General features: G+C 46.8%; 2 protein-coding genes across 8 annotated transcripts; both read right to left on the minus strand.

Annotated features, from left to right (window-relative positions):
* Window positions 1–1793: 1793 nt before the first annotated feature.
* On the minus strand, window positions 1794–12454 carry MRPS10 (mitochondrial ribosomal protein S10). Of its 2 annotated transcripts, none has more exons than XM_082847966.1 (7): window positions 12394–12454; window positions 9658–9722; window positions 9497–9569; window positions 7413–7549; window positions 6328–6436; window positions 5112–5201; window positions 1794–4646 (listed from the first exon to the last, which is right to left on the minus strand). In XM_082847966.1, exons 1-7 carry the CDS (start codon window positions 12439–12441, stop codon window positions 4566–4568), a joined length of 603 nt encoding a protein of 200 aa, XP_082704092.1. In that variant the 5' UTR covers window positions 12442–12454; the 3' UTR covers window positions 1794–4565. The 2 variants fall into 2 exon arrangements, with proteins under 2 accessions (XP_082704092.1, XP_082704093.1); XM_082847967.1 differs by lacking the exon at window positions 12394–12454 and adding an exon at window positions 11529–12243.
* A 7874-nt stretch (window positions 12455–20328) lies between these two features.
* On the minus strand, window positions 20329–58153 carry TRERF1 (transcriptional regulating factor 1; the record flags this gene model as incomplete). 6 transcript variants are annotated; one of them, XM_082847721.1, is made up of 14 exons in its annotated part: window positions 20329–20792; window positions 24375–24586; window positions 27310–27513; window positions 34784–34897; window positions 36917–37005; window positions 44634–44709; window positions 46219–46322; window positions 46457–46596; window positions 47643–47709; window positions 49112–49496; window positions 52941–53183; window positions 54234–54384; window positions 55279–55325; window positions 56753–58153. In XM_082847721.1, the coding sequence occupies 14 exons, from the start codon at window positions 58151–58153 to the stop codon at window positions 20468–20470; spliced, it is 3558 nt and encodes a 1185-aa protein (XP_082703847.1). In that variant the 3' UTR covers window positions 20329–20467. The 6 variants fall into 6 exon arrangements, with proteins under 6 accessions (XP_082703847.1, XP_082703846.1, XP_082703844.1 ...); XM_082847720.1 differs by having other exon boundaries at window positions 24375–24622; XM_082847718.1 differs by having other exon boundaries at window positions 52881–53183.
* Window positions 58154–144179: the final 86026 nt, after the last annotated feature.

The following is a 144179-nucleotide window of genomic DNA, read 5'->3' on the forward strand; positions in this document are numbered from 1 at the left end:
ACTTGTTGAGTAACTGAGCAAAGTGCTTGACACACGGTCAGAGCTGAATTGATGTGTGCTACTCTTAATTTTACAAGACAACAGCTCTTGATTCCTTTGAGAATGCCTGGGTTAGCAGATTTTTTTTTTCCTGTTTTTTTTTTTTGTTCCTTGGCGACGCTATGCGGCATGTGGGATCTTAGTTCCCCAACCAGGGATGGAACCTGTGCCCCCTGCAGTGGAAGCGCGGAGTCCTAACCACTGGACCACCAGGGAATTCCCTAGCAGATATTTGTCAATGGGAAAAGATAATGGGATTTTAGCACCAGAAGAGGTCTCCAGTGATTTTTCGAACTTGTCCCCATCTCATCACACCTGAAGACAGCATATGCAACCCACTGCTGTGGGCGCCTGTGCTCAAGAGACCGTATGAATGAAACAGAACTTGATTTAGCCTCTGGCAGAGGAATCGAAAATTCAATTGGCTTTTCATGTGGGTCAGTTGCCCATGACCTGCCCTTAAATACTGCTGAGCTGTTGAGGTATAAATATATCAGTTTTAAAGAGGATTAGGACCCCACAGAGAACGGTAGCGTGAAGTGAGTAACAATAGTAAGGCTTTAAGGAGGACAGGGTTAGGAATTGAGCAGGGATTTGCAAAGAGGACCCTGGGGATCGCAGGCATTCAGCCATAAGCCTGGCTCCAGGGGTAACGAAATGCGTGTGAGCAAACCAGTGTCTGCAGAGCCTGAGATGGGCCTGGTGCAAAGCCCCAGGGTTAACTGTCTCCATGCCAGGGTTCCTACAACCCAGTAGGCCCCTCCTTGCTGGAGCTTAAACTCTCCTGTTGCTGCCTCAGACAGTCAGGACCAATGTCAGCCTTGAGACCACAGGGATCGCGCTGTGGGTTATGCTTCTTGCCTTTATTCATACACATTTACATCTTTTATTCTTTATTTTCCCCCAGTCAATCTCTTCACTTCTAAGCCTTAGGGGAAATGAGTAGCACACTTTGCTAATGTGCAAGGGGAAATAAATCTGGATTTTAGGTTTGAATAGTCTGCATTTAATGTGTAGGCATTTGAGTACATCCTAGCCTTTAAAAATTAGGTTCTGGGCTTCCCTGGTGGCGCAGTGGTTGAGAGTCCGCCTGCCGATGCAGGGGACACGGGTTCGTGCCCCGGTCTGGGAGGATCCCGCATGCCGCGGGGCGGCTGGGCCCGTGAGCCGTGGCCGCTGAGCCTGCGCGTCCGGAGCCTGTGCTCTGCAATGGGAGAGGCCACGACAGTGAGAGGCCCGCATACCACAAAAAAAAAAAAAAAAAAAATTAGGTTCTGAGGCTCTGTCTTCACTAACCTGAACTCAGATAAATCAGTTTCACCTTTTCGTCTCAGTTTCATCTGTCAACTGAAAGTGCAATTAAGTGGGCAAGTCAAACTTAGTTTTCTCTCCTATAAAATGGGGATAATAGTAACTACTTTATTGGGTTGTTATAAAGATTAAATAAAATAATATCTGTAAATGCTTGGCATAATGTATGGTGGTTATCATAATAAGCATGCTACATGTTTTCTCATCTAAATTAAATTTTGCAACCACTGTTGGTTTTGCATGTTTTCTCATCTAAATTAAATTTTGCAACACTGTAAGGTGTTATCCTCACCTTAGAGATACTCTGAAGTCCTTTCCAGCTGGTTTTTAAACAGTACAGCACACAAGCATCTGCTGTATCATCAAATTTGTTCTGCCATCTGGTAATAGCTGTCAACTGAAAAAAAAAAAGCACAATCTAAAAGTCGAGAGTTATGTTTTATTTAGTGGACAAAACTGAGGACTTAAGCTTGGGACACAGCATCTCAGATAACTCTGAGAGACTGCTCCGAAGAGGCAAGGGGGAGAGCCAGGATATACAGAGGTTTTTGCAATAAGGACCAGGTATTCGGAACATCAAAAGATTACCATTAATTAAAGAAAACCAGGTGTCTCGAGTTAAGGAATTCTGCACTTTTCTAAGTATGGGGAGATGCAAGTTTGGGCTCACTGAAATCATTCCTTTGATGTGACTTCAGCTATCTGGGGGCAGTATCCTGTGCTTCTTATCCTGAGTCTCCTCAGGGTGCACTGTCAGGGTGGCTGTAACGTGACGGCTTGATGGCTGCAACATCCTTTGTTTACTGATATGGCAGGCAATGTTCTTCATTCACATAGCTAGTATTTATTGAATGTCTATTATCTGCCTGGTACTGTGTGAGGTGCTTTACAAGTTACCTAATTCAATACTTCAACCTTCGTAAGTTTTATTTCCTACATTTTACTAATGAGTAAACTGAAGCTCTGAGAGGGTTAAACACCTTGCCTGTTTATAGCAGTTAGTGGGTTTGAACTCTTATCTGACTCAGGCCTGTTTTCTCTACTCGGCTACTCATGAATGTTGCAGTAAAGCTAATTTAATAGTGTAAGAAAGGAAGAAGGGTAGCTGACAAACAGAAATGTTACAAAAATACTGATTTAAAATAATTGCTTTATGTATTTACTGTGGCATATCTAAGTGGCCAAAGGACATATAATTCTCTTTGAAAGCATCAAAACTAGGCACTGAACGAGTTTAATCTGTAGAGTCTACCAATAATTTAAAACAGACCTTTACACTATTTTATTTAATATGAAAAGAAACTATACTTCAGATCAGAGAAAATAACAGTGAACTCAGGGCTTCACCTCAATAAAAAACCGTCTCACTTCCTACCTGCCTTCTGCCTTCCTGACATCAGGTCTACTTTTCTCACTACCGCCCATCACCACCATGAACAGAAAGTTGAGACTTGGGCATTAATTCTAATTTTCAGAACATACATTTTACTCAGATCCAATTAAAAAACAAACAAAAAGACCCTTCTCAGTCTATCAGAATAAAGAAATTACCTAGTTTATATCAAGTAGGCCTCAAATACGCCAAGTACTTATGTCAAGGAAATACCATTAATTTTTGTTGTGTGTGTAGTTTATCTCTGTATTTATCTTAAAACAAGATTTTAATATATAATTTGAAGTGCTAAGTAATCTGGTTTAGAGACTACTTTAGTCTGAAAACAGCTGGAAGTGGATGTACACCTTTAAAAGAGAGCCACTGGAGGCGAGTACACAGAAGTCATCCTATTATAATAAAGTGATTGACACTGTCTGTAAAAAAAGCACAAAAAAAGGATTAGATGTGGGTCTACATTTTTAAAGAATTATTTCTTTCAAAATGAAAATGAGTCACAATGGCTGCTTTGCTAGATACAGTTAATTTTATACTGCTCTTGATTTATTGACTAGTTCTTAATCCTGAGGCTTATACCTGGGATAAACAGGCTTTAGGCATTTTTGAATGACACACTAGACAACTGAGCTGCAAACAGAATGAGGTCATGGGGCACAAGGCTGTAATTCTTTTCACGTTAATGACAGTAATGTAAGTCTGATACATGAGCAGTGTGCATTCAGAACACTCATACCTGATAGCAGGTCGGGAAAAGAGAACAGGGACTCTAGTTTAAGGGTGGAAAACTGAGAAGTCATAACACCCCAAAGATATGAAGGAAACCACAAAAGACATGGGCCGGATTCTGCTGTAAAAAGGAAACGTATCACTCCCTTGGGGTTGATACACCAACAACCTCAGCCCACTGTCATCTTGCCTCTTTCAGAGCTTTTTAACTACTATTTAATTTTATGGAAAAGTAGACATCCCCAAACAAAAAGAGTGCTATTCACCAAAAGAAAGAGGTCTTATCAGCATGGAACTTAATAAGGGAAAAGTATTTATTTGTGCCTTGCACAATTTTTGAAAGCTGTTATTGCTATTCAATTTTTGGTATTTACTATAGTGCTGGGCGCAACGTCAACAAAAGAAAAGCTTATTGAATAAATGAATTATAGGATGAATGAAACGATACAGTAATTTCTTGAGAGCTGAAATTCCATTATAGTGACCCTTCTAGGCGGCCCTGAAAGGGTTCGGGCTACAGAAGAATTCGGCACATGCCACAAACGTGCTTGATCTGCTATAAAGTATATCAATTTTCAAGAATGTAATGCTTTACATGAGGTAAAACCTGGAGGTCACCACCCCCAAACTAGCATATGTCAGCCTGCACTGAGGTAAATATCAAAAACTTTAACTGCTCAGTGTTAAATTAACCAGTTTCCTTCTAGGTTCCTCAAAAGAAAGAAATGCGTGTGAGGAATATTTGAAACACTTTTAGATGAATGAAATGATACAAATCACAATCAGTGCAAACTAATACTTGAACAACAGTGGAATAACAAAACATGAATCTGACCGTTTTGGTACAGAGTGGTCCAAACGGTTTGCTCACATTTGTTAAAATCCGAACTGAAACAATGACATGTATAAAAGAATAGGTAAAGTGGTTCCTGCACAATAGTCTGGTGTATCGTAAACTTCCAATCCCTGCTTTCTACTGATCAGGCCGTGCGGCCTCAGGAGAGCAGTCAGGGTGACTTGAAACTGTCTTCACTGGAGACTCCCTCCACTTGACATGCTCACTTCACATCCCAGCACAAGTGGTCACTTTGAGACTTTATGACTTGCTTTCTTCTTCCTCTGGTATCGTTTCCCAGATTGGCTTCTTGATGTGTTCTGGTAACTGTTCTAATTTTGTCTAAAGAGAGAAAAACAAAATTATAATATAATGTGGACTTAACTCTTCAGCCACAAATGGAATTATTCATTCTGTTCCCTCAAGTCCTCTTGACTTTTTTCTTTTACCCTCTCATCTTGTTGTAGGGCTTTGAAACAGAGAAGAAAACTCCATAGTAGATAAACACTCTCACATACATAATCTATTTGCTCCTCAGTGATCTCCAGGGACCACCAATCAACGTGGAACCCGTGTCTAGACAACTGCTAAGAAGGAGGGAGGCATCAGAGGTGGCTCCAGGAGGACATGGGCTGTGGGGACAGCATTCTGTTGAGCTGCGCCCTGCATGGCAGGTGTAGTCCCCCAACTACTGTGGCAACTCTGCCTCCAGGTCCTCCCCTCCACCCAGTGGGCTGGAATCAGGCAGCAATGTATCAACACAACAATACACATCTCCCTCCAAAGAGGCAGAAATTCAAGTCATACCTTTGTAACTTCCATGGCAACTCCTTCAGGTAAGTTTCGCTGAATATATTCCAAGTAGACATCTGCTGTACTCCCAGTGAGATGTTCTAACTAAAATTTCAAACGTGAAATTGATTCATGCTATGCTGGTTAAAGCAGAAATTTTGAGGGTTTTTTTTTTTTTTTTCTGGTAAAAGCAGTAGAGTCTTTTCTTCATCTGTAAAATCTTACAGAATCCCAATTTAAAAGGAAAAAAGTGCAGATCCTCTGGTTGAACTGAATGAGGGGAGCACAGCCGCAATGTCCCCTTTCCTCCTAAATGCCTTAAAGCCGGGGCTCCATGGAACCCAGCTGGCAAGCATGGTATCAAAACAGTGTAAGAGTTTCACAAAACAACTCAAAACAAAAGGAAACAAAAGACTAAATTGTAAAATAGAGTTAGTATAAGATTTTGTGTGTTCCATGGCAAGGTGGATACAATTTTGGATTTTTCTTTTTCATTTAAGGGTAGGACTATGTCTTAATATTTGTAACTCTCAATGCCTAGTACAGAGCTTCTCATGTAAAACATGCACAAGCACTTGTTTTAGTAACATTTACCAATCATTTACTATGAGATGAAATATTCTAAGTGCTTTAGATAAATATCTCATTTAATCCTCACACTAACTGTATGAAATTGGTACTGTTATTATTTCCAACTTAAAGATGAAGGACTTGAGGCACAGGTCACACAGCCAGTAAATGCCCGTACTTGGACCTGGCTGTCCAACTCCAAAGCCCATGCTTTCCCTTAACCACAAGACTGTGCTGACCTGGGAGGCTGCACAAATGAATGATAATTGACGAATGAAAAACCTTAATTCTGCCCATCATGGACATGGAGAATTCAGTGAGCATGTGAGAATAATTATTAGAGCTGTGTGAAAACGTAGCTAGAATTTTTGAAATATAAGCAAAATTATTCCAATGATAGCTTACTGTATAAAAATTAGTCAACATAATGTGCACTACTGAGTTAAAGTATGAACTACTCTGAAGGATGGCTTTACTTGAGTTTGATTTTCCTATCATGCTGCTTCTATAAACACAAAAAAACACTTACCTTCTCTACCACTATCCGGCATGGGCTGACTGAAAGGAAGTCTACTGGGCAAGGTTAAAGGAAAGTTATGATGTGCTAGTGTGAAATCTGGGGCATTTCAAAAAAATGCCTGAATGTCTGAAATAAACTCACCTCTAAACATCTGTAAAGTGTTCTCATTTCATACTGAACCCTGTGCTTCTTGAAAATATGCACTGATTTGAGAAGAGTAAATCGCTCTATTTTCCTTGGAGGTTCATGTCTGGAAAATTAATGGGCGAAGCAACATACTTAAGCTAAGTGATGTTAGAACCTGAGTCACTGATATCAAAGCATGATTCCACAATTTTGCAGGTCAGGCTCACGCCCAATTATAGGCGTTAACTACCATTTTACAGACTTCCATTCGTCAAAACTGTCATCTCTAACAACTGCTGTCATGAAGCTCCGGCTAAAATAAACCTGCAGACAGCAACAGGAACATTTGCCAGCGACCCAAAAACAAGCCTTGGCATGCAAGTGCACACACACATGCCTCCGGCTTTCACACCCTTGAGGTCTCACACTGACTAAACACATGAACTGTGAGGCGCAGCACCGTGGGCTGGACATGGTTGTAATGTCTGCCATGTATGACAGATACAGTGAAAAGCACAAAACCATGGTCTGTTACGGGAAATGTGTGAGTTCCTTCAGTTTTACTAGAAGGCAAGACTGGCAAAGCTCCATATGGGCCTCATTCAACATCAGAGAGAGCAGGTGACAAAACATAGGAGGTGGTTATACTTGACCCTGCAGTGACTTCAAGGCCATACGAAGCTCGCCTTGCTCATGCATCAAAGTATTGGGTGAACGGTGTTTCTTAAGGCAGATTTGAAACAGTGAATATAATAGCAAAGATACCAAATCCAAGAGGCCTGAAAGAATTGCTTGTTCACCTAATCCACCTCCCTGCCCCATGGAGATCCCAGACACGAGGGCTTCTTGGGCCTCCTAAGTCTATGCAGTTTCTAGAGAAAGGATTCCTTCATTTTCCTTGTTCACTCATTCTAGTATTTAAAAATTCTGGTAGACAGGAAGGGATGATCCTGCTTAGAATAATATAACAAACCTAATCTCTCCCCATCATGAGTTTTTATCCCATTTTAAGAGCTCAGACCTAGCTGGGACTGGCAGCATTTTCCTGACTGATTGTGTTATAGCAGCTAACAGGTCAGATTAAGAAAGATCATACTTACACTTTAACAGAGATACCAAGTTCTTTAGCAGCAAGCGCTGCAAAATACTCATAACTGTCCAATACAGCCTTATCATGGCCTTTTACTAAAACTGATAGGCGCTTATATAACGTGTCTGGTTCATCAGAAACGGTTATCTGCAATTTTAAAATCAAAAAGAAAAGCTTCAGTCATGGTTCCTCTAATATTTACAACTGGAAAATTTAACATATTATCCTCACCTGAACAACTTCAGAGTTTACTAATAAGTGGGGAGAAAAATGCTGAGTAACATCTTAACACAGCTTAAATATCTAGATACAACCACATTCAGACTCCACAGTGACCCTTAAGAATCACTTAAAATACAGTTTGAATCAAAAGGATTTTCAAGCAGCCTACAAAATCACCAACGGAACCTTCAAGCTTAATAGTTACTAAACCCAAAACATACAACAGGAAAGGATTCGGGGTTCTGTTAATAAAAGTAGCCTGGTCAGAAGACCTGGATTGAGAATTAAACTCTGCCACTTAAAGCTGAATAACAACGGGCAAGTAATATAATCTCACTGAACTTTAGTTTTCTCACATATAAATAGGACAATACTTGTGCTACAGCTCATGGTATTTCTGTCGGGAACAAATAAGAGAGCATGGATTTACGTGCTTATAAGTTATAAAACATTGTTAAACAAAGGCGAGCTATTTCTATGCATATTCTTTTTATTAGGTTTGTCCATGTTTATTTTGCCTGCTCTAATAGAAAAATTACTCATTTCTAACTAAAATGTCATGACACTGACTGTACAAATAACTTCTACCTCTTCCACCCTAATACTTAAAGATCTTAGAAATGATGGGTTTGACGTTTCTGACTTTCTTCCAAGAGGTGAATTACCTTTACTTCATTCATCCATCAAACGAGTAATTTATATTACTAATCCAATGTTTCAGAGTTAAATTACTTTGCCCTTGAAAGGAGATCTACTTACTAACCAGGAAGCTAGATATTCACTCTCAATTACCCCAAATAGGGTTGTTGGAAGAATAGAGTCCACTGATACCCTATCTCTTAAGTTGAGGGACAAGAGAAGGGGAATATAGCCCTAAAATGTATAATCACTGGTCTCTACAGGGTTTTAAAGATAATTCTGAATCTGTTACAAATATTAAAAATCAAAAGATTCTGCACAAATATTTGAATTTCATTTAGTTTGGAAAATTCAGACAATCTGACATCACTAGGTCTAATTTCCCACATGGCAACAACTGGCTACAGTAAGTAGCAGCTATCTTGCTTATAAAGGGTACAGCCTGTCACTGTGCCCACCTTGTTACCGTTCCTTACAGGCCTGGCCTACGCAGGCATCTGAGCTGGAGACCTGGGGTTTATATATGCTATGAAGTGAAAACACTGAACCAGCAGGCCATTAGGTATAACACAATTCCACTTTGGTGCTCATGGTGTGCACAGATGATTATATACAGACAAAAGTCTAGAAGGATACGTACCAAACTGTTAAAGGGGATTATTTTTGAGGGGTGGGGCTGGAAGCATTTGGAATTTAAAAAACTACAAATTATAGTTTGTAGTTTTAGGATTTAAAAAAACTACAAATAATACAAAAACTGGGTTGATGAAATCATGGCTTTCACTTAAAGGAAACAAGGTTACACAGCTGCTCCTGGATTTTCTCTACTTGTGATAATGCTCTCTCTCACAATAAAGCACTGTTCACTGTTCAATAAAGACGTGAAGCCTACCACCACAACCAACAAATTCCATAATATAATACCAAGTATTCAGCGTCATTAATTATGACAACGCTGTACACTATGCTGAGCTAAAAGCAAAAGACTACTCATCCCCACAGTTATTTGGGGTAAATACTTTATTCGATTAGCTCTTACCTTAATAGCCTGAAAGCGACCATGAGCACTCAGGGACATCTGTGAATACTTTCCTCAGGTGCACTGTGCACCTGCCAGTATTCCAGAACAAATTTTTTTATTCATAAAGTGTTTGGGAAACAGCCCCAAATGAAATAATGAGGAAAATTTATTGCTAATGTAGCTTCTTATGCCAAGAAATAGGGAATGCATACCGTAGGCTTGGTCAAATCCTTGGGAACATCAACGTGTAGGTTTGAAAACTGTACCCACTTCATATTGGTGCTGCTATGTGCGGAAACAAAGAGAAACCTAAGTAAAACAGCACAAGTGCCCATTTTCTTATTCAATTTAGCACATCCAATTATATACTTACAGAAGAAGGCCACCATTTTTGGCTGTACTGCTCCTAGAACTGCATACAGAAAAATTCCTCGAACCCTTAAAAACAGGGGGATGTGTGTTAGAATTAAAATCAATTCCCAAACCATTCACAGTTTCCATTAAAACCCAAAAGATGCAGGATGCTTCAAATAACAGGCTATCTCATTATTTTAGATGAAGATATTGGGGTAACTAAATTGCCAAGTTAGATTTCATTTAAAAAAAAGAGGACAGTGGTAGAGTTGATAATCAGAAAGGACTCTCAAAATACTAGATACTATATTTTTTAAAGCTCAGGAGCAAGAACTTTTTTTTTTTAATTAATTTATTTATTTTTGGCTGCGTTGGGTCTTTGTTGCTGCACACTGGCTTTCTCTAGTTGCGGCAAGCGAGGGCTACTCTTCGCTGTGGTGGTGGGCTTCTCATTGTGGTGGCTCCTCTTGTTGCGGAGCACGGGCTCTAGGCATGCAGACTCAGTAGTTGTGGCTCGCGGGCTCTAGAGCGCAGGCTCAGTAGTTGTGGCACATGGGCTTAGTTGCTCTGCGGCATGTGGGATCTTCCCAGACCAGGGCTCAAACTCGTGTCCCCTGCACTGGCAGGCAGATTCTTAACCACTGCACCACCACGGAAGCCCAGGAACAAGAACTTTTTTAAAAAAACAATTCTCACATTAACAGCTATGAATTAAATATGCAGACATCAAGGAAGAAAACATGTGACTTCATTTTCCCATTTTTTTTTACAGATTAAATATATTTCAACATAATACTTCTTTTACTTAAATATTTTCAAGCATTAAAAAAAAGCGTCTTTATAATTTAATTTATGGAGCTGGAATAAGAATTCTAAAGTACCCTTCTTTGAAGCTTTCACACACCTTTTCCAGCATATTTATTTCTTGGCTTGGGTGAGACAACTAGTTTATAAGCGTCTAATTTTATAGGTAAGTTGAAATACACATTGGAATTTACACCCATCTTATATACCACTACTGTGCCTCATACTGCAACAATACAGCGTTTCCAAATCCTTACTGTCAGCTCCCCCTGGTGGAACAAAATTTCTAGTTGTAGGAAACCTATGGTACTGTATGTAATACACATTTGCCACCCGTTTTTTTCTTAAGCTTTCCCAAGATTTAAAAGTGTAAACTGAGAAACTGGAAGCTCAACAGGATCCTGAAAAATACTTTAAAGATGAGAATAACAGTTTAGTACAAATAAAACTTAATTAGAACAACAGAGGGTCACCTATGTTTAAAAAAAAAAAAAAGTATTCTTAGCTAATTATCCTCCTTCTACTCTTCACCCAAGATGGAAGCAAATCAAAACTTTCACAGTCTCTCTTGGATCAAGGGAGAAAAGCAAAAAGAAGAAAGGAAATCAAGCACAATACAAGGTAGTAAGAGGTATGTGCCATTTTCCACACATAATCACAGAGGAAATTCCCTCCCCACATTTATACCCCTAAGCCCACAATCCAGTTGTGTAGAAGGCCCACAGGTCTAAGGAATATGACACTTCCCAGGCATCTTCTCCCAGTATAAACCCCCTGCTTTTAAAAAGTTGGAGCCTAAAGTGCTATTACACCCACAAACTAACCTTAAGAAGTTCTTAAGTTTTCCTTCCTTTTTTTGCTTTCTTTTTTTGAGGGGGTGGAGCCTGTTCTGGGTAAGTGCGTCTTAAAATAGTTCAAAATTTCAACCACTAACAGCGCCTAATTTAATAACGGTGGTTCTCAAAGTGTGGTCTAAGGACTTCTGAGGGGCTCCTGAGACACCTTCAGAAGGGGCCCGGGAGACTAAACTTATTTTCATAATAACAGTAAGATGTAATTTGCAACTTTCCCACTCTATTCTCTCACCAGTGTACAGTGAAGTTTTCCAGAGGCTGCAGGACGTGTGATATAAAAACAGATTGCAGAAGCAGCTATGAGAGCCAAACTGTCTTCTATTAAGCCAGACATTAAAGAGATTTGCAAAAACGTAAAATATTGCTACACTTCTCTCTCAATTTGTTTGGGAAAATACGGTTGTTTCCCATAAAAACGTTAATTATGTTAACATGTAATGAGTTTATTAGTGTTATTTTTAAGTGAACAAGCACTTTTAAGATTCTCGGTTGTATTTTCTAATAAGCTAAAAATTGATAGCTAAACCCCACAAAAACCAAAGCTCTTCGGAGTCCTCAACCATTTTTAGAGTGTAAAGAAAGGGGTGCTGAGGCCAAATAACTTAAGAACCGCCACTTAAATTTTTGCTTTTTCTCCAAAGAACCCACTCCTCTGACTTCAGCGATTCTCATCTAAATCTCAGAAGCCCGGGTATCCGTAAAGTATCTCAATCTGGTTCCGTGGGAAGCGTCTAAAATCTCGTGCCACCTAATTTTCGCGAGGTCAACCTTCTTGACTTCTCTGAGCCTCAGTTTATTTCGCAAACGTGAAAGGCAGGGTCTGGAACATTCGCTATTCAATATCCTTTCCAGCCCTGACAGTCTACGATTTTTCTAGTTCCTGTCTTTGCCCTGACTCATTAACTTACGTTTTATCCTATGAGAGAATTCGAGATAAAATCAGCCCTTTTCTCGCCACCTTCCTGCAAACAACGGGCCGTGCGGAATAAATATCGCGGAATGACAGGTGGCAGCCAGACTTAATGGTAACTGTCCTTGGGCCAGTTACCCAAGGACCGCCTAGTCCCCCCAGCGCGTCCCCCCAGCGCACCTCATACCTGCCAGAGACGCCGTCCAAGGGTCCCAAACGCCGTCCGCGCCGCCATCTTGCCGACTCCGCTTCCCCGGATCGCTTCCGGGGTCACAGAGGAGTCCTCCGACCATAGAGTTCTGCAAAAGGAGAGAGTGTACCCTTGTGTTCCGGCACCGGAACAACCATAGAGACGCGATTCCACGCGCTCCGAGGGTGGGACTGTGAATGTAGCCGGCTTCCTTCCGGTCGCAGCCTGACCTGTACGCCGTCTTGTAATAGTTTCACCTCGTATCTAGTTACCGAGTTCTGTCAGCGCTTTCCTTTTCAAATCGTGTTTGTCCTTTGCGGTTCCTGTTTTGTTGGATGCAAACACAACAAACACATGCTTGGAAAAAATATAAGTAATATATTGACACTGGTTATCTCTGAGTAGTGGATGAATGGTTGATGTTTTTTCCTATTATAACGGAGCAAAGGGCTTGTGTGCCTGTGGCTCGCAGAAAGCCAAACTGACAGCGGGAGTTCGTATCCGAGTAAGGATTTATTACAGGGCGCTAAGCAAGGGAGTAGGAGACAAGCCTCAGATCCACTCCAACTTGGTATTTGAGTTAGGGGTTTTTTGTTTGTTTTTTAAAGGGGAAGATCAAAGAGACTGGGATTAATCACCTTGTGACATTTCTGAATTGTAGTTTTGGGAGTCACAGTGTCTCTGTTTTACGATTCCCTGGCCAGGTGGTCCATGACTCGGGATCTGTTACCTCATCTTGCCCTGGAGAAACAACCTGAGTTTGTACTTGAATGGTGATAGCTATAACAGCAATAGCCTTGGCAGGCTGCCCAGTGTCCTTTTCAGAATCAGGCTCCCTCTGTCAATTGTGACATTCAGAGTTGGCTGGTCTCTCTTAGCCAGTGGAGTTTTCCTATAGCTCTCCAACTCTGTTGCTGCTTTTGAAGCATCAGTCTCTCCTCCGGGATGGCTCCTCAGCCTGCCTCTGCCCCCTTGAGCAGCCTTATCTGGGTGAGGGTTCTGCAGCTGCCAGTGATGGTGACCTTAACAGCTTGCAAACAACTTTTCCCTATGTCACCTAATCTGATCCTCACAAGAAGACGTGTATCTTGTCCTAATTTAATAGGTGAGGATACTGAGGCTCAGAGATGAAATGACTCATTCAAAGTCATATGGGTGAGTTAGTTACAGCTGAACCAATAACCATCTTCAAAATCCTAGTTCAGTGACTTTTCCACCCCTGCAGCACCCCTGGTGCTGACTTTGTAATAAGGTCCAGTTCTACTAAGTAGAACTCTTAGTAGTCTCTTTTGGATGTGAGGCATAGAGGTCCCCATTTCCCCACGCTCCTGCAAGAAAAGGAGTTTGTTTTTTATTTTTAAAGACATGTATGGCCTGAACTGCTCCTGCAATTGGAAAAGTGGGCTCAAAGCAGCCTTAGGGACTGGATGCCCTCTCCACCCCTAAGGCCAAACATGGTCTCTTTATTGATGGGCTTTCTCTGCTTACAAATAGTTGGTGCTCCCTCAGAATTCTGCGTGCTGCCTTTGGCTCACCAAGTTTCTCCATTCATACTCTCAAATGCGGGAATTGGATTTGGTCCCCTCATTTTCCGGGGCTAAATCATGTCATGTGTCATCAAATGGACTATGGGCCTAATAGCTTGGGGTCAGGTGCTGGCCCTGGTCCAATTAGCTGGGGGTAAGGTGGGAGTCATTGTGAGGGGCAAACTCGGGTTTTGCCAACAGTGGGGCTGTGGACAGAGCCCTTTGGTATGGTGTGCGGGCATGGACAGTGTGGAGTTTTTTTTTTTTTTTTTTTTGTGGTATGCGGGCCTCTCACTGTTGTGGCCTCTCCCGTTGCGGAGCACAGGCTCCGGACGCGCAGGCTCATCGGCCATGGCTCACGGGCCCAGCCAGGCCCAGCCGCTCCGCGGCATGTGGGATCTTCCTGGACCGGGGCACGAACCTGCGTCCCCTGCATCGGCAGGCGGACTCCCAACCACTGCGCCACCAGGGAAGCCCTGGAGGTTTTTTTTGACATGTAAACATTCTTAGTTTATTAGCCTGGACAGTGTTCTAAAGCTTGGCCAGTCCGTTATGGGTCTTTTCCCTACAAACTAAGCCTTCAAACCTCTGAACTAGTGTAAATGAGCAGGAGATCAAGTTGATGCAAGTCCACCATGCTTTATAACCAGGAAAAATAAAAGTGTGTGCATCAAACATTTCTAAGTTATATCATACTTTGATTGCACCGGTTGTTCTGTTTTTTTTGTTTGTTTGTTTTTTGCGGTACGTGGGCCTCTCACCGTTGTGGCCTCTCCCGCTGCGGGGCAGAGGCTCCGGACGCGCAGGCTCTGCAGCCATGGCTCACGGGGCCCAGCCGCTCCGCGGCATGTGGGATCCTCCCGGACCGGGGCACGCATCCGTGTCCCCTGCATCGGCAGGCAGACTCTCAACCACTGCGCCACCAGGGAAGCCCCCAGTTGTTCTGTTTTAAAAGACAGATCTTCTCACTTGATTGTGATGATTTCATGGTTATACACTTATCTCCAAACTCATCAAGTTGTATACAATAAATATGTATAGCTTTTTATGTGTCAATCATACCTTAATAAAGTGGTTGGGGAAGAAAAAAAAAGAAATAGCAAGACTGCCATAAATAAAATTACATAAGCAGAGGAAGTAAGGAAGTAATGACCCCAAACAGCCCAGAGATCCATGTTGTATGTTAAGGATATGTGTGCCGGAATGCAAATTTGGAAGCATGTATGGCTGCTTGGCCTTTACGACTCAAACAGAAACGTTAAACACTTCCCTTGCGGGGGGGTGTGGGAGGAGGACAGCTCTTTTCAAAAGATTCTCTCTCATATAAAGAAATAATCAGCCCTTTGGCTCTTTTATACAGGGATATCTGAGACCCAAAGATCACTATGGTTCACTTAGGAATATATTATTCAATTTCTTAACATGCCTTCCTAATTATGTTTTGTTTATACCAACATTAAAACTCAGCCTCAGTCCACAGCTGGCTGGCTGTGGCTGAGGAAGGTAGACTGGGAGTCTGTGGAATTCAGAATTGACTTTAGGTAAAGTCAAAAGAGGTTTTATTTACACACACACACACACACACACACACACACACACACACACACACGGATAAGCATACCTGGAAGATTAGAGAGATAATTAACAAATAGTTGCTGAGCACCTGTTATAAATTGCTGTGAATATGTGGGTGATGGTGAGATGGTTCAGTAATAATAATAAAGCATGACCTTTGCTCTTCCCAGTGATGGAACTGGATCTGTTCCCAGGCCCCTATATGTTTTTTCTAAGTATTAAATTCCTTGGCAGGCAGGCAGGAATGATGTCACAGTCATCTTTAGCTACTCAACTGCCCTGTGTATAATACAGCGTGGAATAGTGCCTGGTACGTGAGTAATGAATGAGACTAAGACAGTAGGAAAAAAGTCTTCAGATTGGACACCTGAGGCCCTGGAAGCAGAATTTAAATTTCCAACACTGGCTAAATGTAGTGTTTGTAAAGGAAGAGCTATTTTCTTTGGCACATGACTAACACTGCCCAAATTAAAAGTATAAAACCCCAAAAGAACAAAGAAGATCAAGGTCTTGAACAGGTATGCCCTACTTAAATCAAATTCTGTATGAAATCCAGAATTTCAGATTTCTCCTGAACTTTGCTGTTGACCATTAAAAAGTAAACACACTTTGTAGAATTTGGAAATCCAGATTAGCAATGCCTATAAACCAGGGTGGGGCTTCCCTGGTGGCGCAGTGGTTGAGAGTCCGCCTGCCGATGCAGGGGACACGGGTTTGTGCCCCGGTCCAGGAAGATCCCACATGCCACGGAGCGGCTGGGCCCGTGAGCCATGGCCACTGAGCCTGCGCTCCGCGACGGGAGAGGCCACAACAGTGAGAGGCCCGCGTACCGCAAAACAAAACAAACAAACAAAAAAATCCAGCGTGGACTGGATTTTGTTGGTGGTTCCCTGTGAGATAACCTGTGTGTAATACTGAGCTCCCTCAAACTGCATTGTGAGTAGTACGGGTTAGAGGCCATCAACCCTTCAAGTGGCTCATCCACAGCTTGAGAAGCAGAAATATTCATCTTGGCCTCCAGGGTAGAGGTGAGGGCATTTATATGAGCATTAAATCTGATCAGCATGGGCTTCCCTGGTGGCGCACTGGTTAAGAATCTGCCTGCCAATTCAGGGGACACAGGTTCGAGCCCTGGACGGGGAAGATCCCACATGCCACGGGGCAACTAAGCCTGTGTGCCACAACTACTGAGCCTGAGCTCTAGAGCCCGTGTGCCACAACTACTGAAGCCCTCGTGCCACAACTACTGAAGCCCGTGCACCTAGAGCCTGTGCTCTGCAACAAGAGAAGCCTCCGCAATGAGAAGCCCGTGCAATGCCACGAAGAGTAGCCCCCTCCTCGCCACAACTAGAGAAAACCCGCGCACAGTAATGAAGACCCAATGCACCAAAAATAAATAAATAAATAAATATACAAAAAATCTAATCAGCAGCCCTCTAAACCGGTCTCCAGAAACAAACTAACGGTAAATTAGCATTGAGAAGTCATTTCAGCAGCTAGAAAGAAGGAATGTTTAAGCCAAATGAAACTCAAAAAGATAACATTTTATTTTCAGAGCAGCTGATGCAATATTGAATCAGGTTTTCACAAATAAATATGACAGTGTCTACTTGGTTACATCTCTGTTTGATGAATGCCTATCTGTAAGAACTGTAATAAATTTCTGAGGAGGTTAATGACCGGAACCTTTTAAGTAAAATTCTCCTGGCTTGCTTCTGAAAAAAAGTATTGTGGCAATTAAAATAAAATGCTCATCGCTCTGGGAAAACCAATCTAGAATGCCCCAGCTGTTTTTGTTTTTAAGGAATGAACCTTTTGAGGACAAGTCTATAAAACATCTTTATTTATTTGTTACATATGATGTTTAAATATAACTTTGCTTTCAAGCTTCAAACTTTTTTTTTAAACCCCTGGGAAAATAAGACTTTTGGTTCACCTTAACAAAAACTGACCTAGGAAGAAACACTTTTAGCAAAATGTATTATAAAATTCACTAGAAAATACTGTCCTCTTTTTGCCAAAATGTTACATAAAATCCTTATTAAAAATACACATGTTACAAAAGAAAAAAGTATGAATATGCTATACATAGTGCTTTTGATATGGACCAAGGGACCTGCATTCTGGAGAAAATACAGTGAAGCACATTAGATATTATGATGTCAACTTAAAATAGTGCAAACCAGAATAAATTACATCCTAAAATGGGAAGGCATGCAAGTCATTTCCTACGAATAGAACACAATGAAGCCAGAACAGGAAGCAATCACAACCACTATTTAAAAATGTTTTCCTTTTTATTACATTAATTTTTTTCAAAAATACTTTTCTTTACAATAGAACTCCTAGAAAATATTTACAACCTTCCTCTAATAAAATAGAGCAGCAGTTAAATATATTTGAAAATAAGATGGGTTTTTCCATAAAATATATCTTTTAACTTTTTATATACAAGCTTTCTCAAAGAGGTCTAAATTCACTAATGAAAAACTATCTGATAGTAAACAGTAACTGTGTTGAAGACAAACCATTGGGAAGAAAATTTCTTTAGGGTGGGGAGAGATGGGGCGCTGAGGAGCTAAAACACGACACATACATGCAGGCAGAATCACTTCAGGAAAAAAATAAGTGCAATATTTTACTATGAAGTCAATTCTTTAAGTTGATATTGTGAAGAAAAATACTAATTCAGGAAAGTGAACTGTCTCATCAAGGAGGAGTTCTTTGGTTATTTCAAGTCAAAAATGCAAATGCTATACTGCATGGAAAATCAAAATTAAATTGTGCATTATATTTTTGCCTTGGCAACTCAGTTTATTTTAATGTTTTAAACTGGAACAGCCGGGCAAGTCTCCAAACAGAATGAGTACATTTGCTTTATAAACATTTTTCCGGGTGTTTGCTCCTTTGCTAGATAAGCTTTCATAGACCCAATAGCAGGACCATTCCAGAATCCCTCTCAGACACCCACAAGTGGAGGGAAGTAGTCACTGGGACAGATGGGATCAGCCGATATTACAGTTGGAATGGTTCTGGAATAGCTCTGCCACAAAGCTGATGCCCTCCCCAGGCAGTTCTGAACTCAGAACATAGAATAATTTGTCAGAAATGGCAGCAAATGAAAGACTTTTTTTTCCCCCTAAAAAAAGATAAAGGAAATCTTCAAGACCTCTTTTTCTGAAAACCGAATGGTGGCAATGAAAAGAACCTTTGTATTGATCTTCTGTCCGTGGTTTTCCTGAGATTCAGAGGACACTGCCTGCGTGGGGCTGCTGGGGGTCTTCAGTGTGTGCTAGAAGCTTTTGCTGAGACAACTTAAAGATGCTCCAGTCCTATCCTCATGCTTCCGCTGACATCCTCTTTAACATCAAACTATTACTGTGCCAGCAAAGTGCCCTGGTAGGACTGCCACACCTGCAGGAGCTGGGGCGTCAGAAGCGTCAGCTCTGTGCCGGGGCCGCATCCCAGCCTGAAGGCGCGCGCACTCATTTGCCCTGATGGAGGCCGTGGAGGAGTCTGACTCAGCTCAAAAGCCTGAGCTCGATGCCATTTTTGAAGGATTACAGGTTTATTACCTTCAAGTACAAACAGCAACCCTGCCGGCAGGGACAGGAGGAGACATAGCAGGGGTATGTAGCTTGGAGAATTCTAGAAGGGCTTTGGTAAATGACTTTAATGAATTCATTCATTGTTTGAATGTAAACACTGTAGCTGAAGTGGTATCTGAAACCATTTTTGTTGGCCTTTAATGCTATTTCCCTTGTATTTGCCATCAGATTTGTTAGACAACCCTTTTCCTCAGAGTTAGCGTCAAGGTAAACTTCGGTCCAGCATAGGCGAATGACAGCAGAATCCTAGTGAATGAGGTTTCACAGTACTTCCAAGTGGCACAGCGTAATTTCAGAACTCCACTGACCATGAACAGTGTGGCAAAAAAGAATCAGCTCTTCTGATCTAGTTTTTGGGCCTCTTGGCATTCCAGGGACTTTAATCTGTGCTCTTCCACCATCCTCCCTGAAAACAGCCCTGGCAACTTAATAGTTGGGGTTATTTTCCTCCAGACGGATTTCTAGTCGGCTCAGGCCAACTGGAAAAGAAGCATGTGAAATTTAGAAGATCTGAGTTCTTGGAAATCCAAGGGATCCTGCTAACCCATGAACTGGAGTCAACCGGTCTTCACGGAACTGGGAAGAGGACGCACTTGCTCCAGGAATCACCTTCATAGTAAATCACAGCCAGGGAGGAAAAGCCTGAAATGACACAGCACTCAGTTTTCAGAAACAGGCCGAGTGACAGGCAGGGCAGGAAGAAAAATGACTTTGACGTTTGGTCAACTCTTCAAATGACGTGTGTGCTAGAAGAAAGCTGTGGAACACAGGGCGGCCTTTGCTCACTGGAAAGCTACTTCCTAGTATGGTCTCCTGGCAAAGACGCCAAGTTCACTGCAAACTGCGGAATGAGGTCGGCATAAAAATGACTCTTGGTGGGAAAGGATGGCCCAAGACCCCAGCACAAAGAAAGTAGCCTGCTTTACACACACACACACACACACACACACACACACACACACACACACAAACACACACACACACACACACAGAGACTCTCTCACTCACTCACTCATGCAAGCTTTGGGATAAAAGGCTACCAGGATGGTTGGCATCTGAAAGCAAAAGAACATGAACGTCAGGTTCATTCCCAACCAGGAATGAGTTCATGGGAATGTAGCCCAGATGAAACACATCTTAAAGTAGGATTGTGCCAATTATTTATTCCCCCCCCAACCTCCCACAAAACAATTGTTTTTAAATAAAAGGAAAAAACCCCGATTTTTTTCTAAACCTGAAAAAAACGACCACTTTTTAAACAGGTAGTTTAAAATGGTTACAAAACAAGCAGGCAGTTCAGCTTTCCTGATGAATGAGGATGGAGACCGTGGGTTTTCGCCGTCTCCAAGCGACACACGGGCTTTAGAGTTCTGTGTCACCCTGAAGCAAAACTGAATCTTGATCATCCAAGAGGAGACCGGTGTCCACGACCTCGGCCTCTTCCATGACGCCTCCTAACTGCTGGACGACGTCGTCGTCGAGGATGTCCACGTCCTTGATGGGTTTGATCAGACTCAGCTGGTCCAGGGGCAGCAGCCCCGGCGGCCCCACCGGCCCCGTAGTCCTCTCAATCGTGGCTGCCATTTCGGCCGCAAAAGCCGCCTTCTGGGCTTTCTGCCTCTGCTGTTCCTCCTGCTGCCTGTGAGTTTTCATGTGTGCATTTCGGCTTTTGATCTTGAAGAAGACTCTATAAAAATGAAGAAAAAGAAGCATGTGAAATTTAGAAGATCTGAGTTCTTGGAAATCCAAGGGATCCTATAGGCAACAGCAGGTGCATGGTCTGCTGTCTGGTTTGGGGTGGCTCTGACAGAGTTCCCATCTCCTTAGCTCCCAAGACCTCCTCCCCTGGTGACCTGTGACCTCTCTTCTCTCCAAGCGTTCCAAGGAAAGGGGATAGGGACAGGAACACATTTACGGTGTGTTGGGCTTTCTCTCTGTGACAACGGAGGATGAATCCTCAAAGCTTTCCTGTCCATCTACGGCCTGGGGCACAAGCGTTTCTTTCCTCCTTATCTTCCCCGTTTCTCTCTCCAACACTGACCAAGCCCTCTCGACCAACCTGAGAATCCCCAAATCATGCTGCCAAGCTCTGTTGGTTCCCACCATAAAACAACCCATCCTTTGCCTCTGGCCTCCTGTCCCTGTCATTCCTGTCAAAATTCTAGAGGGTCTGCCTGCACACACGTACAGTGCCTCTTGCCTCCACACTCTCCAACTGGACTGTCATCTCCTCCACTTCAGTCCAAGTGCTTGAGTTCGCTAGTGACCGTGTGGCCAAATCCAACAGCCCCTCTTCTGTCTTTATTGTACTGGACTTATGAGCTGCACTGACCATTCCTCTTCGCCCAAGATCCCGTCTCGTTTTGGCCATCATATATCATAGTTCCCTCCTGCTTGCTTTAGAATGAAATAGTGGTTCTCAGCTAGGGGGGATTCTGCCTCCACAGGGAATATCTGGCAACGTCTGGAGACATTTTTGATGGTCACAGCTGGGTGGTGGTAGTGGTACTTCTGGCATCGAGTGGGTAGATGCCAGGGATGTTGCTGAATACCCTACAATACAGAGGGCAGGCACTCTTCCCCAAATAAGGAATCATCAGACCCAAAATATCAGTGCCAAGGCTGAGAAATCCTGGGAAAAGGGATCTGCCAACTATGGTCAGTGGGCCAAATCCTGCCCACTACCTGCTTTTGTAAATAAAGTTTTACCAGAACGCAGCCACGTTTATTTGTTTATGTATCGTCCATGGCTGCTTTTGCACTAACATGGCACATCTGAGTAGTTGTGACAGAGACAGAATGACCTGCAAAGCCTAAAATATCTCTTTTTTTTTAAAGTTGAGAATTATGTTTTTTTTTGTTGTTGTTGTTTTGGCGGCGTTGGGCCTTCGTTGCTGCACATGGGCTTTCTCTAGTTGTGGCGAGCGGGGGCTACTCTTCGATGCAGTAAGCAGGCTTCTCATTGCAATGGCTTCTCTTGTTGTGGCTGGTGGGCTCTAGAGCGCAGGCTCAGTAGTTGTGGCGCACGGGCTTAGTTGCTCTGCGGCATGTGGGCTCTTCCCAGACCAGGGATCGAACCTGTGTCCCCTGCACTGGCAGGCAGATTCTTAACCACTGTGCCGCCAGGGAAACCCAGCCTGAAATATTTCTATCTGGACCTTTTTCAGAGCAAGTTTGTCCAGATGTGAGACGGCCTGTTTTTAGAGAGGGAGGGTGGCATAAATATTTATTCCTGAGCTCATAAAGGGAAAAAAAACCCCTGATTTCTAAGACCCCTGTCTTAGAACAGAGTTGCTGAATCACCACTGGACATATTGAAAACTGTCTAACGTAATGAACATAATTTCAGCAGCTAAAAAAAGGATTCTGCAAACATGTGCCTGATGTTATTCCTCATCTGGAAAACCATACAAAACATTTCTGCCATAAAAATCTTAACTGGAGTTATGGTAGAAAAATGTCCCAAGCAACATAAAAACAAGACAAGAAAAACATTTTATGGACGTCACTGAAAGACAACCAGAGCTTGAAATACTTATTTCTGGTTGTTAAAATGTCCTTTGTCGCCACCTAGTGGAATAAGGAGTTGTCGCCTGTTGGAGGGGAGTGACTGGAGGAAAGATGCTGGTTCCTCTGGGAAGAAACTGGTTGAGACCCTCCTTCCCTGCCTCTCCCACCCCAGGGCAAGTAGGGGGGAGTCCTACTGAGGAGGTTTCCCTATTTCAAGTAAGTAAGCCCGATGATCAATCCAGGGGCTCATTTATTCCTTGCTGACATGAAGATGATATCATGTCCTGGCTCTGAAGGACATTAGAGCCCAGAGGAGGGGACCCACGCCCAAGTCTCTCTCCCCATCTCTGCAGGAAGAGAGTTGCTAGTTCCAACTCACTTTGGCAGGTGCCACTGACCTACGGCTAAGAGCACCTACCTCATCGGGCTTAAGATTAAATTAATCAATACACGTAAACATCCTTTAAAACAGTGCCAGGCAAATACTGAGTAATTGATAAATAACAGAATTATTAAGATGCCTGAAATACACCTGAAATATTCCATGAGGATGAATATTATAAACAGAGGTCCCAGTTGGCCTCATTCATACAACTAGGGATGTTCCCTTGGTAGAGTTTCAGCAGCTACCTCGTGGGCATCTCTCCAGGTAACACTGCACGTTTGAGACACTGGAGGTTACAGGAAGAGAAACTCGGCAAGGCTCCTAAAAGAAGTCACTTATGACAACCCTTCTTGGAGGCAGACTCACCGAGAAGTAAACTGGAATTCTATACTAGATGCTGTGGGAGGGAACTGTGTGCATCTCACCATCAGTGATAAATAAATAAGCAAACAAAGCAAACCACTAGGCTGGAACAGTGGTCAGAAGCCCAGGCTCTGTACTTGAACACATAGGGGTTCAAATCTCAGTTCTGCTTTTACTGGGGGTATGACCTGGGGCAAGTAAGTTTACCTAATGTTCAGTCCTTATTTGTAAAAACAAGGATAAAACAGTATCTGCGCCACATGGAGTTTCTGTGTGGGGATTAAATGATCTCATCTACATGAAGTATGTAACAAAATTAAGTGCTTAGTAAACGTTATTTAATGCTGTTATTACCACCTACTCTCAGTTTCCCCTTTTCATTGTTTTAAATTACACTTAAAACGGCAGAGATGACAAATAGACTTTACCTCATGAGTCAACTCTGATCAATTGGTTGTGCCAGCTTGAAGCATTAGGATTTAAAGGATTTGAAAGGATTTGAGTCTTATCTTAATGTGGTAGCAAAAAGTATAGCAATTGATTAGTGATGTCTGCCCTGGGTGCAGGAATGAGCAGTATTGGTAGGAAAGCCATCTCTGCCACAGAGAGTTCCTGATTAGATGTTTTAGAGCCATTCTCAAATCACTCGGCAGGGACGCAAAGAGAGCAGTCAGTACTAGTGAATATGGTTTGGGTGTGAAGGGAAGAGGTTGGAATCAGAGTTCCATCCATCATTTCTGGAAAAGAGTGAAGTTTTGTCACTAGAGATTTGCTCTCTGATGATGTCCATCCTTATTAGGCTTTAGGACATCAGAATGACCGTATTCTGAGTCAGAGACAAGGTCCACTCACCATGAGGCACCATGTAGACCCCAAGGATGAAATGAGGAAAAACTGGAGAGTCTGGGTTCTTTTTCTACCTGGAGACACCTCAGACCACCTTGGCCCAGCCCCTACAGAGGCATTATTCATCACACACTTAGATTCAGTCCCTGGCCCAATTCTACCTACTTGCCACACTCCTTGCAGGGGAAGATGGTGGTGGGGTCTGTCTCGCCGCTGGTGGTGCTGTGAGAGGGTGAGCTCTTCACTGAGCAGTACCCGCTCTGGGCACTGCCAGGCTTCTGCTTTCCAGAGGGAACAGCACCCCGAGCTTTGGTCACCTGGTTGGTGCCACCGTGGATGCGGGCATGGCCGTTCAGTGCCTGTCGGGAGCTGAACACCTGGGGAAGAAAGGGAGTGACATGACATCTACAGTCCTGAAAAGGAAATTAGGGTTATTAGTTACTCATTGGTAGAACATGGGATACTCGAAACAGTGTCTAATGACAAGGCCTAGGGGTTTTACATAAGCAAACTCTGGGCAAATGCCACAGAAAGTAGAGATCGAATACCACAACCACAAGTGCTGTGCCAGTAAAAAACCCATCACTGTTATAACCAAAGACTAGGGCTCAATCCACTGCCTCCATCTCACAGGGAGGCCATTGGGCCATTTCCCCTCTGAACACCTTATTTTTTCCATCTGTAAAATGAGAGGGTTTGGACCAGCTTTCAAACTTTTTAACAGCCAGAAGCTACCTTCCACCCCTTTTTTCTTTTCTTTCTTTTTTTCTTTCCTTTCCTTTCTTTACTTAAAAAAAAATCAGGTCTTATTCAAAAGCTCAAAGCAGAGGTACTCTGGCTGAAATAGACAGCCCCCCAAAATTGAATCTATTTGCTCAGCTCTATCTCCCCCCTAGGAAGCCCTCGAACCCCAAGAGACACAGCTTGGAAGACACTGACTAGCTGCTCTGATATATTCTATATGTTATTTCTAAGCCCCAATCAGTAGCCCAGTGTTGAAGCAACGTTTCCGACCCCGACACTGTACTGCAGGATGAAAAAAAGGGGAACGACCTGGTCTTTTGAAGGCTGCCATAATGCACGGTTTCCCAACCTCAGTATTACTGACATTTGGGACTGGATGATTCCTTGCTGTGGGGCTGTCCTGGGCATCACAGGATCTTCAGCAGCAACCCTGGCCTCTCTACCCACCAGATGCCAGGAGCACCTCCCTAGATGTGATAAAAATGTCTCCGGACGTTGCCAAATGTTCATGGGGAACAAAATCATTCCCGGCAGAGATCCACTGCTGTAAAGGGATGTAATCCACACCCCTGGATTCCAAGAGCTCTGACTTCCAGATTGCTAAGTGCATCAGCTAGTGGGAGTACCCACTGAACTGTCCAGACACAGATGGTCACTCTGTGTTAAGTTCATGAGTTCTGTTTATAGTCTTGCAGGGAAAAAAAAAAAAATCTTTCGCTGATTTAGCAACCAAAACCTCCATGGTTAGGCATCGAATAAAACTAACATGGTTTTTCCCTGTTGTTTTTTAAAGTCACGAAAAAATATTCACCTTGCTGAGCATTTTTGATTGGGTAAAGTAAAAGATGATTTCCCGCTCAGGAAAGAATTTACTGTACACCCAAACTATGAATTGAGGAAGCATCCAATTTCTAAACAAATTCACCAAGGACACTGTCATTTAAAGTCACATCTCACAGCTAGTGGGAAGCAGCCACATAACACAGGGAGATCAGTTCGGTGCTTTGTGACCACCTAGAGGGGTGGGATAGGGAGGGTGGGAGGGAGAGGCAAGAGGGAGGAGATATGGGGATATATGTATACGTATAGCTGATTCACTTTGTTATAAAGCAGAAACTAGCACATCATTGTAAAGCAATTCTACTCCGATAAGGATGTGTAAAAAATAAATAAAAAGTCACATCTTAATCATCCCCTAAAGGGAGTGCTGTGTACAATACGGCAATGATGGAGTGAAGCGTCCAGCTCATTAAACATCAAAGATAGAAACAAGCTAGCAATTTCTTAGGTTCTCTTCAGAGCTAATGCAAAATGTATGTATCATTTAAAAGGAGTTTTTCATTTTTTCTTAAATGTAAATCAAGTGAATTTCTGCTTTAGGATCTAACTATTTTAAAGACTGTTGCTTTCTTCATCTAAGTGACAGACTCAATAAGCGGCATTCAATGCACTCTGGAAAACAGTATTATCCTGTGTAACACACAAGCAAGGATAAGCACTAACCTGGGGAAAACAGGGCTTCATATGAAAGGAGCAACATTCTGAGTTTTTGCATAATACCTCTAGAGCTTGCCTGCACAGGTGTGCCCAGCTTTTAGAAACGTGATTTGGGAAAAGCTCAACAATTCAGATGAGTGGGGTACCCGGGGGACTGAGAGTCCAAAGTTAACAATTAAAAAAACATATCCATTAAAATACACAGGGAGCCTTAGATCAGGCCAGTACAGATCAAATGGTGATCTGTGATCAAATGGTGAACTGGTTTTATTTTAGCTAAATGATGCTTCTAATGTACTTGAAAAGTACTAGGTTAGGTAATTACACAGACACCTTTTTAGCCTGTTTACATGAATAATTTGCTTAGTAAATCTTGTTTGCTTCCCCCCAAAAGTACAAAGATAAACTTTAGCTAAGTCTTTGTAATTATGCCATAAAAAGACACTCCTTCTCTGTGGGCTCTCCCACTGCATTTAAATGCATGTCTCCAGGACATGACCTGTGTGACACAGCCCAGGAGGAGTGGGGGGGCACCAAGTAACGAGGAGTGTAAGTTCTGGAGGTCAAGGTCCATTGCAGAGCCTGAATCACATTTTCCCTGAGGGCAGGGACGGACCTGTGTCCTCCAAGCACATGCGCAGTGCTCAACAGAGAACACACACTCCAGAAATATCTACGGGCTGAATGAATAAGTAAATGGATGAAAGAAAGAAAAGCATGGCCACATGGACTTCCCTTTGCCAAACTTTCACTGCTGAAAGTACACCTTTTGCAAAGTGCATCATCTCTTAAAGCCGGGCACAGCTGTATGTACGGCTCTCAGGAGTCCCAGATCCCTGGAGGGCGCAGAGACACTTACAGCTCCACAGTTGGGCATTTCACAGATGAAGGAGCCTGAGGGCTGGCCCAGGGCTTGCAGGGGCGGCCCCTCTGCGGAAGCCAGGACCGGGCCTGGTGGTGGCTCTGGAGACTTGGGCAATTCACTCTCCTCTTCTCTCGTGGATTTCCTGTCTTCTTCTGGGTCTTCCTCCTCCTCCTGTACCTCTTCATCTTCTTCACTCGTCTGGTGTTACGGCAATAAAAGCAAAAGGGGGAAAATCCCCAAATGGCAAGTTTAGTGATGAACAGAACCCAGGGGCTAGGAGAGGAGAGAAGGGCTGGACGCTGGGGCTGCATCGGCTTCTTTGTGCATAAGGAAGGGCTGGCAGAGGCCTCTGGGGAGCGATACGGTTTCTACAAGGTTGGCCATTGGACACTTGGAATTCTGAGGGCAAGGAAGTCCCCCCAGCCCACTTTGGGTTCCCTTATCACTTATAAAAACATATCCTAAGGCAGAGGATATACAGATTTCTGTATGTAGAGTTTCTCCCCCTTGTTTGAGACCCACAGACCTGGACACTGACTAAAACACAGGCAGGATACCCCACTTGCAGCAGCTCTGCCTCCCCAGAGCAGTGAGGAGGGTTTTCAAGCAGTAATGACACTGTGGAGCCCCTCTGGACAGAGACTAAAGACCTATCAGGATTTGTTTTTAAAGGTCTTCTAACACACTTCCTTGCAAGATGCCCGAGATATTGATTTGACCTGTGGAAGGCACATGACCCATGGCATTCTGATGCACTTCTTCTCTGTTCTTGTCAGAAAATAGGATCAGAGACTGAACCACAGTGACTCTGAAAAGGAGCAGAAATGGAAGGGGATATTCCCTTTTATTTATCATGTGCTATATATATATATATATATATATTTTGGTCTCTGATAATGGTCTCTGATCATGGACCCTCTATAAAAAAGAATAAGAAAAATATTTCTATGAATAATTATCCTCTTTGTGACTGTGTCCCCTCCCTCTGCTTCAGAACAGCAACAAGGTGCAGAATTAAGCAGAAGGTCCTGACCTTCGTCAAGGTTACCAAGACAGTTAATGGAATAGCCTGGAGGAGGTACCTGGGCTGGGTGGGGATGGGGGCCAGGGATCTAGGAGGCCCTTTTAGTGAACTAACTACCTTACTCTGCAATCTCAGTCCTCACAGGGGTGGGGTGGGGGGAGGGTGTGTGTGCAAGGGATGCTTGCTCCTCTGGGCCTAGAAGGACTGAGGACCAGGGATGGGAATTCCGTGTTACGTCAACCTCATTTTAGCGTCTATTTTACAGCACTTCGCGGTGTACAAAGTGTGTTTGCTGTGTCACTGAATAGGCTGTAAACAGTCCTCCTAGTTTACAAATGAAGAAACAAAAGGGATGTCCCGCTGCCTTCCACCCTGATGGGTCATCTGTCTCTGCTGGGCAATCTGCACACCCACTGCTTAAAGCATGTGGGCTGGGGGACTTCCCTAGTGGCACAGTGGTTAAGAGTCTGCCTGCCAATGCAGGGGGCACGGGTTCGATCCCTGGTCTGGGAAGATTCCACATGCTGCGGCGTGGCAAAGCCTGTGCGTCACAACTACTGAGCCTGGGTTCTAGAGCCCACGAGCCACAACTAGAGTCTGTGTGCCACAACTACTGAAGCCTGCACGCCTAGAGCCCGTGGTCCGCAACGAGAGAGGCCACCGCCATGAGGGGCCCGTGCACCATGGCGAGGGGTGGCCCCTGCTCGCCGCAACTAGAGAAAGCCCGCGCAGCAACGAAGATCCTACACAGCCAAAACCAAAACAAAACAAAACAAAACATGCACATAGTCTGCAGTTTGGTTTACCCCAGACAGTAATGTAACTCTGGGTAAGCCTACAATTCTTAGAACCTGGAAGCCAGAATTTCCAAGAAGAATAAAGATTTCTGAGAGTAGCAGTACCCCGGGATCCAGAAACCACCAGCTTTCTCTCTCCAGTTTGGATTGGGGATGGGAGAGAAAGATAATCCCAGTAAATACGGGCATTGGGCACACTCCTCACTGTTTCAGTATTATCCTTATTTAATATGGTATATGTGCATATTTGAGACCATGTATTAACAGGGTATACTTAAGAAATGGTCCCAGTTTCCAGTGGGTAAATTAGGATTAATCAGTAATGATTACATTTGCTGAAAGACTTCAACGAATACAGATGTAGGCTTCATACATTTTACAGAGTGATTTATGATATAAGCTTACAGATCTCTTACTAGTATAGAATATACAGGTTGATATAACTTAAATGGCCTTATTCTCATATGAATCAACCACCTTCCAACCTCAGAGAATTTCAGGTACAATCATGTTACGTCTAACTCCACGGGTTCGCTCCATTCCTTTACAGAACTGGAACTCTGTGGTCTCGGGTACCAGGCTATTAAGCAGACGGAGGCCTACAGCTCACCATTTAAAGTAAATTACATGGAACTTTCAATGGCAATGGCACTTATTCCACAGCAGCTGTTATACAATTTTCAAGTTGTTATACAAATGTATACAATTTTCTCACCATGCTATTGTTTGACAGCTCTTAAAAGTTCCACAGAGCCATTAAATTACAGATCAAATGATACTGTCCTGTGATTATATAAGTCTCATGAACGTAGACAGGTTTACTTCAAACGGCAATCTACACATGTTCACAAAATGATTTATCATCAAGTGAAAGTGCTCACCGATGTGACGAGAGATGCAAAGACAGAGGACAAAACCCTAACGTGTAGCACTCTGTATCAACAAGTTGGCCATTTCGTGATGCATCATGAAAGGAAACATTTGGTATGATTCCAAAATTGGCAGAAAAGTGGGCAAGTACAGAGCAGGGAGATGGTTATGTATTACACAAAGTGCTCAAAACCCTGAGTCCAAATAAGAGTTTCTTGAGGAGATTTTTATTTCTCAGGCCTGCAAATGGCATTTGTATTATGAGAAATTTATAAGTTAAAACACAAATGCTCAACAACCCAAATTTCTTCAACGACACAAATTTGAGTGTTACAGTCACTGATGAATGATGATGGTGATGACAACATACTGAAGGCCTGCTGTGAATCAGGGACTATACACACACACACACACACACACACACTGCTAGTTTTCACAAAAATCCTGCACAATATTTTTTTTTCATTAAAAAAAAATTATTTATTTAGGCCACACCATGCAGCTTGCTGGATCTTAGTTCCCTGGCCAGGGATTGAACCTGGGCCCTCAGAACCTCAGCAGTGAAAGCATGGAGTCCTAACCACTGGACCACCAGGGAATCCCCTACAAATTTTTATTTTTTAAACAAATGAGAAATTGGCCAGAGAACTAATTTTCCCCAGAGCACATAGCTGGTAAAGAAATTGAACTGAGATGTAAACCCTGCACCATCTGATTCTGAAGCCTCAGCCTTAGCTCCTTGCCTGCCTGCACATGTCCACAGATGCACATCTGTCCATCTGGACGTGGCTTAGGTTTTCAGCTCAAACACAGAGCTAAACCTCTCAAAACCATTGAGAACCAGCCGCCTTTCCGTGTCAGAGGGAAGGAGGATGTTCCCCAGGCCCCTTGTCAGTGGATCGCACTGCAGGCAATTCAGGCCTGGGACCATGGGGGAGCTGTGCCCTCGGAGCCTTGACCGCTGTCTTCCAAAGTCAGGTAACTGCCTCAGCTGGTTTCTTTTTCTTTCTTTCTTTCTTTTTTTTTTTTTTTTTGCGGTACGCGGGCCTCTCACTGTTGTGGCCTCTCCTGTTGCGGAGCAGAGGCTCCGGACACACAGGCTCAGCGGCCATGGCTCACGGGCCCAGCTGCTCCGCGGCACGTGGGATCTTCCCGGACCGGGGCACAGACCCGTGTTCCCCGCATCGGCAGGCGGACTCTCAACCACTGCACCACCAGGGAAGCCCTCAGCTGGTTTCTTGAACTGTGCTGAATTTTGCTCACAGCCAGACCCACAGGTTCGCCTTGAGTGGAAGCAGGAGCCTGGGCAGGGAACAGGAAGCTGTGGCCAGCACTTCCCTCTCGCCTCCTCAGCAGAGCCCACCTTGGCCTCCTCTCCAGCCTGCAAGGGTGGAAGGCCCTGTGACGGTCTCAGGCCAGAAGTCAGGTCACCTGCTGGATGAGCTTGTGCTATGCTGACCTCCTGGCCCCTAAAGAGCAGTCACTCCTCACCCTCCTTACTCCCCCCCCCCCCCGTCTCCCTTGAAAAGTCCCTGAGCTCCCCGACTGTGCTCCATATGGGGGGAATATACTCCCTTTAATAAAATATTGAGGAGAGCTACCCAAGTGTCCCAGGCAGGCCCAGAGGACAAGAGCAGGACCCCCTCCTAGGACTGTGCCTCCTGCACCTTCCCCGTCCTTGCATGGTCCCAGTTTTTCATGTCCACTTGGCAAACTATCCTCAGAAGGTTGACTGTGTCTTCACAGTGCCCTAAAGGGAGTTGTGAGCTACCACAGTGGCCTTGAATCAAGATTTTCTTGTTTTTTGGGGGGCCTGAGTCATCTCTGCACATTCAGCTCACAGGTCACAAGGTGTGGTTGCACCTGACCCAGCCTAATACCGGCTCCTGGCAAATAAGCCCAAGGAGGTGTGGTGCCTGGGGTGACGTCTTAACCTTTCCTCCTCAGTCTGAGGCTACACGCTGGCTCGGGCCTTTCTACCCACCTGCAAGACACTGCTGGCCCAAGATGGCGCCTGTGCCTAACGTGGTCACACCTTCCTTAGTAGCCCTCCTCCGCTCAGAATCTCCTGGTTCACCCCCTCTCTTCCCAGGGAGTTCATAGAGGGATTGTTGCCATGACCCAGAGCGACTCCTACCTGGGAAAAACGTTCACTCATTCATTCAACAAACGTTTACTGAGTGCTGATATCGTGTCAGGCACTGTCCTAGGCACTTGGTAACACCCAAGTTGAAGAGACATCAACTTGATTTGGGAAACCATATCCTCTGATTTTGCTCTCTTCCAAAACGTGACTCTGACAGATCCCAGAACATTCCAGAATTGGAAGGGACTTTCTAAATCATCTAAACCATCGGCCCCCTTTTACTGGTCAGTAAGCGTAGGGGCCAGGTCCTAGGTCTCCCAGGCCAGTATTCTTTGCACTTCCTCATTTACTGTCTATTCTGCTCATTCAGAAAAAAATGCTCTGTGTGACCTTGGGCAAGCCCCTTCCCCTCACTGGGCCTCAACCTTCTGCCTGAGGACTGGTGGAGCTGGATGAGAGAGAGTCCCCAAAGGCCATATCTAAGACTTTCTGGACCTCATCTCATACTACTTTTTTTTTTTTTTTTTTTTTTCCCCTGTACGCGGGCCTCTCACTGTTGTGGCCTCTCCCGTTGCGGAGCACAGGCTCCGGACGCGCAGGCTCAGCGGCCACGGCTCACGGGCCCAGCCGCTCCACGGCATGTGGGATCTTCCCGGACCGGGGCATGAACCCGTGTCCCCTGCATCGGCAGGCGGACTCTCAACCCCTGTGCCACCAGGGAAGCCCTCATACTACTTTTAAAGACTCTTGGGGTTCACAGTAAACTTTCTCCTTGTGTATGCCACATCTTCCCACCTATAATATATGCTCCTGGGGCAGGGGGCAGAGGCCGGTTTACAGCCCCGGGTCACCCACAGCACTGCAGACATAGTGGGAACTCAATTGTTTTTAGTTGATTGAACCAGAAGAGGCCACGTTGCTTTTTTAAACGTTAGCCACAGGTGAGAAAAAGGCTATTCAGATATAAGACATCACTACTTAAGGCAGTCAAACAAAACTCATCATAGGAAACCCTGAATATAGAATACTGCCATCTCTGATCAAAAGATTGGCAACACCATTCTATTCTACAGGTGTCTTTTTTTTATATTTGGGTCCAAATATAAATTTATATATGTGTATATATTTCTTAGCTAGGATCAATTCTTAGTTAGGAACTTAGGCTTTGAAGCATTAATGAGTCCAAGTGGTTTGCGCTTCTCTAAGAGGATTTGCATGTGCTTGCCCTCAAGTGTTACACCAGGGAATCAGGCTCAGACAACACACTCACCAGCCTTTTGACCATGGCTAAGTTACCTAGGCTCTGTGCCTCAGTTTCCTACCTCACAGAATTGGTATAAGGAGTAAAAAAGTCAATATGTGTCAAGTGCCTCCTAGTACAATGCCTGGAATGTATGAAGCACTATGTAAACGTCTGTGAAAGAGATTAACCCACATATGTGCTAGTAACACTTACATGGGGGACACAATTGGGAATGAAAGTATAATCACAAATATTCACGATGTTTATGAATTCCAAACACATTCCCTGATGGTTGCAGATGAGAGTTTAGTAATCTGTTGTAAGACGTAATTTTTACACACACACACGTGTTTTCCACAACATGTGAGAAGATTTCCCTTTGGCTGTGGATGCAGAGAAGAGAGTTAACCGCAAGGACAAAAGTGGTAGTAATTTCCAAAGCCACACAGAGGCATTCAGAGAAGATTTCGATCCAGTGATTTCTTTTTTTAAAACTTCTTTCTTTTTTTTTTTTTAAATTAATTAACATTTATTTTTGGCTGCGTTGGGTCTTTGTTGCTGCGTGGGCTTTCTCTAGTTGCGGCGAGCGGGGGCTACTCTTTGTTGCAGTGCGGGGGCTTCTCATTGCAGTGGCTTCTCTTGTTGCAGAGCATGGGCTCTAAGTGTGCGGGCTTCAGTAGCTGTGGCACGTGGGCTCAGTAGTTGTGGCTCGGGGGCTCTAGGGCGCAGGCTCAGTAGTTGTGGCGCATGGGCGTAGTTGCTCTGCAGCATATGGGGTCTTCCCAGACCAGGGCTCAAACCCATCTCCCCTGCACTGGCAGGCGGATTCTTAACCACTGTGCCACCAGGGAAGTCCCTAGTGATGTCTTTAGTAGGTTCTTCATCTTAATACGCAGACAACTTTGGATTGTCTGCTAATGAAGGAAATCAGTACCAAGGATAAATGGTGATGTGAGGATCAGAATAATCTACACACTGCTAACTAGTTCCCCAATAACTGAGAGTTCCTGGCGCCATCTAGAGGTCAACGTTGCTCCTTGGGCATGCTTCACAGAAGCTGTGTAAACTCCGAGTGCGCTTAGGTCTTTCTAAGGCACGTTAGTTCTCTGGTAAGGAGCATCTGTGACTGTGGAAGGATCAGGAAGTGCTATCCCAGAATGTCGGGGTGCCTCTTATAAGTCACCCACATCAAGGCTGGAACCACCACGGTTTAACTCCCCCGGTGCCTACCTGCCCTGGAACGCAAGCCAGCCCTCATCTCCTTAACTGATCACTGGGCTGCGGGTCAAACCCCAAACTGCCTTCCCTCTGCCTAATTATCCCAGGAAATCAAGGCCTGAATCTCACCTGGGAACTGGCCTGTCACCCACCAGTGCCAGCCACTTAGGGACCTGGGCATGGGGCAGGAGCAGGGCCCGAAGAAGCAGCACCCGGGCAGCTTCACTCACCACACAATCGTCGATGATTTCCGAGAGCCGTGTCCGGTGTTTCCTCCCCAGCCTCATGATTTTTTTCCACGTGTAGTAGTACTCCACACACTGAGCCACCGTCTTCGACTTCACCTGCCGGGAAAGGCACCTCAAGATCAGCTCCAGCAGTGGGCACAGTGCAAAGCAGCAAGCTTTTGTGCAAGTTTAAGTTTGTAATAGGTATTAGGTTTATGCAGTTGAATAAAAACATATACATGGTGAAAAATCTCCTCCCCACACCCGTTCTCCACCCATCCATCCATCCATCTGTTCCCCTCATACCCCTGCAACACAGCTGGCCCCTCTTATTCATATCTTGGGTGTCATTCCAGAATTTCTTTACATATATACCAACAAACAGGAAAATATATTCCTCCCCACCATTCTGCCTCACAAAAGGTAGCACACTCTATGTACTGCTTTGCATCTTGACTTTTTTTCGCAAGATAGCTTGGAGATTTTTTTCACATTCGTCCATAGAGAGCTCGTTCCCTTTTTTAACCCATAAAGCAGCAAATGCTTTTTCAAATGCTTGAATGTATTTGGCTCTCCAACTTGTTGACATTCAAAATCTATTTATGAAAAATGTTCCTTAGTAATCGAACAGGAATATAAGACAAGTTATGACGACAAGAGCTTAGTGTTTGCAGAAAACAAGCCTTGCCCTCTTCTCCCCCAAAGGGGCAAAGATAAATGTGTTTTAAAGAGAAAAATATTCCTTTGTTTAGTTCATAGTGCTCTAAGCTCAAAGTGGGGTTCAATAATGTTGGTTTTCTGGAGGTAGATAAAAAGGCTGGCTGTCCCCTTGGGGGCAGGAACATGGCCACCTGCATAGTGAGAATGAAAAGAGTACCTTCAGAAGTCTGGTCTCCTCAAAGGTGGCCCCTTCATGTCCACCTGATATCATGAATTTCTACATTAGAATCACCCAGGGAGGGAGGATAGAGTCCCAGAGAACCCTTGTTTTAAGTCCTGCATTGCCTGGTGAGCACGACACATGAATCCATCAGGTGCGGGGCCTTTAAGGAATGAGGCTGAGGACAGACCAGTCCCGGGGGAAGGTGACCCAGGAGAGATGGGAGCCTGGGAGCTGCTGGGATAGAGGGCAGCAAAGAGTCCAGTGGCCTCCAGGGCAGAGTAAGTCGGGTGCGAATTCAGATCTGAAGACGGAGGCAAGTTGGAGAAAAAGTCCACCTATTCTGATTCTCATCCAGTCAAGGCCCAGGACTAAGGACAGGAGACATGAACCCGGGACAACACTGAGGCCCAGCCCAGAGCCAATGGCAGCTGTCACCTGGGACCCTGTTCTCTGCGGACCTGAGCATCTTAATAACTCAGTATGGCTCCATCATTCATCATTTTGCTGAAACACTCTGAATCATTGTAACTTTTGGCCTAAACCATCTCTCAGCCAATTAAGGCCTATTACGTTTATTATGTGCTGGATAAAGCGCTATTTCATCTTTGTTAAAGAGCTCTACTTTGCTGTGAAATGCTATATATGTAACATGTTATTGTTGTTGTTATTATTATTATGTGGCTGCACCACACAGCTTTCGGGATCTTAGTTCCCTGACCAGGGATCGAACCTGTGCCCCCTGCAGTGGAAGCTCGGAGTCTTAACCACTGGACCGCCAGGGAAGTCCCTGTAACATATTATTTTTATTAACACTGTCCTTATGATCAGGGGCCCAACACCAGAAACTCTGCTAGGGGGACGGCTCATATTCTCCCTTCTCCAATCCCCCCTCCCCCAATTCTGTCAGAAACACTATAGATCTGTCAAATACACATGAAATAGTTTATATAAATTGTGAACCAGAAGCCTCAGGTCTATTTATTCTGACAGAATGCATGAATTACACATTTTAATTAAGATAAGAATACCCCTCCCCCCCACTGCCACATCCAAATAATCTATATTCTCCTCCCCCCACATCCCTAACACCAGGGCCAAGCCATCCATAACAAATACCATCCTTTACCAGCAAGAGATGGAAGACATTCTTTTGTTGAGAGTCTTAAGCCAGTAACCAAATAGTTCTATATATCTTCAGGTGTACAACTTCCCAAATTTGGTTTCAAGTAAGCAATGGGAAAAAGAATACTTACCATCTTCTGTACAAAAATAAAGTCTTTGTTGTAAGTGGCTAGTGCTTTATTAAACAGTTTTCTTTCTAGGGAGGTCCACTTGTCCGAACCTACAACAAAACACACATTTCATAAAAAAACAGCTCAGTTCTCCTCACTTGTGGTTGCTGGTTCACTTAGTTAAGTTACAAACTACAACTGTTCAGCATGTGATAGAATACATATCACACTCCTTTCTGAACAGGAAGTGCAGTGTAATGGTTAGGAGCCCTGACACCTGGGTTCAGATCTCAGCCGTGGCCTTAACCTTGGCAAGTTATTGAGCCTAAGACTCAGTTTTATTACTTACAAATGGGAATAATTCTGATTGTCTCCACCTCTTAAGATTTCTGTGAAGGTTAAAGAAGGTAATGCCCCAAAAGTGTCTAGCTTAGTAACTGGAAAACCATGAATGCTTAACGGAGTTTAGCTACAGTTTTTTTTATGTACTTAGGATGAGGGCAAGCATTCACGTAGCAAGTGATCCTCACATGTGCTGGATTCAGCAGTCTTCACCCTCAAGATGTTCACAATCTAGTGGGGAGAAAACCAGGAGGCCCTGCATTCAAGGTGATGATTGCGAGGATGAAGGGAGGGGTCGGGTGCCGATAGGGCACAAAGGAGGGACACCACACGCAGGTTAGGGCAGCCGGGAAGGCTTCCAGGTGGAGAGAACACCTGAGCGGGGTTTAAAAAGACACAGAAGCAAGTCAGGCAAGAAGGAGATGGAAGGGAATTCTGGGGAGAGAAAGTGGCATGTGCAAAGTCAGAGGCAAGCAGTGAGAGGACACACGTCATTCATTCATTCATTCATCCATTCGGCAGATACTTCTTAGGAGTTTGCTACATGCAAGACACAAGGGGGAAAAAAACTAATACTTATAAGTGCTTACTATGTGCCAGGCTCTAAAGTACTTCACAGAGAGTAGTGATTTGGTTCGACAGACAATCTGTAAGATTGGTATTATTGCTACCCATTTTACAGATGAGGAAATGGAGGTGTTCAAGAAAGAAGCAGTAATCCAGTACAGCTCGACTACAGGGTTCCAGCAGAGGGAAAGCAGATGAGGCTGGGAGGTGAGAGGGACCGGTTCCTGACAAATCTGCAGACCAGTGAAGAAGAGGCCTTGCAGTGCCGGGCTGGCGCATCTTGCCTTGCTGGCTGAACTTGACATTCTCGTCAAAGCAGGATATGCAGATGTTTACAGAGAGTGGTACTGGCCTACTTCCAAGGCAAGTCCTACTTCTGGGGGCTCAGTCACTGTGGCTGGTTTGCAGAAACTCGGCCTCATTCTGATTTTTTGAATTCCCTGTATCTCTGATTCTTTGGATGGTACATGGCTGGGCTTTCGATAAGCCTCTACTTTTCAGAGCTGTAATCCCCCAAACTATAGTATTTTTCCTTCCAACCAGAACAAGCCCAAGTTTTCCATTTTGCTATGCTTGACGGAGGGGCTCAAGTAAGAAAACCTGAATTGCTTCTTCCCTCAAAAGGTTGAGCCCAAATCATTCAAACAAGTGAAACCACGCCTGGCAGGCAGGCAGGAGGCAGACAGCCTTGGGTCCTTGAGAAAATATGTGACTCAGTGATGTCAGCTCAGATTTCTGAAATAAACACCTTCTCTGTGCGACTCCCTGATGGGTCCTTAAGCCAAGAGCTCTGGCTCCAGATGCAGGATATGCTCTCCACAGCTGGGCTGCTTCAGGCCCCTATAAAAGTAGGGCCACCACCTGATTTCTCTGGTTTGTTTCTCTCTTTAATTCTAGAAGGAAAGCAGCTTTCTGATTAACCCTCGGAAGAAGGAAGCCTCTTCCACGGGTTCTGGAGACCAGGACATCTCTGGTTGCGCAAACCACCATAACAGGGAGAAGTGGGGCCAGAGGTTCGGAGAGGCTTTGCTAGAGTGGCTGTGAGCAGAGCATGTCGGTGGGGTTTGGAGCTCTGGAGCACCGGCATCACCATTCCTCAACTTCTGTCTAACGCTCAAGGGCTTCGGGTTCCAGCTCCCGTTTGCTCCCATTGCCCAGAGGCAGAGACAGAAAGAGCAAAACAGAAAGGCTGAACCAACAACTGAAAGACCAAAGAAGAGTCATGGCTCCTTTTAGGTATCCATTAAAACAGCAAAGAGAGATCAGAGAGGCAATGGTGTAAGAGGACCATGATGGGGACATGTCACACTAGCTGAGCCCCTGGACAAGCATATAGGGAGGTTGCTGTGCTGCCCTGATACAGGTCCAGTCTGTGCAGCTCTGGGTTGCACCTCACATAGGAAGTTGGGGAATATTTTGCTGATGAAAACCCCCAATTAGATGAATGAGAATCCTTTCCACCCTCAGCCAGATCCTATGTTTCCCAAGTCAGAGCGCAGCTCGAAGCCCCCGTGAGACACTCACAGGGCCACGCAGCCTTCTCAGGCCAGCACCCAGCCTCTATGGTGGACACACTTTCTTCCACCCCACGCCAAGCTTGTCATCTGATTACTGTCCAAACCGCAGTGTTAAGTCCCCAGGTCTGTTTACTTGTGAGAGGTATGTCCCTACACATCCCCAGATGGCCTTCCAGCTGTAACCCCACAGAAGGTGAAGTGACCTCCTGGACCATCTGTTATGGGGGATCCTCAAGCCTCATGGGGGAAGGAGGCCTTCTCTCCATCAACTCTTTGGTGGTGTTTAGGGCTGCTGCTCTGTGATGGGGTCTTTAGTCTTCCCAATCCCAGAGTGTCCACTCGACACCACCAGTCCTGGATTGGAAGTGGGCTACACCCTCACAATTTCCTCTCTGTGCTGCCCCCGACCTGAGGTGCTCAGACGGTGAGAGATGGCTCCTCTACGTAGTCCTAGGGTCTGCGCTTTAGCACACGCGACTGTGCTGTGCGTGCGTGTCTGTCCAACAAGGGTGTCCACAAACTGAGAGGCAGAGGCGGGGCCAGACAAGTCCATCGGTTCTCACGCTCCATCTTCACTGCACCCTGATCATGGGATTGCCCACAGGACTGAGAATCCACTCCTGGGCTCTTGGGCTGAATTCCCAGGCTGAAGCCGGGTATATAGACATAATATCTGGATGCGCTTGCCCCAAATAATAAAGTCACTGTGCTGTGATAAAAGGGGTGACTTTAAGCAGGAGACCACAGGCTGCAAACCTGGTTCTGCCACTCACTCCTTCTGGGGCCCGTGCAAGTTTACTTCTCTGAGTCTCAGTTTCCTCTTTTGTGACTCGGGGATCCTGACGGTCATGCTGTGACTGGCAGCGTTTAGTCCGAAGTATGTGCACAGAGAATGCTTCAGATCTGGCCACTCGGACGGCAGATCCCAAATCAGCCTGCAGCCGTGGGACACACGCTGTCCCCTGCTGACATCTGTGGGCACTCATGAAGCCTGCCGGTCCCTGCAGCATTCCCTGTCGTGTGTGGGCTCACCCACAGCCATACTCTGGGCTACCTGTAACTTGCAGCCTTCTCCTCCCTGCCCCGAAATCCTCCTGTAATCCAGACAAGGCTCAGCGTCTCTCCTCCTGGGGTCTGTCTGGCAGGAGCATTTTCCTCATTCTTGGACAAGGTTTTCTAAGCCAGCCCTTCTTGGATTCTATTTCTTGAACAAAGTCCAGGATAAAATGCAAAAGCGAGGCAGGGGGCTGCCCCAACTCCTCACCTGCCCTCCCCCTTTGAGATCCCTGCTGTCCACTCAGCATGTCCCTGGGGTTGATGGGCTGATGACACACCCTCCCTCCCCACCCCCATCCATTCTCCCTGGGGATTCCTGGCTAGTGGGCTATTATGAGCAGGGGTCCCTAACAAGACGATTAAGGCTAATTACAAAGAGCCTAATTAACTGGAGGAAACTGGTGCTGGAACAGTATCCAGAGGAAAAATGTTCTGAGCTTCGGTTGCTGGGAAACAGGCTCCGGATGGTGGCGAAATTTGGGGCAATCTATAGCGATTGCAGGCAATTAAAAAGAGACGTGGAGGGGTGAGAGAAAGTTTGGGCACAGTATGTTTTAAAGAGGGGCCTTTCTGTCTTCCTTTCAAGCTTTTAAAAACTGTTCTCGATGCTGTTGTTATAGCAGTTACATAAGAAAGGCACGTTCATTGTAGAAAAAGGAGGACCTGTTTCTACACCAGATCTTCATTTCCGTGAAAGGTTTTCCATGATGGGTGAAGACTGAGTAATTTTTTTAGGGGTGCAGGTGAATCGGGTAATACCAAAGTTCCCTCTGGAGGCCAAAGGCAGGGAGGCCTTGATCTGAATCCAGAACCTGAGCTTGTCCACTAGCCTCTTCTCCACAAGTGCCACGTCAGGCAAAGCAGCAGAGTGAGTATTAACTCCATTCCTGCCCTTCAGGGGATCACTCTCCAGCTAGCAACATGGGCTAAGGACGCCTGTGAGATGACTTCACAGCTGCGCTTCCTACAAAGTATTCTCTGGAGAACGTAATTCTGTCTCTTCACCAAACTGGGGCAGCTTCCGAGACAGAGACCAGGCCTCCCCCCGACTGAACGGGTATATTCCCTCCAGGTCTCTCCCATCTCCGGAGTCAGGTCAGTGCTCAGGACCCAGTGAGTGCTTGGGCTATGGTGGGGGCCCACAGTAGCCTCTGGTGAACCCTTGCCAAGACTCCCAGGGCCAGGTCTGATACCCCTCCACTCCGTGCCCATCTGCAGGAACTACCGGCTCAACGGAAAAACCAAAGACGCCGGAAGCTCTCTAATCACAACCAGGCATCCTTGTCACCCTGACAGACTCACACTCAAGCCTTCCCCACCCAACCCAACCGTTGACTGGGAGCCACTGCAAACAACCGCTGCCACTTACGGGCGGAGGGTGTGGAGAGAGGTCTGGACCGGGTGTGAATTAGAGAGCCTGGGGGCCACTGCGACAGCCCCCTTCCTCTGAGGATCTTAACAGGACTCTTCCGGGCTTGCCAAGCTGCCCACCTACGCTGATGTCTCTCCTGGGCCCCAGCACTGGTCGCTCTTTCCTTTTCTCACTGAACTGCTTGGGATGGGATGGGATGGGGTGGAAGGGCAGGTCAGGAGGGAAGTGATTTTCACAGGCTCCTGTCACTGTCTCCCCCAATTCACAGTCTGCACCCCTGAAACCAGTCTTGCCACCTTCCCTCCAGGGCACAGGCTGGGGAGGTCTGACCTCTCTCTAGACAACTGGAAGCCTGGGGTGCAATTCCAGGGCCGGAGTCGGGCGGGAGTGACACTGGCCACAGCCGCAGAGCTGGAAGCAAAGGAGATTTCAGAAGACAGTGTCCCAGCAAGGCTGGACCTGACCTGACAGTCCTGCTGGAGAGCAACCCAAACAGGGCTTGGCATGAAGGCCAAGGCAGGACGGGGCCACGGGGGTGGGATTCACCGACACCCGGAACCAGTCAGAGGGTGGGGTGGTTAAAAGGGCGGAAGGCGGTCGCGGCTGTTAGCTGGGGCACGTGACGGGGGTAGACTCTGTGGCCTCCTCTGTGTTCTGGAAGGGAACCGCCAAGGGGATGGAGTCAGGCCAGACTTCAGAGATCTGTGACCTTTGTCCTTTGTGCTCATAATTCTAGAAGATTCTCTGGGACCCAGTCTGTGATCAGTTCCTGAAGAGAGATTACTGGCAGACCTAGGCGAGCACCCTTTTCTTGGGGACACACAGCTAATGGGACACCAACCCTTCACACCGGACAGCTCCACCTCTCTTGTCTCCAAGGGTCAAAAGGATTCTGGAAGCAACAAGAGTGCTTCCTGGTCTGCTTATAGGGAAAGGGCGCAAGGGAAGGGCAAAGGATTTCCCAGGAACCCCCAACCCCCGAAGATCACTGAATTTTAGCAGAGTTTAGGGCCTTCTAGTTTCAAAGCTTTTAGTACTATTTTAAGGTTGTTGTTTGGTGTTGTTTGGGGTGGAGGTGGTCTCTAGCCCATAGCTTTCCCGTCTCTTTTATGTCATGACACACACTAAAAAGATCACAATACTTGCTTGGCATGCTGGGAAGAACTGGAGGGGATTTGGGGCCCAGACAAGGCTGCTCACAGCTGGAGATGAGCAGCCCAGAGGCGCTGCCCACCCGAGTCACCCCAGGGGCCGAGGGCAGCCACAGCAGATGCTAGGGAAGTCTCCTTGCTAAGCAGAGAAGCCTGACCCAGGCTCCAGGAGGCTGGACGGCCCGTCAGGGTTTAATGGGCAGCAGATGACGCTGGGAATTAAGAGGATTGAATTGTTTCCATGGCAGATTAGAGAGAACTCCCACATCTTCTACCCACACTTGGGGCAGACACCAAGCAGGAAATGATGGAGACAGTATTAAGAAACTGGCTCCTTGAGGCCATGGGGTTACATGATGGATTTCTTATCCAATGTGTCCATTCTGTGCTTGCCTAGTGCCAGCAGCAGCCTGTGTGCCGGGAGCGATCCACAGGCAGGCATCCCGGGCTTGCTGTGCTCAGGTGAGTGGCTTCTGAGGCCTTTCCACCCTGTGATGACAGGCAAGAGGGCCAACTCGGGAGAGGAGGCCGTTCTGCAAGGCAGATGGTGGTGGGGGTCACAGGGAGCCCCCTGAGAACACGCCGGAATCTGCAGAACAGCCCTCACCTGAGGCCACATCTGGCCGCCTGGACTGAGGACTGGAAAAGGTATTTACTGGGTCCCCAAGGCCACTGAAGTACTTAGCACCCATCTACGCACGGTCCCCCCAGGCACCAGAGACACCTTCAAATGATTAACAACCAAGGGGCATTGGAGGACCCAGCCCTCTCTGAAACAGAGAACCCAGGCAGGTGCGTGGAGACCCCCAGAATGGACAGGGCTACTGGTTAACGGAAATACAAATGTTGACTCCAACTTCATTGTCACCGCAGGTTCCCCAGCCTGTTTCACTCTCTCTGCACGACTCTAACTCCATTCAACTCTCCAAGGTGTGTCCTCTTTCCCTCATACTGGCGATGCCATCGTTAATCAACCCCCTCCTAAGAGAGACTCGTATGTATATGTACGTGTGTGTGTACGTGTACATGTATCTGTGCGTGCACACATATACATGTGCATGTACACGTCTTTCTCCCGCCATTAGTGATCCGTCATTTAATAACTGCCTACCCCTCAGACTCCAAACTACACAGGACAGGACTCTGTCTACATCTGTCACCGTCACTTCCCCCTCTTAGTGCTAGGCACAGTTTCCTGTACATAGGAAGTGCTCATTAATTGTTCAACCAATGAATAATAAAGCTACTAGACTGTGCCAGGCATTGGGCTCCATATACTCTCTCAAATCTTCGCAAAGTCCTGCAAGGGATGGAGTATGGGCCCCACTTTACAGGTGAGGAAACCAAGGCTGCAGAAGGCCACGGGGTGCAGGCAAGATGTGAACCCACATCTACTGATCCCAAAGCCCAGGGGCCGCTGCGTGCTGTTGCCTCTGTGGTCTACCCCCTGTGGCTCTTCCTCCGGGTGCCCCGATCTCACTGCTGCACGTGCGGGCCTTGTCCCCTCGTCCAGCTCTTGGCACACCCATGAGGGGCAGGCCCAGACAGACAAATGCCCAACAGCGACCAGCCAGCCCACACAGCTGCCCCACCACCTACGCCCCAGAGGCCTTGAGAGCACAAGCGGCGCTGAGGACAGAATGGGTGCTATCTGTTATTAAAAGGGGACACGACCAACACGCAGACAGCCCGCTCTCGGGAAGCAAGGGGGCACAGGGCTCTGGGCAACCTACCGGCATAGTGGTAATTTGCTAAAGGGTGACATTTTAACCTGACTGGCTTCCGCAGCAGCAGCATTTCCAGAGCAGCCTGCAGACCCGTGGGAGAGAAAAGGCGAGAGTCAGTCACGGGGCTTGTGTCCTCAGAAGACCATCTGCCTAATGGGGAAAACGAGCCAGCATTGCAGGGCCCGGGGTTGGGGGGCTGGAAGGAAAAACAGAGGAGACTCCCCGATTTGGGGTCTTCCTTCTGGTCAGCACCCAACAGGACTCATCATCCTAATACCTCCTCCGCCCATGCTTGCAGCCAGCTGGTCTTGTCCCAAAAACCCAGGTGGCAGCCAAAACCCACTCCTTCCTTGGTGAGGGCCCCAGTTTCAGAGATACGGTGGAGCCTCCTCTGTTTGGAGGCTGAGTCTCTAAGGAAATGAGTGGGTGATTTGGAACTGTTTTTGCAGAAAAATCACATGTTTCATTACAACTGAACATCAACAGCTATATTAGTAATAACTGTACTACATACTGTCCTTCCAGGGAGCCTTGCTAAATAACCCTTTCAAATCTACGTCCCTCAGCCTCACTGAGTTTGTTAAAAAAGTGGTGCAGGTGGAGTTGAGCTGTGGATGGTTCGGGGATCTCAAATCTTGCTACTCCAAGTGTTGTCCATGGACCAGCAGCACGGGTATCCCCTGGGAGCAGGTTAGAAATGCAGCACCTTGGGCCCCACCTCCAGAATTGCTGAATAAGAGCCTGCATTTTAACAAGACTCCCTAGGTGATGTGCGTGCACGTTAACAGTTTGAGAAGCACGGCTCTGCGGCACTGATCTTAAAAGGTCAAGGAGAGTTCTCCAACATTCTAGAGAACCCTTGAAGGGTATCAGTAATCTCATGAAAAGGTAGTATTGGGACATTTGTTTACCTTCACATTTTCATAAAATCAAAAAAGCAGGAGGTTAGCTCTGGTATAAGAATCATGTATTTACTAAAGGGGAAGCTGAGGCTAGTGACGAAGTGCTCCAGCCAGGGGTCCAGGTTGAGCAGGCAAATGGTCAGCTCTGATTCTGGGAAAAGGGCACCAAAGTTCTGGTTTGGGGATGCCAGAGAACTGTGCCGAAAGTGGAAGAATGACACCAGATGGTGCACAGCGAACATTTCACTTTGGTTAGGGGAGCAAACGGTTCTATGAACGTCAAACTCTGGCTGATTTCCAGGTAGGGAGGAATGACGAGCAGAGTATGACAGGCTATTTTAGGCCAAGCCTTGCTTCAGGAAGGCTTTCTACTTCCATCACTGCAGACCTGTTCCCCGATGTGAATTACAAGACTGCTGAAAAGACATTCTAGTTTCCCAAAACAGATGTTGCCATCATTATTACTTAGGAACAGATGTGTAAACAGAAATCCAACTGGAGGTTTTCTGCAGGCTTTCAAATCCTGGCCTACTCATTGAGATAAGGAACATGGGAGGCACGCCAACTGGTCACCATCTTAAGAGTTGGTTGTGAGGGGCACGAAACAACACAGAAACTTGGTAAAATACTTTTCAGAATTCCGACATGAAGCATATGAACTGGGAAGCCTCCTTTTCACAGTTCCTTACCATCACATCACCTTTGGCCTCGAAGAGAGAGTGCAAAGCAAATTCAGAATTGGTCCCTCCACCTGGCAACGCACTTGAACAGCACAAATTCAGGAGATTCTCCACTGTTGGGAACAAAGAGAGGCCACTGCATCAGAAAGAGCTCAGGGTCACCGGAAAGACAAACCAATCCTGGAGCCAGAGGCCCCCGGGAGAGGATCCAGCCCTTCCTGCCCAGTTCTTCCCATGCTGCCAATACCTCTTTGCTGGAAGTCGTGGTTTTCCAGCTCTGGCCAGGGCTTCCATACCAGTGTGGCCTTGTGTGTGTCCTGGGCCAGGGCAGAGACATCCTGGAGTTCCGGGATCTCCGCTTGGAATCTCAAGCCAATGTTGATGCGTCTTTAATCACAAGAAGAAAAGCAACAGTGTGGTCTTCAATTTGAGACCAAGGGCAACTGTCAGGGACTTGAAAAAGAAGGAAACCGGTTCCTTCTGCAAGAAGAATGCAGGGGCATTTCCTCACAGTGTGATCTGAAGATTCCAGGCGTGGCCTTTCCACTGGGATAAGGAACATCTTTACGACTCGGGAGAGATGCTGTGGGGAGCAAGGGAGAAGCCTGCCTGGGGCTTCAAAGCTCCCTATTAACTGGGAGACGGAGGGTCCTAATTCCAAGGGAACAGCTGCCCAGAGCACGGCCGGGGGTACCACTTAACCCAATGGGACAAATACAAAGTGCTTATTCCATTTTTTAGCCCTTTCAGACCACGGTCACATAAATGATCCCATCTGAACCTCACCAAGACCTGTGATGTAAGCAAGGCAGTGATAATTATTCCTACTCAATAGATGAATTAACTAAAGCTTAGAAAGGTTAACTTGATCAAGATCAAATAACAAAACGGTGCTGGAACCAGGTTTCCTGATTCCTGACTCAATCTACTCACCACTCTACCATCTGGCCTCTTCTGTGCTTATCCATGAAAATAACCAGCTTTCTCTTCCATTATACCCCCCAACTCAATTACTCAACAAGGCCACTTGGAGGATCAGCTAAGAATCTTAGGGAGGGGCTGGGGGATCAAGGGCATTTGGATGGAGCCTCGTGGAGAGCTAGGCACCCTGAGACAGATGTCTCAATGTCACTGGGGATGTGAAGGCATGTGGCCCCAACCAAACTGGCTCACGGAGCCACAGATGGGGACGCCTGGTTCTCCAAACACAAGGCTCCTTGCTTTTAATGTGTTTAGTCTTTAGAAAAGGCCTTGAAATACTGGCAATTACAGGGAAACAACAGTACTTGAGAAATACCACGATCCTACATTTTCTACAACTTCTTGCCCAGTGGCCACTCTGATCCCAGAAGCACTAGCTACACTTCTCAAAGCTCCCCATCCCTTTTCTAGGCTGAGGCTTCTGTTCTAAAGAATAATTGGCTTTTCCTTACGGTTCGACATCAACGGTCTGCTCTCCAGGCCCCGGGGTGACTGTCACGTTGCTGCCATCGATGCTGTCTGAAGCACAAAAACCAGGGGTCACTGGTCAACAGGGAAGGGTACTGAAGAAACTAAATGAGCAGTTACCTAAACAGTCATGACAGGGCCCCTCTCCTACCCAACCCATGCCAGAGTTACCCCAGCAGTCTCCGAGGAGTTGGATGGAATGTGGAGCAACATGGCTTAGCGTTTCCCCACTTCTCACACAGGGTAAGGAGTGGCCAGCTGCCCCACTCTGGTCTGCTAAGCTTTTTATTTATTTTTAAAATTATTTAAAAATAATTTTTGGCTGTGTGTGCGGGGCCTGTGGGAGCCTAGTTCCTCGACCGGGGATTGACCCCAGGCCCTCCGCAGTGAAAGTGTGGAGTCCTAAGCGCTGGGCCGCTAGGGAATTCCCCTGTTAATTTGTCTTATTTCTATGAAACTATTCTTGCTCCAGAAAGAGATCCTGGCTACAGGCCTCTCCTGCTTGATCTTTTTTTTTTTAAAATAAATTTATTTTTTATTTATTTTTATTTTTAGCTGCATTGGATCTTCCCTGTGGTGCATGGGCTTTCTCTAGTCGTGGTGAGCGGGGGCCATTCTTTGATGAAGTGCGCAGGCGGTGGCTTCTCCTGTTGCGGAGCACGGGCTCTAGGCCCGTGGGCTTCAGTAGTCGTGGCACATGGGCTCAGCAACTGTGGTTCACAGGCTCAGTAGTTGTAGTGCATGGGCTTAGGCGCTCCGCGGCATGTGGGATCTTCCCGGACCTCGGCTTGAACTCGTGTCCCCTGCATTGGCAGGCGGATTCTTAAGCCCTGCCCCACCAGGGAAGCCCTCCTGCTTGATCTTTACACAGCATGCTAAAATGTGAAGGTGTGGTCTTGCATATAATCCCATTTGTACATCTACTTAGTACATTTATTTTTTTATTTTAATTTTTTTGCGGTACGGGGGCCTCTCACTGTTGTGGCCTCTCCCGTTGCGGAGCACAGGCTCCGGACGCGCAGGCTCAGCGGCCATGGCTCACGGGCCCAGCCGCTCCGCGGCATGTGGGATCTTCCCGGACCGGGGCACGAACCCGTGTCCCCTGCATCGGCAGGCGGACTCTCAACCACTGTGCCACCAGGGAAGCCCCTACTTAGTACATTTATTTTGGGTGTCTTACACGGTTATCCACAGCACACTTCAACTGTTTTTCCTTATCCCAAAGACACTCTGATTATCGCTCTACGTGTTAGTCTCCGCAGCTAGACTGCGTTTCCCCTGAGAAGTATCCTAGTTATTTCTAGCCCCTAGCACATTGCCTGGTACACAGAATCGAGCCACCGCCAAGGTCTGTGGAAAACGAGACGACAGAACGCGAGGCCTCCTGGGGCAGCACCCAGCACAGTCGGGGCGCCGCCCCTGAGGTAGCGGAGGCGGGGACGGGGCGACTCACTGGGGCGGCAGAGCAGCACGCGAGGCGTGGGCGTGAGGGGCGTGAGGGGCAGCTGCGGATGCGCGCCGGCGCCGTGGCCGGCGATGAGCACGTTGCTGAAGAGCCCCGAACCCTGGCGCACCGGGCTGAGCATGGGCGGGGGCGTGTAGGGGGGCAGCTCGTGGGCGGGGTCGAGGAGCAAGTGGTCGCCCAGGACGCGCGGGGAGCGCAGCTGGCTCTGGTACAGGGTGGCGCCAGAGTGCGAGGCGGCGAGGTTGGGCGTGTAGGAGGGCGGAGGCGGGATGAAGAGCGGCTCCGGCCGGTGCCGGAACTTTTTCTTCTCCGGCGCGGTCTTGAGGGCTTCCTCAGCTTTGGCCAAGCCTGGCTGATGCTTCTTGGGAATTTCCTACAACGGGAAGAATGATCCGATTCAAATACTTGGGCTTTTCCCACAGGCCCTTTCCACAGGCTGAGGGAAGGGGGACTGCTGTCCTAACGGGGACCCCTCCCCCCTTCCACTCGTCTGACCCCAGCATCCTCCGCCTTCAGAAACGGCCGCATCCACTTCAGACAAGGCGAGATCTGGCGGCTTGATTAGGGAGAAAACTTTGGTTTTGGAGGAAATCCCTCATGTCTGGAGAGGGATGGGGGTGGTAGGAATAGTGGGTGGGCAAGAAAGAATATATTCACATTCTTTATTGCTTATCACTGCATTCCCATCTGGTGAGTGGAATCCAGCTGAGAGGGCCCTTTAATTCCCCACTGCTCCCCGGGGACTGACATCAGGGACAGATAACACATGTTCTGAGGCGGCGACAGAAGAATCTATTCAGGGAAGCTGGGCAGAGGCTGTGGGGCAGGAAGAGGGGGTCAGGCCTTGGCCAAGGCTCCCAGGGCCAGTGACCCACACTGGGCTCTTCTTCAAGGTAACCTTAGGGTTGAGGAGCGCCATCCCGGATCTCTGAGGCCCGTCTCATGTGCTCTCCTAGACGTGGATCTGGTGAGCCTCCCCGCCTCACCACCCCTCATTACTGCTCCCAGCACTGGTGGCTTATCTGTGGCAAACCCTTCTCGTAGGTTGGTTTCCTGTCAGCGGGGTTAGTTTATTTTATTCCAGCAGAACCAAGCATCTTCTGGAAGGAAGATCTGCCACATGGATACAGATATACTAATAAGTAAACACACGCACGGAAAGAGATAAGCAGGGCATGCCAAAGCCAAACACAAACAGTCTTGGTTGTGTGCCAGCATCAGCCCAGAAAACCCGAGAGCTGGGTGCGGCTGGAGAGGCAGCCGTGCGGTTGGGAGGGGCTGTGAGGATACCTGCAGAAAAGTTCTGGGCAGTCTGTGGTCCCCTCCCAGGCCCTGCAGGCCAGTGCTCGTCACAGCTGTGGTCCCTGGCAATCCCTGTGCCCAGGGTGGCGCCTGAGTAGGAGGCAGCAGGGGGTGATGGGAAGGGTCGGCCATGGTCACGTGACCAGCCTCCTCCAGGCCATGTGACCTGCCCCAGTCACCCCTCAGCTCTGGGCTCCTCCCCCTCAGGGCCCCTTCTGCTGCCTTCAGCACGTCAGGCTGCCCCTCGTGTCTCTCCCTCAGCTTCATCATCTTCTGGGGGGCCGTCCCAGCCCCTAGGAGGGGAGTCTAGGGAAGCAGAAAGGTGAGGAAAGGGGGAGGGGCAGCGGGGACCCCCAGGCCCCCGGGGGGCTCTCCTTAGGTCAGAGAGCCCCAACCTGCTTCCTTTCCCCACCAGGGCGCTCCTCACCGCCTGAGGCTGAGGTGGAGAGAGGGGGCTGAGGAATGCGAAGGTGCACGTGCCCCCAACTTGGGGAGCCATCCTGACACTTCACATCTGGTTCCTGGGTAACGGATGGGGTCACCTGAGGACCCCGAGTGACTTCAACCCTGCACTGGGATCCAGACCTCTGACCACGGGGCCAAAGGTCGCTTTCGGGCTCTCTCTACTTGAGCCTCTGGGTTCTGTTACGACAGCTCTATTCTGGGACTTTCCAATCCTCCAGGCAAGGCTCTGAGACCCTGGGCCAGGGAAGGCCCCCGGAATATCAGACCTGGATGTCAGGTGGGAGGAAGCATTTACAGAGCTCCAGCCAAGCTGGAGACAGGGCCAAGCGCTGAGGGGTTTTAAAAGCTCCCCAGAGAGGTGACAGTCACTGAGGAGGCCAACACCACCCCCGCCCCCCAAACCCAGATCAGGGAGAAACTGAAGTTCTGCGAGGGGAAGGGTCTCGGCTGGCTGCATCCCAGACGGCTAGGAGCAGAGTGGGGATCAAAACACAGGGCTCCTACTTGGACATTTTGATTCCTTTGTATTAAGTGTCAGGACCTTGCTCACACTTACTCAAGCCCTACCTACACGCTTCCATATCGGCTTATCTCCTCACAGTATGTCTCTCACCCTTCCCACAAAACCAAGTTCACCTCTGCCTTGGAACTCCCCTCGTGACGATCTTCTGAGCAAACTCACGTCAAACTTCCCTTGCCTCATCCCAGCCCCTAATGACCTTAGCTCCCCAGGTATGTCCCCCACCAGCCCCACGCAGGGCATTGCTGCCTTGCTCTGTCTTGAACTGGGGCGGGGCTGCTGCCTGGGGCTCTGACCCCTGTGTGACTACGATCCTTACTTTCTCCAGCTTCAGGCTGAGAGTTTCCAAAGGGTAGAAACAGCATCCCTCCCACCAGATGAGGAACTTCCCTGGGCAAAGAGGGGGCTTGGCCGTGTCGTTTCATCTCTCTGCCTGTTGCTGGCCCCCAAGACCTGCCAGCTGATGAGAATCCTCGCCTCCAGAGGTTCTCCACCTGTCTTTCCTCTTTTGAGCCCTGATATTACATAGAAAACCAAAAAGGCTCTTTCTGGATTTTTCTAGTTCTCTTAATTATCCTCCTTATCCCTATTCTGGCCCAACCCCACTCGTGTCTCCTGGAATCCCAGCAGCTGCCTATTCTGTGAGGACAAATGTGACTCAGCAGCTACTCTGTGGGGAGGGGACACATCTGATGTAGTGAATGGGTTACAGACTCCCCAGGGGAGGGGCGGAGGGAGGGAGAGAGGGGGAGAGGGACAGAGAGAGAGAGAGGGACAGAGAGAGGGAAGGAGAGGGAGAGAGATCTCTGTCCCAGAGCCAAGCTAAGCTGCTTGGGTGATGTGCTCGGAACTTGAGAAAGAGAAGAACAGTGAATAAGAAACACAAATCTCTTTGCTTTCTTGAGATTGGGGGGTGGGTGTCTCGGGGGAATGACTTTGGGAATCTTAATGAATCCGGTCCTCTGAGGGTATTTATTTACACAGGGGTGATACTGAAAATATTAAGCATGTGGTAAGGCTGACTGACCATCAGAATGGATGCCAGCGCTACTGCCTGGAGGACCTGCTGTGCCAGGGGTTGCCTCTTTGGTTGCTGGATCTGGGGAGGTCTGGAGATCCTGGGGGAGGGGCCAGGACCCTGGGCAGTAGCTATTTATTATCTGGGACAGTACTTCCATATTTTAATAACTGTGATCACCAGCTGAGTTATCACCTCTGTTTAATCTAGGAACATCTTCGGGTCTCTCAGAATCTAACCCAGACCATTAGCCTGGTAGAGTGCCAGGTGTTTACTGGGTGGCACGCAGTGCGGACACGGATGGGATTCCCAAGATGGCCGCGGGGGGCTCAGCCCGGAGAGGCTAAGCCACGTCTGAGCTCAGGCCAGTGGCCCTGGCAGAGCTGTCCCCATCTCCAAGAAAGCAAAGGGATGTCCCCACCCCAGGCAGGCAGGGCAGAGCAGCAACTCACAGCAGGCGGGTGGGGGGCAGCCCCTTGGGGTGAGTGTGGGGGAGAGAGGGTCATCCTCACGAGCACGGGCATCTCGTCGTCCGACATCGAGCTGGCTGGCTTGTCTCTGGCTGAGGGGGCGGCAGCGACGCTGTTGGCGAAGCCCTGAGAGCTGGGCTTGGGCGGGAGAAGCTTGACAGGGACAGACACGGGCATGACCATAGGCGTGAGGCTTTCCGCCTCGGGTGGGAGCTGCGGTGGCGGCGGAGGCGGAGGCGGCAGTGGCGGCTGAGGCGGAGGCGCCGGGGCCTTCTCTCCTTCCTCCTACACAGACAATAAAGGCTTTGATCCTGGGCTGAGAGCAGCTCTCATGGGGGGGATGCACTTTGCTCTTCCTGAAACGTTCCTGGACATCACGCGTGGGTGACAGAGAACCGCTGCAGGGTGGTGTCCTTCCTGCCAGCCTGAGTCCCTCGGCTCCAGTGATGCCCATCGGCAATGGACAAGGCACTTGATTCTCTACATTAAAAAATCTTGACCGTGTATCACTTGTATATTAAAACAAATAGTGAAGAAAAATTTTTGTGTGGCTGTCATTGCTTTTAAAGAAAAGGACATGGACTTAGAATCAGACCAAAAAAAAAAAAAAACCACAAGCTGTTGTGCAGGACCTTTTAATTCTATGGGCCTCAGTTTACTCATCTGTCAAATGGAGGAAAAGCTCTTTTAACTGGCATGGTCGGGAGACGGAGTGACCTGGGTCACATCAAAGTTTTTGGTGAACAGAGTTAATCCCATAGACTTAAATTAAGATTAACAGCATTCAAAGAATTGAGAAAGTTCTTTGAATTTTAATCTAACTCTAAAACTGCATGGGTAGTTCACCACAAGGGTATCCTACTTGGATAATCCTAAGGGCATTTAAAGGTCTTCGGACACTAGAGTCTACCACTAGTGCCCTGGTGAACAGAAAATGCTGGCTGGGAGCCCGATGGTCACACTAGCTTTCCCTGGCCATTGACTATGGATCTGGAAGGCCCAAGGGACCCTGGTCTTGAGTACTTGAAGAAGCGGAAGTTGAAAACAACAGTGCATCAACATGTTTTCTTTGCTGTCTTCTCCAGGAGCTGGAGAGGCTGGGATCCCCTAAAAGGATTTCTACCACCTCAGTTCTGGACTCTTGTTCATGAAGCCAGTGGAAGCGGAGACTGTGTGACCTGGCTGGCTCCCAGCGTCAAAGCTTGAGTACTTTCGTTAGGGAAGGGCTATGCCTCCTCAGTTTCCCCGAGTGGGGCTCACATCACCCTCTGATGGCAGCAAAGCAAAGCAAGCAGCACATGGCCTGGGAACGACCGGGGGCTGACTCCTCCTCACCTGTTTGAGGCTGGGGGAGGCCCTCATACCCCCGTGGGACCGCATGTGGCCGTTCAGGGCAGGCAGACTCTTGAACTCCTTCAGGCAGATGGAGCATGTCAGCTTGTTCTTGGCATCAAACTGCTCCCCAAACACTCCTTTTGGTTGGCCACTGCTCAAGGGTAGGACCAAGTGGAGAGGACACACACATTGATGACGGGAAACAGTGACTCATCACAAGACCTCACACCCTACAATGAACCCATTTCATTCATCCAGAGCTCCCATGGCCATGGCCCTACTTGTATTACCCCAATTCCCTTCAGAGAACTAAGCCCAATTTGCAGATGGAAAACTGAGGCTCAAGAGTAGGAAAGGGCGTGCTCAAGATCATGCAAGAGTTGAACCAAACGTCTTTCTTCATTCCAGGCCTTCAGGTGCTGGGTTTTGTCCCACCTCTGGCTTATGACCCTTCTAGAATCAGCTTCGGCTCTCCTCTTCCAGAAGTCTTCCCTTAGACACACGGGTCTCAGTCTTCTGGTTCAGCCTCCAGGTTGCATGTCTTAGTTTGTAAGGTTCTGGCTAAGTCTTTATTTACCAAACCCATGAGGGGAGGAAACAAGACTGTACTATTCACTGGGGCATCCTCATAGCTTAGTGCCATGCCTAGCACACAGTAGGTACTAAATAAATACTCACTGAATGGACAGAGGGCAGAACATGGGCTTTGGAGTCTATCCCAGCATCCCTACTTTCTTGATGTGCAACCTTAAGCTCTCTGAGCCTCAGTTTTCTCATTTGTAAAATAATAATGATAACAATAGTTAACAGTGGTTGAGTGCTTACTGTGTGCTAGGCACATGGTAATCACACCAACCCTCTTGGAGTGACTTTTATTACATATGATACAGAGTAATGATAAGCGCTCAAAAACAATAGCTGCTCTTATTATTCTTATAAATTTCTTCAAGGAATTGACTTTGAATTTGGAAATGAATCATGAGACAGTTCAGGGAAACCTTCCAGTCTCCCCAAATGCCAACAAGCCTCCATGCATCCATCCTACCTTGAGTCAGGGGACCCTGGCTGGGCTCTGCCATCAGGTAGGTGCATCTATTTTGAGCCATGCAGGACACCAGAAGAAAGAAGAAAAAAAAACAAATGTGTTTCTGATGGGAGGAGTCCTTGAGCGGTGGGAACCCCAGGGCCTGCACACTTCTAGGATTCTTTCCGCTCTCTGCCTCATGCTGACCGGGCTCACAGATACACACGCCCTTGCCCTTCCACACCTGAGGCTTCCAGAGTAATTTCCCCTGATGCTCCCTGGCTTGGGGCCACGGCCCCTCACGGAGCCCCACCAGCCACAAGCCCACTGGGACTCAATCCCCCACCTCCTTCCTTCCTGTTCTCCCTGTCCACCTACTCTGTACACAGACAGGCTCCATTCCCGAATGGAGGGCTGGACGACACAGCCTCACGCTGGGAGACCTCAGCTCTGGCCATGTCATCTTATTCTTATATTCACTAAGTCTCTCAGTTACTACAGGCCTGAGTCTTAAACAAAACAGGGTCAAGGGGACTTTATGCCTGGTCTTCAACCTTCATCGGAGCCCTCTCTCCATCTACCCCAGTCCTATTCAAGGTGCCCTCCTCCCCCGACCTTGTTGTCACTTAAGTGTAGCACTTGGGACACGCCAAGGTCTGAACGGTGCCCAGGACACAGTAGGCAGTTTTGTGATCAAATATATTTTGGAAATAATCAAGGGTTAATAACCGTCACCCTCAGGCTGAATCTGGCCTGCAGACATGGTTTGCTTGGCTGGACTGTTTTAAAAAATCCTAAGGATGTCATTAGATGGGACGTCTGCTCTCTAGTCCACACAGTCCTTATCATCTCATACCAGGCCGTTTTGCTTACTGACTTTACCTGCCTAGATCCTGTGGGCAGCTAAGGTTTTCACCTCTTCAACGACACAAGGTATCCCCTTGGGGAGATTTGCAGTGCACATGAGCATATTAAAGGCTCTGAGAAGCCCAGCAGCACTGCAGCCTGTTTCACTTTAAGAAACCCCAAATTTGTTTATCCAGAGAACCCATTCCCCTCCTCCCAGCAATATCCATTCAACATTCTACAGAACTCCTATTCTGGGCATTAGACTTTGAGATAGGCTATCATAATGTGGTCTCCCTCCCAAAAGGGGAACGATTTCATAGGAAATTCCCTAAGGATACAGACTTAAGGGGCACCAGACACGGTGGTGGTCCCTGGGCACCTGATCAGGCCTTGACCATTACATGCATCATTCAGGACCTGATACGGTGTATTGGCCATCTCCTTAGTGAGATTGTAAGCTCTATGGGCAAAGGACTGAGTCAAAATTGCTTTTGTATTCCACAGCGTCTGGCTAACGTTTGTGGAATACATAAAGAACAGAAGTGTTGGAGGGGTTTGGAGAGCGGACTGGGCACTGCATAGACGCAGCTCTGGCTGGCCCATGGGCACACTGAGACACCAGGAGAAACAGCCACTGTGAGAATACCTGGGGCCACACGGCACTGGGAGACGGCTGCTGGTGCTGAGGCCCCATGTTGTTAAGGTGGATGCCACTGGGGGACAGGAGCGGCCGGTGGGGGAGCACACTGCTGACCCGGTTCAGGTCCGAGCTTGCCGCGTCACCCATTCCTGTATCTGGAGGCCCCAGGTCCCCATGGGAGCTCAGCATGGCCTGGGCCTGCCTGTCGCTTGGATAAGTCTTGGGCTGACCGTCCTCAGGCTGCTGGTGCTGGGGCAGGTGGCTCTGCTGGTACATGGGGTGGCCGTAGGGCTGCTGGGGCTCCTGGTAGTAGTACTGGGGCACGGAGCCCAGCTGAATCAGCTGGACAGCGTGCGCCTGCTCCGGGGTGTACTGGTGGGGGTCCCTGTGATAAGAAGGGGGCTGCAGGTGCATCTGTGGCTGCCGCGACTCTGGCAAATGCTGCATCATGGGTGAGGACTGGTAATACTGAGGTATCTGCATCGAACCCTGCCGCTGCTGCAGCTGCTGGGGCTGCGCTGGGCAAATCTGCTGCGGCGGCGGCTGCATTTCTTGCGCTGACATCCGCGGCTGCCCGGCTTGCTGCTGCTGCTGCGGGTAATACTGGTGCTGCTGCAGCTGCTGCATGTGCTGGGACAGCATCTGGGGGGCCTGCAGTGACTGTCCTCCCTGCACTGGCATCTGGGCCAGTGGCTGCTGGTAGTCATAATACGGGTGCCCTTGGCCTGGGTGCGGCCCAACCTGAAGGGCTGGTTTGGACAGCCCGCCAGTGAAACCAGGGTGAGGCTGCTGGGGCACCTGCTGGTAGCGGGAAGGGAGAGCCGGTGCTGGGGGCTCCATGGGCTTCTGGGACAGCAACTGGCGGAGGGCGCTTTCAGGGGCTCCGTCCATCACCGCTGACTGGGTGTGCAGCACCTGGGCCATATTGTTGACCTGAATTCGCAGGTTCTGGTTGGCAAACACCTGGGTGAAAGAGTCTAGCTTGTGCAGGACACCGCTGGTGAGCTTCTGGGTCCGGATCTCGCTGGCCTGGGAGTAGGTGTACTGGTAGCCATCGGTGGGCTCCGCCTGGGCTGGAGATCCCCACATCATGTTCGAGTTGGTCAGGTTGCCACGTAGCTGGACATGGTTTCCAGGCCCTGCATGGCCTGCCCACCCTCCCTGCCTTGAGGTGTCCACTTGGCCAAGCGTTTTGGAGCCAACAGGCAAGCCCAGACCATCCCGAGTGTCTTGAGGGAAGTGGGGGGAGATGGGTGATGCCTGAGGGGCATCCATTCCAGCCCCGGGGACTGTATTCCCATAGTTGTGGTTCAGCCCACCGTGGACGCCAAGTGGTGGCTGTTGGTAGAAAAGGTTCTCACCACCGTGGGCCACGTGATTGGTCTTGTACAGTTGCTGATCCCCCATGCTGCCTGCCTTGATCGTGAACGTCCAGCCACAAAACCATAAAAAATGATCAATGACACAAACCCGAAAGGACTGAAACCCTGAGAAGCAGAGAGAAAGCGTCCACACTACTCCACGGCTGACATGTCCATGACTGTGGCTGGAGCCAGGTGTTCCTGTTGGCCTCTACCACGCATGTGCAGGGCCGGGGGGTTTACATCCTCACCCGGGCTGAGGTACGGACCAAACACCACGGTGGTGAAGAGATGCTGCTCACAACTGCAAGACAAGATGCAAAGGACAGGAAAGGATTTACTTGGATGTTTTGCAATGAGCTACTGTATCTACCACAACCCATTATGGAAATAAACACAAAACAGGAGCCTGGGTTAGAAATAGCCAGTTTCATACATGTCACTCCTTTACACTGATTCTGCAGATCCTGACCCCCCACGTGAGATATGAACTCTCTTACTTTCAAGCCATTGCTCCATGGCTCATTAGTTCATTGATTCGTTAATTCATTGTTTTGCTCACTGATTAATTCATCCATTCTTCTGGAACCCTGCTATTGAAAGCCCAGCACTATTCTAGGTCCTGTAGGGGATATAAAGACGCTTAAGACATTCCTTAATCAATTCATCTGGTCAAAAAATACTTACTAGACATAGACATCTACTAAGTGCAAGACACAATGCTAGGAGGTCATTAAGACATGGGCCATCTCTCAAGGAGCTTACAGCTAGAAAAGGCAATTGGCCACATGAATAACTACAGTACAAGGAGGAAAGAGATGCATGTAATAAAAAGGTAAAAAATAACAGATAAGGAACTCATAGTCTGGAGAGCGTATTTCTAGCAGAAGAACAGAACCGGAGACAGTTTCAAGGAAAAGCAGTACATGTGTCAGTACACAGCTACCTGCCTCCTTGGGGTCCCTGCTCAGGGAAACATCTGTGCACAGTGCTGACCACCTGGTCGGAAGCCTATGATGTGGCCTGACTCAAAAAAATAGGCTGGGCCAATCAGATTCCCTCTCTTAGAAACATGAACTAGGAAATTTTGAGTGACTGGTCTAGTCTGATCTGAAGCCATACAGGTTCCTCTGTGAACTTCAAACTGGGGTATATCAACCCCAGGGAGTACACGAAGACTTTCCAAGCACTATACACACACATTCAAAGCTTTAAGAGAATCAATTTCCAGATCCTCAACTTCCATAATAACCCTTTTCTAGAACTGATGGGTGACAGAATTGCAGGACATTTGGTCCCGTCCAAAACATCCAAGAGACATTGGGTCTGTAAGGTATTTGGTCCACGTCAAAAGGTCCCTGAAATTTGGTCTTATCCAAAATGTCCATAAAGCATATTTGGTCCATGTCAAATGGTTTTGGACAGGACCAGATGTCTGCTAACCAGTGACAGAGGTGCAAGTTGTCCTTTTACACCTGCTCTTTCACAACAGCCCTCCTCCTTTACAAAAGAAAGACAAACTTCTTACTCATTCCATCCCAAATCTTAACTGGGCTTATGCCCCAAGGATAACTCCCCCAGCCGCCACACGAGAGGGCACAGAACATTGAAAGTGAGCAACACTAATAAATAAGTAGTAACTCTTCTTTGCAAGCTGGGTGGTTTCCAATTCTTTTTTTCATTAGGAAGGCCTAATAGAAGTAATTAAAATATAATTGTTAGCCATAGATCACTATGTGATTTTTGGTACATAACTCAGAAGCAGATCAAGAACTGAGTTGACCCTGCTTTAATAAAACTTGTATTTTTATCTATTAGTTTATGTGAATGAGGGTTTTTCAGTGTTTACATCTATATAAATGAAAAATGGAAATACAATCGACGCTGATCCTTGTCTCATATCTCATGCAACAAATAGTATTCTTCCATGGATAAATAAAAACACAGAAGAGATAACCCGGCACAAGCAAGATTTTATCTCTGGACCTGGGTGCTAACTGCACGGTTGTGCTCACTCTGTAATAACCTGAACTGTACACTCAGACCTCGTCACATACATGCGTGTATGTTATACGTCAATAAAAAAATTACTTAGCCAAAACATGGAAACAGCCTAAATGCCATCAACAGATGAATGGATAAAGAAGATGTGGTACATATATACAATGGAATACTACTCAGCCATAAAAAAGCACGCCATTTGCAGCAACATGGATACAACTAGAGATTATCATACTTAGTGAAGGAAGTCAGAAAGAGAAAGACAAACACCATATGATACCCATTATATGTGGAATCTAAAATATGGCACAAATGAACCTATCTACAAAACAGAAACAGACTCACAGACATAGAGATCAGACTTGTGGTTGCCAAGGGGGGAGGTGGGGAGAGAGAGGGATGGACTGGGAATTTGGGGTTGGTAGATGCAAACTATTACATTGAGAGTGGATAAACAGCAAGGTCCTACTGTATAGCCCAGGGAACTATATCCAATCTCCTGGGATAAACCATAATGGAAAAGAATGTTTTTAAAAGAATGTATATGTGTTTAAAACAGTCACTGCTGTACAGCAGAGATTGGCAAAACACTGTAATTGAATCAACTATACTTCAAACAAACAAACAAACAACCCAAAAAACTCCCAAAAGCAAACAAAAGAACAATGTATTTACATGAAAAAAAATTACTTTGAAAAGTCTCCAGCATCACCACCTAACGTACATTTTCAATGTAATTTTAGTTTTTATGTTTATTAATTATTTATCCAAATTAGAATATATTTTATGTTGTTTTGATTGCCTGCGTACTATTAATTATCATAATTATACCTCAGACATGAAGAAAATTTTAGTATTTAGAACTTCCTGATTTCAGGAAATTTAAAAAGTTTTAACTTCATATGAAATTGTTACAGCGAAATGTGACCGGGAAACAAACGACAGAGTTTTAAGCACAAAAACATATTACAGGGGGCTTCCCTGGTGGCGCAGTGGTTGAGAGTCCGCCTGCCGATGGAGGGGACGCGGGTTCGTGCCCCGGTCTGGGAAGATCCCACATGCCGCGGAGCGGCTGGGCCCGTGAGCCATGGCCGCTGAGCCTGCGCGTCCGGAGCCTGTGCTCCGCAACGGGAGAGGCCACAACAGTGAGAGGCCCGCGTACCACACACACAAAAAAACCAAACATATTACATATATTACATTAGGGTAAAATTCCCCAGGGGAAGTGAAACAGAAGTAAAATTTGAAGGAGAAGAGGGAACACTATTAACGAAGAACGTGTTCATGCATTTTTAAAATGGATGATGGTGGGTGTCAAATTCCTATGGTGTTTAGATTCCACTGGATACATTTAAAACAGTGATGCAATCGTTTTACTTAAAAATCTCAGTGTTTACAATATACTGGAAATTGCATCTTTGGCAGACGTATAATAAAAAACGTAGATGTAAACTTAAAAATGCGTGAGAGGGTGAATGGTTTTACAAAATCCTTTTATGGGGGATTTTAAGCAGAAAGTTTGAAGACCACTGCAGTAGGCCTCCTCCAACTGGGAGCAAGCCTGAGTTGGTCTCTGTCCCTTTCGGAATGACAAGAGAAGGAGATGGACATTCAAGATGGGGGGTTTGGTTTGGTGGAATGAATGCTGGAACAAGGGAAGCAGTGGTATGGGACAAAGGTTGGCCAAAGATAGCTGGAGCAGATCCTGAAGGTGAAGTGATGCGGTGAGCCTTGAGGACTCCCAGTGACCACTCCCAGCTCAGAGGGTCTGAGCTCCTGATCAGCTGTCTACTCCACAGTTTCACTTTCAGGTTCAAAGCAAACTCATTATCACATCCCCCCAAATGGATGCTCCTCCAAAGTCTCGCCCTTGACTCTTCCTTCTCTCTTTTTTTTTTTTTTTTGTTTTTTTTCTTTTCTTTTTTTTCTTCTTCTTCCTTCTCTCTTAACCAACCACCACAACCCAGCAATTTACTTCCTAACATTTTCTTAACTGCACCCATTTTTCTCTGGTTCCACTACTATAACCCTAGTCCAAGACACCATATCTACCTTCTGCACTCTTCCAACAGCCTTCTGATTGGTCTCCCTGATTTCAGTCGTGTTCATTCTTGAGACAGCAGCAGCAGAATAAACTTTTCCAAACATAACTCTGCCTCCATCAACCCACTGTTTAAAATCCTTTCATGGCATCTTAGCAACCTTAGGTTAAAGACCAAAATCATTAACAAGGCCGACAGGGCTCCGCGGGGTTTGTTCCCAGCCTCACGATGTACCCCTCTTCTCCTTGTTCTCCAACACCTCCCCATCCCCACCCCCCAGCCACTGTGGTCTCTCAGTTCCTTGAACCTGCCAAGCTGCCTCCTACAACAGGACCTTTGCACATGCTGGTCCCCCAATTTGGAGAGCGTTCCCCTTCCCCACTCCAATTCCTCATCCAGCCAAGTCTTAGGCAACCTTCAGCTCTCGGCCCAAACTATACTTTCTTGGAAAGTCTATCCTGACGCCCACCCCCAAGGTTACATCAGGGTCATTTCTTTTATGTTCTCATAAAACCATATTTCTTTCCTTCAGACCACTCTTCTCAGCCTGTAATTGTACTTCCACCAGTGCAATTATTTGATTAATGATCTTTCTCTCATTAGGGCAGGGACCAAGTCTGTTTTGACCTATGATTCTATTCTCCAAATCTACCGTAATTCCCAGTATATGGTAGGCCCTTTGATAAGAATTTGTTGGTGGAATGGTAATATTGTTGAATGAATGAATCAATAAATGAAAAAAATAATAATGATCAAGCGTCCCAATGAATTGATATACAGAAAAAGATATTAAGTGTAGGCTGAGCAGATATTAAATTCTCATAAAGAATAGTTTGATTTTACCTGGATCCTGATGGACAAATAGGGTTTACAGAGGTGAGGGGACCAGGAAGGGTATTTCGGCTGAGGGAACAGCATGCACTAAGGCATGGAGTCAGGTGCAGGGGTCCATGCTGGGGACCATGTCCTTGTCAGGAACTCACTGATGATCAGCCTGAATTTGTATGTTCAGGGATAATTGTGAGGCCTTAAAATGATGTGTTATCCTGTGTTATCCTGTGGGTATTAGGCCAGGCTGCCTGGCTTAAACCTCGCCACTTAACCTTCCTCGAAAGCTTTGCACCAAGTCACTTCCCCCAGGAAGAATTACTTGTTGAAACTCATCAAACCCTGATGATGATCTGATTCTGCGTTCCTCCATCATGCCCCTGTGGGGGGAATGGAAGCTAGATAACTTTACTTCTGTTGACCTGTCTGCTTTGTTGTGTTCCCAAACTGCAGGGTAAGAGAGATTCCTTTGTGTTCTGAGTTACAGGAATCTATTCTTTATTTGTTCATATTTTCTGAGCTGGGAATGTAGTTTATTTATAAAGAACCCTAGAAAGTAGGGAACCCTAGGAAGTCAGAGGGGAGCTCCCAAAGTGTGGTTCCCAGGCCAGCAGCGTATAACATCACCTGGGAACTTGCTGTAAATGCTGATTCTTGAGGCGCACCTAAACCCACTGAATCTTGGGGGTGGGGACCAGCAGTCTGTGTTTTAATGAGCCCTCCTGTTGAGTCTGATGCCCTCTCAAGTTGAAGGCTGCCTTAGAGGTCAACTTAGAGGTCAACTCCCCACATTCAGAGGAACAAGTTGAGGCCCAGAGCTGTAACTGCTGGACCTAGAACAGTACCTGACGCACAGCAGTAGGCAATCAAGAGTCATATACTCCTGCCCTGCCACAGAGAACGGACTTGAGGACACGGCGGGGGAGTGGGACGCCGGGACAAAGTGAGAGTGGCATCGATATATATGCACTACCGAATGTAAAACAGCTAGTGGGAAGCAGCAGCACAGCACAGGGAGATCAGCTCGGTGCTTTGTGACCACCTAGAGGGGTGGGAGGGAGGCTCAACAGGGAGGGGATGTGGAGATATATGTATGCATATGGCTGATTCACTTTGTTGTACAACAGAAACTAACACAGTATTGTGAAGCAGTTATACTCTAATAAAGATCTATTAAAAAAAGAAAAAGAATCATATACTGAATGAGAGGAAAAACGACCTCCCTAGGAAGATGTACGAAGGTAATAGCAAGACCATGTGCTACTTATTTTACATTAAATTTATGTATTTTTTGAATAGGTACTATATTCACATGGTTCAAAATTCAAAAGGTACAAAAGAGCAGACAAAAGACTGGAAATCATCCTAAATAAATACTTGAAAATAAAGTGAAAAGTTAGAGCGAAAACTTTAAAACAGGTATCTGCCCAAAGTCTTCCTCTCAGTCTTGTCCCCAGATACCCAGCCCCCCTCCTGGGACAGTCACTCAGGTTCCTGTATATTCTAAAGATATTTTATGCTCATACAAGAATGCTTGTACACACCCCCACCCCTACCCCCTTTACACAGGCAGCAGCACACAGTTCAGCATCTTGTCAAAAGGCTGTTTTAAACAAATCATTTTAAACCTGGAAACTGTTCTTCTCGGTGGATTAGTCAATCCCACAGGACTGTTATAATACCAACTCAAGATTCAAGTCTTTGTTATTTTTCTAATAAGGTAACTGCTTTGCTCATTATGTACAACACTTCCCATTGGGTAATTGGCACCAGGAGCTTTTTCATTCATGAACAAATTAACAGAACTACTGCTTTCACATTTCTTGGGTCAAGTCCTCCCTTATTAGAGCAAGGCTCCAGGATTCTGGATTCAGTTCGACAAAAAAATTGTCTGCTCAGAATCTGAGATGCTCTCTCTGATCCCCCTGAAGCATTATAGTCAAACGACCTGCTTCGGAGCCCATCTCCCCACTGTCTGTCCAGTCATTCCAAGGCAGGGACAGCATCCTACACATCTTGGGTCCCCAGTGATTGAGACACAGTAGCTGCTCAATAAACACTCATTGAGCTGAAATGCCAAGCCAGACAAATAAGACCCAAAGCACTTCACCCCTAGATTTCCATACTTCTGACACGGACAAAGGGCCAGAATTTACTATTTTCACAGGGCCCTACAGTGCCAGGTTCAAGGAATGCTGTACATAATAATAAGGCTCTACAAAGATGTTTTAGCAAGGGGCTTTTCTGTACAGGGCCAGCTAGTAAATATTTTCAGCTTTGCAGGCCATACGATGTCTGTCATAACTCCGCAGTTGCAGCGTGAAAGCAGCCATAAACAATATATAAATGAATGGGTGTGGTCGTGTCCTAATACAACTTTACTTATGGACACTGAAATTTGAATTTTATATAATTTTCACATGTCAAGAAATAGTGTTCTTTGTTTGATTTTTCTTTAACCATTTAAAAATGGAAAAAACCCTTCTGGGCTCACAGGCTGTATAAGGACCGTCGGGGGCTGGACTTGGTCCCAGCCATAGTATGTTGACCCCTGTTCTAGTGCATCAAAGTTCCCCTCCCCTCCCCCCACGCCCCCAGGGGCACTAGGAGACGGGGCACAGTCTGCAAGGAAGATATCTGTCCAAAAGGACCATCCTTTGAACCAGAGAGAGAGAGAGACGGGTGGGGGGAAGAGAGGAAGTTGACTTTGGCCAACGGCTCGGCAAGACTTGTTTGCTTATAATTCAGAAGGGTTAACACCCTGCTCCCGCCAGACCACCACTGCTTGTTTGAGGAAAAAAAACCAAAAAGATTTTCCTTTTTCTGACACTGGGCCGTCCTTCAGAGACTATATACACAATTCCCCAAGTGACTTGGCTTCGGTTTTCGTCAAGACTTCCTCTCAGGTCTGTCAAAGGAGCTTAACTTGGATTCTCCTGGGATTCGGCTCCCCAAAAGAGGCTGAAGCCAAGGGCAGTTCTCCAAGACATGGGTTCATGGTTCATGGTCTCCTTTATAGCAACGTTGTTGTTCTAAATGTTTCTGATTAGTCTTCTAAATAAAGCCAGTGGGTATTTTATAACCCAGTAACCCATTACCGTGGATCAGTTCTGCCAATGCCAGCGGTTAGTGCCTAAATCTTCCTCCACGTAGAGTGACTGGCGCATCCTTGTTCCTTCCCGCCCCACTGCTCCCTGCCCCGGGTCTCACGCTGACTCTCAGCCCCGGGTGGATTCCCAAGGCTTCCTTTGGACACCAAGAGACATTTATTTCTCCATCTTTCAGTAGCACCCTGTAGCATCAATTGCTTCCTCCGAGCCCCAGGAACCAGGACATGGAGATGGGAGCTATTTCACTTTCTGGTGTGCGGACCCTCACTGTCAGTGCCCTCTCCTCTGGGCCAGCAGTTCTCTACCAGGGAATTAATAACATCGTCTTCCCCCCGTGACTGCCACACCCCGCTTCCCTCCCCCCCTAGCTGGCATGGAGCAGTGTGAATGATGCCGAGGACACAGGAAGAAAAGTAGGGGACTCAGGAGTCTAGGGTGGCTTCCTGGAGGAATGGTCTGAGTGGGCCCTATTGATATATTCCTGGATACAGTTTTTCAAACCACCCGCCTTGACAAATGACTAGGCCTGGGTGGGGAGATTAAGAATATGGGAGTAGCCAGAGGTTGGCAAGAGGTCTGCAGAAAGAAGGGAGGACAACGGAGACACCTGAAGAAGTCACACATGAGTCCCTGGGTGACCCGAACGCTGACTACTTCATAATCACAAGTTTCTCCTACGGAGTTGCTGCCAGGAGAATTTCAGGAGCAATGTGACCGTATTCTGAAGACCTACTTTGTGCCAGGATATCTGACTAGGTCATGACGCCTGGCCTCAAAGCCCAGAGACTGGCATCTGTACCCGACCTTATCCTCTATATGCTTTCCTGCAAACTCACAAGGAGGACCTACTGTGCCAGGACTCTGCTAGGGGGGATGAAGACCCGCAAACCTGTGTCTTGAGGCCTATAGTCTTGGGGGGCAGGTGCCAGGCTTCCTAAAGATCCATGACATTTCACAAGGAGGAGGCGGAAGAAGGCCTGGCAGGGGGGCGAGGTCACACCAGCCAGGACTCAGGAGGCACCGTGGGCAAATCCTTGCCGCTGGGGCCTCAGGGAGGGTCTCAGCGGGGTGGCCAGCTGGAGTGGTTTGGGCCAGGGTTGCAGGGAGGATCCTCCACTCCTGCCCCCAAGGACTTGAGGCTCAGGCCTTGTGAATCAGCACTTGGAACTACAACCGAGGAAAGGATCGCCCTCCCTACAGCTCTCCTGGGCAGGGTAGGGCAGGGCAGGGCTGGGAGGTTGGGAGGCTTCCCTCTGACACAGCCCCAGGGAGTGTGGGGTGAAGACGGAGGAGCAGGGGGTGGTTGGCGGGTAGATCTGGCGTGAGGCTCCAGCCCCAGCATCAGGGCAAATTATAAACCTAAGAAAACACAAGTCAAGCACCCGAGGGCTCTGCTCCTATCACTCAAGCCCCACACCCAGCGCCCTGGGCCGAGCTGAGCTGCCGGGAGGGCCTCCAGCAGGTCAGCAGCACAGACTGGCTTCCTCTGCAGGGGATGGGAGCGGGGTGGCCAGCACTGTGCCCTGGGACCGCATCCCCGGCGCTGCCCAGGATTCCAGCTAGGCTGTGCGGTTAGAGGATCGATTCCCAAATGCAGCAGCTGGCTCGGCTTCGGTCTGTGACCTTGAAGACATTAGACTGTACAAAAAACAAATGCCCCTTCTTTCTGGAAAGCAGCTCACAGTTCACTGGGTAACAAAGTCTGTGATGCTCCCTTGTGTGTGAAGTAACTGCATGAAGGTTCTCGTGCTCGGCTGTCTGTCAGTCTCTCTCGGCCCTTCTCTCTGCGGTTCAGACGGGAGGTACCCCGGGTTACGACGTCAGAGCCACACTTGGGCATCCTGTCAACACAGGGCCCCATTCTGGGGCGATGCCAAGGCCCTTCTGGCTCAGGGTTCTAAGACTTTGGGGGGAATTCTGGGAGTCAAGAAACAAGCCAGAAAGGAGGACCTCTGATGCCTGGGGCTGGAGGCCTTCCCACCGGCACGTCTTGAGTAAGAGTCACTCCCTCCTCCAGGCCCCTGTGGACCAGGTTCTGGCGGATCATCCTCACCCTGCCCCCACCTTCCCAGCGGGGGTGAACTCTCCAAGGGCAGCTGGAGGTGCCTCTTGCTCATCTCTGGGACCCAGCCCGTGCCTCACATCTGGCACTACGCTAAGCAAGTGTTTGCTTGAGGGAGCCAGACAGAGGACCTCACAGCTCCCCTCACATCCCCCGTCGCCCTGGAGCCCCTGGACTGAGGTTTGACTCAGTGACTTGGCTGCCCCTGGCGATGTCTCCTTTGTCCTAGTGCCAAGTGAGGGAGGCCGGCCTTCTCAATCAGATGAGAGGGGCACCCTGAGCGAGCTCCCAGGGCCCACGGGAAGTTGCTGAGGGAGGAGAGGCAAAGGGTGAACAGACCCAGGGATTGAATTGGGAAGACATCCTGCAGGAGACAAGCCGATGGGAGCTGCCGAGACCAGTTTTGTCAGGAAGGTCTTGTTCCAAATGATAGCGAGCGCCAAGATCGAGGAAGAATGCCTGCTTTAATTTACAGATGCTTCTGGGAATTCAAGTATTATTACAGAAGAAAGTTGGAAGTGAACATTCACCTGAGATTCCCGCTGTTGAAGTTCTGTGTGCGATGGTGGGAGGGCCACAGAGCTTGGCTTCCGTCTACCCAACAGCTACTGAGAAGCCTCAGGGAATCAAGAGGGTGTCTTGACCTTTTCTGGGTTTGCTCCCTCCTCTGGTGATCCTTTATATCCCTCCTGGGAAGCCCCCAAGCCTGTCTGGACTCGCTCAAGACAGATATCCCATTTGTCATTGGCCCTCATCATCTCACTGCCTCAATTTCTTGCCAAATAAGCCTCCCTCAGCTGCTATAAGACCAGAGGGCCGAAGTGATGCATCCACCAGGGGCCCCGGCAGCTGAAGTGAGCAGGCAGACATGGGGCCCCTGGAGCCTGGGGGCCTCGGGGAAAGTGAGGACCGCGCCCTGGATGAAGGATCTGCAGGCCCAGACACGCATCCTTCTGTTTGCGTGAAACGTCACTCCTCCAGGCCAGTCCTCAGACCAGAACCAGACCAGAACCTTGGGTGTTCTATTTTTCAACCAATGCTAGATTTTAAGTTCTTTAGGAGCAGGACTGTCTTCATACCTCTGCCTTTACATCTCTCTCCCCCTTCTCCACTGTGCCACGAGCAGCGTGTCACTCAAAGCAGACCCACTAGGTGCTTATGGAATGCAGCCAACAAGTTTGTCAAACTTCTCTTTCTCTTTTGCATTCACAGGTCACATCTAATGAACTGATGTATCTACAGTAACAAGGACAACGGGCACAAGCAGGTTTGGGAACGCAGCTGATGCTCACTCAGCCCCCAACCTCATTTGGGGCAGTGGGTGCTATGTGTGTGGGTGTCTGGGAGAAGGTGGTGAGGTAGGAGTTGGTTAAAGGCCCCTGTGTCTGCATGTGAATGTGCCTTGGGAGCTTCAATACACCACAAAAGAGCATGATGCCAAAAAATCTGCAAACAACAAATGCTGCAGAGGGTGTGGAGAGAAGGGAGCCCTCTTGCACTGCTGGTGGGAATGTGAATTGGTACAGCCACTGTGGAGAACAGTATGGAGGTTCCTTAAAAAACTACAAATAGAACTACCATATGACCCAGCAATCCCACTACTGGGCATATACCCTGAGAAAACCATAATCAAAAAGAGTCATGTACCACAATGTGCATTGCAGCTCTATTTACAACAGCCAGGACATGGAAGCAATCTAAGTGTCCCTCGACAGATGAATGATAAAGAAGATGTGGTACATACATACAGTGGAATATTACTCAGCCCTAAAAAGGAACGAAATTGAGTCATTTGATGAGACGTGGATGGATCTAGAGACTGTCATACAGAGTGAAGCAAGTCAGAAAGAGAAAAACAAATATCGTATATTAACGCATGTATGCGGAACCTAGAATAATGGTATAGATGAACCGGTTTGCAGGGCAGAAGTTGAGACACAGATGTAGAGAACAAACGTATGGACACCAAGGGGGGGAAACCGCGGTGGGGTGGGGATGGTGGTGTGCTGAATTGGGCGATTGGGATTGACATGTATACACTGATGTGTATAAAATTGATGACTGATAAGAACCTGCAGTATAAAAAAACGAACAAACTGAAAAAACAACTAATACTGAACTTTCTTTGGGTTATCTGTATGGAAATATGTTAACATAAATGTTTCAGACATTACATGAAATTTCTAAAAATCTTATATGTTCTGGTATAATGTTATAAGTCATAATTCTAGTTATTACTTTAAAATGTATATCTCAGAAATGAGTAAATTTCCTTGTCAACTGCATTATTATGAACTTTCCTCAAATCTTTAACTATGGTCATTTTTAAGTCTTTTGTCATTTACAGACAGTTCTGGGTGTACTCTGATGCTTTTGCAAAAATGTTCCATGAAGGGTTTCATCTTCAAGGAATTCATGGAAAAGACTCTGACAAGTACAGGTTTCTGGTAACTGACTATACTCCTGAACTGAATGAATAAGCATTTTCAGAACTCTAATGGAAAACTGATGGATTCATAAAAGTGCTAACAAAAGATCAAGATGAAAAAAAAATTAATTACATGGGACTGAGTGAACTGATGAGAATGATTATAATTTTTGTGACTTTCTGTTTGAAGTAAAAAAAAGAAAAAAATCCCACAAGGACTCAGAGGCAAAAAGTATACAAATCAATTTTCACTGCAAAGTAAAGGAGCTGTTACAGTGGAGGATTACTGGACGGAATGTCAATATTATGACATAGTATGAGTGTGTTTCGTGTTTGGTAACTGCAATCATTGTTGCTTTTGTTGTGGTCATCCATTTACAATGCTTGGTGTCAGTTTATTTCTCTCTTGTAAAAATAAAATACTGTGTGTGTGTGTGTGTGTGTGTGTGTGTGTGTGTGTGTGAAAAAAAAAGATGTGGCACATATATACAATGGAATATTACTCAGCCATAAAAAGAAATGAAATTGAGTTATTTGTAGTGACGTGGATGGACCTAGAATCTGTCATACAGAGTGAAGTAAGTCAGAAAGAGAAAAACAAATATTGTATGCTAACACATATATATGGAATCTAAAAAAAAAAAATTGTTATGAAGAACCTAGGGGCAGGATGGGAATAAAGACACAGACCTACTAGAGAATGGACTTGAGGACACGGGGACAGGGAAGGGTAAGGTGGGACAAAGTGAGAGAGTGGCATGGACATATATACACTACCAAATGTAAAATCGATAGCTAGTGGGAAGCAGCCGCATAGCACAGGGATATCAGCTCGGTGCTTTGTGACAACCTAGAGGGGTGGGATAGGGAGGGTGGGAGGGAGGGAGATGCAAGAGGGAAGAGATATAGGGATATATGTATATGTATAGCTGATTCACTTTGTTATACAGCAGAAACTAACACATCATCGTAAAGCAATTATACTCCAATAAAGATGTTAAAAAAAAAAAGAAAACAAAAGTCATGATGTCGCTGAATGACACCTTCCTGCACTGTTCTCTGTGCATTTCTGCTTTTTTTTTTTTTTTGGTTGTGTTGCATCGCTTGCGGGATCTTACTTCCCCGAACAGGGATAGAACCTGGGCCCAAAGAAGTGAAAGCACTGAGTCCTAACCACTGGACCGCCAGGGAATTCCGTCTCTGTGCATTTCATGTGTTAGTTATGTGTCTTCAGGTCAGGCACAGACCCTCTGGGGGCCAAGAGCTGGATTCCCCATGGTGCTCAGAGCAGAGCTGGGTGGTGTAGGGCCTCAGTGAACATTTTCGGACATGAGTGGAACTCTTTTTTCCAAAGGCCTTCAAGGTAGGATTTCTGACAAAGCTGACATCTAGACATCACATTTTAGGAAAAGAATGAGGAAAGGCAGGTCTCTAAGATCTCCTTTAAGTGCCTGTTTAACCCCCAGAGGAGCTGTTTGCGATAGAAACCGCCAGCCCGAGCCCCCAGCTGCTCCTGGCCGAGCTGAACCCCCCAACAGTTTAGGGGGCATGTAGAACCCACTGCGTGCCAACGGGGGAAGAGGCCAAAGCCTATGACTTGAACCCAAAAAGTGTCTGTCTCAGCAGATAACTCTAATCTCCTTCATAGAGAACACCGGGGGACTACGGGTATTTACCACCTCCACTTCCTGACCCTCAAACAAATGTCCATCCCTCCACCTGTGCTCTAACTCCTCTCTCTTCACTCATCTTAAATACTGGAGAAACATGGGACCCCCAAGAGCTCACCTCCCCCACTTCCAGTAGGCTATCAATTCCTGTTGCTCCCTCCTCTATAGCATTCCCTGACCATCTCCTCTCATCCCCACTGCCTGATGCATGTAAGAGTCCTTTATAGCTGGTCCTGCCCCCTCCAGTCTACCGTCCACTCAGCAGCTCTGTCCACGCCACCCTTCTGCTTCAAACCACCCACGTGTCCTCTGCCCACAGGAGAAGCATCCAAAGAGCTCAGGCTGGCACAGGGAGCCCCTCATGATTTGGCCTCACCTCCCTTTCCAATGATTTACCCAACCATTCACCCATATACACTCTGAGCGCCACCCCCCCATGGAGCCACACAGAATCTCCAGAATACTGGTCCCTCTGCCTAAAACCCCCTTTTTCCCATTCTCCATCTTCTCAACCTACTAGTTCCTGTTCAAACTTATCTTTTATGAAGGCTTCCTTGATTCTCAGCCATTCAATGTAACGAGGTATTTACTGAGTGCCCACTATGTACCAGGGGACACCACGAGGGGGTTGTATGACATGGTGTCAGCTCTTGTGGTGTCAGGGGCTTGCCGTCTGGGGTGGGGGGAGTGTCAGACAATGACAAATCTATGACTGCGATGAGTGGTTATAATAGAGGGCTCAGCAGAAAGGTCAGGGAAGGATCCTCTGTGGAAGTCACAGGGATACTGCAATCTGCAGGATGCGAAGCACTTAAATAAGGAAAATAGAGTGTGGAAAGCTGCCTCCCAGATAAAGTCAAGGATAGCACAGGCAAAGGCCCTGTGGCAGGTGGGAACACGGTGGACACAGGAACTAAGAGAAGGCCAGAGTGGCCAGGATAGGCGCATGGCAATGAAAATGGAGAGGGGGCAGGGGCCAGACCACCCCAGGTTCTTGAAGGTAAGGAGTTTTATCTTTATACCAAGAGCAATGGGGAACGATTCAAGTGTTTGGATGTGTGTATGTGATGTATGATGTATGTATGTGTGTGTGCATGTATAAGCATGTGTGACTGATCAGATTTCCATTTTGAAAAGGCCACAGGATAGACCAGAGGTCAGCAAACGTTTTCTGTAAAGGGCCAGAAAGTATATATTGCAGGGTTCACAGCCAGGAAGCAAAATCGAGGCTATGATGTAGACGCTTACAGAGTAAGAGAAAAAACAAATTTCTGCAAACTTTTTGAGGCAACTCAAAATATAATAGTAATCGAGTACAATTTAATGTAAATAGATCTACTAATGAGAAGAATGGACTTATTTTTTAGAGGGATAACATTTTGCTTAATTGGGTTCAAAGTCAGTGCCGCGTATCATCAAATGTTTACATGCACAAGCCATGTTTAGCTCACGGGCTCTACAAAATCAGGCAGTGGCTGGGTTTGGCCCATGGACCATAGTTTGTGGACCCCTGGTCAGAACAGACTGGAGGAGGGTGAGTGAGGATATGGGGAGCGGGACTCGACTTAGCGATGGTCCAGGCCAGGCAGCTTGGATGTGGGTGGTGATGGAGGGGCATGTGGGGGTGAAGCTGATAGGACTTAGTGATGAGACGGCCAGGGGGGTGTGGGAGGGAGGAGTGTCAAGATGATGCCTAGATTCACATCTGTGAAGACGGAGCACCACGAAAGCTGTTTCACTGGAGCTGTCACAGAGGCAGCTGGACCGAGGGCTCCAAGGCTCAAGAGAGGTTGGTGAGTCCCCTGACACGGGCAGTAAGTGAAGGCAGGGATGGGAGGAAGAATGCCTGGAGGGCAAGTGAGAATGGCAGGACTCAGGCTGCGTGTCTTTATTACACCCCTTAGAGCACTGGTCCCAGCTGCTTTATCCGCATCCACCATCAAACTGAGACCTCTTCCAAGGAGTGCCTCATCAACTCTGTCTACTGCGGTCAGCATAATACAGGGCACCCACTGGGTGCTAAGGACACAAAAGAGGGAGAGAAAGAGAGAGGAAGGGGAGACCTTTTGCTTCCACAGGCTCACATGGAGAAGACCCCCCCACTCAATTCACAATGGAAGCCCACTTCCCATTCCTACCCTAAGGGCTGACCATCTCCCTGGCTAACCTTCCACAGGAGCTGCTTTCCATAGGGGTCATGGGACCTTCCCCAAACACTTAAAATCATTCAAGTGTGTGTGCGCGCACACACGTACACACAAAGCTCCTCCCCACCAACCCTTGCCACATGATTTGTGGTGATGATGTATTGACAACACGCCCATCAGCTGTCAGCTCAACATGTCTGAATATTATGTTCCCTCACCCAGAACACCTTTTTTTTTTAATTATAAAAAAGTTAAGTGGCAATCCCACTCATAACAAGGAGGGGAGAAAGGGAAAAAAAGCCACAGGTTAAAGAAAATCAATTTTTCTTTTTTTCTCCCTTTCTTTTTGTTCTCTTTCCTTTTCCCGAGCAGAAGAGTGAGAAGCTCATGGCTCCTTTTCTCCAACAGCCCTGGCACGAGGAGGTCAGTGCTGACATGGAGAGTGACCCGCCCTGGCGGCCGTGGGTGTGTCTGCCTGACGTCAGTGGAGCTCACAGCAGACCCGTCCCCCGGGGCCACAGCCACGAATCCTCTGGCCCACGTGGAGTCTCTGGTAGGGACATTGAGGAGTTCATGGGAGGGGGTGCTTGTTCTCATGGCCAACAGTAACATTCTGGAAAGCACTGGACAAAGCACCGACACCCACTATCTTACTCTGTCCCCACAACAAGCCGGTGAGGTCAGAATTGTTTTCTCCATTTGAAAGATGAGGAAATTCACATGCAGGGGACGATGCACTCAAGGCCACACAATTGTGACGAAGGGTTAAACCTCCAGCCCTCTGATGCCAGGATGAGGCTTCTCTGATACCGTGCGGTGTCCTTCATTCACCCATCGCAGATCTGAGTAGCATGAAGCTACTTCCCCCTAGTTGGACCCCTGCAGCGCTCTCCACGTTCTGAAGGGTCAAGGAGAGCTGGCTTATACCCTGGTATAGACACGTCCTGGCCATCAGCTGCAGGCAGCCTCCAACCCTCTAGCATATAGCCGTGAACTTGGAAGTCTGAGAAAGAATTTGATGCACTTTATACCAAAAACCCTTTCTCTTTCCAGGTTTAAAGGGCTAGCTTCAGCTCTCTGGAAATTTTTTTTTCTTGAACTCATCAGGAACTTTTCTCACTGGAGAGAAACACATGGATTATGTGGCAAGCGTTTTCCTCACAGAAACACCCAAAGTACTGGGCTCTGGAGTCAGAAGACCAGAGTTCAAATCATAATGTTCCACCGGCAAAGTGAGAACCGGGCAGGCTGAGCTAATCTTTTTTGGGTTTTTTGGAGCCTAAGTATTGACATCTGTCAAAGAGGAATAACAACACCTAATTATTCCAGGTTTTTGGTGAAGATTAAACAGGAGAATGTTCAGGACATGCGTGGTGTCCAGGGAGAACCCACAAAGTCTCACCGCCTGGGTGGGGTTTCTGTTGGTTTGTTTTGACTTGAGTACAGTTGACATCAAGGCTCAATGACTCAGTCATGATTGAATACATTTGGTTATTTGTTTCCTGGGCAACCTTCGGCCCTCCCTTTCTTTCAGTGAGCAGCATGGTGCTCAGGGGCAGAAATGGCTAGAAGTGGACACAGGAAGGAAGAGAGAAAACCCACAGTCGTGTGGGCCCTCCTTGACACCCTCCTGCAAGCACCACTGCATCAGAGGACATTCCCCTTTATCCCTAAAGATCCAGCGTCACCGTGGAAAGGCTGATGTGCGTTTAGCATACTGTTCATCAGGCAGAGGAAGAAGCAGGAGGATACAGATGCCCATGTGACATGCTCATGGGGCAGACTTGCTTTCTGGGGCAGGTGGCTCCCTGCGAGAGAGGCCTGTGGATCTCCATGGGTCAGTGAGACTTGGAGGTGCCTAAGAGGGACTCAGTGTGGCCATGAGTCAGGCCAAGCTCTCTAGTGTGGTTACTGGTAATGAAGGGGGTGTTCTGCTCTCTGGGGTCTGGCTCTCAAGCTGCTCAAGACCCCAGGAGAGGGAAAGAGATGTAATTCTTGAGTGGCCACCTAAAGGTTAGGAATATTTGTGGTTTTGATTAAAGCGAGAAGTTGAAAGGTGCTGCCCCAGTTACCCGGAAAGAGACATTTCATTCCCTCCATGATACCAGATAAGGAAATAATCTACTTCCCTTCCTGTTGCAAGGGGGCCCCCAGCTCCCAGACTCCAGGAAATTGGCAGTAACTCTGTCTATATCTGCCATTTCCTTACTTTCAGTTACAGCCTCCTGGCCTGCTTAAACAACAGCCCCCTTTAAGGAACGTGGGGCACACTGTCTGGCAAGGCTGTACCAAGGCAAGCCTGGGGCGGCCTTGGTGCCCACATCTGCCGCCTGATCTGACGGGCAAACGAGACCCTTCCTGGTGGAAGCTCCGAATCACTCAGTGTCCGTGCCAGCCTCCCAGAAGTTAGGGAGAAGATGAAGCCAACCCTTAACATGTGGGGGGCACCCTCATACCCACTGTCTTTCTGTGAGGCAGCCCAGCAGGAGGCTGTACTCCTATTTTGAGCTAAGCTATGGACGCTCTGAGGGGGGAAGAGATTTCCAAAGGACCACACGTGCCAGGAAGAAGCCAACCTGAGGGAGACAAGAGCAGAGGTCTCCGGTCCTCGGCCAAAGGTACCCCCCAGAACCACAAAGGACCACCACTAAAACAAGAGCCTCCACGTGACTTGAGTGTTCTCCAAAAGCGCAAACAAGAAGGCAACAAGGAAATGCAAAGAAACAAGCCTCTATTTATTTCTATCTCACCTATAAAAACGTCACAAAAACGTCTCTGAATTGCTCCCATTTGCCCTCCTGCTTCTCCCCTCTACTCTCCATCTTCTGGACCTAAACCAAGCCTCCCCCTCTCCTCTGGATCATGTGCACATAGATTATCTCCCTCTTCATGGGACACTCACAGGAAATTTAAACATTCTCAGACGGGGCTCTTCTAAGCCCACTTCCCCTGCCCTCCACCCCCTACCCAGTTGCTGCGTATTCAGGAAATGCAAACCCAATATAAAGATAACCCGGGCCAAACAGAAAAGGAGACTGGCCCTGCGACCTTGTTGGGCAAATGACTTCCTCTCCCTGCATCTCAGACTCAGCATCTGCAGAATGAGGAGGCTGGACCTGACGGACTGCAAGGAGGTCCCTCTGGCTCTGACCAGCTAGGGCTTAGCTGGGTGAACCTCCCAGACCCTGCCTGTCTCTGGGACACCCAGCAACCTTGAGGCAGGATACTGAGGCAGTATGGTTTTCCACCACTGACAGCCGATCCCTAAGGACCCTGGGCCCCTGGGGGGAAAGAACACTGGGAATCAGGACACCTGGATGTCCACCTCGGTTCTGCGGTATTTTGGAAAAGGAACTGAGTGAGTGGGGGAGGTTATCAGGGCAGACTTAAGCTCAGTTAGAGTGTTTTAATTTTTTAAAAATAGAATAATCTATATGACGAGTGTAATAAAGATTATGAAAATGTTTTTAGAAACAGGACCACCTAACAGCAAGAAGGAACAGATAGTCAGTCTCCAGAGAAGCATCTAAAGACTCAGCTTAGAAGCTATTTCTGTTGGATTTTATGAGGCCATGGCAGTGTATGAGTCCCGTGCCCGGGGCACCTCCTTGTTTCTCTATTCACAGTAACCCCGGCTCCCCACACTCCTCACATACTCCCGAACATGATGTGTCCCGACTCCCTAGTTCTGCAAACCATCTCCACATCTGCATCTGGGACAACCCCTTGTTTCACTGCGCAGGACTCAGCTGACAAGGAGAACTCAACCTGGGGTGTCGCCCATGAAGAATATTTAATCTACCAGTTGAGCTCCCCGTGGGCGAGGCCAGTTGGATGGTGTAAGTAATCAATCTTGGCTCACAGCTCTGAGTAACTAGAAAGGAGGAGGGACAGGAAGCATGAATCATTATCTGGAGAGAGGCCGTTAATAGACTTTGAGGTTTGCATGCAGGGTGGGGATGGGGTGGGGTTGGGCCTGGCCCCTCAGCTAGGTCGAGAATGTCGGTGGACATCGTCTTGGGAGTCAGCTCCCTCCCTAGTGCAGCAGCATCAATCTTCAGGCTCCTGCAAAACCCCACCCTTCTAAGTATTAGAGCCACACTTGGAAAAGGAAGACAAGTGGTTGACTTGTCTTTGAAAATTATTTGGAAATAATTTTTTGATCCCCACAGCCTGAATTTTTAAAGAAAGTTGTCAATCCCTGTTTTACAAAAGTGAGTTGGTAGCATTTGCAGGGAGATAAAAAGGCAAATGCAAATCCATTCAAGACCACCATGTTCATTGGCCATGCATGATCAGACACAGTTGGGAAACCTGGGGAAGCACAGTCAAACATGATTGCAGGACTTGTCAGGGCACTTGATATGCCAGTGGAGGTGGCTCTAGAAGAGACACCACAGAGGCCATCTGTGGGGCTAGAAGCACTGCACTGGGTCTCACTAGCTCAAGAGAATGCCCATCTCTAAACCTCAGTTCACACCACTTCTACACCCCCAATGTACAAGGTTCCTTTTCCAGCCACCCCACCCTACCTGCCCCACCAGGCCAGCCCCAGTCTTCTTCCTAGCCTTCCCCAGGAAGTCTTCCCTGAGCACTTGAAGGCACAGTGCTGTCCCCCCTGGAAACCTATTCTGAATACCTGGCACTTAATCTTGTGAAGGCGTTTTATCCTTCATGCATTTTTTTGGTCATAAAGTCTTTTTAAATGAATAGACTATTTTTCAGAGTAGTTTTAGGGTCATAGCAACTCTATGCATTTTTCATAACACTTGCCCACTGTACAAAGCCCAGAGTCACTACAAATAGCAGGTGCTAAAAAAGTTGTTGCCTGATAGATATCAAATCAGGAAGTGACACAAATCTGAGTGTAATATAAAGTCACTTACTTATGAGCAGGGAGTGTGTGTTTATAAGCAGTCATGTCAGCTTTAAGAATGGAAGTCAAATGGACAGTGGAGACCACCCATCCTGCCCCTTCTGGACACGTGTCCAGCAGAGTAGGTGTGCCATCCACTGACCGGGCTGTGGGCACCACAGGGACAACTCCCCAGCGAGTGATGTCATGAGGTTCCAGAGCTCTCATGGTTCTAAGACAGAAGGAACAGCCTGGAGGGAGGGCTGAGATGCTGAGATGCCCCATCTTTAGGGATGAACATTTCTAGAACCCATGGTTTATAGCCTGTGCAAACACTGGCCAGACCAGTGTGTTCTGCTTTCCCTCCGATTATTTTTAAAAACACCCCAGCGGGGCTGGGAATCCCACATTGACCCTAGACTCCTGCCTCCATTTCCATCACATTTCATAAACCAGCTCTGCCAGCATGAGAGCATCACTGAACAAGGGTGCACGTCTTGAAGGGCTCTGTTCTTAGTCATGATGGTGTTGAGTACCACGGACTGGGTGCCCGTGATGCTCCAAGCTCCTGTTACAAGCTCCACATACATACATCATCTCATTTCAACCTTGAACAGCTTTGCCTGTGGGCCCCATGTTGCAGATGAAGAAATGGAAGCTCAGAGAGACGAAGCTAGTGAGAGGCAGAGCTAGGTTCAAACTCAGCTCTTTCTCCTGCCCCCAAGCCCAAAACGTCTAACCACTGTGCTCTGTGGCCTCCCCTCTGATGAAAGGCACACAGACAGGAGACAGGAAAACTAACAGCAGGAAGGATGGGGTTGGGGGGTGTAGAAAAGAGGCACAAGGGAAGGGAGAAGAAGGAGAGAGAGCATGAGGACAAGAGGAAGTTGGGGTCTTGTCCTCAACCTTGAGGTGCACATGGGATCTGGCTGCAGGTCCAGGAGGTCTTTGCCAAGTGGGAATGAAGCAGGAAGGTTGCTGGGGACCACGGGAGAAACAAACCACAAAATATGCAGAAGTCATTTCCTCTCTCGAGGAAGATAAACAATAGATTCATAAACAAATTTTACAAAGCTGCCCAACTATTTATTTATTCTGGTAGGAACTTATATCCTCTGTGAGCATAAAGCTAGTCCCCCCAAAATTGGTTTAGTTATTCTGAGGAGAGCAAAGGTGGGAAAAGGGGATAGGGGAGGGATATACTCCTTGCCGGTCCATCACCTGCTAGCCCCGTGACTGCAGTCAGTTACGTGTCCTTTCTGAGCCTTGGTTCATTCTTCTGTGAACAAGGAATAGTAATTCCTGCCCCATGGGGCTATGGTAGAAAAGAAAGAAAACAGACCTTCTGGCAATATGGCAGATCAGATACCCTACTTGACCTTCCCAACTGAAACAACTTAACATGCTGTTTAAAATTTAAAATAAAAAGACTGTATACACACTGCTGAACTGGTATAAATGGAAGGATTCTTCGAAGACCAAAAACAAAACCAAAAGCAGGAACTTTGGGATGTAAGCTAGCAGCAAACCTGGCTTTTTCCCTGAGGGTTCCTGCCAAACCCTACAGATTCTAAGTTTCCCATGAGAGCTGCATAGCGTTCAGGAAACAGGAGAAAAAGCTTAGTTCCTTCATAAAATTGGGACTTCAAAAGGCTCCACCCTCAATGAATGAGAAATAGACTCCCAAAACAAAAGGAGACCACGAGGAAATCTGACCTTGGGCTGCGTAGAAATCTGAACCCGTAAGTTGGATCTCACACAGATTTGCAGTTTGAATTCTACATGCTACTTATGTAACCAGAAAAGCTTTGGGTAGAAAATGAATTTAAAGTGATTTTTCATTGGGAGTGCTCCCAGACAACTAGCAGAAGTTAATGCAAAACGTCTCTGGAAAAATTAACTTCAAGCCATACCTCAAATAGTTCACAAAGGTAAAGTTCTAAGGAAAATGAACAGCTCAAAGAAAATAACAACAACAAGGCATTATGAGTACTAACCAGCAGAAGCAACAGACGGCAGAATCAGACCTGCAAAGATTTCAGATTCTCAATTACCAGACATGAAATTCTACTATTTCTAAATAGCAATTTCAATATGTTAAAGAAATCAAGAAGTGTGCAAATATAAGCAAGAAATGAGAAAACCACCAAGCAGATTTAAAAAATAATGGACCAGAACTTCTAGAAATGATAAATAAAGAAGCTGAAAGGAAAAAATTTCAATGGATGGATTAAACAGCATTTGAAACACAGAATAAATTAAATGGAAGACAGGTTGGAAGATATTATTCAGAGTTCAGCACAGAGGGACAAAGAGGTGAGAAATATGGAATAGAGGCTACGAGATACGGAGAACAGAATGAGAAGGTCCACCATATGTCTAACTGGAGTTCCAAAAGGAGCTATTAGAAAGAATGGGAAAGAGTCAATATTCAAAGAATGAAGGGTGAGAATCCTCCAAAACTGTTGAAAGACACTCATCTTTAGCTCTAGGAATCCCAATGAAACCCGAACAGAATAAAGACAGAGAAACTGACACCTAGCTACATGAGAGAGAAGTGGCAGAACACCAAAGAACATCTTTAATGTAACTAGAGGGAAATGCCAGGTCACTTATAAAGGAAGACCAACAGCCAACTTCTCAACAGCAACATTCAGAGCCAGAGGTAGTGGAATAATGGTTTCAGTGACCGAAGAGAAAATATCCAGTAAAGCTACCTTTCAAAATTGAGAGCAAAATATAGTGTCAAGCCAACAAAAACCAAACCAAACCAAAGCAAAAACAACTTGAAAGTTTACCACAACAGACTCTCATTAAAGGATAATGCTAAAGGGGTTTATTTTAGGCAGAAGGATAATGATCTCCAATTCATGAAAGAATGGTGAGAAAAGATATGGATAAGAATGTGGATACAAACACATCATATAAAACAATGATGTCTAAATTGTAGGGAAAAAAAACAGGACAGGATGAAAACACAGGATAACAATTGTATATAAATTGGGAGAGGTAGTGGTTAGAATTAAACCAGTTTATGGTTCTTGTGTTTTGGGGGAGGCAGGTAAAGACATTGATTAATTTTAGACTTTGTTAAGTATGCCTGTTAAAATAGATGGGCTAAACATTTGAAAGAACAGATACAGAGCACATAACTTCCAAATAAGAAGACAGAAGATGGAATGAGGAGGGAAAAACATCTCAACCAAAAAGAAGGAGCAGAAAAAAACCAAATATAAACATGGTTGAAATGAATCCCAATTCATCAGTAAGATACACCTGTTCTAACCAAACAGCATTGCCTTAAAATATACAAAATTTTATACATGAGCAAAATTTTGGGCACTACTTTCTAGAAGAAATGGACAAATCCAATGGGAGATTTTTAACATGTCTCTCAATAATGTGTTATTGAGAAGATTAGTCAGACAAAAACAGACAAGGACATATTACAGATGATTTGAACAGCACAATGAACTAGCTTATTTTAATGATCATATATAAAAAACTACTATATATCTAATAATTAGAGAGTACACGCTTTTTCCAGCACTCATAAAACATTTAAGAAAAAAGTTGAAAAGATAAAATATTTAAAAGGAGCACACAGAAATGGTTCAATGCTTATTTCAAACTCTCTCCAAGGATCCATACCTATTTTATCTTAAAAAAGAAAAAGACCCTGTCTTTCTTGTTCACTGAGGTATCTCCAGAGTCTAGTACAGTGACTGTCACAAAGGGGTCTCTTAATATGTCCTGAAGAATGAGTGGCGAACGAAGGATTCTCTGTTGAGGATGGTATCGGCTGAGTGAGCACTGAGGACCAACACTGGAGGTGATGAAGCCCTTTCTAACACGGACGGGACAAGAGGACAAGGTGAGTGGTGCCAGTCTCCAGGGAGAATTTATACAAAAAAGAAAATCAGAGTCACGACAGCCATCTCCAAATCCAAAGACAGGGTCATGTGGAAGAGTCTTTGAAAGCCCAGTCTTTGTGGGTCCATGTGGCAGAGCAGAGGAGAGAAGATAGAAATTTCAGAGAGGAAGAATTTGTCTCAATATTAGGAAGAATTTTCTAACAATTCGTTGCTCAACATTGGCTGGGAATTGGCCTGGCTTATCCTCTAAGGCCCTTTATGACCCTGTGTGGGACAGAAGACTGTCCAGGGAGTCCCAGACCATGAGTGGACCATCCTTCCAATTCTATCCTATCCCAGAGATTCCTTCATCCAAAATTCCCTGGATACCTGATCCCCAAAAGATCTGCCCAAGGTCCCAGATTCAGGAGGTGGTGGAGGAATAATGAGAGCTTCAGTCCCCAGAAACTCAATCCAGTGTCCTTTCTGCTCCACCATCGGCCTCTCCATTAGCCGAAATGAGCACGATTTGCCCCATTAGGCTGACATGTACTTTTTCAGTCTACCCATGTCCCAGTAAACCCCATTTTCCCAGCATATGGCAAGGGATTACAAAAGCATAGAGAATTAGTTCAAATGAAAATGCCGAGACTTTCCAGGAAAAGGGAGGCAAGCTCACCTTGGCCTCCGCAGCAGATGGTCGGGTTGGGGGCCTGGCTCTGGGGGCTTCTCCTGCAGCCGGCCAGTCGTGCTGCTCTCATGCTGCTGGGCAGGTGGGAAGAGGAGGCCTAGTTCTGTGGGAAAAAGAGAAAGAAAGGTCACTTCTTCATCGTCTGCTCCCAGCTCTCCATCACCAGCCTGCCAAGGACACTATCCAGAAGCCGCGGGAGCTCGCGAGGCTGGCCTCAGCCACTCTCATGTCATTGGGGAGCAGACAGGCGCAGGACGAATGTTTCCCACGCCCTCCGATGTGCCAGGCAGGGCTCTAAGGAACGAGGCTACAAAGATGAATCAGATGCAGTCCCTGCTTTCAAGCAACAGCCTAGCGAGAGAGAGAGAGAGAGAGAGAGAGAGAGAGAGAGAGAGAGAGAGAGAGACAGAGAGAGAGAGAGACAGAGAGAGAGAGAGAGAGAGAGACAGAGAGAGAGAGACAGAGAGAGAGAGAGAGAGAGAGAGAGGGAGGGAGAGGGAGAGAGAGAGAGAGAGAGAGAGAGAGAGAGAGAGAGAGAGAGAGAGAGAGAGGGAGGGAGGGAGAGAGAGAGAAGAGAGAGAGAGACATACACATGTTTCAGTACAAGATAATTTGGTAAGTGCTGTGATTTCCCCAAGTTCATTCAACAGCCTACCTGTCCCACAGGGAGCAGAGGCAGCTTACAAGTGCTACAGCACAGGGCTTCTCAAGCTCTTTGTTATGAAGGACCAGTTCTTTGTTTTTAATTTCTGATCCATCACGGATGAATACTTTTATAAAATATAAGAAAAGGAACTGGTAGAAAAATGAAATGACAAAAATATTCATAGAGTACAAGCCTACTTCTTAATGATTCAACAGCTTACTCTGTCAAATCGGCATGAGAGTTTCTAAGCGCTTCCTCTCAATTTCTGTACTGATCTCGTGGACCGGTTAACAGCTTGCAGACCAGCACCATTCCACAAACCACAGCTGAGAAGCATTGCTATAGGAAACGTTTGTAAAGAGTGCAACCTTCCTGAGATGTCTGGCTGAGCTCTTGGTTCAGAGAGGGTGGTTGGAAATAAAAATGATGTCAAATTCACCCTCTGGACTATAGTTCAGACTGTTCAGAGAGTCTCTCTCCAAGAAGGAGAGTTACAGCAGGGACTTTGGGAAAGTGTGGCGGGGGGGTGTCTGAGGTGGTGGCACCAACACACTGGGTTCATGGGAACCTGGTCAGAAGTTGTGCCTGGAGCCCTGTCCTGCTCTACCTTGAACTTCCAATTGTAACTATGGCAACCCCAGCCGAAGCTACTGCCCGGAATGGGAAGAACAAAAGTGTCATCTATTAAAATGGACTGGGACGTTTCAAAAAATAAAGCATTTCCAAAATGTCAAGAGGGCTGCTGGCGTTCATTCCTACCATTTAATGTTATAAAAATGATGTTTTTAAAATTGAGAAATCTTTTCTCTGTGACAGCCAGCTCCCAAAAAAGCCTTTAAATGCCTATTGCCTTAATACTTGAGGGAGAGATTACAAGTCATTTTCCCCCATTTGAACGCTTAAGAGAAAGTGCTCATTCCTCTAAACTCTCAGCTTTTATGTAGTTCTTATTTTAAACTCTAGAAGATATCTCTGTAGAAGAAAAAATTCCCTTTTCAAAGTCTTTTTTTTTTTTTAAGTGCGTACACACATACACTCTCACTTGCTGCTTCAAATGCTAAGTCATTTGGGAGTTTGCGGCTCATGAAATTCTAGCGATAAGCACATCATAAACATTCCTATAGCAAGGGAATGCTTTGGAAGCGATGTCTGTGATGTTACCAAGATTGTCTATCATCTCTGAATGTTGGCTAAGTGAAGGTTACAGGAATAACTATTTATGTATAAATAAGTCAACAGAGTAACTGGCAACTTCAATAGCAGATCTTACCAAGAAGCTAAACCATGGCACGAGGTGGGAAGCAGGGATGGACTTCCCTCAGTTTCCATGAGTGTTTCATCCTTATTCTCAACATGGGAAAATCATTCTCCAGGCTCCCCGACAGGAGCAATAGTTCTTGGAATCACTCATGGGCAAGATTAAGCTTAGACCACACAGCCAACTTTTATAGATCACGTGCTGGGCTAGATTCTAGTGTTCTCAATATGGGTTCTTCTTCAAAGAGACCCAAGGGAGACATATAAACAGGCAATTACAATCCCCCTTTCCTGCAAGAAGAGTATATTGGCTGGAGTTAAGGTAAAGGAAATGAAGTTAACTAGCTCAATCCATCTATCCAACCATCCATTGGTCCATCCATTGTTGACTGAGTGCCTAGTATATAGCAGGCAAGTGCAAACCACTAGGCATACAACAGTTGAGACCAATGTGGTCCCTGCCTTCATGGAGCTTATCCTCTAGTGGGGAAACCAACATTAATAAATTAGAAATAACTATAATAGTGGTGCTCTGAAGAAGTATGATTACTGCCATAACAGCATATGTCAGGGGTAGATCTAGCCACAGGAAAGGGTCAGTGGTGCTTTCCTAAAGAATTGGTCTTTAATCTGAGCCCTAAGAATAAATTAGTGAAACAAAATAGGGTGGGGGCAGGAGGGAAAAGACAGAAAGAAAAGGTGTTGCCAGCACAATGAATAGGCTGTGCAAAGTTCCTGTGACGGAAGGAACACGGCACATTCTAGCTATGAAAGGAGGCTCTTAATAAGGACTGAATTGGTTCTTGACCCACAGCATGCTTCCATTGTGATGGTATCCAGACCATGCATTATAGATGTGCAGGTTTTTCCAAAAGTGCCCAAGAAGTTACTTAAGGCGAACCAGGAAAGTAAGGTGCATGTCAGCTAATTCTCCCTCTTCCTAAGCTGGCACGAGGCATCCAACACAGGGGCCACCTTATCCTCCCTCCCATTTTATAGCAAGTTTTGGGACTCATCTATTTTTCTCTTCAACAGTGGTAACTTGGCCAAATCCAATTTGACCAGTGGTGAAAATTAGTTGGTCAGGGATGATGTAGACTGACAGTGGATGTGGGTTTTGGGATGTGAACAAGCGTTCTATTATTTTTAATTTTTTTTTGCAGTACGCGGGCCTCTCACTGTTGTGGCCTCTCCCGTTGCGGAGCACAGGCTCCGGACGTGCAGGCTCAGCGGCCATGGCTCACGGGCCCAGCCGCTCCACGGCATGTGGGATCTTCCCGGACCGGGGCACACACCCGCGTCCCCTGCATTGGCAGGCGGACTCCCAACCACTGCACCACCAGGGAAGCCCAGCGTTCAATTATTAAATGACTGCTGGAGAAGCCTTGTGGTGAATGTTACTCGACAGAAGGTCATACAATTTCATGCACAGAACATGAGCTTTGGGGCCAAGCAGACCTGGGTTCAAATCTGGCCTCGCCCCTCACTGGCCATTTGGCCTGGTTCTTTCATAAAATGGAGTTAGCAGTGCCTTCCTTGCTGTGAGATTAGCAAGAGCACAGGTCCTACACTGAGCACATTTCCTGGATCCCAACTGGCCTTGGGTAAGTGTCAGCATTACTATCACACAGCAGTGTGTGGGGACAGCCATACTCCTCCTCAACGTGAAAATCAACAGGAATCCATGAAACAATTTCCCAGCTGGTACTGGGGCTGCAGGGCAGCTTTGCAGGGGTGCAGGGGTCCCGATGACTCACAGTTTCTTGGTGTGTGACCTCATGGGTCCCCTGACACTGTGCTGAGAGTTCCCAGCGGGAAGTCCCCCTGCACCAGGGCTAACGGGCACTGAGTCTCACCTCGGTGGCCCCAGGCCCACCCTCTCTGGATGCCACCCCAGGACTTACAGGGAGCTCCACCCAGGGGCTCCAGGCCGGCAGCCAGCAGACTTGGGTTCTAGTTCCACCACTAACGGCTGGGGTTCCCTTGGACAAACAGCCGAGTTCCAGAAGGGAGAGGAGACGCAACAGCTACCACACCCTGAAGGCCTAAACACAGGCCAGGCCTGGTGCTGGCCTTCCCAAGAAGCACCCGAATAGTCACAACAGTCCTGTGGGGTCACTGTTGGTATCACCATGTTACAAGTGAGGAAACTGAGGCCTGCTGGTTTGTCCCAGACCACAGAACTAAGTGACGGAACCAGAACGGGAAGCCGGAAAGCCCTTCCTCTCTACCACGGCACTGCCTTACGGGCACGGAAATCTTACTTAGGTCCTTCCCACACGACCAGTGAGGACACAGCCCTGGGAGGCTCTGTGATTTTCCAGGGACCCACAGGCAGCAAGCCACCAGGCAAGGCCAGACTCTGCCCCATGCCCCACATGGCTGTCTGGGTCTCAGTTTCCCTTCTGCACACAGTGGTGACTAACGATGCCTTACAGACCACACTGCTGTTAGAGTTAAGGGGAGAATGAAGATTTAAGAGTCTTGGGAGGGAACAACTACTATAGAGACATGAACACTTTAAATGGGTACTGAGAGGCTCAAACCCAAGAGGAAGGGTTCCTGTTGGCCACAGAGCAGTTGAAACAAAAACTGGACAGGCAGCAGGGTGGCAGCCAGGGGAGGGGAGGGGACACAGGAGACAAACTGTGGAGCTTCTGAAATGGGAAGCAGGACCCAATGAAGTGTGAAGAATTCCCTCCATGCCACCCACAATAAATTAGAAATTGGCACAGATTTTTAAAAGAAGGAAAAGCAGGAGGAGGAGGAGAAGAAATTGAGGAGGAAGAGGAATTAAATCTGTAGATTTAACCTAAGAACATCTAAGAAACAGGGTGGAGAGTCATCAATGCAATGAGAAACCTTAGACTCCAGTCACGTGGGGGCCACTCATTCTGTCAAACAAGTTCTCCTGTACAGAGATGATGGTGACACGGAAGAAGATCTAATTTTCAAGGGAGACACATTCTATCAACAGATGGGGAGGCCTGGAAGCTTTTCCAATGTGGTGAAAACTCCCATTCTCTCTCCAACCATCTCTCCTCTTCTGTAGATGCCCCACTCTTACCTCCATGGAGGTTGAGAAAAGAATAATTTATAGGCACTAGAAGAGGGCATTCCTGCTCAGACCATTATGAGAGATAGGTGGCCACTTCATCAGGTCTCCATGCACCTGGTTATTCCAGAACACAGAAGCTGGGGTATTTGACCAATATCACAGCAGCTCAAACACTGAGAGCATATCAGACACACTTATCATAGGCTGACAATGGATGGCGGACCACCATCCACTCTCCAACCTCCTCAGGCCTCCTATTCCCTTGCTCACAGCTCCAGTCTGCTTGTCTTTCAGGTCTTCACAGACTCCAAGCTCTTTCTTACCCCAGGACTTTTGCACATGCTGGTCCCTCTGACTGGGATGCTCTTCTCCTAGCTCCCCCCTCATTAACATCTAGTTAGCTTTCAAATACAGCTTCAGTGAGACTTCTTTGACTCTCCAGAAACGCAGGTGTGCAACAGCACTTATCAAAGTTGCAATTAATTAATTATGTGATTAACGAGGGGGCCTCCCCAGTCAGACTGTAAGCTCTCTGAGGGCATGAGCAAGTGTCTGCTTTTTGCACCATCGTGTCCCATGGGTGAGCACAGCAGTTTGTTTGCACATCAAAATCACCTGGGGAGCTTTAAAAAACACAGATGCTTGGGGTTCACCAAAACCCATTAGACAATAGTGCTTAAGCTGGTCAGGTGTTGTGACATGTGGCCAAGGCTGAGAACCTAAGGAGGCCACGGGTGCTGGGCTTCTGTCCTAGAGCAATCTTGAAGTGGCCCAGGGAGTTACAGTAGGACCTTGCCCCCTTTGCTTGTGGATACAATGCATCGTTTAAATGTTGTTTTCCACCCCAGAGATTATATTCGAGGAAATTCCGGAAGAGGGAAACAAAATCCTCATTGTTAGAGAGGAATACTATTCCTTTCATGAAGCACTCCCACGATAACCCCCTCCCCGACACTCCTCTGCCCGCTAACCCTGGTTTCTCACCTTTATCCTCAGAGCCACAGGATTAACCTGATGTGTTCCTGAAATACACTTTAATATTTGGGGGGATAAGCCCTAATTTTAAAAATTAAATCAGGCCCAGCTATACTATCTGGTGGAGTGCAAAACTTCACATTAAATTTTATTAAAACAGAAGAATTCAAAGCCAGTTCGTGACGGGACAGGCCCTCCAGGCCAGCCCCAAGCCGCAGGTAGAGGCGCTTTGCAGTAACTTGCCCATGGGGGCACTGGGGCAGGGGAGCTCCCACGGGTCATCTGCACTGATCTGGCCTTTCCAGGGCAAGCTGAGAACAAGCTGTCCCTATCCTCTCAGTTCCCCTTACTAAAGGGGAGGGAGTAAGTGCTACGTGCTAAATGTTCTGTCCCTCCCCCACCAATTCATATGCTGAAATCCTAACCCCCAAAGGTGATACTATTAGTAGGTGGGGGCTCTGGGAGGTGCTTAGGCCATGAGGGTGGAGGTCTCATGAATGGGATTAGTGCCCTTATCAAAGAGATCCCGATAGCGCCTTCACCCCTTCTGCCATGTGAGGACACAGTGAGAAAGTATTAGCAATGCACCAGGAAGAAAGGGCCCTCACAGAACGCGACCATGCTGGCATGTTGACCTTGGACACCCAGCCTCCAGAAAGGTGTGAAATAAATTTCTGTTGTTTATAAGCCATCCTCTGTGGTTTTTCGTTATGGGCTAAGACAGTAAGATGTGTGAAAAAAAATCCAACCTCTTAAACACACTCAAATTAACAACTCCAATCCTCTGATGGGTTTCACCAGCCCAACGAAAGCACTGTTTGACTGAGTCCCAAGTCCCATGCCTCTGTGAGATGCAGACCATCACTTAACCCAGTGCAGGGCAAGCTCTCCTGAATATAGCTCTAGCGCCCATAGGGACCACCTGGGGAAGTTAAGAATGAAGCTTCACCTTGCACCCACTACGTTGGTAATAATAAAATAATAACAAGTGTTGGTTAGGATGTGGAGAAATTGGAACCCTTCTGCACTGCCGGCAGGAATGGAAAATGGTGCAGCTGCTTTAGAAAATAGTGTGGCAGTTCCTTAGAGTTATCAGTGACCCAGTAACCCTACTCCTAGGTGTAAACCCAAAAGAACTAAAAACAGGCGCTCCAACAAAAACGTGTTCACACATGTTCAAAGAAGCTCTATTAACAACAGCCACAAAAGTGGAAACGACCCAAACGTCCATCAACTGGCTAACAGATAAATCTGGTATCGACACACAATGGAATATTATTCAGCCATAAAAAAGAATGAAGTTCCGATACATGCGACAACATGGATGACCCTCGAAAACATTAAGTGAAAAGAGTCAGACACAAAAGGTCACATATTGAATGATTCCTTTTTTTTTTTTTTCGGTACGCGGGCCTCTCACCGTTGCGGCCTCTCCCGTTGCGGAGCACAGGCTCCGGACGCGCAGGCTCAGCGGCCATGGCTCAAGGGCCCAGCCGCTCTGCGGCATGTGGGATCTTCCCGGACCAGGGCACGAACCCGTGTCCCCTGCATCGGCAGGCAGACTCTCAACCACTGTGCCACCAGGGAAGCCCTGAATGATTCCTTTTATCTGAAATACCCAGAAGGTAGGTAAGTCCATGGAGATATCAAGCAGACCAGTGGCTGCCAGGGGCTGGGGCTGGTAGGAGAATGAGGGGTGACTGCTTAATGGGTATGGGGTTTCCTTTTGGGGTGATGAAAATGCCTTGGAACTAGACAGAGGTGATGGCTGCACAACACTGAGAACGCACTAAATGCCGCTGACCTCTATACTTTAAAACGGTGGTTAATTTTATGCTGTGCGAATTTTACCTCAATTAAAAACAACAATAAACAAAGCTTCCAGGGCCCCACCGTGAGAGGCTCTGACTCAGTAGGTGTGGGCTGGGCCCAGGGATCTGCTTTTCCAAAGAACATCTGAGTGATTCTGACATGGGGGTCTCAGGCATGGCCTAAACGTTAAGGGCTGATGTGTGTAAATGATGCCTTTACTTTAGATGAATCAGTAACACCTGCTGCTATTTCCTGAGTGCCCAGTATGGGCCAGGCAGGCACTGGGCTTGGTGCTTTCAAATACAGTGTCTCAGAATCACACTGCAAGCTGGGAATGATCACTGTTTTGTTTTATAGTTGAGGAGACTGAGGCTCAGAGAGGTTAAGTAAGTTGCCCAGGGCACACAGCTGAGTAACAGTGGATTCATACCAGTATCTGTCTGACTCCACAGACCACAGTTTCCCCATCACCCCATACTACACCACTGTGTCTTTTAACAAGCCCTTCCAGGCAGCAGAAATGTCATTTTTGTGTTTATATGCTCTTTAGGTTAGAGACTTAGGTCATCTTACTAAAATTGAGGTCCTTGGTATCTCCTGGGAATTCACTAGAAATGCAGACTCTCAGTCCTCACCCCCGGTTTGCCGAATCAGACTCTGCTCTCCCCAGATGACTTGTGTGACACTAAAGTGTGAGCTGCACAGGTTCCTCTAGAGCTGTGCTATCCAATATGGTAGCCACTAGCCTATTTAAGTGGCTATTTAAATTAAAACTAATGGGGACTTCCCTGGCAGTCCAGGGGTTAAGACTTCGCCTTCCAATGCAGGGGGTGTGGGTTTGACCCCTGGTCGGGGAGCTAAGATCCCACATGCCTCGGGGCCAAAAAACCAAAACATAAAACAGAGGCAATATTGTAACAAATTCAAGAGAGACTAAAAAAATGGTCCACATAAAAACAATCTTAAAAAAAAAATAAAATTAATTAAAATGAAATAAACTTAAAAACTCAGTTCGTCAGTTGTACCAGCCACATCTGAAGTGTTCCACAGCCACATGTGACAAGTGGCTACCACTAGGCAGCAGAAAATAGAACATTCCATCAGTGCTGTGCTACAGCAGGCTCTCTTGAACTTGGCACCACTGACATTTGGGGCTAGATAATTCTTTGTTGTGGGGGGTGGGTATGGCGAGACTTCCAGCACATGGTAGAGTAGTAGTTTGCAACCTGGGATGATTTCGTCCCTCGAGGGAATGGCAATGTCTGTAGACATTTTTTGGTTGTCATAGCTGGGAGGTTCTACTGGCATCATATGGGTAGAGGCCAGGGATGCTGCTAAACATCTTACATCCTACAGTGCACAGGACAGCACAACAAAGAATTATCCGGTCCAAAGTGTCAGTGGTGCCGAGGTGAGAAGCACCCAGCTAGAGTAATCAAAAATACATGGCCATTCTCAGTAAAACTGGAGGCAGGAGACTCACGACACCAAAGTGCCCACCCCCCTCCTTTGCCAAATTCAGAACTGGAGAAGAGTATCTATTTTCACCAAGAATGCAGAGTAAGAAGTTCTGGTTTCCAGAATAATCGACGAACTCATTACTAAAATGAGGTCCCTACACTTCAAATCCCAAGGGCTGGGAAATGAAGAAGTTAAGTTTTGATGTTTGGAATGTGTGATAAATTCCACAAGAAACCACAATCTGCCTATCGGTCAGGTGTGGACACATCGTTCGTTCGTTCATGTATCTATTTACTTAAAAGTGTTTATTGAGCACCTACCATATGTCAGGTACTCTTTCAGCGTTGAAAGCAGAACGGCCAATAAAACAAACCAGGTCCCTGCCCTTGTGGAGCTGGCATCCTAGTGGAGGAGACCAACAGGACCCAAGTAAACAAATACACCAGCAGTGGAATGGGTATGATCAGTGCTACGAAGGGGAGGGGTGCAGAGGAGTGATGGGGGATGGGTATCTGAGGTCACCTATCTGAAGTGTCCTGGGGCAACTGAAAAGGTGTCATCTGGCAGAGACCTGAATGAACTGAGATTGTACCAGGTAATTCGAGGAGGGACAAGAGTTCCAAGCAGAGGGAACAGCGGCTGCTGACTCCTCTGGCGAAACAAGCTTTCTGGAGCTGGAAAAGGCCGGCATGTGAGGTTGGCAAGGCAGGAACGGGCCCGGTCACGGGGATAGGAACCCACTGGAGGGCTCGGAGCAGAGGAGAGATGGGGCTTGATCAGCTTTTCACATAGAGAACAAGCTATAGGAGGATAAGAGTGGAAAAGGCCAGACCTGTGACGAGGCTGCTACAGTCTTCCAGGCAAGAGATGGTGATGGCTTATTATTAGTTAATTAATGAATGAAATCATTAATATTAATACTAGCTCCCTACTTGGCCAATGTTATTAATACTCTATCTCAGATATATTACAGGTAGACTCAGCATCATGTTCAAGCTACTTCTATGGAGAAATGCGTTCTGAGTTCCAAAAGATCAACTTGAAACCTTTTCCATCCACCTGGGTTGTAAGTCGGGGACCGTGTGACCTGGGAGAAGACAGCAAGAAAGGGAGTTGGGGGGTTAGGGAATTTTAGCAGGAGGAAAAAGGGTGTATGCCCCCAAATCCCCCTTTCTCTAGAACCATCAGAGGTGTCTGAGAGGGGCCTTCCAATTCTCCCAAGAATTGTCGGGTAGCAGATGGGTGAGAACCAGCAATTCTGCTACAGGCAGAACAGAAGGGAAAGGACCAGATCTTCCAGAAGGACAGCACTGCAGCTGTGAGTGAAGGAGGGTGTGGAGTCTTTTCCAAAAGCAAGGGAGTCTCTACTTCTGGGGTTTCTGAGGTTCTAGGGCATCACAGGGTCAGGGCACCAGTCACAGAATCGGCAGATTTAGGGCAGAAGAACCCAGCTGTGCCGGTTACTAACTGCACAGCACCGAGCGTGCTGCTGTTGACCTCCGTGACCCTCTGTAAAAGGAAACGACACCTCTGGCCCTCAGAGTGGTAGTGAGGGGTCAAGTCAGATGATGCCCGCGCCGAGGGTGATGACAACTTCCAGGCCACGTGCCGAGGTCTGGGCACGCCCATCTTCTGGAGCAGGTGCAGAACCCACCATCCTCCACGGCATGAGGTTCTGTGCTATACACATGCCCAGGTAGTTCAGCTTTACACATAAAAAGGTGCTTCTCTTTCCTTAATTCCTTTATTCGACACACATTCACTGGGTCTTAGCGCCAGACATGGAAGAAACAGAGAGTAAGATGCAGCCTTCACACCCCAAGAACATGGGCAGCGGGGGCGGCTGGAGACATGAGAAGAGGTTTCTCTGATTCTCCTTTTCCCTCAGGGCCTGGTGACCACTGTCCAGGTAGTTTTCATACCTTTAGACTAGAGCCACCAGCCTGCTGGGGCCTTGTCTACCAGCAGCCTGCAGGGCCAACCTTGGGGGCAGTGCCAACCTTGGGGGCAGTGCCCTCTCTCTTCTCCAGACTGGCAGGCCATCCTGGTCATTTCTGCTGGAGCAGAAAAGGATGGTGAGGAAAAGGCAGGGCTGGCTAGGCAGAGGGAAGCCGGGAGAAGCGCTGGCCTTCAGCAAGGCCTTCCTTCCAGCCCCACTTCCTGCCCCCAGTGGACACGGCTCCAGATGGGTCAGGGGCCTCTCTGACCCCCAGCTCACCTAGGGCGCAGCATCTCTCTGGCGTTTCCCAAGAAACGTCTTCAAGAGAAGGCCCCAGCTCTGAGTCATCTGCAGCAGAGATGAGACCTTGTAAAAATAACTCCAAGTATGAGGCTCCTCCTGTATTCACATTATTCACGATACAAAGAACAAAAAAGCAGGGCAGGAAGCAGAGGAGGAAAAGTGTCGTTCCCATCAGTTTTCTTCACATGACAAGCAGCCAGGGACTCACTTGCTGAGCCCCACTGCGCTCTCTCTCCGCGGAGCGAATTACATAAGCCGGCTAGAGGGGCTTCTTGGCAGCCTTCTGACTCTGCCACCCACCCGTCTTCATCTCTCAACTCCAAATCCGAGGCTGGGTGCCTCGGATAATAGAGCTCATGTAAACATGATGAAGCAACTAGGTTTGCTCCCACAGGGCAGTCAGGAAAGGCCTTGGGGAGGTGAAAGTTGAGCTGAGGCCCAGATGACCAAGTGAAAATCTGAGTGGAGAACACTGGACATTCAGCAGGGACAGTTGAAGCAATGGCCCTGAGGCAAGGATCAGTGTGCACACGGCAGGCACAGTGGGTGGGACAGAGCAGAGGAGTGGGGGGGGGCAGGGGGTCCCCGACATGTAGGGTAGTGGTTCTCAGCCTGCAGTGATTTCGTCCTCCAGAGGATATCTGACAATGTCCGGAGACATAGCTGGTTGTCACAGCTGGGGACATGATACTGGCATCCAGTGGGTAGAGGCCAGGGATGCTGCTAAACATTTTTGAATGCACAGGTCAGCCCCCCTCAACAGAGAATTATCGGGCTGAAACACCAATAGTGCTGAGGCTAAGAAGCCCTGGTATAGGGTCTCTCAAGTCACCGTAAGGAGTCCATGTGCACACACAGGACTAACCGGTGCCTGTGCCTGCCGGAGTGTGGTCCTTACACATGCGCGTACATCACGTGCACGTCCAGGGTATGTGCGTTGAGATGAAAGAGAGGATGCTAGGACCAGATCTCAGAACACAGGAGCCAGGGCGGAGGCAAAGAGCTGGGATAAGGTTCCTCCAACCTAATTGGGAGCTAAGAGGGAGGTCCTGGAACAAGGACAGAGGAGGTCGAATACAGGGAGGCTGGAGGCTATGGGCAAGCAGACGGAGGCCACGGGGAGCTGTTTTCAAGCAGATGATGTCCCTTGAGAGTCAAGACAGGGCCCTGGGTGAAGGGAGAGGGGCCACCCTGTCCTACTGAAGGGGCTAAGAGCTGGAGAATGCAACAGGTCTGATGAGTGTGGAGGGCACTGCTGAGGCCGTGTGTAGACAGCCCAGGAATGAAGAACAAAATCACCAGGAGAAACAGCCAAGGGCTGAAGAGAAGGGACTCAGGTGGGCAGGACATGGGTGGGGGGCCCCCAAACGCAATCACTCAATACCTGGAAGAGGCAAATGAGGAAGCCAGAGGGTTCCTGGACAATTACGGGCATTTGGGTATGATCCTGAATTTGGTTACGACTACAGAATGGGCTGTTCTCCGCTCCGTTGGGGGGCAGGGGCACCTGGAGGTCAGGCCACCGGGCTGGTGGTCCAACACAGAGAGCACTTCAGGGTGCAAGTGATTTCATTTCTCCCCAAAGTCAAGTAAGCCCACCGGGGAGAGGCTGAGATGACCAATGCCTGTGACACGCGGTTAACCCCGGGCGCCTCTCCTCCTCACCCTGTTGATAATCTAGATGATTCATTCGGAGAGGCTGGTCCCGCCTCAGCGGAAACAGAATCTAGATGAGGTTCTCATCACTTAGAAATGAGAAGAATTTCTCAGTGGAGAAGCAGGCTGGAACCCTTCCATAGTCGCTATGTAAAGAAGCCTTTCTAATTTGGGGGAGGGTGAGCAGGACAGGCTGCCTCAGAGGGACTTGTTCCGACAGAATTGCTGGTGGAATCCTTGGGTCCATGTCTATGCCCACAAGCGGGCAGACGCCCTCATTACCACTCGCACTCAGCGCTGACTCCCTTCCCCTATAGTTTTAAAATAACACTTATTCTCCTCCACCTAGAAAGCATGCTCACTGTAAAAGTTTTAAACATACACAAGAGAAAAAGAAAAGCCACTCATAATCCCATCGTTTTGTGAGAATATTTCCTTTTTTTTTTTTGCTAAACTTTTAAAATACGATGGTTGAGATCATATTGTATATGTAGTTTTCTATTCCATTTCTAATGTGAGCATATGGCCGTGTTATTAAACTATTAGCTTTAATCATTGAAATAATCCACTGAAAATATGGTATAGTTTCTAATGTTATGAGAGGCAGAGCGCAGATCCTCTGAGGACTTATTTCATCTAATGCAGGTATTTTAAGGGACCCCTGAGCATTGAATACAGGAGTTGTCCCCATATTCTGAGCACTTACTACATGTGCCAGGTACTCGGCCTCCTACTGTGTCAGGTGGCAGTGGAGATTAGAGGTGGGGATGGCTTAATACCATACTGTCACATGCAATATGCATTCCTTGTCTCCAGACTTGGGACCTGTACACTTCACTTGGTTGAGGGTCATACCCCATCCCACTCTTCTCACAGAAAAACTATGGACTCCTCACTCAGTTAAGGGGCAGCTGTAGGTCCCGTCTCGGCACAGGGAATGTAGAAGAACCTGGGTTAGGTCCTGAGAGGCAAGGAAAAGTAGGCAATGGAAAAGCTCTGGAATGGTCATCAGGTGTAGGGATCGGTAGTGGTTGGTCAACCACAGCCTGCAGGCCAGCCAGCCACCTGTTTATGTAAATAAAGCTTTATTGAAACACAGCCACACCTATTCATGTCAATAGTGTCTATGGCTGCTTTGGGCCACAATAAGCAGACTTGAGCAGTTGTGACAGAGACCACATGGCCCGCAAGCCTAAAACATTTACTACTTGGCTCTGTAAGACAAAGTTTGCTGACCCCTGTGTTTGGAGGCCAGCCGTCCTCCAAAATCTGTGTTCCCCCTCATTTAGTTGAGAGTTGTCACTGAGAGGCCGCTGCCTAGCCCAGAGCTACACCTCCCAGCTCCTCCCGTGACAAGGTGGGACCCGTGACTAGAGCTCACCAATGAAATGTGGGCGAAGAGGTCTCTGTCATTTGGGGGCCAAGATTGTTAAGAAGTGGGTGAGCCTTCACCACCTTGTTTTTTCCCTTCCACCTGAACACAGGGTACTCCTAGGCCCGGTAGCAGTGTTTCTCAACCTTCTTTCATCACTGTTGCCCTTGTAAGGAGCGTTTTCAGATACTTTTTTCCTAGGTGTCTTCTTCCACCTAGGAAATTTTAATACACTGTTTATCTGTTTATGTACCAAATGTATATCTGTGATTTATGTATTAAAATGAGATTTTTTTGGCCCCAAGAGCTAATTTTGCCCCCCTAAGCGTGATACTGCCCCAGTTGAGAATGCATCCTCTAAGGTAGAGCACAGTCACAAGACGGACGGTGCCTGGGTCCCTGAATTACTTTGTGGAAGAACGCCAGTCATGCCAGGACAGCTGCATTTGACTGTTAGAGCTGCAAGAAATCACTTCAATCGTGGTAAGCCCCTGAGAACTGGGAGATGATTACGGCAGCTACCACTGCCTTAACAGTGTTAGTACAAGATCTAAATTTGATAGTTAAAAGAAAATTATGAATTGGATAAACATGTTGATAATACAAGGAACTTCTAAATCCTAAAAGAGGTAAATTTAGGATTAAAAACACCTACTTTAGATGGTGGACAACAAATTAACTGCATTCATTTATATTCTTTCCATCTAGACACATCATCACCAAGATGAGAGTGAAATAAGTTTTTTTAAGATAGAATTTCAAACAACAAAGGGAACAGGTAAGGGCTACTGGAAAAGAGGCTGGGACAACTTTGTGGAAAAGAGACAGAGTATGAAAGATTAGAAACTGATGAGGCAGCCACAGGGAGCCTGACCCTGGAGTAGGCACAGATATTATGAGAGTCCATCAGCCTGGCAGAATGGCCAAGAGGCTCACGACTCAGAGCCGCCAAGGCAGCGGAGGGCAGGAATCAAATGTGAGGATGAAAAGGTGGCGGGGTGGGGGAGGCAGGGATTATATAAAATCTGATGTCAGAACAGTCGAGCCATTGGTACTCATGGGGCAGCCAGGTATCTACTCTCCCAAGCATTAAAAAAAAAAAGGAATTTCCTTCTCTGAAGAAAGTGAATGGACCCAAAGAAAAGATGAGATCCAGGAAGCAGCAGAACTAACCTAGTATAACAGTACAGGAAAATCCCAAATGTCAATTGTGTAGCAGGCCTAGACAGCAACCAGGTCAAACTTGAGGAGGATAGAGAACTCTGGGGGGAAGGGAGAACATATAAAATACCCAATTGGCTAGAGAGTTTGGGAGGAAAAAAAATGAGGATATGATAATAGCAATTGGTGGGGGTAAAAAATGAAGGCAATGACATACTCTTGGAAAAATATAAAGCCACATATATAAAGGAAATACATATTATGGACTCCAAAGAGGACAACAGATCAGGCATCAGGGTCACCCACTTAAACGCCTTCAGGGTCAGGTAAATAAGTAAATGAACACAGCAGGCTAGGAGTCTGAGCACATGCATACACTGTATGAGTAGTAGGGACTGCAGCAAACTGGAGTAGGAAAGCCCATTCTAAAGCGGGCAGCCTCCAGCAGAGTGTTGCCATATGGAACGTCAGGCCAGATCTTACAGCCTTTAAAACAATATCCCAAACTCTGAATCTGTTAGGAAAACTCTCCTTATTTTAAAATGTTGGCTGAAACTTTTTAAAAAAATCACTAGGCAAACCAAACAAGTATGTCGGAGGGTTAGACTGTCAATTCACGACTTGTTTCTACATTCACGATCACATAAGCCCTATCTGCTGATTTTTCAGTCTTTAGAGTCAAACTACAGACACAGCACAGTTTTTACTGGCAGTTACAAAATAAAAATGTAAGTTTTTACTGGCAGTAACAAAATAAAAATGTTATCACCCTTAACAATGTAAAAGTAAAAATAGAGATGACAGAAATTGAAAAGTTGGAAGGCAGTTGGGGTAAGGGCACTGATACCTTCATCTTACTGATTAAGGGAGTCGAGATACTGTTGTTAACAAGCAAGAAATATGATAGTAAAAATATTACTGATAAAGCTAACCAAGTAGAGGAACTATAAATAACGATACAACTATACTGTGAGGATGTGGGGAGGGGAGGTAGGAGGGTGGTATAAGCGAGCTAAGTCGTCATCTATCATAACAGGAAGTAAGCAGGTAATTTCTAAAATAGGAGTAAAACAAAAGCACATTACTTTTAAATACGGAGGTAAATGTCAGAAAAAGATAACTGAAAGAGTTACAAGAGGTTGCCTCAAGGGAGAGTGACAAGTTAGGGAGGGAAGAAGCCAAGAGACTGTTATTTTTATTATAGATTCTTCTGAATGTGTGCTCCCCGTCGAAAAAACAAAAGAAAACCCCAAAACCCTTTTGTAAGGAAATGAAACAGATCAATTCATGGGCTGATAACCAAGCCTGCAAGGTTGACTCTCGGTAATACTATAGATAGCACTCAAAAAGGTTTAAATGGAAATAATTTAATGAATGGACCAGTTAGAGAGGTGTAGGAAGGGTTAAGGGAACCAACAAGATATGGTGCGGCACCCAGAGGCTGAAACCAGCAAGAAGCCTTGATCATCCCTAAGTTAGAAGGGAAAGGGGAGGGAACAACTGTTCCTGGAGCCCAGTGATTCTCCAGTACTGGGAGAGGGGCTGCAGATGGAAAAGAAGCCATTGCCAGAAATCAGGGGGATTAATACTCCAACCTCTCTCTCCTCCTTGTTCTTGTATCTCCTGCTGGTGTCTCCTACTGGCCAAACCCACTGAAACCAGAAGGTAAAACAAAGGAGCCCAGCTGATGTAATCCATAGGGGCCAGCCTCCCCAGACACAGCGTGGCAGAAATAGATTGGGGGGTGGGGGGCAGATGGAGAATAAATAGCACACATTCTCACACTCTCCATTACCTATCGGAGAGTTAACAAATGGATTAGATAAACCACACATTTGTCCCAGAGTGGTAATTTCAACCTTGTCTAGTTCAGCAGCAGAACTAAGGGACTGCCAGGAAGAGGTGATAAATAATGTATAATTTCCCCCAATTTTAATTAGCAAATAGAGATGGTGACTTCCATATGTAGGCCCTTTAGTCACTGAGGAGAACCAAGATATATGAAGCAAGAATCCCATCCACGTGACAAAAGGAAAGTGAGCCAGACACACACAGAAAGGTAACCATACAATGTGGTAGGACGGGCATCCAATGAAAATAGCCATGCTTGCCTCCAGGGCCCAAACCAGGAGGCAACACACCTTCCCAGGCTTTCCTTGCAGGGTGAGTGGAATTAGACGGGAGATGGCAGCATGCAAGACACGTCTGGGAGCAGTGAGTAGGTCTGCTGGTCACAGGACGAGTGAGACACAGGCTGGTCATCAGGCTGGGGCAGCGCAGTGGAGGGATCCAAAACGCCAAGCTCAGGAGCTGGAACTTTACCTTTAGAACAGGATGTTGCCCCAAATTTCAGATCAGGTGACATGCCTGAAGCAGTAAGGGAATTACATGGGTGGGAAATGAACCAGTGTCAAAGCGAGGGAAGGTGGGGATACACACAAGGAAGGGACTTGCTCCTAGTAGGTGTCAATATCTGTGGAAGGATGAGAGGCCGCTAGGGACGGAAGGAGGGAGGATGTATATAGGTAAGCACCTAGTTTGTCTTTTTTCCAACGTGGAGCACAGGCTCCGGATGCGCAGGCTCAGCGGCCATGGCTCACGGGCCCAGCCGCTCCGCGGCATGTGGGATCTTCCCAGACTGGGGCACGAACCCGTGTCCCCTGCATCGGCAGGCGGACGGACTCTCAACCACTGCGCCACCAGGGAAGCCCTGCCTTTTCTTGGCAGTGGGAATATAAAGCCCCAACTATGCTAGCGTGAAACACTTCACTGAACTCTCGTACGTCCTGCTATTACTGTATGAATCACTTGAATGCAAGGATGGTGACCTACTCATCTTTACATCCCCAGGCCCTAGCTCAGGGCCTGATCCATAACAAGTGCTCAAAAATAAGAGATCCACTGGATGGGACAGGTGGTTGGATGGATGGATGTCTGGATGGATGGATCGCTGGATGGGTGGGTGGGTGGGTGGGTGGATGGATGGATGGACGGACAGGTGGGGGATGGATGGGGTGACAGGGGCCTACAGTTGGATGGCAACAGTACAAACGAATGAAAGAACAGAGTCAATAGGCTCTGGCACCTGGAAGCTTCCCAGTCCTGTGCAGTCCTGATGCCTGTCTCTTTTAGAAAGTGGGAGATTATAACATAATTGCTTTATCACTCTGCAAATATTCCCCAGCTTGTGAGGGCATGTTTGGTTATTAACAGATCATGCAACAAATTAGACACAGGAAAAAAACCATGATGATAGAAAGGCGGGTGAGGCCCAGGGCAAGAACCAGCGACCAAAGCTCCCTCTCACATACTATTTAGGAGGATGGGGTCAGACACGTTGGCCTGCTTTACTTGAAAGGTCTGGTCACCCATTCTTTAAAGTCCATCTCAAGAGGATGACAAGGAACAAGAATCCCTTTCCACAGGGCTGTTTCCCCATCACATACCAACATCCCATCCATTATCACGAGCTTGTTTTTAATTAATGGCCTTGGCAAAACCACAGAAACCAAAACAGTGCTCTTGCATTGGCTTCAGAATAACACCAGCTGTTGGAATTAAACAGCCAGGCTGGTAGCCTAATGATGAATAAGAACAACTTCCTTCAAAAAAGTACCATCAGGGGCTTCCCTGGTGGCGCAGTGGTTGAGAGTCCGCCTGCCGATGCAGGGGACACGGGTTTGTGCCCCGGTCCGGGAAGATCCCACATGCCACGGAGCGGCTGGGCCCGTGAGCCATGGCCGCTGGGCCTGCGCGTCTGGAGCCTGTGCTCCACGACGGGAGAGGTCACAGCAGCGGGAGGCCCGTGTAACGCAAAAAAAAAAAAAAAAAAAAAAAAAAAAAAAAAGTACCATCAGGGCTTCCCTGGTGGCGCAGTGGTTGACAGTCCACCTGCCGATGTAGGGGACGCGGGTTCATGCCCCGGTCCGGGAAGATCCCACATGCCGTGGAGCGGCTGGGCCTGTGAGCCATGGCCGCTGAGCCTGTGCGTCCGGGGCCCGTGCTCCGTGGCGGGAGGGGCCACAACAGTGAGAGGCCCGCGTACCGCAAAAAAACAACAACAACAAAAAGTACCATCAGTAGGCAAGGGATTTTGGGGTCCCTGGAAAATAAAACTCACCACTTTCAATCAGATGGGACAGCTGTCCTACATACCATAATCCTATTGACCAGTTATATAAGTACAACATCTCTTACATCAATGGACCAAAAATTGATTTTGAGATTCTAGCTAGACTCTTTTAGACATTTAAGAATTGCTTGATACCACAAAATGACTGCAAGTAAGGGAAGGGGGTGAAATCTGATAAGGACTTGGTACCACCAAGACAGAGATGAGTGGTGGCTAATTATCTACCTTTCCCTCATCCAGGTAGGAAGAGAGAATATGTTTGCTGTTTCCTAGTTCCAGAGTGAGGATGCCCAATGGTGCTCCCTGCATCTGCACCACCCTGTGCACATCTCAAAGTGATTTCACCAACAAATCTTCCAAGAATGCAGAGGACTAGCTGGGGCAGGTTCCTTTATTCCTATTTTACAGATGGGGAAATTAAAGCACATATATCTGTGTAAGCAACTTGCTCCAGGGTCTCAGAGAGGAGCCACTGGCCCAGCCTGGTCTGGAACACTGGTCTCCTGATGACTTGAATGCAAGGACAATGACTTACTCATTTTTGGATCTCCTAATCCTAGCAGAGAGCCTGGTCCTGGTCCATAATATGTGTTTAATAAATGTTTACTGATTAGAAGACTCCCAGGGCCAAACTATTACATTAACTTCTCTCTGGACTTGATTTCTTTATCTGTAAAATGGGAATAATAATATTCTTCTCATACGCTTAATGTGAGGATCAAATGTATTCATACAAGTAAAGCTCTTATAACTCTGTCTGGCACGTGGTTGGTACTCCCTAATATTAGCTATTACTATTATCATTGATACTGTAACTGCTATGAAGAAAAGAGAATAAGGCAATAGGAGAGAGAATAGCATGATGGGGGCGGGGGTGTGCTACCTTAACTAGGGTTGTGGGGAAGGGCTTTCTGAGAATGCCACATTGGAGCAAGACCTAAATGAAGACAAGGAGTCAACTGTACCAGATCTGGGGGAGGGCAGGTCAGACGGAGGGCATGGCAGGGGCAAAGGCTTGGAGATGGGAGCGAACTTGGTGTGTCTGAGGAGCGGAAGGAAGTAGCAGTTTTGTAATGATCACAATCCAGCTTCTTACGGTTTTTACATCCCAATTCCTATCCCTAATTTTTAGGAGTCAATGTAGAATTATACGTCTGAATAGCCACCCCATACTAGACAGCATCTTAAAGGCCACTCTGAAGGTTTGGTCAAAGTATCTCAAATAGGTCTGAAGAACTCACTTTGCTGAAAGTTTAAGAAAATCCCTTCAGCACCGTTCACACATTTCTGAAACAGATCTTATTTCTAGCCCATGGGCTAATGGCTGGGGAAAATGAGGCTCCAAGTCCCCTCCATCCTGGAAGTCCCCAGCTTATGCTCTGAATGCAATTTACCAGCATCCGCCCCCCTTGGCCTCTTCCCCAAGCACGTCTCACCAGGGGTAAATCTGGAAAATGCAGAGGCAGGAGGCAAGTTGGTAAGGTAAGCACTGGGGAGAAACACAAATTGGAAGTAAAGCCATCGAAGCAACATTGTTCTGTGTCATCTGAGACTGTTCTATGCTTTTATCACAGAAAGCCTGAGTTGAACCAAATTAATGTGGGCCATTTAAAGCCCTGGTCCCACTTGTCTTGTCCTGACTTCCTCTTAGGCTCAATCAGATCAGATTTGGACAGGAAGAGCCCCTCCTCTTAATCACTGTTCCCAGTGATCAACACCTCTGCCGTGAGGCCAGCTGTTAGTGGCAGGAGGGGCCTACTGAGATTAGCGGCCATGCTTGTCCACATCACATCCATACCCCTCATGACATTCACCCTCTGCCTCTGGATCACCCCAATGTGAGGTGGGTCCTGGAACACTCCTGCCAGCCGCATCCCAGGTCAATAATGTTGGGTCTCAGGTGGGGCTGCCTCTTCCCCAGGACCAACCCCCCACACCTACTGCGGCTAAGCAGCCCCTGGAGAACTGTCCATGGTGACCTTGCCCTCCTTCTGCAGGACCTGAGGACCACGCTGGAACTCAGTCACATTCACATGTGCAGCCAGCCCATCCCTCAGGTGTGGTCAAATGAAGAAATAAAGAACACCCCAGAAGCCCAAGGTTCAGGTAATTCTGGAAGCACACCACAGAGGCAAAAGGCTGATAAACCTTACTGTTTAAAACTGATCAGTCGGAGGGACTTCCCTGGTGGCGCAGTGGTTAAGAATCTGCCTGCCAATGCAGGGGACACCGGTTCGAGCCCTGGTCCAGGAAGATCCCACATGCCACAGAGCAACAAGCCCGCAACTACTGAAGTCCGTGCACCTAGAGCCCGTGCTCCACAACAAGAGAAACCACCACAATGAGAAGCCCGCGCACCGCAACGAAGAGTAGCTCCCACTCTCCGCAACTAGAGAAAAGCCCGCACGCAGCAATGAAGACCCAGTGCATCCAAAAATAAATAAAATTTTTTTTAAAATTTAATAATAAAACTTATCAGACTGATAAGAACCTGCAGTACAAACAAACAAACAAACAAAAAAACTAATACTAAACTTTCTTTGGGTTATTTGTATGGAAATATGTTAATATAAATGTTTCATACATTACATGAAATTTCTAAAAGTCTTATATGTCCTGGTATAATGTTATAAGTCATAATTCTAGTTATTACTTTAAAATGTATATCTCAGAAATAAAAAAAGAAAAAAACTTATCAGTTGGATGTGTAAACAAAAAAGGCAAACAAAATGAAATGTCAACAAAATTTTTAAAAAATTTGTCATATTCATAGCCTTAATATATAAAGAGAGCTTAAAATCAAGAAAATGATAAACACACAAAGAAAAAAATGGGTTACAAGCAGTCCATGACAGAAGAAATACAAATGGCATAAATACATGAAAAATCCTCAACCTCGGGAGAAATCAATAAAATCAACCTATTAAACTGGAAAAGATTTTTATATCATAGTGCAGTGTTGGTAAAAATGTGGAAGAAGCAAGCATGCTCATACGTCGATGGTAAGTTGACTAATGTTTATCCAAACTTTGATGTGCAGGCATTTTGAGCCAGGGATCTACCTCACAGAGTGTTCACATTATATACCCAAACATACATGCTCAAAGACACCCAGTTATCAACAAGAGTGTGGAGAAACAAGCACGTTCATCTATGGCTAGTGGGAATGCAAAGTAGTGTCGTATTTATGAAGAGAAATTTAGCAATATGCACCAGTAATACCTTAAAGTTTTACATATCCTTTGACCCAGAAGTTCTACTTACAGAAATTCACCCTTAGGAGATCATAATATGCCTAAAGATTTAGCTACAAAGATGCTCATACGCTGTTTTTAATGGACAGGTAGAGGAGGGCGGGCAAAATATAAATTTGTAAAATGCCAAGACAGGGTAATAAATAGCAGCTATAGAAATAGAGTGGAATTCTAGGAAGTGATTCCAAATTATGCCACGGTCTTCTGGTTAAAAGAACGGTAGATTGAAAACATGTGTTGATCTCCTTTTCCTTCTAAGGCTCCACTGAAATGATAGTAAAGGAATTTTTTAAATTATATAAACTTACAACATTGAAAAGAACAGAAAAGAGGCAATTAGCCCATTACAGGATGACAGCAAATGGACAAGAGGCATAACTGAGATAGCAAGACAAATGATCAGAGAAAGATGGGGACAAGAAGGGTGTGATCTGCTCTGTAAACTCCAGAGGGTGAGAGAAGCAAGGATGCCAGGCATGGGGAAGGGTGGGGAGTGAGGCTGAAAATGGGGACTAACTGGAAGTAAGAAAACAGAAGACTGACACTTACATACACCCTCTCTCATTCACTCCCTCTCTCCCACGCACAGGCACCTTGCAGGTAGGAGACTGCAGGTCCCCCCCTCAGATTAACTGAATGACAAACGGGCCACCCCGACTAGTAACCAGTTCCCCAAGGGTCACTCAGAAAAGCTCCCCAGCGGCTAACCACTAAGCCAGAAGGGGCAAAGGCACAGATGCAGAATGAAGGGCCACTGGGTGCTGTAGGTCCCTGAGCAGAGGAGAGGAAGGGATTCAGAGCCCTGCGTAGGGTCTGACCTCCAGGCCACTCTGAGTCCCAGGTAAAGCCAGACTAGCAGCGCTGCCGGAGGCATGTGCTCTCCCAACCCACACATCTGCGTGGACAGTCCTGCCCTCAGCCTCCCCGCTTCCCTTGAGCTCTGCCAGAGAGTTGGGAACGGAGAATTTGTTTCCAAAGAAGTCAAATGTGCATCACTAGCCATCCTCTTCCTGCAAAAGTCAAGAGATGGTCTAAACCAGGTGTGACATCTTTGAAAGAAGAGGCCCAGTGAGGTACGGGGTGAGGTGGAGTGTAGGGGCTGAGCCCAAGGAAGCTTTGCTCACTCTGAATTTTCCTGGGATTTCTACACAGAGAACAACAGCTCAGAAAACAGGTGATCCGTGACTGGATTCTCTCAGACGGTCAAGGTGAAGCTCACAGCAGAGCCCCCTTACCTCCTTGGGCTGCAGGTGATACTGAAAAGGGAGCGAGACCTCATGTCGGGGTGGGGGGTGGGCAGGAGCATCCCTCCTCAGCCTGGTAGGCAGGTGACAGTGCCAACTCCCCGCCAGGTGGGACAGTCCCGTCTAAAGGCAAGGAGACAGCTCTCGCTCCTTTTCTAGGCCTCCCTCTCCATCACTGAGAACTTGACCTCTGTAAATGTGCTCAAAGGGCTCTCACTTTACTTAGGGCCTGAGGAAGCCCCTTCCACTGGTTTTTAAAGACAGTCAATATTTACCTTCCTGTCACAGTGTCTACTTTCTAAGAATTCCAGAAGGCTGTGTTCTGGCCTTTAAGATCCAGGTCACGCTGGAAAAATACTTCCAGTTGGGTAAGAAGAGGATCTTCATGGAGCACCTGGCTCAGTGATGCCACGGAGCATTTGGCACATCTTTGTGCCAACCTGAGAGCAAAGGACAGGAAACTGGTCTGCTTTTATGGATCTGGACCTCTGTCGTGTTTCCAACAAAGATATACACATAGAAAGAGAGCGTCCCTGATGTTCCAGGGACTGTTGGAAGGCAAATGAACCAATCCTTGCCCCCAAGGAGATCCTAGTAAGAGATGGGCTTAGAGGTTCACGTAAAAGTCAGGTGTGCGAGCGGCAAAATGAACCGAGCTCTCACAGCCCAGCACAGAAGCGCGCGCTCATCGCTTAGGGGCTTGTTCCTTAATAGTAATCAGTCGTTCGTTGGCTGGTGTTAACTCAGATGGGTCCTGACTCAAATCATCAGCAAAGGAAAATGTGTCAATTTTCACAAGCTTATTTCACGCCTTGCTTTTATCATCCTTGGGGTCCTTATAAACTGGGGACCGAGGTTCAGGCAATATTTTGGGGTGCTCATGACTGCAGTCAAGGTTTAAGGTCTTACTTACATGAGTAAGTTATCACCCTCCTCCTGAGAAGTGAATGGGGCGCCCGAGGGGATGTTTTCCGAAGGTCCTGTAACGTGGTTCTGTCAGGCACCCAACTCCTTCCCTGACGCTGCTCACGTGGCCTGACACAAACCTGCAGCAGCCACGTCAGAGCCAGCAGCCTCCCTCCACCCTGTGGAGCTAGATAAAGGTTCTTCTCGCCCGAGAACGGACCTGAGTCCCTGGGCAAGGATGCAGGGTTCCCACCACTGTTAAGTAAAAGTACACCCCCATTCCAACGGGCACAAGGGATGGAAAAAAATCACAAGATCCAAAAGGGGCCCTGCTACTGACTTTAGCCTCCATGGGAGGAAAATATAAGAGCCTCCAAGGGCCACATGGGCCCCTCCAGTGCTTACTTAACGTGAGGAGGAAATTGCCCCACAGACACCCACCAACGGATGCAGAGACACGGAGGCCAAGGGCAGTGACGAATCCCAACGGCCACATCCGACCACCTCCGGGCCATAAGGAAATGGAGTATTTCAAGGATACAGCGAAGATATTTTTTCTTTGGGGTCGGTAGTCCTAGATGGGCTTTCAGCTGGGACCACTAAAAAGATAAACAAAACAAAACAACTATACAGACACATGTAGCTCAAAGAGATGTGTGTGTGCGTGTCTGTGTGTGTGCGTGCACTCAAAGGGGTGTATACACACACATAAATATGAACATGTGTGTGATACATGAGCCAAGAAGTCCCGAAGGCATAAATGTGGAAATCTAAAAATAAAACGAAGAAAACTTCGGAAAAGCAAGTAGAACCCAACGATCTGAAGGTGGTTGAGTCATGGGGGTTACAGCAAGCCTCAGACAGAGAGCCCAGGAGACCTGGTGGCAGCAATCACTTAACACACTCATTCCTTCCAGAACAGTGATCTCAGCAACTTCCACCATTACTACCCCCTTTCAACTTTTAAAGCAACTCAAGCCCCAACTCTAATATTCTCAACGATTATATTATCTAACGATATTATATAGGCCCATCTCATGCATCACATCTCATTTCAAAAAAGAACTGCTTGGATGGGCCCAGTCATGGTGATGTCTTGACCTGGTTAGAAAAAACGTCTCTTTGGGAATGAATCCTGTGCAGCAAATCCTCTAGCTAGGCCCAAGCATTTAGAGTGGTCACTCTCTGTGCTAAAAATCGCTGGCTCTGCGCTGGCAGCAGGACAGACCTGAGACAGGCCAGTGAAGAAGGTCACGGCTCTGATAATGGCCTCAACTCCCTCACAGGCAAAGAGATTAAACCCTGAAACCCCACCCAGATAAGGGCCACCACATACCACAGGCCCAGCGGCACCCGGAACCAAAAAGGTAAAATGGGAGGGCGGGAGCGCTCCCTCTGATATCTCAAAGCTGCAAGTGATCCATCCGGCCGTGGTAGCTGCACGGCATCAAGACACCCCCTGTGTGCCTGAGTGACACATCGTGGGGGACAGGAACGGGCACTGGGGTTTCAGCCTGATAGAAGTCAGCGAGATGCTTCCACCTCTGGAGTCCTAACATCCGTAATGATGTGACTCTGACATGTTAGCGTCGGGACTGACCTTGCTGGATTGTATTAGGCTACATGGCTCACAGGCCATGGAAATGACTACAACTGCTGTGCCTTCTGCATAGCCAAACCAAACATTTATGGGATCAGTTGGGAGGATTAAAAGCAGAGAGGACAGGACTGGGCAGGGTGGAGAGGGGGGGCACCAGGATTCAGAACTCTTGGCTCACCTGGAAGTGGGAGCCCAGAGCCCAGAAGCCCTGCTCCCAAGCGCTGGGGCCAGCACCAAGTAGATACTCCTTGATTCTACCAGGAGCTCGAGGTAGGGCAGCCCCCTGCTCACAAGTCACAGGCATGGGGAACAGCAATGATAACAGCCAACAACTCAATAGCGTTTACAGTATACCAGGCACTCCTAGGTGCTTTACAGGTACTGACTCAATTCTCACCACAGCTCTACTGTGTCCATATTATTTTGCCCATTTTACAGATGAGGAAACTGAGGCACTAAGCGTTGAAGCAAGCAGATTTGAACCCAGGAAATGTGGCTCCAGAGCCTGTGCTCACCAGGGATAGCCAGGGTCTGTGCTTCCACACAGCTCTGGTTTAAACAGTCAACATGCGTGTGCATGGGGAATGACATTTATCGAATGCCGGCGAGCGTGAGTGCCATCCTGAGGCACTTTCACATGCTTGAACTCTGGGATTCTCTCTCCTCCACTCTCCTCCTCAACTTCCCTGCAAGCCTGGTTACCACCTGATCCAACTCCAACTCAACCATCACTTCCTCAAGGAAACTCTGGCTCCCCCTCCACTAGGTTATTCATTGACAAGACTCCCTCTACTAAATCTTTTATCGCTGTCCACGGCTCCACATTATTTGGTTGTCTGTTTACTTAACGAAGGCTTCTCTCCCTGGCTAGACTCTAAGCCAACGCTGTCCAGTAGAACTTTCTGCAATAGTGGAAATATTTAATATTTGTGCTGTCCAATGTGGTAGCCGTAGCTATGTGTGGCTGTTGAGCATTTGAAATCTGGTTGAGGGCTGAGATCCCTGCTTCCTGGACCAGCATCATCACCATCACCTGGCAGCTAAGAAGTGCAGACACCTTGCTGCACAGCAGAAACTAACACAACATTGTAAGGCAACTATACTCCAATAAAACTTAATAAATTTTCCACTCCCCCCCGCCCCCAAAAAAGAAGTACATGGGCTTCCCTGGTGGCACAGTGGTTGAGAGTCCGCCTGCTGATACAGGGGACATGGGTTCGTGCCCCGGTCCGGGAAGATCCCACATGCCGCGGAGCGGCTGGGCCCGTGAGCCATGGCCGCTGAGCCTGCGCGTCCGGAGCCTGTGCCCCGCAACGGGAGAGGCCACAACAGTGAGAGGCCCGCGTACCGCAAAAAAAAAAAAAAAAAAAGAAGAAGTACAGTCTCAGGCCCCACCCCAGACCTCCTGAATCAGAATCTGCCCTTTAACAAGAACCCCAAGGGATTCACGTGCACGTGAAAGTTTGAGAGGCCCTGCTCTAGAGTACTAGAGGGAGAGCGAGAAGTTGCATTTAAACCAGCCGACTTCCATTTTTTTGATCAAAGGCATCTGACTCACTGTTATGGGTGAGCGGCAGGCCCCTCAACAATAACCAAATGACCAAAAGCAGCAAGAGCCACAGATCAGAGAGCTGGCCTCTACGGAGCACCGTGGGGAAAGAAGCGCCACCACGTGGCACCCATACAGGAAAGAGGAAAGAAACTGGGCAGTGCTCTGACAAGACTGGGATTCTGTGAGGCAATGAGAAAAACACATCTGGGCCACAGGGATGTGAATAGAGGGTGCAGCCATGCACACACGTGTGCACACATGCACATGCACAGAGGTGTGGAATTCAAAATGGTGCTGAAGGGGTATCGGTCTTTGAGCTACTAACAGAAGCTCAGTGTCCTAAGTTAAATGCGTCTATTCATTAAAATGGAATTTACAAAGAAATTAGCAAGCTCCACCATTAACCTTTGAAAAGCAGCTCTCTTGCTTCTGAGAATCATGGGCTGGAAACTGGAGCAAAGGTAGATCCACAAGGGTGCCGCCTTGCCTCCTCCCTCCCTATGCTCCATTCCCGCCTAGCAGGACTTCAGACGGCTTTCCCTGAATCCAGCCTGCAGTGCTGCACACACACTTTGGTGGTGATCGGCCACGTTGCTGGAATGGGACCTACAAGATGCCCTTCCACACCATAACACGTTGTACTGTACTACCATTCACATGTAGGAAACTCCTAGGAGCATCTGTGATTTTTGTGGTGATGATTCAACACATATTTGTTTTAATTTTTATTTGTTCACAGCTGGTCTATGCCCAACGGCTGGCTGGATAACCCTCCAGCCATTCCTAACCCCTCTTGCCCACCTCTACTACCAAGGCTGGAAAAGCTTACTAATCCCTTCACAGCCTCCCTTGCAGCTTTGGGGCAACCACATCTTACTCCCAAGACTGACAAGACAAGAAGCCAAAACACTAAGGAGGGCAAAGCAGAGAAACTGAAAACACTCCTGTCCTTGACGTCATTGTGGAACTGCCAGATCAACACCAGACAACCACTGTGTTCACCCCAACTTCTTGTTTTATGAGAGGATGTGTTACTCAGACCACGATTCATTTGCTTTTCTGTTACTCATAGCCAAAAGCATGCCTGTGGTCTTTTCCTATCCCCAACTCCTCTCCCCCCCATATGCTTCACCTCTTTGCCCACTTACTATTTCCATCTAGTTTTTGCACCAGCCTCCAGACTGCTCCATTTTCCCTTATTCTTTTCCTATTCACATCCTCCACTCCCAGCCCATAATATAACAGGCTCAGATGCCCAACCTCCATTTCTGAAAGGTCAAGTCTGAACGTCCAGTCGTTGGTCCTCATGCAGCAACCTCTTCTGATCTCTGGCAACTTTAGCCTAGCTACAAATCTTACCCAAACCTGAAAGAACAATGAGCAAATTCCATTATTATGTTCCTTTACTTCTTGGATTACTGTTATGAGCTAATAAAGGTATGTAAGGATATTTCTCAAGTGCATTTATATTGAACAAATCTTGAATTTCATAACAGGTATGCAGACTCAGCCAGCTCATCCAGGCTGACACACCAACTAACACAGAAGGCCTTGAATAAGGAACATCTGAGAGCAGATGTGTAAACAGAAACACAATGTATGAACTAGCCCAGTGCTCTTCCTAACACACACTGATGTCATCTGGACGCTACTTGGCTGGGCCCTGCAGCCTCCCTCCAGCACTTATCTGGATATGTGATTAGGAAAAATATATTTTAATTTTGATTAAGCTTAAGATTTCCATCTTTCAGTTTACTACTTAATGCACATTCAAACCGACATGTTTTCTGCAACTATGGACACGCCTCAGCCTCCTTCAGGTGGCGAAGCGCTGAAAGGCAGGAACCGGGTCCAAATGGCACTGCGTCCTTCCACGCTGCACCCCCCCGGGGCCAGGTCTGATCCCATCCCCCAAAACAACAGCAACCAAGTCAGAATTAGAAATTCTATGGCAGTTGCCAGTCACAACCAGACAGCCATTTCTTACCTGTACCTGCTACAGAAATGAGTCACATTTTCAGGGCTCCCTCATCTCAAGAATGATTCACAATTTTTTGTGACTCAGACACACCACCCCATTCCTGCTCTAGTTCATCAGGAGTGTGGAGTGAAAGCTTCAAGGGATGGACAAGTACCCCAAGAGTAACCTGGGTGGGGGGCAGGCAGGCAGACCAGAGAGGGATGGGGGTTCACCAGGGTCATCACACAAGGTTGAGCATATTCTCCAACTGCAATGCTTGATCTGCCCAAACAGGAATCTTGCTGCCACGTTCAGATGTATTCATCAGCACGCAGACTGATTTGTTCTTTTACAGCGGGTATTTTCCCCCTTCCTTAGCTTTGTTTCTTCTTCACATACCACACAAAAAGCTTCATAAGGGTCACCTTTCCCCAGCCATGAATATGAGCAAGAAAGAAAACTCTCTTATCAGATCACGTTAAATTAACATTTTGAAGATTCTTCTGAAATGATCAATTTCTTTCTGGAACTTTCTCTGACGAGTACATCACTCTGTCATAACAGAGCCAGCTGACTGGTGTTTAAAGCAGAATCTTTATGCACTGAGCACTTGCCTATGGGTGCTGGGAAATTGCTCAGAACCGATCACCCCAAGGGCCCTGCGGGTTCTAAGGTGCTGAGGGCCCATGGGCGGTGACTGGCTCCCAAGGAGTACCCTGCTTGTGTGCAGGAGTGAGCCCAGCCCGGTGGCTTCCCATCACATCCTTCCAGATTTGGCTACGGGACTTTCATGACCCCAAATCATTTACCAGCAGAGCAGGGGGTGGAAAGAACAAGAGGCTTTATAGATAGAAAGCTCTGGGCATGAACCCAGCTTTGTGTGACCCCAGGCATCTTACTTAACTTCTCCAAGCCTCATTTTCTCACCTGTAAGTTAACACCTGCCCTGCAGGGCTGTTTTAAGAAACACAAAGAGTGCGGGAAGTTTCTGGCCCAGCGGGGATGCTCAACACTCCTCGATTACCAATAATTTTCCTCCTTATCACCATAGCGAGGATGCTCCAGAAACACACTCACTCACCTATGTGATGCAGAATCACTTAAGTGCAGGTACTGCCTGGTCTGTGTGTGTAGCCGGTCAGGGTTTTCATTCTCTGGCATGTCCGTGGGTCTGCCTTAGATTCTAAGGCCCCAGGGATGGGAGCGGAGTGAGGGCAGGGCAAGATCTGGATAACGTAGCAGAAGAAGGCACGTTCCCTTAGGAGATGAGGTGCCTGTTACTCTTCTGGGAGATGTGGTTTACCATCACAATTCAGTGGGTTAGCCAGCTATCTGAATGATGCAGAGGCCCCAGATCTAACCCTGACTCAGCTACTTCTTCCAAAGCCATGGAGCCCACACCCCTTCCACAGCCAGCTGTTTGATGAATAAAATGATCACCAGTCACAAAAAGCAAGTTACCACAATCTCCTGGCACTACCAGAAGCAAATGAAACATCTGTTCCTCAATCCATCTTGGACGTAATGGGGATAGGAGTTTCCACTTTATTTGTAGGAAGGATGGCATTGAAGTGTTCAATATCAATTCATATGCCAACACCCCTCTTTCCTGCAACCCCAGGCTTTCGTAATTATTAGTGGAGCCATCTGCTCAGACAAATGAAATGTGCAATCTCCTGTACATATAATTAGTGAAGTCATTTTAATTAATTAAACAAATTAATTAATTGCAAGGAGAGTGCAACCATATCTCAGGAACTGCATCCAACTCATTTATTCTGCATGTGTCTAGTGGGCTCCTACTGAGGGCAGAGCCCCACACTCGTGCTCTGAGAAGATGAAGATGCTCCTGGCATCTTCACCATCAGTAGAGATGGAACCCAATATGTAGTCGCCGATGACCATCCATTCTGCTTAGGGTGACCAATTCATTCTGGTTTTACTGGGATTGTCTTGGAGTCAAAGTTCAGGTCGGGAGAACCCTGCTGATCCCAAACAAACCAGGTCATCCTGCTTCTACTTGACCTGAGTCCAAGTTCATCACTGGACACTTACCACTGGAAAGACAATGGCTAATATTGGGCATCCTGCAACATGGCCCCCTGCCATAGCAGACACTGCTAATCGATTAACGAGCTCCTACTTGCTTCCAGACTGAGCCAGCTCCAAAGCCATCTCACCTTTGCTCCAGGCAGCCACTATTAATCACCCTGAATAGGAGGGTCAGAAAATTAATTTTCCATCTATGCCCTAGAATCATAGAAGCTCTAGGCTAGCAAAGACTTTTGAAGTCTAGTAATCACTCATCCAGAACTTAAATCCCCTCTAGAGTATCCTCCACAAGTAACCAGCCAGCCTCTCCTTATATACTTCTAATGACGGGGAACTCACTACCTCTTAAAGCAACTCTTCCTATCTTCAATAGTTTTGGCTGCCAAACTCCTTCCTTAAATTACTAAAGTGTCTCTCTTATCAGTCTCTTTTTGGGGACCACATTATGGTGCTTCAAATAATGAAACACAGTTACTAAATTCCTCCCAAGTCTTCCCTTTTCCAGGCCCAATTTCCTTATATGTTACTCACATGACTTGGTTTAAAGTTGGAGTGCTGTCCCAGTCTTACAACAACCCACCTAAGCCCCTCTTGGGGTGTGGTACCCAAGGATGCCCCCCATGCCAGTTACCTTGCTCCTGGCAGATTCTCTACTCTGCTATAGCATCTGGCAGCTCCACCAGGCACTGGCTCATACCAACACCCTGACGCCGTTTCTGAACGTGCTACTGTTGAGCCACAGCTCCATCCATCTGCCACAGGGCTTCCCAGGAGCTTAGCAGTCCCACGACAGGAGAAACCCCATGAGATGGTAAGAAAAGATCGTATAAATTACCGACTGCCAATTTCCCGGTTACAAACAACTTGCTCTAAAGGTTTGCTTAAAAGTAATTGTTCAGAATCTTGACAGCATGTAGCCACAGAAACCATATTTCAAATGATGGTTAGACTCCCAGGCCAGCCCACAAAAGCCTTCTGAACTCATAATGTACCTGCAGCATAAAACTAACAGTGCTATTTTAACTCCACGCAGCCACCATTTCTATTATGGTTTCCACGGTAACACACTCTGCGCTCCATTTCAGAGAACCAGACACAAAGTAAACCTGGTGCTGCCTTTACTCTAGGTTGTCCCTGTGGGTGGCGGGGTGGATGGGGGTGTTGACCTCAGGGGAGAAATGACCCTAGTCACTGGCACCCCAGCTCCGTTCAGACCCACAGGTCCTTTAAAGTGTGTGGTCCTAAAGGTCCAACGGCCTACACACATGAAGGCCTGTCAGGACCAGGTGAGCTGTGAGGCTGCTGCCCGGAGGCCATCGGGAAGGAGGCCAGTGATCATGGTTATGGGGTTTGGTTGTGTTTGTGGTGCTGGTGCTTTTCAACCATCTCCCACAGACACAAGAACAGGGATGGTTCTCAAAATCAGAAATTTAAAACTAGCAAAGTCACTAATGATCGCGTCCCTCTCTAAGTCCTTAAGAGGGATAGTTACAAGCTGGTGTTTACGGCAGTTGGAGGGGAGGGAGAAGAAGATGCATTGACACCGAATGGACAGCAGTGGGGATGCCGAGCAGAGCTTCTGAGTCTCAGTTCTTCCTTGTGGAAGTTCCACACCCTTCCTTCTTTCCGCCTTGACCAACCAGGCCACCCTCCCTCCCCGCCCCCGGCGACCCCGAGAGTTGCTTCTCTTCTGAGGAGACTATGCAGCAATCAGGAAGGTAGTGGCCGTGTCTCTGGGGCATCCGCCTGAAACAGGAGCAGGTGCACCCACCTGGAGGAGGGCAGGTGTTTGCATGGACAGAGCTGGGCCTGGACCTGGAGACCCCGCCACCCACTAGTGCCCTGGACTTGCTAACTACGGAGGCCAACCTCCTCCAGCCTCAGCTTCCTCATCTCTACACTGAGCACAGTGTCCTCCTCGCAGGACTGTCGCGACTAATAAATGAAAGGCAATAATAATAACAACTGAACTATTTGGTAATAGGTCTTCCCAGCACTGCTCTATATGCACTTGGATGGACTCATTTAAACTGTACGAGAACCCTATTATTTCACAAAGGAGGAAACTGAGGCCCAGAGAGGGTGGGTTATGTGCCCCAAGTTGGGCAGCTAATAAGCAGCAGGACCAGGATAATAGATAAAAAGCTGCTTTGAAACTCTGTCATGTTACCTAAACAGTGGTCATTCTTATCGTTAATGACCGGCACAGGGCCCTGCCTGAATGCCCAAGTCTGGATTTTCCACCACAGGGGACCTGAGTGCGTCCTGCCCTGAGCTCCCAAGGCTCAGCTGGTGTCTCCTCCAGCCCCAACTATGGACCTCACCCTGGCAGCCTCTCAGTAGTGCACGCTGTTTGCTAAACATTATAGCCCCCGTGCTGGTTCAAAGGCCTCCCCCTCACCTGACCACCCTGTTTAAAACCACGAAATGCACCTTACCCCCCTCACTCCCTCTCACCTTCCTTATCTCATTTTTTCCCATAGCACTTATCACCTACTAACCTACTACATATTGTATTTATTTATTGCTGGTCTCCCCAACGAGACCATAGGTTCCAGGAGGGCAAGGAATTTGATCTCTTTTGTTCCACGCTTTACCCCCAGCACTGAGAACAGTGCTAGACACGTGGGCAGGCACTCGGTAAGTATCTGCTGAATGAATGACAAATTCATCTTTATTGACATAGCAAAAATGTCCATAACATTTTGTTAAGCAAAAGAGAGCAGGCCCCTAAATTTTATATAAAACGATCCCACCGGGGCTTCCCTGGTGGCAGAGTGGTTGAGGGTCCGCCTGCCGATGCAGGAGACACGGGTTCGTGCCCCGGTCTGGGAAGATCCCACATGCCGCGAAGCGGCTGAGCCCGTGAGCCATGGCCGCTAAGCCTGCACGTCCGGAACCTGTGCTCCGCAACAGGAGAGGCCAGGGCAGTGAGAGGCCCACGTACCGCAAAAAAAACAAAACGAAAAAACCCGATCCCACCTCTGTAAATATATCATGTGTGTGTCTGAGCACATGTGTGAAGACACAGAAAAAAAATCTAGAAAGATACACATGAAAATGTTCATTGTGACTGTTTCTAAGGAGTAGGAGTAAAAACAGTTTTAACTTCCTTCCAAATGTTTTACAAAGACCATGCATTATTCCTATATGTTTCTAAACCTATTTATAGTTGAAAACGAACACACTTGTGCACGCTTGTGGGCAGACACACAGCGAAGCATGCAACTAGTTATTAACGACTGAAGCAGGAGGTCAGGACTGGTGGCAGCACAGAGCACCCATCTCCCAAATGGTGGGCCACACAGCATCCCCACTCATCCATCAGCAACGCCGGAAGAAATCACAGGATTAGGTCGACAGGGGCTGGCACTCGGCAGCCCCTCCTTCAGAACTCCTCCCAGATCCAACCCCACTTTCCTGCCTCTCTGGAGCAGTCTCAGAATTGTTTAATCCTGTGATTATTTGTAAATTACACCTAAAGGTTCCAGAACATGTAAAGCAAATCTAAGACATCAAGTGAGGTATTTTGCAACAAAAAAATTCACTTCGCAGTTAAAAAAAAAAAAAAAAAAAGCCTCATTCTCTCATGCCTGTGTTAAAGAGGAAGTCAGGAGGGCTGAATTCCACCCAAGACCCTGGGCCTGGCTCGGGCACAGCCTCCGACGTGTTCTGCATACAGGGGCTCACAGGGCACCCACCCACGGACTCACACGCTCCGTCACACACAAATCACCGAGGCACTGACCACAACGACACGTGCAAAGTGAGGGCCAGCTGTGGGCCCGGCGCAAGGCCAGGTGCTGTGAGGTGGAAGGAAAGGCAACCTAAGATGAGACGTCTGCCTTCAAGGAAGGGCTAACACACGAGAAAGGCGGAAGAAAACAATCACCCTTAATGGAGCGGCACTTACTAGCCGAGTAGTAAGAGTTCTGAGAACAAAGCGGTAAGTGCGGGAAAGGAGGCTTCGGGGAAGAGGGCAGGCTGCACCCAGGCCTCGCTGAGAGCCGGGCCGTGGTGCGCCCACAAGAGAGGGGCTGAGGGCTGAGGCTGGGCCGAGGCAGGTGGGCCTCAGTGCCCGCCACACGCCCTGCCGCCTCCCCTGCCCTGCCTTCCAGGCAGAGCCTGCTGCTCTGAGCGCCGCCTGTGTGCGGAGAGCCGCCCCCAGAGCGGGCACACGCTCCCCGAGCTAGATGAGTTTTGCCTTGAAGTGACAGAAGCTTTCACAGCTCGGTTGATTTCAGGAGGCAAGTGGAGCCAGAGAGGAAGAGAAGGCAACACTTGCAGCTGTGTCCTGAGCCAGGGACTCTGGTCAACCCACAGTGATTCAGAAAACGGTCTGAAAGGCCTCTGAGATGCAGGCAAGTCTCATGGCTTAGCTTGAAAGAGCTGGGGTAGAAATAGCAGAGGTGGAAAGACAGAAAGAAAGGAGGAAAAAGGCCAAAGCAAGGACCTCAAAAAGGGAAAAGAAATCAAGAGAGCTGGCCAGGGTAGGGAAGGGAGCGAGTGGCATCTAAAGAGACCATCTGTCCTGGTTTGCCAAGGATGGAGGGGTGGCCCAGGACTCAGGACTTCCGGGACGAACACCAGGACAGCCCCAGGCAAACCGGGGCGAGTTGGTCAGCCCAGTGGTAGCATGTCACTCGGGGATGCTAAGGGGTTGCTGACCCCTTGGTGCTCTCCCTCCCTCCTTCGTGGACCTGTCACTGCCCACTGGCACCCCCAGGGCAATGGGAAGGATAAGGAGGTCAACATACGGACGTGACCATGTGCCTCTCCTTCTAGCTTGAGTCCTCTCATCTCAACCATGCAAATGTCTGAAAGAGTTCAGGCAGCAGAGAAAATTCTTTACTGTTGTTGTTAAAATAACACCTAGAACCACAGCCACTATCCTTTACTCAACTGTTTCTCAGGCATTGGGCTCACCAGCTGCCCAGCTGGGAGAGGACATGGCGCTCCGCCCTTAGGGAGATGCCACATCTGTACACGGAAATCAGAAGCAGCAGGGGGGGGGTCACACCCAGCTCCTGAACGCACCCCTGTCCAGTCTCCGTCTCCCTCTGCCCTCTCAGAGCTTCATTTCCCATCTGCCTCCCCCGAAGGCAGGTCCTGAGGGGGAAGAATCCACTCACTCAACAAGGACTTACTGAGCATTTACTGTGTGACAGACACTGTTCGGGACCGTGGAGAACACAAAGAAGTTACGGTTCAGTGGGGGGGGGGCAGGGTGGGGCTGGTGTAGAGAAGGGGAGAATCATTCAATAGTCGGCACTTAGTCACACTGCCCTTAACAGATGCCAAGAACCGTACTGGGGGAATAGAGCCAAGTAACCAGACAACTGCAAAACCATTCTAAGTACAATGATGGGGATGTGGGGGCACCTACCCCAGTTACCGAACCAAATACCAACCCACCTCACTTTAGCCTGGAGGTAAGTGCTATGGAGAAGGAAGGGAGGGAGGGAGGAGGGGGAGGGAGGGAGGGAGTGGGAGTGAGGGGGAGGGAGGGAGGGAGTGGGAGTGAGGGGGGAGGGAGGAAAGGGGGAGGAAGAAGGAAAAGAAAGGAAAGAAAGAAAAGAAAGGAAGGAAGGAAGTGGGGAAGGAGGGGGAGGGGGAGGGAGGGGGAAGGAGGAGGAGGGAGGGAGGGAGGGGGAACGAGGGGGGAGGGAGGGAAGGGGAGGAAGAAGGAAAAGAAAGGAAAGAAAGCAAAGAAAGGAAGGAAGGAAGGGAGGGAGGGGGAGGGAGGAAGGGAAGGGGGGAGGAAGAAAGGAAAGAAAGAAAAGAAAGGAAGGAAGGAGGGGAGAAAAGAAGGAAGGAAAAGTAAGGAAAAAAAGAAGAAAGGAAGGAAGATAGGGCGGGAAGACGAAGCACTGACCTGAAAGAGTGAACCAAATGACTCAGGAGATAAAACCATACATAAGACACAATTAGTGTACCACAGGATACAGGGCAAAGTGCTAACCTGGAATACAGACTTTCAGCACAAAGAGACACAGAGCTGGAGAAAGTCCACAGCTTCCCAGAGGAAGTACAAGTAAAACCTGAGATGAAAAACTGATGAGGGAGACTTTGCCAGGCAGGGAGAAGACAATAGGCACTTGTGATCTTTCCCCAAAAATGAAAAAGCAAGTGTATGGTCGTTACTCAAAATGTTTCAAAATGGCAACCTACTCACAGGTCTCTGGTTTAAGTACTTGGGGACCTTGCCAATGGTGACTTCCACAAATGTAAGTTACATTTAAGTGGAAAGACAGGCATCAGATCTAATTTCAGCCGTCCGGGCTAAGGAGGCAGGGGATCGAAACATACTTAATTTTGTAATGCAGATCCATGTGCATGCGCCTACACACACACACACCCCTCAGCCCCTCTCCGTACGTCTATCCTCAAGGGATCCAAACTCCATCTTTCTGTTAGAAGAACTCCATAATTCAGAGAAAGGAAAACTGAATTATTAGGGACCATCTACAAATTAATAACTGGGAATCGACCACATTGTTGGTTTGCTGTGATGATATTCACACAGTATGAATAGAAAGGCCACGTGTGGTCTGATGGTGCAGTGGTTGGTCAATAAGAAGTTAACAACTATTGACTGACTGTCTATTTAATGAAGAGCCCTGAGTTGGTATGGGGTGGGGCAGGGGCGGTGAGGAGGAGACCGTGCACGGGATCAGTAGGACAAAGGCAGGATACAGTGAAAACAAATGGAAGACTCATAAGACACTGAGCCTGGTCCTAGCTCCACCACTGACAAGGCCCTGGGTGAGTTGATCCCACGGTGGACTTCACTTCCTCATCCACAAACATGTACTACCTACCTACTTCTCATTTACTGAAGTGAGAAAACGTAAGCCTGAATGCTGGGAAAAGCAGAAGTCTATGCCTCTATAGTGTCGTGGGATTTGGAGGTGCCTCCCCAGCTTCCCTACCCTACTTTCCCAACCGTCCCCTGAGTCCCCCAGGCAGTCATCCATCCCATCCCCTCCACACGGTACTGGTTCAGGAAAGCACAGGATCTAAGTCGAGCCAACCAGGGGCAACTAGACTCAATTACAAGCCTTTGGCTGACCCATCAAGGAAGCTTTTTCTCGCACTGGATGAGAACGGGAGCCTGGGCTGACATCTTGGGGGCAGAAGGGGAGGTCATGCCTGAGAAAGGAACTAGCAATGAAGGAGAGAAACTGTGTCTGAGGCACCTCATTTGAGCCTTTGAGAAAGCCTCACCTGACGCCAGGATGGGCACTCCATCACATCAGCCAATGCATCTTCTGTTTTTGCTTAAACCAGTTTGGACTGGCTTTCAGTTACTCTGTCACCTAACTGACATAAAATGAGAGAAAATATGGCTAATCAATGTTATAAACCTCTCTAGTCCCTCAGCAAATCCATAAACTATCCGGGATTCGCTTCCTACCTAGTGTCCTCTGTCCTCCTGAGGGGGTGAACACATTAGGGGGGTCACTCAAGGAACAAAAAGAAGAAAGGCAATCATAAGCAGTTGAGTCTTCAGTGATTACTGGGCCTGCCTTTGTTTGCTTCCTGTCCTCTGAGACCAGTGAGGGTCCTAGTGATGGAAGAGATAGAAGGGGGAAAAAACCCCTCCATGATAAGCTGAAGAATCAGTTTCCATCTCAGCTCTACTTTTGCAGGCTTCTTCCAGATGTTTACTTATTCTCTTTCATGGTAACCACTGAAGAGCCCAGAGGAACAATACAGGTATCCCACTGATTTATTTTATATCTTAAAAAATTACACAGGGCCTGCAGTACTGAGCTCATGTTCAGATTAAGTTGGCTGGAAATCTAATTTGGGATGAGTAATTTAATTTAGCTACTACAATTAAAAGTGGCGCAGTATTTGTGTTTTAGAGGAAAACCGTATTAGATTCATGTAATCTTATTAGGTGAATATCACATTTAGATCACATTATATCTGGAACAGACATATACTGAATTGATTTCTTTCATAAATCACTCGAAAGACCAAAAGAGACTAACCTTCTCCCCGGTCCCCGCCCACCCACCTGACACAGGTCAGAGCAGGTGGTAAATGTAAAAGAGGCCTCGTGGAGAACCCCGCTGCAAAGTCCTGGAATTCATGCACCCAGAACACCACCTACAACAAACTCTTGCATTTTGCAGTGGAGTATACTGAGGCATTGATGGACAAGAGACTTGCACAGGGTCACAGTCAGTGAGTGGCAGAGCTGGGACTACAGCTCAGCTCCCTGACCCCTAGTTTGGGTCCCTGCCACTCTACTACATGTGTTTTTAATAAGACCTAACATGAAAAACAGCCAGAGGGCCTCTGAGACTCCACTGCTACTCACTTAGCTAAAACCACGGAGTCGTCAGATACCATCTGACGTCTCCCTGCCTCTCCTAAGTATCCTGGGAAGATACCGAAGTAGGTCTCAGTATCTCCATGGGTGACTTAGACCAGCATCCCAAAACTTTCTTGTCAAGTCCATTTTCTTGATGACTACTTTCAACCCCCTGACTCCCAGATAACTAAAATTCACATTAAGAACATTCAAACCATATGATGGGTCAGAAGAAAAGAATCTGCATTGCTTTTTTTAAATGGTATTAATCTCAGCAGTACTGCTAACTGGGCATATTCAGCGGGTGTGATATCACACATCAGGGTTCCAAGTATAGAGTTTAATCCAAAAAAATTAGGTTATGAAGCAAAATCGAGGCAAGGAGAAGTTAGATAAAAATATTTGTAACGTATGACAAGTTAACACATACTGCATAAAAATCTCTTATCAGTGACTGAAAAAAGATGGAACACTGCAAAATAAAAATGAAAAAGGATGCAAAGAGGCAATTCACATACACACACACAAAGATTACCAATGGCCTCATGAAAAAATGTTCAAACCTATTACTAAGCAAAGCTTTCAAATTCAAACAATGCAATACTGTTCTCAACAAATTGGCAAAAACCAAAACCCAAGTATAATGCCTAGGAGAGTCAAGGGCGCTCTGAAATAAGAATCCTCAACCACCACTGACGAGAGTGTAAATTAGTCCACATTTCTGAAGGCCCATCTGGTAAGATGTATCACCAGCCTTAACACTAAGCAAGCATCTTCCCTGAGGAAATGATCAGAGGAATATTCAAAGATATACGTACAAGGGCAGTTACAGCAGCACTATTCATAAAAACAAAAATCTAGAAAAACCTAACTACTATATAGAAAAATGGCAAAATGAATTATGATATTATCAATACAAGGAATAATATGTAGACATTAAAACTCATGTTTTTGAAAACTTTAAAGACACAGGGAAATGCTCACAAAATGATGCTAAAATTCAACACCCTTAATAGGATAATTCCATTTTGTAAAGAAAATATATATCACATATTTTATATGCATTATAAATGCAATATATATTTATATGTGTATAATATATACTTATATGCATTATAAATGCAAATTTATTGCACTATAAGTGCAATAAATGGTGGCAGATTCAGCTAAATATCCAACAAATATTCACACTCCTTTTCAGAGCGTAGAGTTTTCACTGGAAAGTGGCTGCCCAGCCAAGGACTTCATTTCCCAGCATCCCTTGTATCCCCATGGCACCATGTTACTATTCCCACCAATGGAATACAGACAGAAGTGATGTGCAGCACCTCCAGGCTAAGGTGATTAGAAAGTGATGTGCCTTCTCCGTGCCTTCTTCCTCCATCTGCCAACTAGATGCAGAGGACCCCAAAGCCCTAGGGAATGAAAGAGCCATAAGATGGAATGAGCCTGGGCCTCTGAATCACTCATTGGAGGGCTGACCACTAATCAGGAGCACCTATGTTGGACTGAGTAAAAAATAAACCTCTACTGTGTTAAGTTATAATTTGGAGTTTTACTTGTTTCTTCAGTAAGTGTTACTCTAACTAATACACACATATAGAAAAATTACTGAAAGGTAAACTACCAAATGTAATCTGATGCACTGTACGACAAAGTATAAGGTAAATTATTTTCAAAAGTGTATTCTTTCCACCACAAACATGTCTTATTTTATAACCAATAAAAATATTAAAAAATAGGGGGCTTCCCTGGTGGTGCAGTGATTGAGAGTCCGCCTGCCGATGCAGGGGATACGGGTTCATGCCCCAGTCTGGGAGGATCCCACGTGCCGCGGAGCGACTGGGCTCATGAGCCATGGCCGCTGAGCCGGCATGTCTGGAGCCTGTGCTCCACAATGGGAGAGGCCACAACAGTGAGAGGTCCACGTACCGCCATAAAAAAAAAAAAGAAAAAAAAAAAGGGACTTCCCTGAAGGTCCAGCAGTTAAGACGCCATGCTTCCACTGCAGGGGACAAGGGTCCTATCCCTGGCCGGGGAACTAAGATCCTGCATGCCGTGAGGTGTGGCCCCCCCAAAAAATATATTAAAATAAAAAAGCAGACTTTAGAGGGCAATGCTATATAATGAAAACTCTCAATAAAGTACTGAATAAGGTTACAAAAATTAAAATGTAGAAAATTATAAAGACTCAAAGAAAAGAAATCTAGATGTATAACATTTAAAAATCTACTAAAACAATTCCAGACAAATGATTGTTCAAAAATGATCCAAAGTTAAATGAAAACAAACTAGGAAATACTGCAATTTATACAATATATGAATTACTAGTAACCTTTAATATGTAAAGAGCACTTATGAAACAAGTGAGGGATACATACAATAACTGGGGGAAAAGATATAAACACCTAGTCACAAAATAAAAAATACTAACATACACTTATAAAAAGACTTTCAAGCTCACTAATAACCAAATAAATGCAAATTAAGATCATCTTTATCCTTCTATCAGATTGGCAAATATTTAAAATATTGTGAATATAGCATTCAATGTGGCTGAAATTATGATGAAATGGAGGGAGTTCAAAATGGTATCATATTTTTAACAAATACTTGGGCATGATAGAAAAAAAGCCTTTAAAAAAGACTTTGTCCACATATTTGTCAAAAGAAGTAAACAAGTATGCAGAATCGCTTTAATGGGGAAAAAAGATGAAACAACTTAGATACCATCTGTGAGGTACCTGTTAGATAAATAAATCATGGCATCTGTGTGTATATTCACATATTAGAATAATTTTAAATTATGATGAATATCTAAATGTACTAAAGTACAACAATGCCCACAATATAAAAAAGCAGTATACAAAACAATACAGATAGTATAATTTCTTAATTGCTTAAAAGTATATATGTATAAGAACTTATGTTGTAAGTGCATAAGGAAAAATATAGAAGGATTTTTATCAAAATGTTGTTCTCTCCAAGGGGTGGAACTATGGGTGACTTTCATTTCCTTTTTTATACTTTTCTATATTTTATATGTTTTCAACCATGAAAATATATAAATTTTATTTCTATGATTTATTATGAAAAAAATAATAAACATATACAAAAGTAGCAAGAATATATTTACCCATTGCCCAGCTCCTATTATCACACATGGCTGACTTTATTTCATCCATACCACTCTACGCCTCCTACCCCTGGGTTATTTTAATGTAAATCCTGGATATGTCATATATACATGAGACATAAGGACTTTTTATAGTTAACATACTCAGACTCTCCATTGTATTATTTTAGAGTAAATATCTGATATTTCATTTGCAAATAAATGCTTTAGCATGTATCTTTAAAACATACCCATAATAACAAATCACACGTAAGTATTAGTAATTTCTTAATATCAAATATCCAGTCAGTGTCCCAATTTCCCCAATTATCTCATAAATGCCTTTTTACAGTTGGTTTATTTAAATCAGGATCCAAACAAGATTTACATTTGCACCTGGCTGGTATGTCTTTTGTCTCTTTTAAAGTTTATTATATAGTGCCCCGCCATCCTTTTCCAGGCCATTTTATTTATTGAGAAACATATGGGTCATAGGCCCAAGAACTTCCTGATTGCATCCCCATGGTGTCTTTTACCAGGTTCCTCTATTCCCTGTATTTCATTTCAACTGAGATTTAGTTTTAGTGTCTAATCAACTTCAGGTTCTATTATATTTTTTATAAGATTATTTCAAATCAACTGTATTATTTTTATAAGCAGACAAAACAATAAAGCTTAAAAAAATTTTAAAGCAAGTCAAAGAAACACCAGTCTTCCTAATTCATCCATTTTAGCAATTCATTAAAACGCAGTATCCAAAAGTTTTTTTGGAAGGCAGGCTAAACCAATGCTTCTTCACAGGAAGGATGCTCAGTGACTACTGATGGTCTGATTTATTTTCCAAACACACTGCTTTTACAGTTTAAATCCATCTCCCCTTCTGCCTCAGTGCTGAAGTCCACCATCCTCTGAGCAATGGCACACCCTCCACTGGAAGCTTACATCATCCTATAATTGCAATTGTCTTCAATTTTCCTTTCTTTCTTTTAAAAATAATGTAAGGTAAGCACATAATTGAAAATATGGAAATGAGAGAAAATGAAAGAAGGAACCACTCTTAATTTCACCCCTCTAACAGAGTCATTGTTACCTATACACTCTGTACCATCTTTATTAGGGATAATATTTTGGACCAAATTGTAATCCGTGAATACTGGTTTGAATATCCCTTTCATTAACATTAAATACATTTAAAATATTTGTAGCTTATGTTAAGGGTATAAAAAATAGCAATAATAAATATAGTGTGTCCATAGCGCAGCTTGAGGAAGAGAACTTTACTAATCCCCTACGCAGCCTCTACGGCTGCTCCCTCTTCCTAGCCTCGCCTCCCGTCACTATCTTGAATCTTTGTCTATGTTCACGTAGTCTTATAGGTATTGCCACATGCACGTGGATGTCTAAAAACTGTATCATTGGTTTTGCATGCACCTGAACCTTATGTAATTGGAATCACACTGCAGCTATTCTACATCTTGCTTTTTTACTTAACGTTATGTTCCTGAGAGCCTTCTGTGTTGTCACAGCTGCTATGGTTCATTCATTTTAACAGCACAGCTAATATAGCTACATTCCACAGTAAGACTATGCCACAGTGCGTACTGCAATTTCTGCACATAAAATTATACTGTAAATATCTTGTCACAATGCTATGTATCTTCAAAATAATTATTCATTATAGTAGAGTATTATGCTGAGAGAAGAACTATTTAATTTTATAGTTACCCAACTGTTGGACATTAATGGTGTGAGTGTGTGTGTGTGTGAGTCTGCTTTGTAAATAATGCATCAGGGAAGCATCATTGTCTAAACAGCATATTAAATATTTTGTATTATTTCCTTCATGGAGGGATGTGGGAAGATGGTCCACGGAAGTGGTATTACTGGATCAAATAGATGAATGAATAACATGATTCTTTATTACACTGTAAAACTGTTTCATAATATTGTAATGACATCAGAATTGGGGATTATCATTAAAAACGGGTTCTTGGGGCTTCCCTGGTGGCGCTATGGTTGAGAGTCCGCCTGCCGATGCAGGGGACCCGGGTTCGTGCCCCGGTCCAGGAAGATCCCACATGCCGCGGAGCGGCTGGGCCCGTAAGCCATGGCCGCTGAGCCTGCGCGTCCGGAGCCTGTGCTCCGCAACGGGAGAGGCCACAACAGTGAGAGGCCCGCGTATCGCCAAAAAAAAAAAAAAAAAAAGGGTTCTTTTGCTAATATGTTAAAATAGTACTTTACTGCTGTTTTAATCGACATATCTCTTATTACAAAATTGAACATTTTCCATATACTTGTTTAGTGTTATTAAATATAATAGTGTTATTAAATATAATGTTATTCAAGTGCTCTACCAAGGTTTTAGTACCTTTCTTTTTAATTTGTTGAGCATTTCACATAACAAAGATTAATTCCGTCATGTTACCGCAAATTTTTTCCCAGGCTATTGTTTCCCCACTGGTTTTTTACGTAAAGAAATCTTTGATTATCCTGTAACTTGATGGACTATTCTTTCCCTTTTTGAGTGTTTTTCTTTTGTTTCCAAGCAATAGTCAATTCTACTGATTTCCTATGCATCTACATTTTGCACTTAATTGTTTGATTCATCTGCAATTCATTTTGATGAAGTCAAATGATTTTTTTCCAAATTGCTAGACATCAAAATTATTTATTGAATAATTTTCCTTTCCCCATTGATTTGCGATGCCTTCTTTATGATTTATTACATTATTTCTGCAAGAGTCTATTTCTGAACTGTCCTAGTTCACTTATCTACTTCCTCCTCTTCTGCCGGCCCCACAGTGTTTTAATTACAAAGGCTTCATAATGTATTTTAATATCTGGTAGGACTACATATTTTAATATCCAATAGATCTAATTCTCTTCCCCCCAAAACCATTTTCATAATTCCCCTTGAGGTTCTCATCTACTTATTTTTCCAAACAGACTTAAAACCATCTGGTGAAATTTTTAAAAATCTTGATGGGACTTTGAGAGGAATGGCATTAGACTCACAAACTAATTCCAGAAGTATCCAAATCCTGAATTTTAATCTCACCATTTAGAAATAAGGTCTTTAGTTAATCTCTTTAACTCTTCTTGGTTTACAACTAAGCAATCTGTAGTTAATGATTATTTTATTCTTTCCTTTACAGTATTTATTCTCTAAAGTTACTATTTTTATAACTTTCTGCATTGGCTTTTTGCTTTGATCTCAGTCATATGCAATGATACCTTTATGAGGCTCCAATAAAGTATAATGCCAGTGGACTGTATGAACTCAATCTTCCTTATCAGGTTCAGGAATGGTCATTTTATATATTCCTTTTTAAGTGGTTTGTAGAAGTTAGAAGTTGAATTGATTGAATGCATTTTTTTGTTTGTTAGTTTTGTTTTGTTTTGTTTTTTTGCGGTACGCGAGCCTCTCACTGTTGTGGCCTCTCCCGTTGCGGAGCACAGGCTCCGGACGCGCAGGCTCAGAGGCCATGGCTCACGGGCCTAGCCGCTCCGCGGCATGTGGGATCTTCCCGGACCGGGGCACGAACCTGTGTCCCCTGCATCGGCAGGCGGACTCCCAAACACTGCGCCACCAGGGAAGCCCTGAATGCACTTTTGAAATTAATGAGATTATTACGTATTTTCACTTAAACCATTTAAAATATTTCATTTGATTCATTATGTGAATCAAATGAAAATATATGTATATGAAGCCATTACTACATTCCAGGAATACAACCCACTTGGGGATGGTGGAACATTCACATACTCTAGTGTTGAAATCTACTCACTAGAATTTTATCTAATATTTTTACATTCCTAAGCAAGACTGGTATAGAGCCTCCCTTTGGGGACTTGCCAGACTTGTTATCAGGGTCATGTTTGCTTGAAAGTAGGATCTGGAAGTTTTCCATCTTTTTTCTAAATCCTGGAACACTTTACATAACACAGGAATCATTGGTTCTTTGAAAGGTTAAAAAAAATTTTCAAAGTCCTTTTTATATTTTAAAATATTCCACCTGGCACCTAATGTCCATGTGGACATGACCGTGTTTGTATACATGACACTGTTAAGATATTGATCTCTAATGGAATGGGGAGTAGTTTTATTGTAATTTACTGCCTTTTCTTCCCCAGCTGAAAAGGGAGTAAATGTCCAAGATGATGTAGACCTAGGAAATAACCCATTTTCCCAGGCTTTGGTTCCAAGAGCCTCCTTTTTAGAGACCCATCAAGGAAGGTATACAAGGTGGTCAGAGAATACTGAATGTTACACCATCCAAATTTCATTGAGGCTGACCAAATTTGGCAACCACAAATGTACCACTGACATATGGAACTAAGAAACCTAAGATCTGAAAAGACAAGGGGATCACCAGTCTACCCCAGGTCACCTCTAGTTCTGTGGTAAAGGTATTCCAAATTTCTAGTCCACAGGACCATCTGTTCCAGCTATAGAACACTGCATCTCTTCCACAGCAGTGAAAGCTCCTAACTCTAAGGCTTTCTCTGCTTACGGCAAGGTTCCTGGACCAAAGACCCTGCAAGCACTTCAAGGGGACCATAAATAAAAGATTTAGCATAGCTATGGGCTGAATGTTTGTCCTCACCCCCCAAATTCATATGTTAAAGCCCTAGCCCCCAATCTGATGGTATTAGGAGGTGGGGCCTTTGGAAGTCAATTAAGTTAAAATGAGTCACAAGGGTGGAGCCCCCATGATGGGATTAGTGTCCTTATAAGATGAGGAAGAGACACCAGAGCTTCCTCTCTCCACAAAGAAGAGGTCATGTGACCACACAAGATGGTGGACAAGCCAAGAGAAGAGGTCTCAGCATAAAACTTGCCAGCACCTTAATCTTGGACTTCCTAGCCTCTAGAACCATGAGAAATAAATTTCTATTATTTAAGCCACCCAGTCTATGGTATTTTGTTATGGCAGCCCAAGCTAAGACGAGAGGGTTGTGGTAATGTCTGCCCAAAAGAACGCTGAGCTGTAGCTATGCAGACTGCGTAGCCTGCTGTAGAATGAGATACACCTTAGCAGAAACAAGTGGTACGGAGTTTGAACCAATTACAATTGAGCGTCTACTAGAACATGCAAGGACGGTGCCGTATGAACATATGTGACAATATAAATAGCACTCAAAGAGTGACAATGCCCAGGAATGAGGCTGTGAATAGGGCAGTAACTGCAGATGTAAGCGTGCACAGAACAATCTGCTCTTTCTTGACGAAGACACATTTCAGTTCATGTCCACATTCACAGAGGATCCATGAAACGTTAGAGATCGATGAAATGTTAGGACTGTTGGTCAAGGTGATGAGTGTTAGGATAGTCTGGCAGGAAGACAGGGACCTCAAAACCCTCTTTGGCACTAGGATTCCATGATTCCATTCAGGATTTCACAAATGCAGGCAGTCTTTTTCTCCCCTCAACAAGGGCAGAGATGTTTTCACACCAGTCATGGCCTCACACAGAAGCTTAATCCCTGGCTGGAAGGCAAAACATCTTTGTGGCAAAGCCAAGCAGGAATGTGAAGTGAAGCAGAACGAGAAACATTTTATTGCTGTTTGGGTCTTCGTTGCTGTGTGCGGGCTTTCTCTAGCTGTGGTGAGCGGGGGCTACTCTTTGTTGCGGTGCGTGGGCTTCTCATTGTGGTGGCTTCTCTTGTTGCGGAGCATGGGCTCTAGGTGCACAGGCTTCAGTAGCTGTGGCATGCGGGCTCAGTATTTGTGGCTCGCAGGCTCTAGAGCGCAGGTTCAGTAGTTGTGGCGCACGGGCTTAGCTGCTCTGCGGCAGATGGGATCTTCCCAGACCAGGGCTCAAATCTGTGTCCCCTGCATTGGCAGGCGGATTCTTAACCACTGCACCACCAGGGAAGTCCCTGGTTTGGAGGTTTTTTTAATGACTTCAAAAGGCATCTTAAAAAGTCATACTCTTTTGGCAGTTCCAAGATGCAACTGCTGCTACAAGTACTAACACTTACCAGCAACTGACTGATGGACACACTGCTTTTCTCAAAAGTACCCTTTCCCTCCTGTGGCTTTTCAGACCAAACTAAGTTTTTTGTGTGTGAGTGTGTGTGTGTGTGTGCGCATGCCCATGCACACACAGAGACATAGCACACAACTGAAAGCCAAATGAAATTCAACAAATTTACCATTTTTAGGGTTAAATTGTGGAAAAAGAAAAAACTATTGACATGCCTTTCCATTTGAACTATTTAGATACTGCAAAATTTTCTTCCTACCGGTGGGAAATTAAACTAACAATTCTAAGTTAATGACTTGAGGGTAAACAGTTCCTTCTTTTATAAAATGAATTGGGTTTACCAAGACTTGCGTTTAAGTGAATTTCTCCCGTCCCTTTAAATCAAGTAAAGGCATGATTTCAGCGAATTCCTAGGCTTCATGAGAAGCTTCCAAAGAAATACGATTATTTGCCCTACAGTTGCACATTAACTCCACATCTCCCCAACACCTGTTATGCACAGATGCAGGGAAGCATCCACCCTTAATGTTGTTTTCACGGGTGATATCAGAAAAATCAGAAGAGTGCAATAAATTATTCCTAAATCTGAATGTTTTCAATGTGAAGATTTTATTCCTTAGTCTGTCTCCTTCCTACTATTTTAGGATCAAGATGGTCCTTCCTTTCTTTTTTTTTTTTTTTGCGGTACACGGGCCTCTCACTGTTGTGGCCTCTCCCGTTGAGGAGCACAGGCTCCGGACGCACAGGCTTAGCGGCCATGGCTCACGGGCCCAGCCGCTCCGCGGCATGTGGGATCTTCCCGGACCGGGGCACGAACCCGTGTCCCTTGCATCGGCAGGCAGACTCTCAACCACTGCGCCACCAGGGAAGCCCCGGTCCTTTCTTTTATAAGAACTGTAGTGATAGATGTTAGGTTTTTAAAAGCATCCTTCCTTGGCAAAATAAAAACTTGGTAGCCCTAAGCCAATCCCCCCAATTTTGTTTTGGTAGTTTCTTGGTCCAGACAAACTACATTTGAGAACCACTTGTCTACAGCACCCTCTGAACCAAGGAATTCAGGGTCAGTTGTCCAGTTATCACTAGTTCTCATCTACTTATCACAATTGTGACCAGACAGCCTTGGGGGCAACAAACAACCTACAGAAAATTTAAGTCTAATTTTAGTCAATATTCAGGGGAGTGGGGAATGAAAAATTTTATGGTTTATAAATTTGTGGTCTGTAAGTTCCTGGTCACTCTGGAACTTTATCCTCCATCCACAGGCCCCTCGCTGCACCCTATCCACCCTTTATCCTCAAAGTTATCGCCTCCCAGTTTTGAAATCAGCTTCAGGGTGCTGCGCCCACCTTTGCTCTTCCCACCACTAATCTGGGAACCCCAAATCAAGACACTTCGCCCTCCTGGGATTTTGAGAAGTCAGCCCTACAGCACCCAAGGCTTTTGAGAATGATTCACAGCATTTTGTCAGCTAAAATCCCACTGAAATAAACGCCCAAGGCTAGCTTCTCACTACTGCAGCATCTCACCCAATCCAGGTGATTCTAAAATCCATCCGCCCAGAAAAGCCCCACTGAGGCTGGCTTGGGAAGCCAAAGCTGAGGAGGGTCACTTGCCCCTCCAGAGCCTCCAAACGGATAACAATGGCAAGAAAATCAGCTAGGATAAGTCATGACAGGCTTTCAACTATTTGCAAGACTTTTTCAACCAAGAATACATTAATATGTTACCGTAAAGTTAAAATTCCTTATTTTCCAGGGATTATAACTACTTTTAATTGAAAACTGTGTGCTACTTAAATTTTTCTTTATTTAGGTTTTCCCCAAAATGATTTTTTTTTTTTTTTTTGGTACACGGGCCTCTCACTGTTGTGGCCTCTCCCATTGCGGAGCACAGGCTCCGGACATGCAAGCTCAGCGGCCATGGCTTGCGGGCCCAGCCGCTCCACAGCATCTGGGATCTTCCCGGACTGGGGCACGAACCCGTGTCCCCTGCATTGGCAGGCGGACTCCCAACCACTGCGCCACCAGGGAAGCCCCCAAAATGAATTTTTTTAAAAAAACCATTCCAGTAAAAAAAAAAAAATCCATAAACACTAAATATTTTAATATCTTTATTTACCTTGTCTCTAGCTGAGCTAACCAGTGACCTATATTTGTTGTGAAGAGTTAATTTCCTAGAATAAACATGCACATAAACATACAAATGTGACAATATTTTGAGTTATATGAAGCTAATAAAGGTAACATTTATTGGGCCAGCCACTGGGCCACTGGGCACTTTACTTGGATTACCCCAGTTAGTCCTTACAACAGACCTATAAAGCAGGTATTATTCCTATTCCCATTTTATAGATGAGGTTATAAATGAGGAACTTCATTACTGTAATTTAATCTTCAATAACCCAGAATTTGAGTTCAGTGTTTACTCTGGCTATAGAAAGGTTGAATAAGCATATTAGAAATAAAGCAGCATTGTAGAAGGCATAGTTAACCTCCCAGAAGGTCCTACATCTTAAGACATACTGAAAAGCAGATGCTAATTGCAAGTCTTCCAACAGGAACTGTTTGGGAAGGTTCTGTCTGAAACTACACTATGTTAAAGCACTTTAAAATTCAGACTTTCACTAGTTAAGAGTGAGTTTTCTCTCACTGTTACCCCAACAATTAGTCCTAATTAGTAAGGTCTCTATATATGATACAGTACAGTGGATGTCCACTGTCACTCTCCCCATGTCCATTTCCCTCCTCCCTCAACAGTACTCACAGCTCTGCTTCCCCCACCCTGGTGCTTTGAGGAAAGCTACACTCGCCAGTGTAGGGATAGGCCAATCAGGAAAATCTCCCATCCCTGCCAATCAACAAGAAGGCGTTCACCTAGCCAATGTGACTGGCTAAACAATGAGCACATGACTCAGTTCAAGCCAATGAAATGCAGGGTTGGTTTGCTGGGGAGGAGCTTCTGGGAAAGACACTTTCTCAGTCTTTTCAAGAGTTAGGACAAAGGATGTTTCTTTCTTTCCGGCCAGAGGGATGTGCAACAATAAGCCCAGGAACTTCTGTGGCCATTCTGCCTCCAGGAGAGAGGCCAGCCTGAGGATGGACTGATACCATGGAAGAGCGGCAGAGAGATGGGAAGAAACTGGACTCCTGATGACAAGTTGAGCTGTTGTCTCACATGCACCCTGTAGTCCGTCCCATCCCTGCTTTTTGCTAGTACAAGCCACTTAATTAATTCCCTGTGCTGTGGGAAGCCCTTTAAGTTCAGTTTTATGATATTCACAACCCCCAAGTAATCCAAACTGATAAATTGGAAATAAGCACTCATCCACAGTTTTTTCCTAGCACTTGCTCAGATTCTGCTTGGTCCTGTTTCAAGTGGTTTTGTGCTGTTTTTCTTGAGAAAATATAATGGGCTTTCAATAAACACGTTCATGAATTCATGAGCGGCCTTGGGCAAGTCACTTGATCTCCTTGGGTCTTTTCAACTATAAGAAGGATGAAGTTTGATTAGAGGGTTTCTGGTGCTCCTTCCAGCCCTCACAGCCAATGGTTCTATGGAGCTGACCCAATATTGCAAAGTTTCACACTCAAACAAACGAAAAGCCCTCTTTTGGTCCTAAAGTAGAAACAACCCTTTTAATATATTCCAAGCGATCTGCATCTCTTGGTCGGTCAGATATTTTCCATTTGTGCCCTGATACCCATCCCCGATGTGTCTCCACTCAGCTTGCACCCCTAGAGGTTCTGATCTCTGCACAGCTTCAATATGCTTCCTGCCTCCTGGCTTCTGGCTGAGTATGCCTAATGGGAGGCACCGTCAGGAGACGGGAGAACTGACAGGGAGTTCAATGAGGATATCCATTTTCTTGGCTCTTTCCCGGCCATGTTGCTGTAGGTTGACTGCCTCCTACCAGAGACTGCCTTTCTGTACAGCTTCTGATAAACAATCCCTCCCTCTTCTTTTCAGGCCCAGGTATGGGAACAGCTTCCTGACATTGCTAACCCTGGGATGCTTCAACATCCCATGCTGGTTTCTCTTAACCCTGCTGATGCCACTATAAGCAGTTCCTTCAGTAGAGACTCTTGGACTACTCCATTTGAGTGAACCATCTGTTTCCTACTGGAACCCCAAGACACAGTGGCTTAAAAATTAAATCAAAATCAGGCACAATAAAAAAGAAACAGAAGCAATCAACTGTGAGTCTCACAGAAGAAACAGGAAAAGTGTGGAACTTGCCAAGAAACAAACCTGCACACACTGAAAGAATCAAATTAGACACCACCACCCTCCTTCCCCACCGTCACTAAGAATTTGTGGGAGTCATCTTTTGCGAGAACAGGGTTTAAAACTGAAAAAAAAAATTCTCTTTATACACAAACCTATTGACCCTCCAGACAGCTTCTGTGTGAGATCTGGTAGAGGAATCATAGCTATGTGACCATTTTATAGAGGGACAAACTGAGCCTGGAAAGAGAACACAGGGCCAGAACTGACAAAAACATTAGAAATGCCCCAGGGCCAGTTCAAAGGCTCCTTGGTCCAGGAATCTGCCTCTGACAGGCTCTGTGAAGTTTCTCAGAGTGGCCTTCTATACCAGTTCTCCAGAGATGTTTAATTCCCACTTATAGAAGCTACCATCCATGAACATCTTTTGGATCCTTCACTATCTGCAACAACTCTGCAAAGCCAAGAGAGACGAGACAGGATGCCCTCAGCCCCATGCCAAGTGATGCTGAATTCCAATACGTGAAACCACAAGCGCTGACCGTTTCCCAGACACCTATGGATGTCCAGGCCCAGAGCAGCCAACCTCCCCTCTGTGGGGCATCTTCCACACCACATGGATCAAAGAAATGATTTTATGACCCCTTCATCATAAAGCATTCAAACACCCAGAATGTCGGAGAAGCTACCTGTTTCACGATTAAGAGGCTTAATCTCTCAGGGTCGTCCTGCTTCCGTGTCTTCCTCTTTCAGCATCCTCCAGAGCCGGGGCCTGTAGGGGTGACCCAGAAAGCACATTCAGGATATCTGGCTTCAACATGGGGACAGATCATATATCAATCAGGGAGGGACTAGACAGGCAGCCAAGGATGGAGCCCTGAAGAACCCAGCAGTGGATGGACCTGCCTGGGAGGAGGGCCCTGAAAAGTCCCTGAGGGTGGAGAGGACTTAGGAGAGAAAGACACTCAATTCCAGTCTTCTAGTCACTCAGGCCCCAAACCAGGAGTCATTGTGACTCCCCTGTTTCCTTCACACCCCACGTCCAATCCATCAGCAAATGATGCCCGCTTTATCTGCAAAATGTATCCACCTCCACTGCTACCACTTTGGTCCAAGCAGCTTCTCTCATTAGAATACTGCAATAACCTCCTAGCTGGTCCCCCTACTTCCATCCTTGCCTGTCTATAATCCATGTATCATGCAGGTTGAACTGTGTTATGGGTCAAACTGTGTCTCCCCGCAGTTCCTATGTTGAAGTCCTAACCCCAGGACCTCAGAATATGAACTTATTTGGAAATAGGGTTGAAGCTGATGTAACTAACTATTAAGATGAGCTCACACATCATACATTGAGTAGGGTGGGTCCCTAATCCAATATGACTGGTGTTCTTATAAAAAGGGAAAATTTGGACACAGACACCTACACAGGGAGAGCACCATGTGAAGACTGGACTCACGCTGCCCCAAGCAAAGAAACTACCAGAGCTAAGAGAGAGCTCTGGAACAGATCCTTCCCTAGCACCTTCAGAGGGATCGTGGCCCTGCAGACACCTTGGTCTTGGACTTTTGGCCTCCAGAACTGTGAGATGGTAAATTTTTATTGTTTAAGCCACCATGTTCCCCACACCAGCCTAAAAATCACTCTTCTGCTCAAAACATTCCTATAGCATCTTACATCTCTCAGAGTAAAAGACAAAGTCCTTGAAATGTCCTACACGGCTCCATGACCTGCCCCAGCCTCTTCTCTGACCTCTTCTCCTACTCTGCCCTTCTTCAATTTCCTACAGCCACAATGGCTTCCTCAAGTATCCCAAGCAGGCTCCTGCCTCAGGGCCTTTGCACGTGCTCTTCCCTCTGCCTGGAACACTGTTCCACTAGGCTTCCTTCACTTGCTTCAGGTTTCTGTGATAATATCACCTTCTCAGTGAGACCCTCCTGACAACCCCAGCAGCCTTCCCTGTTGTATTTTTCTTCGTAGTGCTCATCACCACCTGACATTTGTTTATATTTTTATCCCTCTTTCCTCACACTAGACTAGGAACTCCCTGAAAGCAGGGACATGGAATTATGGTATGCCCCAGAGCCCAGCACATAGTAGGTGCTTATGTAATAGTGACTGAGAGATTTATTTGCGGACTGAAAGAAGCCAAGAGAAAAAGTTGCAAGAAGGAGGAAGTTGTCCACGGTGTCAAATTAGCAAAGGGTCCAGAAAGATAAGGACCGAAGTGTCCGTTGGGTGTGGTAATATGGAGGCTACAGGTGACCTGAGAGGGGACAGCTCACGTGGAAGCAGGAGCCCCTCACAGCAAACCCACCAGGTCCCTCCCCTGCGCCAGTCACACCTCCCACGGGCAGAAGCCAACCTGAGCGGGCTGCCTCAGCGAAGGAGCAAAACCCGAGGGCAGATTCTTTCCAGGCGTCTCGTGAGGGAAGGAGAAGAGGGAATGAGAAAAAGAGGGGGTGAAGGTTTGAGGAAAGACTACAGCAGAATGACTGGAGCGGGTGACGTCCCAGAAGCTGCACGGGAACCCGGGTGCAGGAGGAAGGTTCCATCTGGCCAGGAAGAGGAGGAGGGGTGTGTCCTCCTCTGAGTGGAAGGAAACCATGCTGGGATGAGCCCCGATGGGGATAACTGCACGAGGCGGGGAGGCGAGAACCTGAGTGAGCTCACTGCTGAGCGAGGGGACTTTGTCAGTAATCAGTGAAGGCAGGAGGTCTCCTGAGTGATGAAGGGAAGACAGGGAGGGGGGCTGGATGAAGTGGGGACCGTGGGAAACATCCTGCAGGGTCAGCCCTGAAACCAAGTACCTCCTCGGATTCTGTGCCCCACGTACCTCCTCGCCTTGTGAAGTGCGAACCCTGACGGGAGAGAGAGCCAGCCGCTGGCCAGCATCACTGAGGGCTCAGCTGACACAAGAGGCCGTGGGCTCAGACACACACAATCCACGTGGCTATGCATTTCTGGGACAGGACCTTGGCAGCGTGGATTTAGGAGAAGGGTCTTCCTCCAACTGAAGAATTCCAAGACCCCAAACAGCTCCATCCCTTTTTGTCAGGGCTGCATCACTCACCCAGGCCCCCAGATTCAGCCCTTTGAGCCCCTCTGGGTCCTCACTCTCCACTCCCCTGATTCCTCCCAGTCAGTCGCAAATCCTGCCTATTACACTTGTGTGCTGGGTGCAACCCAAGCTAAAACCCTCACACACCAGTCCTGTGAGGTGTTCTGAGTGTCTATTTACAGTTGATAAAACTGAGTTTTGATGAAGTCACCTGCTCAAGGTCACACAGGTAGCAAGTAGCAGAGCTGGGGTTTGAAATCTTCCATCTCTCTTTCCTCTTGTCCATATTCATGCCACCACCCTGGTCCAAGGCCTCAACATTTCATTCCTAAAATTCAATGTGATAAATGTCTTCTAACTCACCTCCCAGCATTCCCCTGTTACAGGGCACACATCCGAATGAAGCTTCTTACAACACTGTTTTGTTTTCCTGTTCCAATAAAACTTTATTTACAAAAATAGGCACCAGGCCATAGTTGGCCTGTAAGTCACAGTTTTCCAACCACTGATTTATAGTCTTCATGGAATTACGAAAAATTTTGTCCATTATTTGTTCAAATATTTTTCCCTCTCCCCTTTCTCTCTCACTGGGATTTCAATCACACATACGTTAGACCACTTAATATTGTCCCCCAAGTTGTCAATGCTATGTTTTTGTTTTAAATATCTCTGTGCTTCTTTTCGGATAGTTTCTGTTGCTATGTCTTCAAGTTGGCGTCTAATCTGCTTTAATCTCATGCAGTGTGTTTTTTATTTCGAATCTTTCAGCTCTAAAAGTTCCATTGGAATCTTCTACTTCTCTTTTACGATCTCCTCTCCTTGTCGAACATGTGGAGTGTATTTATAACAGTTCACAGCACTGTTTTTACCTATCCCCGTCCCATGCAATTGGAAGGGCTCCTTCTTCAATCTTGCTTCCCACACGCACACTCCACTGCACCCCATCCAGAATGCTCCTCTCCTTTCCATGCACCCCTCAAGGCCCAATGCCAGGACATTCCTCCTCACCCCATCCCCATAGCTCCACCCCTCTGAGCGCCCTGCTCACGCCCCCGCTTGCTGAGCAATCCCTGCTCGTCTGAGTTCACCGCACTTAGCTTCTCGTGGCAAGTGTTCCACTTGCTAAGTTTCCGTGTAGATGGCACACCCCCTGAAGGTAATTAATATATGCGTTGAATGCTTGGAATTGCCCACTGCTCAACACAGAGTCTACAATGGTAAATGTTACTTGATCTACAAAACAGTTCTGATGAAACACAGATGATATACTTCTAGAAGTTTTTCAGAAAACACAAAAGAACTGGGATGGTAACTGGAAGGGACACAGGGCCTTCTTGAAGTTTTGGAAGTGTAACTATTCTTCCTTTGCAGAAGCACCCAGAGTCTGACACCCTATAACAGGCACCGTAATAAGAGGGAGGGTGGCTGGATGTAGCTCTCCCTTCCTTCCTGCTCCTACGTACTCAAGGTCTTGGGATCCCTCCTTAGGTACAGGCTTTCACACACAGAGATATCCTATCTTCCTCCCTCTTCAAAGGAAGAGCTTAAAATGTGAGCAGTCCAAGTCTGGCTGAGTGGAGCTCATGGTGACTAGCAGAACGGCAGAAGGAAGAGAAAGGATACTCCATTTCTGGGAAGCTGGGAGTTGGCTCTAACCAACTTTGACTGTCAGCCAGGGACCATACAATTCTGGGATTCTTGGGGTCACAGAAGGAGGATGGTTGAGAATGGTGAAAGTCAACAAGGCACTCAAGGGTCATCAAATCACACCCCATGCAGACAGAATGGGCAGCACCTGAATAACAAGGGTCTGGGAGGAATCTATGGAGGGGAAGGTGATGCTGCCCACCAGATGCCCAATAGGAAATCAAGATCTCCCCAAACCAGTGGAACCAAAGGCACAGTGTGGTCCTCGTGACACAGTGGAAATACCAAGACCTCTGGAGTCAAGCCTGGGATCATATCCTGACCTCATCACCCAGTGGCTGTCCAAACTTAGGCCGGTCACTTCCCCTCTCTGAGCCTGGCTCTGCGTGAGCTAATGCGAGGCCTAAATAAAACAAGAGATGTAGGAAAACATCCAGCGCAGTGTCTGGCCTTATATAAGGGGCCCAGTAAGTGTGGCTCCCCTCCCTCCTTCAGATCTCACGACTCTCAACCCTCCTTAAGAGGAACAAGTGCAGAAGCTACAGAGCATTTCCCAGGGGGAAGGTCTGCAAAGAAGGATGGCCAAAGTCAGCTAAAGGGAGGAGGACAAAAGGGCCACCCCATGGCCACAAAGAGAGAAGCATTGGACCTCTGTAAATGCCAGGGTTTCAAAACACACCAAGCTTCAAGCCTCAGACCAGACCCAAACAGGAAGTTTGTGACAAACTTAGAAAACATGCAGGCACAACTGCAGGAGGCTGACACCACTCAGAAAAGATGAAAATGAGCACTCCTGGGGGTGCGAGGCAGCGTGGAATAAAAGGAGTGTGCTTGGCCGACATTCCAAACACATACAGCTCCTCCCGGTGTCGGGAGCACCTGCCCTGTGCTCCTCTCCTCACCCCACGCACGTGGGCCAATCCCATGTGGCTGCCCTGGTTTTCTGGTTTCCACATGGAGCCTGTCAACACCTCCCCACTCTCTGTCCCTCCCCTCCCTCCCCAGGCATCAAGGGCAGCAGACATTTTGAACAGCTCTCAGGGGCCTGGGGGACTCAGGTGTGTGAGATCATTTTTCAGCTGGGAGAACTTAGCACAGAAAGAGGCAGTGATGTGCGGAGATCCCACAGGGCTCTCGACCAATGTCTTGTTGATCCCAGTGTATGTTTCACGAGGCCCCCTGGTGCTCCACAATGGGGTCTCCAGGCTGCCATGTCTTCTCCTCTGAAATCCTGCCTGGGACTAACATTTTCATTTCTACTGTTCACACTGGTATGGGGCACCATAACCTCAGTTCACTTACTTGTGATGGCAGGGAAATACAGACATGCCTAACCTCCATGATTTGTGTCCCCAACTGGAGTGAAAACTAGAAGGTTCCTTCCCCTTTTTTCTTAATCTCCTAGCACGTGTGGACTGAGCCTTGATACCAGGCTGTAATGTTTGGTGGGTGTGCTCCAGAAAATACTTGGTAAATTAATAAACAATATCAATGCCATTTCTACTACCCTACCCCCCACCAGACTGTGTCCCACTGGTCCTGAACCACCCTCCGCAGGCGGGTTCCCGGTTCCACCCCTCCCAGGTGAACCGCCCAACTGTAAACTCAGTCCCCTGATTATCAGCCTCAGTGCCCGCCCCTCCTCGGCACCTCCGGCAGTGGTTTCCCCACCTCCCCAAGTTA

The sequence above is a fragment of the Leucopleurus acutus genome (assembly GCF_964270905.1).
Source record: "Leucopleurus acutus genome assembly, chromosome: 10".
NCBI classification, from domain to species: domain Eukaryota; kingdom Metazoa; phylum Chordata; class Mammalia; order Artiodactyla; family Delphinidae; genus Leucopleurus; species Leucopleurus acutus.

Excerpts from the sequence above, each read along its gene's own strand:
- MRPS10 (XM_082847967.1), bottom strand. The coding sequence starts at position 11,630 with ATGTCTGGCTTAATAGAAGACAGTTTGGCTCTCATAGCTGCTTCTGCA. Across the intron at positions 6,437-7,412 it reads CTTGGTATCTCTGTTAAAGT|ACATGAACCTCCAAGGAAAA; the intron begins GTAAGTATGATC and ends TTAATTTTCCAG. Across the intron at positions 5,202-6,327 it reads CACTTTACAGATGTTTAGAG|TTAGAACATCTCACTGGGAG; the intron begins GTGAGTTTATTT and ends TTGAAATTTTAG.